Below are 103,765 nucleotides of genomic sequence, written 5' to 3'. Positions count from 1 at the left end.
CTAAGTACAAGGGTCCCCTCCAGCTCCCTGCTCACAAAGGCCAGCTCTCCAAATGTCTTCCCAGTTTAATTTCAGCCCTTGCAGTTGATGAGGAGCAGAAAACATTGCTCATGGGGGTACTGGGGGGAATGGCTTGAGTCCTCTCACTGCTCCTGCCTGGGCACCCTCTGACCAACGGTCTGCTGGAGGCTTGGAAGGGATTTTCCTTCATGGTGGTACCATCCAGGTCAGAAAAGGGTGCACCTCTTTGGGCTTAATCACAGAGCTAACTCTGAGTTCTGATAAAGCGAGGCCTAACAAAGCAAAGATGAAGTCTGGACTTAACTGAAGCCTAAGGAAATATGATTTCACTTTACATAAGTCTCTCTCACGTACACACAATCCCAACGTAAGTGATTTCATCTCTCATAGTTGAAGGTCAGCCATTTCAATGCTGTATTTTTTCCACAGCGAGTCACAGTTTCTGCTCTCCTGGCAGATCTGCACAATTGACATCCTAAATAAACCACAAAGGCAAGGCAATTTGAAGTTATTGGACGCTTTTATTTTAATGTAGCACCCAGCTCTCTATCACATACATTTTCCAAAATTAGATGGGCATAGTATAGAACACCATACATTTTACAGCTTACCACATGGACAGTCTGCAGCTGTGAAAACAAATTGCTTAAATCTGGCTATCAACATTATAAGTTAAAATTCAAATATATAATAGCCTCAGGGTATTTTTTTTTAGATTAACAATGATAATGCTTGCAATACGATTTCTTTATATCAAAAAATCAGTAACAGAGTAAAACATAATGCATATGTTCATAGCACATTATCATGAAGATAACTGAAAAAAGCTTCAAAATACATATCTCTTCTCAAAGGTAATACATCAGATTTTTTTTCCTGAAAAAATACTTTTACTCTTTAGTCAATAAAATATGTGGCTTTGTGACGCTGTGTATTTTCTTGTCAAGGACGGTGTGTGCTGAAGGCCAAAGGGCTGATGGTGCTGGAAAACAGACACCTCTCGTTCCCTGGCTAGCAACTTTTACAGGCTCTCTTTCTCCTGATCTGGAAGCTCAGCTGGGAGGAAAGAAGGTTATACACCACCAAAAGGCAAATTTCCTATCATGCCCATCCTAAATGCTTCCTGTGAAGGGTTCCAAGTCCCAACCATCCCATCAAAGGGAGTCGTTTGACCATGCAAGTTGTCACCACCCCATGCTGGTTAGCCCCGGCAGTGTGAAGTTGGGACTGTCTGGATGATAGCCGAACAAGTTCCTCTCCCTGACGTGCATACAGAATTCCCAGCACCAAAACTATTGCTGTGCACGTAAAAACAGCTTGGAGATAATCTTTTGAGTTAAAAAGGATATTCACCAACTTGCCAATAACAGGGCTGAATCCACTAAGCACTGACATTTTTGCTATGTCACCAAAACTCTCTGGAAGAGAGAGCTGAGAACTGTCTGGAAAGAGGTGGTAATGTTTCCTCTGCATCCTAGTATAAAATTAGTAACTAGGAGAAGCACATTGATCATTAAGGATTAACGTTTGTTCATAGGCAGTTTGTTTAAAGGAATGCCTCTGAAACGGAAGCTGTTTGCCTTGCTTAATTACCAGGTCATTATTTATATTTAAAGGCTCAAATAAAAATGGCCTGATCTACAAAGGCAACCAGTCACTACATTTAGCTAGGCATTTTTCTTTTTTCACCACTAGAATTACCGTGTATTGAAACAAGTATTTCACAGAAAGGTATCAGATGATATGAACATTAACAGATCCATAAAGAAATGCATGATCAAAAGGAAGACACCTGAGTGCACACTTACACACACCGAGGAAGATCCTTATCTGCTCTGCCTAGTCTTGTCCTGCAGACAAAAATATTTAACTGTTCAAATCAGAATAGCTGCAGGAAATTGAAGGCTTAGAAAGGGGCACCAGGCTCATGGTTAGCACATCTTCCCAGATGCAAAGAAGCCGTGCTGCAGCTCCTGTTGGCAGTTATCCTCTCTTGCTGGGCATGTTCTGCTCTGCATGCCTACAGAAACCATGAACTGAGGCGAGTGAGACCTCACGCGTGGGAAGCTGCTCTCAATCCTCGGTCAGGCTGTAAACTGGGACAGGCAGATCCTAGCTGCTGCTCTGGGTCAGGCACGTCAGGGGCTTAAAGCTGATCGCTCTCCTGTTGCTCAAGAAAGTGCCCTGAACATGGAGCAAACTGCCTGCGAGGTCTCCCTTTCTGACCAGATGGTCTGTCTTGGGTCTATGAGCATCTCCCACACAGAGTTTCAGAAAGTAAAGGTTTCTGCAAGTAATAATGATTTCGCTGTGGTCACATTTTTCCAAAGGAAAAAATACTTTTTGAGAAAGTCTGTGATACTGGATTTAGATGTGAATTTTGATCAGCCAGGGTCTGTTAATAGTAGCCATGAGCATGGCTGCATGGAGCAACTGCCAGAAGCAGTGTCTATAGCTTCATGATGCCTTCTCTCCCTCTCAAAATGCTAACAGCCTCCCAAAACCCAGACCTTTTTCATTTTGGATGGGCTATCATGAATGCTTAAGTACTGAGACATACAGAAGAGTAACTTCCTGCATCGTATATATAACACACCAACATTTCTCCTTGCATATTCTGCTTTACTTTCTGTGAAGTAGCGTATCATCATCATAGCCGACATTTCAAACGGAATACAAATCAGCTCACACTCTAGGCCTTGAAGTTGAGTGGGGCATTTGACTGCAACCCTAAAAATGCAGGGATGGTTAAACTTTTAATTTCTTAAGTCCTGTGGTAGAGTAAAAACTGAGTATTTTGTTGTTGGCTAACTAAGCATCCTAATTTCCAGTGAATGAAAAAACCCCTGTATGTTAGAAGGGAGACATTTGAATAAGACATATAAAGCAGACTTTTCCACTCTTCCTTTGAACAGCATCTATTCCATGAATAGCCCAAGTGAAATAAATGGGGGATTATTCTAGAGGAAGCTCCTATCAAACATTATAAAGTCTTCCACTGCCTTAAAAAGGCAATGTGCACACTTCTTTGTGATCATTGAAAAGCTTTCCTTAAAAAATCACCCATAAAATAAAAAACAAACATGCCATACGATCATTTCCTATCAAATAGTAGGTGCATATTAACTAAATGACAATGTAAGAACTAAAAAGCAAACAAAAAGCGAGCACTTCATTAAAATTTCAGGACTGGCTCAGTATTATGAACATATGAAATAAGTGAACATATGAAATAAATGATGGTAACTTCTGAACAGTACCACTCCTAGCAAGAGGGCAGTAGCCATTTTGCAGCTTCCCAGAAATTTGCAGGTCTCGCATTTTGTCACTGACCAGGAATGACCATCTGACCCCAGGTATGCACCAGTTGCACAAAAGAAGTCCCAAATCCAGAGAAATGGTTGTTTCTTGTTGACATAGCAATGTACAGTTGAATCAAAACCAATGTGGCACAAAACCAGATTTTCAGTAACAATTCCTCAAATGTTTATTTTCACCTTCAGACTTCTGGATCCATGTCCTACATTCATATCCCTTTCAGCAAAAGTAGGCTGCTTCCTCATCACTTCAAGCATTCCTGTTGATATCTGTCTTATCTCTCAGCAAAACTTTTGGCTACTGTGATGTCCTCCGATACCCCACTGCAGCCATTCCATGATACACCCTGAAGGGAGGATACCCAGCTGCTTCAAACCTGCTTCTCCTTCCTCTCAGCCCCAGGGCCATCCTATAGCTACAAGGAGAAAGCATCACACCAACAACAGTAAAAAACTGTTGCACCATTTCTGCAAGGCAAATGCATACACTTATTAAGTCAGTGAACAACAGGATATGAAACACGTGCAGCGTCATGTTTAAGACAGATAACAGGCAGGTGACATTCCCTTGCAGTGAAGCACACGTCGCATCCATGGAGGAAGCAGGGCTGACGTCGTTATGTCTGAAGTCACCCAATCTAAGAGTATTGGCCCAAGAAATAAAGCAACATTAGTCAGCCAGCTTCCATTATGAGAACTGAGACCAAAGCCAACGACCACTGCATCCATGGAAAAATCCCCACAGGATTCAGTTGGCCCCGGATCAGACCCAGGTTAAGAATTAATCTTTGCTTCTTCATTTAGAAAACAGACGAGCATTAGCAGCTTCATCCTATCAGTAGCATCTCCAGCGAGGTGCAAAGGAACCTTAATGAAAGCTTGTTGTAGAAGGCAATTACTTCCATCACACATTTTATAACCTCATATATAGCACTTCTGCTACCTTTCTTCTTTTGGAAATACAGTTCTTGTACACATCCTTAAAACAAATCAGCAGCTATTAAGACAACAAAGCGGAGTAATACCAATGTACAGAGAACAGCTTTTACAAAAATGCCCCGAATGCATTTTAGCCTCTTGTTAGGAATACACTGTTGGTTAAAAAAAAAAATCAAAGAAGGAAAAAAAAAAAGCTATAAACCAGTGATCTCAAACATGCTAAAACTATGCAGAGACACTGGCAGTTGCAAGCAAGTGATCAAACACTGGCGATAGGAAACGTTTATAGCTCAAAAATTTTTTTTAATTTCCAAAATAATTAAATTTTAGTATTTTTTACTGTTCTCTCATATGATTTGAACTTATAAAATACAAGTTCTCTAACATTAAAATACATCTGTGATTGCATAATAAACAGTACTAAGAAAATAATTATCTGACATGATTGTGGATAAAGACTCTGTACGTCTAGTGACTTTTATTCCTGTAGTACATTAAAACCCACAGGTACTCTACCATGATTCAATCCTACAGGAATCAGTAACATCCAGAAGACCACCTCAGAGGATGAGTTTTAAATTTACGCAAGAATTCAGGAATGCTGTACCTCTTAATGATCAGGGCAGGAGGTGCTGCCAGAACACATATAAATCAGGAATTCTTTACATAAATAAAACACTCTCAGGTTATTCATTTCAGTGATAAACTGCATTTACACATTAGGCTGGGAAGAGGGAGGAAAGAAGGCGAAGCATCCCCCCCCTGCTCAGAAATATCCGGCAGTCAGATATTAGTTTTCTATACCTTCTTCACTCGCAAAGGCAAGCGTGCACAGCGGGGTGAACGAGACCCGACAAGCCGGTCCTCCCCACCGCCACCACCTCGGCAGAAACCCTGCTCAGCCGCGCCACGCTCCTCTCCTTGCAAGGCTGTCGGGATGCGCGCTGTGCTCTTGCCGCTGCATGGCGGCGCGGGAAGTCACAAGACGGTGACGGGACGTAGCTGCTCCAGCTGCGTTTCCAAGGCAATTCGTTCCTTGTGAACCTCCTGCAGGTGGGAGAGACGCGCTGTAACTTTTGGGATGCTCGCATGCGCCACACTGCTCCGGTGAAGAGCAGCCAGGCAAACCACCACCATTCACTGGAGGGTCAGGGCTCTGCTGTTTAAGTAACCCTCCTTGCAGTCTCCCAGCACCGTACCAATGCCACACGACCACCCCACACAGCCGACTACTGCCTCCTCCTTACAGCAGGGCAATACGGACGCACAATCACTTGCTTGGGCGACCACGGAGAGGAGCAGTCATCCGCTGGCCAGCGGAATAGCTTGGGATGCCGTGAAGCTGGCTACAATTCGCCATTTTCAAAGAAAATCAGGTCATTTTGAAATCACATTTCCCTCAAAACTGCTTTTTGAGAATTTTTGGTTCACACAACTGACATCTTTCCTTTTCGAAACGAACGGAACTTAGCCTAAGATGACACAGGCTTTGCAATCTACCTCTTTGGCAGCTGTGGCAGGAAGATCAGCAGTCTTGATCAGAAACTAATGGTGAAGGCTTTGGGGATTGCAATTTTGGGAAAGCCTCTCCTGGTCTCGAGGCTGTCCCCGCATTGAGGGGCACCTGGCTCTCGCTGACCTCCCATCAAAGGGCTCCCAGGCCAGTGTGGGAGCCGGGCTGACCTCTGACTGCTCTGGGCTTTAGGTACCCCCCATTTGGGCAGGCTCAGAGCCCCAGCACCGGAGCGCACGCTCCCTGTGCCTCAGTGTAAGCTGTGCCTGAGGGGCACCCATCACGTCTTCTGGTCTCTGTAACAGCAGCAAAGCCCTGCTAAATCAGAAAGCTTCCAGGAAGCAATACGACTTGAAGGACAAGTTCGGTTTGCTGTTCTTTTGCGAACTTAGGCAAATCTCTCTGTCTTTCCGTGCTTCTTTCACCCTGCTGTAAAATACAGGTAACGGCATTGGCCTGCTTTATGAAGGTTGGGGAGTTTAAGCATGTTGAAGATAGCGCATGGAAGCAAATAAGATCTAAGCCAAGGAATGACAGCAATGTACTGTCATTAATAGCTTTCCTCTCCATGCTTATTTCGATTGATGTCCTATATTTTGCTACAATTTCAGTACAGAGCATCCACTCCGTATCTCTCTTGGGAGATCCTTGAAAAGCAGTTAAGAAATTATGTCAAGCAGAGTTGAACATGCCATCAAACTTTCATGTTGACTGAAGAAAAAGTGCAAATGGGGGTTCACCTCCCTTTCCAGACAAGTGTGTTCATAATATGCAAGGAAGAAAAAGCTGTAGCAGATGAAAAACTGAAGTCTGTACTACCTTTGGACTAAGACAACAGAAAAACGAGAACTGAGAAGAAACCAGCCTCTTGAGAACAAGCCAGCAGACACTAAAATAGATGTTCACGTAAAGCAAGCTTTAGGCATCCATGTATACCAAATGCCTGACTCCAGGAGACAGTTATGTAGCACAACTGATCAGAAGACAAGCAAGCTACACTTGAGCTGTTCTTCTGCACTAGGTGACACCACATTCTCAAACTTCTCAGAAAGACAAAAGTTCACCCTTTAGACTTACTCTAACTGCCAGTGGAGCTGTGGGCCCACAGGTCATAAGTTTTCCCAGAAAGCCTCATCCTACCCACACAGACAGTATAGTTATTCCTTTCCAGAAAGCAGGAAGTAATGCAGTAGGTCTCATCTGGGAGGATGAACAAGATTCTCTGCTGGTGGTGAACATAATTGATCGCAGGGAGCTTTGTCACCAATTTTCAATGCATTCCTTACCTTCAGCTGCTGCTGGAGCTCACTGTTCAATCTGGCGAGCACAGCATTGGCTTCTTTGTTTTTTCGTATAGCAGTCTGAATAGCCCGTTTCTGCTTGGAAGACTGTCTGCCAGACAGATAAATACAAAACATTTCAATTAAGAGCCTCAACAGTGGCCGATGCCAGAAGACCAGCCATCTATTTTGCGCATCTGTACTCTATACGCACTGGACTACACTTCAAAAACAAGGTACAAACTACAGATTTAAGAGAAGAAAAAGGTAACACTGAAATGAGATGGCTGAACCAGGTGGACTACTTGAAAGTAAAATGTTCACGCTTGTTAACCTGAATGACAGAAACATTTTAGGCTGTCTCAATTATTTCAAAACCACTGCATTCTGATTCATCTTGAGAATAATCCCTGCATAGTTGTGCTTATTGCAGCATCTATACATAAGCTGTTTTCAGACACTTGCAGAGTTTAAAGACTCAGGAGTGGTTAGCAGAAAATACAAAAATCATTCTATGCGGAAAGAAAGGACAACTGCATGAAAATACTGTCTCAGATGTTTTGGGGCACTGCTGATTCTGATGTTTCTTGACTTCAAAAATTCATCTTTCATTCAAAGCAGTCATTTCCACCAAAACCATCTGATGTCACAAACAGGAACAGGTAGATGGCTCATGAACTTTCCTTATCTCTTTTGCAGCTTAAATAAAAGATTTCTTTCCTATTATTATTATCACTCTATAGCCCATGGTAACTGATCCGGAGGAAATTACAGGTAGGCAGACCAGTACAAAAAGAGAGCTCTGTACATAAGGACCAACCTATTCCAAGAAACAGGTAACAACAGGAAAAAGGAAAGAAAATATAGAAAATACTGGCTGAATAACCAAGCCCTTTTCCAAATAGATTATTTTAAAGTTTTACATGAGGCATCAAGGGCTCTTTAATGACAAATTTGATCTAAAACAGATGCCCTATTTAAATAAGGCCCACACTGGTACACAGTCCCCATTAGCTCTTTTTCTCTTAACAGAGCTGATGGCACTGATCTTTGCAACAGAATCTGTTTCGCAGCACAGACAGGTCTTTATGCTGTTATCTTCCAGTGAACTGTCAGTTTCCTGCTTCACTCTTTTGCTTCAAACTACTCTCCACAGGCTATTAAGTAATAATGATAGGAAAAAATAAAAAACAGGGCGATATACCTCTGTGGTCATTTAAACATTTTAGGAGAGAGACAGACAAGACAGGATTAACTTGAGATGCTAACAAATGCTGCTGTCTTTCTTTGAACCGCTATGGAATATACACTCCCAAAGCACAAAATAGCACTTTAAGGGCATCCTGGGAGTCTTATTACTTATTGTAATCTCCAATTATGCAGCACAGATTCAGCCTACTGATAAACAGTTTGCCAAAAACCACTCAACTGATTTGAGCAGCTTGGTTTTGTTTCAGACTGAATCAGATGTCTTTGCAAGGCTTTGGGTGAAGGTAGGTTATAATGTTTGCACACTGTTTCAGTTGAGAGAGATCTATAGATCCAATAGGGCCTCAAGTGCCTTTGCTTACCATTTGTACAGCCCCTTCTCCACTTCTATTAAATAAATATATAGTGAAATCCCTACAAGTCTTTGTCGCTGACAGCTTCAACAGCCATATTTATGAGAGCAAACAAAACATGCTGGGTTTGGCAATTATCAGATTATCACAAGTGGTCTATGGCTCAGCTCATACCAGTGGCGAGCTCATTTCCAACCTGCCTTGCGATGAAGAAGTATCACAAAGATATGACCAAGGTCAAGCATTTCATGACTCAATTTCCTGGGCATTTATCTGGTCATATCTGTCCACATGAACGAGCAAAATTCCAGAAGCTATGGGAAAGGCAAAAACACACACCCACAGAGCTAAAAGGAAGTGTGTTAGAGATGCTGGCTGAACAGCTTGGCTTGCTCTTCAGACATGTCTACCAGATAGAGAAGTCAGACACCTTTGAAGAGGCTATCAATCAAATATTACCAACTTACACAGTCACTACAGACTTAGTTTGCATTTGAGAAGACTGATGTAGATTTCAGAGACCTGTATCTTGTGAAGCATTCTCAAACCCAGAACTATTAAGCACAACATTATGCAAAGAGCAAATCCCACCACATCAGATCTCATGGTACAGTTTGGCATGCTTGGTACAGGTTTTTACTTTTGGACTGGGAGGTGAGGCTTGACTGTTGGCAGGGAAGAAGTCACATTTATAGTGGGAGAAAGCTCGGGGGTCTCCAAGCCCTGCGCCTCCGTCCGGAGCTTCCTGCGGGTGGGTTTGGAGGGCGGCTGAGCAAGAACAACCTCCTGCAAGGGAGAACAGCAGCAATGTTAGGTCAGGCCATATGCATCCTGTCATTAGGCTGGGGAATACTTGTGACACAGAAATTGCTGACAGCTGGCCTAAGATTTCATAATTTAAAGTGGTACAGAGCTTAATTTAAATTTGGTAATAGCCTCTCAGGTTTCTGACTTTGAAAAAAGGAACAATAACTCCTGCAACCCCTTAATGAGTGAAGTGATTATACTGGTGTTTTGTCTTCATCTAGATGACAGGTTCTTCAGAACTGTATTGTATAGCTCTGTGTACACGTGGGGTGGGGTGGGGTGGGGTGCGGAGGGAGGGTTATAAATAGATATACTAGCCCCCAGTTGACCCAAAAGCATTAAAACCAAAACAAGACTTATTTTCAATTATGCTCAGTTGCTAAGAATCAATAATCAAGCACTTGCGTCCCAACTTACTACCTCACTCATCTGGCATAGAGTCTCTTCCTTCTCTCCCTCCTCTCTTAAATGACGCAACACTGAAAACAGCTTAGAAAGACAAATGTATAAAATAATCCATGCAAAATTAACATGTTGAAAGTGTAGGAGGCCAGTTATTTCTCTTGATAAGTTACATCACAGAAATAGTCTGGTTTGCAAGTAAAACAAAGTCTTGGATTTTTATGACTTTAGTGGTAAGAAGTGTTTTCATTATTTTGAATTAAGACATCCTTTCTTTTGAAATGAGAAGTAGTTTTAATGCCTTATAGCTATTTTAAATCTGAAATATAAATATATCCTTTTCAGTGTATTTTATTATTAGATCTCTTTTACAAGGTATAGAACTATTATGAGAAATGAATGAGAAAGCTAAGACTCAAAAAGATGAAGTGACTTGACAAAGGTTATACATTTAGTGTCACAGTCAAGACCAGAGACCAAATTTTATTATCACTTGCCCAGTGCACATTTTACTGGGCCAGACTATCTCCCTTGCTATGTTTTGGCTAAATGTTAATAAAATAAGGAAAAAATTAAATGAGGAAGCATTTCATGACCCAGCAATCATAAGAAAAAAACCCAACACTGCAGTAAGCAGCCTGACTCAGCAGAAGAGACTACAAGAGATACAGAATGAAACCCAACATAAAACCATCAATAATTAGTATTAGAGGGATTACAATTATTAGAGGAATTAGCATTATAAGGAAACAGTGGGTTTCAACATTAAAAAACAGTTCTGCCATTACTAAAATAAAAAATCTAAAAATATATTATGAAATCTTTTGATCACAAACGTCAGCACTGCACAGATCCCGGGTAATACTGTGCTCTGAAATCCTATGCATATGTGCAGCTCCCTGCAAACGCATGACATATGGCAAGAGAGGAACTTGTGTATGCCTTCTACAACTATAAACTGGTGGGTTGCCAAATGCGCAATCCCAGCCTACCTAAAACTGCCAAACCCCTACCAAATCCATAGGATAAAGCCCTCTTCCATTTCAAATGCAATACTGGAAGAAATGATCCAATACCTAAAAGCAGAGCCCTCCACAGGGGCTCTTTGGCTGACTGCTGTTGCACCAGGCTTTGGAAGGTGGGTCAGCACCGCGCCAACAACTACCTCCCACACCGCACAGCCTGGGCCTTCTCTGTATTTTAGGGACCTAGGTGGGATGAGGGCAAGCGTGAGATAGGTGGACCACAAGGATTTAACTTCTCCTGCAGGGCTGCAAAGCAGAGCAAGAAGTGGGGCCAGACTAGAAGTAGCATGTAGCGAGCACAAGCGGAGCAAGAACCTGCCTGGCAAGCCCTATCACATGTAGAAAATTACACCAGACATCTGTTTGTGCCCCTCAGTAGGGTAAGAAGCATGATGATGCTCCCTGGGCAAGGTACGTACTACATACAGCACCTGCCAACAGTTCTTGGTTGGGCTGAGCAAACATCTTACAGGTGCTCCCTGGCTGCAGGAGGGGCTGGAGGGGGGAGGATCTGCATTTGCCCCCTGTCAAAACATGTTCTGGCTGGGGCTGGGTGGAAGGAGGCGGTGGGAGCATGACCAGGAGTGGGGAAATGCTCACAGCCACTGCTAAGGCCACTCCATTCCTAAGTAAGGCCCTTTGAAGAGTGCCATTGCAATTTCAGTGCTTACTTTATCCAAATGATATGTCTGTACAAAAACATGTTAGAAGCTGCACATCTTGAGCAAATCTCTCCCAGTCTATGTACATTTACTGGCAGATCCTGACCTCTAGCAAACAGGTGTGTTTACATCAAAACCAAATCCTCAATAACTGGAAGTAAGAAGTACGTCACAATTTGGAAGAATTACAGCAAGACAGGGGTCGAGTAAAATCAAACTCTTTTTTGTCTTCCCTAAGGCTCCACAAGCTCCTATTGATTTGAAACAAATGGCAAGCTGCCTCTCTTAAAGCACGTGCATCAATGTGTATGTACTAAGAGCTTTCTTAATGATTTATCTGAGCTGATCCTGGTTCTCTCTAGCGTCTTGACCTCCACAGAAGGTAAACATGTAAAAACGTAACTCCAACCCTCCATTTAATTGCTTTAAAACTTAAAACAACCACACTTCTTGATGAAGGCAAATCACTCCGCAATGACACAATGTGCACAGGTCTCACCTTCTTTGCTGCACTGTTTTCTTCTGCCTGCGACGGGGGTCTATTCGTCTGAGGATGTAATTCAACCTCAGATGGTTGCTCTGTCTGCAACAACAAATCAGTCATTGCTACACCCAGAAAACTACTAGCGCTCATATACAATGAAGCCAATGAAAGGAAACGTTATACAGAAAAGAAAAGTTACTTTAACAATTCAACAGTAAGGGAAATGGACATCTAGGGTGACAGCTGAATGGATGACATACGCCTTTTGCAGATTTTTAATGGAAATAGTTTTCTTGCATTTTATTGTGCTAGGAAAACAAGAGAAAAGTTTTTGTATGAAGCAATAGGAACCATGTCTCAATGAAAATAACCTAGTACCCAGAATTTCTTCTAGAGTTACCCTTATGGCCTAAATACTCAGAGAAAGACTAAGGGGGGGGAATAAAAGCTAGAAGGATCTTGGATGCACCCTGTCATCTTATTATCTCCTGAAACCGATGAAAATTCATTGGCGTAAACCTCTGTCTTTGAAGTTTGCAAGGCTGGAGTGAGAATTCTGAATTATACCAAAAATTCCAGTAAAGTTACTGAAAACACAAGTCATAAAAGAAGCTAAATAAATCTTCCCTCCTCCCTTCTCACATTTCAAACAGAAACCAAGCTGAACACTCACCACACAGGTCTACACTTCAGCAAAGCAGAACACCCTCCCCCCAGCATATCTGACTGAGCAGCAAATTAAAACAGAGAGTTAATCCCTTGCTTTGCCTCTCCTGAAATCTTCCCACATCTTTCAGTTTGCTTCACCGGGACAGGGTACAGCACACTGACCAGGGAAGGGCATCAGAATTTGGAGCTACCTGTCCCCGGGCACACGGCAGCAAGCACGGAACCAACGCGGTGTCCAGAAGGTAAGGGCTGGCTCTCCAAGAGGGGGAAGGCAGGCAGGAGCAGTAGGCTGAGGCAGCCAGCATCTCCTCCTCCTTCCCAACTTCTGCCAAGTTGGAGCCACGCTGACAACGGCCCCCAGGCAGGAGAGGCGACCTGCCATCCTGCTCCCCCCTCAAAAAATGCTCATTTCTATGCAGGTGAAAGCTTGCATTTAAAACCAAGTTCAAGGCAAACCTCAGACTTTCAAGGGGCCAGGATTTTAGCCATAACAACGACAACAATAACCTGTCGCACACTGATGAACTTAATTCGCTGTTGCCAAGAGGTCTCTGCATAGGCCCATCAAGCTCTGTAGCAGTCACAAGCTTCCCAGTGCTTAACCATAAGTTAAAGAAAAATGACAGAAAGCATAGAATTTCATATATTTAAAAAGGAGGGACTTTTTCATACCACTTCCATAACAGACACAGTAAGAGCCGTACAGAAAGAGGCAGGGGGAACGTGGCTCTGTCAGGTTACTGCTGTTCTCCAACTGTACGGTGTCAAACATATGCACAAAGGAGGGAGATTTGGGATCTTTTCTTAAAATGCATGTGAAATTCCTTGGGGGAGGAAGAAAAGGTGGTTTGGCTGACAAGATTTCTCTGCCACCCTCTTCTAAGTGTGGTATATCTGTAGAGTTATCTGATGATTAAAAATAACCCCAACAACTCACCCTGTCATTTTCCAGTGTTTGAATATTAATATCTTAAATATTAGGATTTTAATAACTAATGGATACTAACATTTGAATTCTGGAAAGCTTTTCATGGGTTGAAGCGCTTCTTCTGTAACTATAGATTCCTGGTGCAAATAGGAGAGTGAAATGGAAAAAGCAATCTTTTTTTTTGTCTACAAAAAAATTCAAAGACCTCTAGAAGTCCATTTAACACAACAGCATGATAAAGAGCATTTCTTTATCAGCAAGCTGAATAACTCATAACCTCCCTGATTTCTACAACCACTTTTTATATATTTGAAAGAAATGAAGGCTCTAAGCACTGGTAACAGAAGCCTGGCAAAGTCCATGAGGCTTTCATGAATGATTTGGGGATAGCAAGGCTCAAAGACCCAACAGAGCCACAGTATAAATTTGGCCCGAAACCACATCACTTTGAGAAATCATTCCTTTAGGGACAGCAAGAGTAAACACAGTCTTTCAGAGAGCCATGTAATTCGCATACTATATACTCCTCACAGTGTAGCTTTGCTGCACAGCACAGAGCAATGACAGAGGTATACGAGAGCCAACTCCTAATGACCTTTCTTGGACAGGGAGCAGTAGGTATCTCCCTAACCTGGCCAGGCGGGCAGTCTCTGGTGCTCACACTCTTGTTGGAGTCTATACTAAACCTTGCATCAAAAGCAAGAATATATTAGCTTATTCCACAGAACGAAAAAGAAAGGAGACCAACCCCATGTTATTTATGCAGACATAAAATGTGGCTTTTTAAGAACTGAGGTGTTCAAACAGTATAGAAGTCACTAAATAGACTGGTACTCCACAATGTCAATTGCAAATAAACAGGAAAATTGAAATCACAGTAAGATAAAGGACCTGGAGGGGGAAAAAAAACCCACCCCAACCTTTTGCAGACTTCCCCCCCCCCCCCCCTTTTTTTAATAGTCTCATTGCAGGAGAATACTGTTTTAAACTGAAGGGAACCGAAAAGGGGGGGAAAAGGGTAAACTGTGTTCTGGTGGAAGCAAATATAAATTGGAGTGCTGAACCTAAAAAAGGTAAGATTTCAAAGTTCCCAACAGTTTGACATCACAGTTCCTACTGATGCAAGACGCGTTTTTTGCTAGCTGAGTACTGTGATGTGGCTGTCAGCCTAACAGCTGTGGTACCTGCTGACTGAGGCTGGGCCACTGCACTGGCCGCTCCTCCCTGCTGCCAGGAGGTGAGGATGGCAAAGCTCAGCAGCCAGCAGGGCAGGCAGGGGGTAAAAATAAATAGGTACACTTAAAAAAAACCAACAAAAAAACAACAAAAAAAACCCTAGTTCTGGGATGCAGCTCATGCATAATGAATAAAACCAAGTGACTGCCATGTCCATAAAGTGCCACCTAGTGGCATGTGGGACAGGCCATTTCTGAATGCTTTGCTTAAAGGAGAGTCCCAAAAAATAGCTGTCTGCATGATTCGGAGCCTGCAGACTGAGCCTGCCCCACAGGGTGGGCAGACAGCGGGGCTTGGACATGGTAAACTTCAGCTCTTTGGAGAGTCTCCTTTCCCTCTCATGCAGAAGCCAGGTCTACACATTAATGATCTGCCATACAAGCTACAAGTTCTCCCCTACAAAACATCTCCATTCCTCAAAGCGATGTGCCTCTGCACAAGTGCCCCAGCGTAAAATAAATCAGTATGCTGTTGCAGGGGATTTTGTTCAGGGACGGACAGCATTTAACACAGGCAAAAATCTTTTGTTAACTGCAACGCACATCAATGCAAAGATCCAGCTAACCCAACAAAGTGCTCCACGCGGGGCCTGAGAGGCTTTACAAATACATTTGCCAGCTGATGTCCCTCCACATGGGCCCCACACAGATTTTAAAGGAAAAATAACTCCTGCTTTTTCTTTTACCAGAGGGATTCTTCACAGATTTCCTTCCCTTCACTGATTTGGACATGGGGTGAAAGCCAGTCCCTGTAGCCTTCTGATCATGGGCACAGTGAGACTGGCTCCAGGATACTCCAGTGCAAGCTCCTATAGTGGAGCATAAGGAAAAGGTGATCCATCAGGAGCAGGTGACGTAGCTTCCCTTTAGTTCTTCATTGTTTTTATACCATGCTTAGTGTAGCCTTTGGGCAACTCATTTCTCATTCGGAAACACAGCAATAAACTGCCTCTCTCCATCACAGCAATAAATGTCTTAAAATTTTCCCAGATCTTAGAAACTTCTTACCATTATATTAGGGTTTAAAATTCTTCACCACTGGTTTATAAACCTGAAAGATTATACATTAGGCACTATGGTCTTCCAAAGGAAAATTCCATTATAGTAGTGTAAAAGTGTTTCAATGGAAGTGTCTCACACCCACAGAATAGAGTAAGCTGCTGACATAGGCAGTGTTGCTGTGCAGGCTGGTATGGCTGGGTCCACATCCAGGGTTACAGTAGATGGGCAAAGAATACCCTGCTCATGTGCACTACCAGCACTGCAAAAGAGTTTGCAAACCAGGCCTAAGAGTATGTTGATTTGGGGAAGAAAGACCACAGAAAAGAGCAAGACAGTGTCCTATTCCAAATCTCCTGAAGAGCTTCTCTTTGCAAAGACCAAAGTCCAGTTATTAACACACAGCATCTCCTTTTTGCCCAGCACAGTCTCATATTTTCTAGGAATAGCCATACCCTCCTCATTCTTCCTGGAAGAAGATAGAACTGGCTAACAGTTTCTGTACAACGGCCGCAGCCAGAGACCAACCTGTGGCCTAAGGCTGATACTGAGCATTAGGAAAGATAATTCCTCATCATTAAGGAGAGCATTAGGAATCGCAAATGCTCATTATTTCACTGCATGATCCTTGACCAGCCATTCATAATCTCCTCACTGCTCCATGTGACAATACTTAACAGTACCTTTCTAAAAGAATATGTAATGCTCACTTAAGCACTAAGTGCTTCGAAAGCCTCAGATGAAAGATTTTCATAACTGTAAGAGAACGCATTACCTTAACAACTGGTTCTTTGCTTACACTTCCAGTTCTTTTGCTTTGCAATGCTGTATTATATGTAGATTTCACACCCACTTTTCAAGACAATCCATAACTGATCTTCCAGAACAGAAGGTCTACGCGGAGCTTTCATATTTCCGTTACCTGAGAGCCTTTTTGCAAGAGGTGAAGTATATATTCAATCTTTCCCACAATTCAATCTCGCCCACACTTACGCTCCAGGCTAACTTTATACATGGAAATAGTCCCATTGCATTCAATGGCACTACTCACAGAAATGAAATTATCTTTATGCATTCACTGGAATAGCCCATAATCATTACCTATACAGTGCCACTGCTTAGCTTTGCAAAAAAGTATTGAGAACAGCTTATCTGAAAGAAAAAGTAGGATACTAAATATGCTTAACGCTCAGTATGTGCCCATTGCAATCTTCTATCATCTCTACGTTAAGTTCATTTTAAGAGGTATTTTGCTCCTTTCTAAACATGATATTTTTGCGCTTAATGCCAATTTCTAAGAAGTCAAGATGTCTCAATTCCAGTTTCTGTGAGTCTTGTGAATCCCACACTGAATCATCAATTCTTTTTATTGCTTGTTACTGAAACTGAAAATGGTAAAACAGAAAGAAAACCCATAGGGATGCAAATGCAACAAGCTGCCAGGGTCTTACTGTGCTGCCTGCTTTCTCAGCGCTGTGCAGCCCTGAAGTTTTGATAAGCTTTTTCTTTCCCCGAGCTATCTGAGGGCTGGTGATAAGGCTGAGGAAAAAGGCAGTAAATACAAACAAATTGCTGTAAGTTCAGCCCATTCCCAAGGAAAGAATAGGACACAGATGGAGGCATTAACAATCTGTTTTAGTACTCCACTTCCACAAAACCAGATTAACGTAAGCTAGAAAGGCGTATGTACATTCCACTAGAGATACAGGCATTGAATTCTTAGCTTTTTTTGTTGTTTTTACGAGAAATGTGAAGCCAAATTAAAAAATTATTACAACACGTTTTAATTAAGATACTCGCCCTTCTTCCACTCTCCCAGAAACCTCTTTAGAAAGGATTTTAAGGCATCCATCAACTACCCCCCAAATTCAACTTTAACTGTGCTACTTTTCACCACTTCTTAAACCGTAATTTATTTTGTCTGGCTGTTTTAGATTTAACATATAATTTTCCTGAGAGGAAGATAATCCACTTGTATTATATTAAAGTGGCAGATGGCAAAATCTTACATGTTACAGAAGACTTTCAGTTTTATTACAGTTGCAGGTTTCTTCAGTACCTATTGCTCTGATTATACCACATACGTTATTCTGCAGCCAAAACTGCGGAGATGATAAAAAAACCCCTAACTTCTTCTTGCACAGTGGTTGTAAATGCAAGCTTTAAAAGTATTCCTTTGGTTTAATACAAAATGGTTGTCTGGGAGAATACCACCATGTATACAAATACCAAGCTGCCAAAAGCAAAAGCTTCGCTTTTTTTTTTGGTAATTTTTATTTCTATAACAAAAAAGTTCCTTCCTGTAAAAAACTCCAGGTGTCCTGCCAGCACTTGACATTCCTCACGGCATTTTACAGAGTAAGGCAGCGCCTCAGTTGGCTGAATATTTTCTCCAACCAACCTCGTAACAGAGATAAGCAGACCCTACGCCACCTTCTGTATCTCGGCTTTGCCCAAAGACACTGGCAGTGGGGGGACGCCCAGACCAGCTCCTGGCACGGACCCTGCACGTGGCCATCCCGCTCAGGAGGCCAAGAGGTCTCAGCAGGACAGACGGGAGCCCTTCCCACCTCTTGGCCTCGGCACTACCGATCAGCGTGGGCACACGCCATCGAGCGTTACAGACCCAGCCCGAGTGTACCCCATGCTCATGGCTCTCCATGGATTCAGCAGAACTCGGAGGCACGCTAGTAGAGACAACTTCTTGAACTGGGTCCCAGCTTTCACTTGCAATTCTGGATGATGAATGGCCAGAAAGCTTCAAGGAATTACGAAGTATCAAGTAACATTTGGAGAGCAGAACATCTGATACGTTAAAAAGAATAATACCTTCGCTTTCCAACACCACCAGGTGCCTGTGACTGGGCAGAGCGACCCACCCACCATCCCTCGCAGCACTTCGTTTCCATGATTTTGCCCAATCTGTAACATCTAATGGTAACGATGGCCACTAAACTGAAAGCCTAATTCTGAACTCGCATAACACGGTGAGATTTTAATCTTCAGAGCTGCACTGTGCTTGGGATACTTCAATTTGATAATGTTAACAGCTGCCTACCTACTCCACTTCACTTGGACACTTTGCCTTCGCTCGTAATTTTATCAGTGCCTGTCAAAACTGCCAGCATGGAACCAGTGGGAAAATCAGGTCCCAAGGTCTCCAGAAATAAAAGTCCAGCACAAACCAGTGTGAATTTACAAAACCAACAGGCTTAAAATTTAGACTCTGGGAAAAGAGACTAGGAACATCAGTTTTTTCAGCCAAGATATACAGGGTTTTCTTCCAGTCCCACTGTTTTCAAATCCCCTTATACAGCACTGGCAGGATTGAAGATATGCCTTCATTACTGGACAGGAAGGTACTGAAATAGACTAATTTAAATAAAGGAACGTTGATCTAATTGGGCAACATTGCAGATAGTGAGCTGATGTTGGATAAAATCCCAAAGTTATATTTGCTCTTCAGTGTTCATCCATAATTCCTATTAATATAAATATGTTACTAAATCTCCCACAGTAAGCAGATGTGGTAAATGACTTCTGTAGGCTTAAAAGCCAACAGTAATAAAGTATTATTTTGTTTTCTATTAAAAAAAATAACAACAGAGACTTATATGAGATATGCATACACATGTTTGGTTCCAGTGGAGTGTTATTCATGAGCACCCGAAGTTATTTCCTATCTGAAATCTGTGCCACTGCAAATCAGCTACACAGCTATTTGCCTTCCTGTTGTGATTCTTACAGCCTCCAAGTTACATAAATTTTCTATGTACAGCCCGGGGTCTGCACAAAAATTTTGGGGCCACCTTTATGCCATTTCTCCTTGATGACTTAAGTTTACCGTTAAGTTAGGAACACAAGATCAGGAAAAATTACCCAAGCCACTGAATCCAGTCCTCTACAAGCCCAGATAAAAACACAGCAGGTATTTCAACAAGCTACAGCTTATCTGTTCTATATGCCATCACTCGGGGTGGGGCTGATGATGATGGGGATGACACCAAAAACCCTAAAAACTTAAACACACAAACAAATTTAAAAAAAAGTGGAAAAGCCTTAACTACAGCATGTCATGGGAAGTGAGCAGGAGAGGTAAGGAATTGCCAGTGTCTTAAGCCTGTATAAGAGCTTGCAGCATGTTAAATACTTATGGTCGAAAGAAATAGGGAAACTGATACAGAAAAAGTTATCCTTAAATCCAAGCAGCTACTGCAGACTTGCTAAGTGTGAGATGTGCTACTAGGGATTACAGAAGGTGTCAGTGAAGTTACACACAGATATACACAGTAGTAAAAGGAAAACACTTCAAAATAACCTATTATCCAAAACAAAACTCTAGTCTTTGTATAAGCCTGTTTCCATACATAATCTTTCCAAGTGCCCTTTATAGAATTTAGGCAAAACTTGAATTACTTTCTTTTTTTTAAATACAAAAGCAACCTGAATTGAGGGTTCTAATAAAGCATTTCATACTGCCTTACTGGAAACATCAATTCAAAATGGCTTGCAGTGCAGAGATACAGGCTGGAATTTGGGTTAAAAGATCACAAATTGGAGATAATGGTGTATCCACATTATGTAAACTTGCCTTTTGTCCATCTTTACTTATTAAATTCACTTACAGTCACCATAGGGACCTCAGATGGAAGCATCACTGCATCAAAGAAACGTCTGGTAAAAGCTCTGAGGAAAACTTGGGTACAGTTCATGGACTGATATGAAGTCAACACAATGCTGACTTTGGCGATGGAGGAAAAATCCTGAGGAAATGAAGCCACCATAGCCTTTTAAAGGCCATCAAGAAGAAAGAAACACAGAGTTAATCCATCAACTCTAAAACCCATTGTAGAGGAAAGAAGAGATGCAGCTGCATCTGTAAAGATGTCTACCCACCAGAGGTGTGGAATGGCATGGGCTGGCAGCAGCAATCCAGAGCAGAGAAGCCAGCCCCACTGCTATTTCCCCACAAACCAGCCAAGTCCTTGCAGGATCCCAAGACTCGAACCTCCCACAGTAAGCCTGTGCATCCACTGAGCTCTGGAGTCAAGGCCACAGTAGTATGAGCTCTAAGTTGGACCTTGCGCTATGCTTACCCACCCAGTGATACAGTCCTGCTCCCTCGTTATTCAGCTGACTGCACTATGGAGGCAGAGTTGGACACGGACATAATTTAATAAGTTTGTGGTATGACTAGAGATGTTTGGCACACTCTGAATAACCAGTGTTCCAGTAACTTACTGAGCTTGATTACCTTGGAGGTTCTGACAGGAAAAATAATGTTTTCCTAAAGGCTGAAGCAAATTCTACTAAAAACATCAGCAACCCAGGACCAAAGTCAAGATGCCATTTCTATATTGCTATTGATTAAGCTCACAGAAGGACTGCAGCTCCACTGAAATGTAATACCTACCCCTTGGTACCTCTCTTTTATGCACTTTGGCCTTTACATCCCATGAGCCCTTTAATCTCACTCTAAAGAGCCAACTGGTTCAGGCTGCTTCTCAGCCATCCATAGAAAACTGTAGTCCTCAGAAGAAATGATTTCCCTCTCCTCCTCCATCAACTGATTTCCAAAGCTGAGCCAGAATAATCACACCACGAGCATACTTATATGGTGCACAGCCACCTGGAATATGTGGGGTTTGCTTCATTTCCAAGCTACATTTGTCATTCACAGCGCTTAACTACAGGCATATAGCAAAATGTTTAGGCGATAAAAAAGGGTTTTCAATAACATTGTTGAAAAATAAGTTAAAACAGAAATTTAAGGAGAGTTTGGTAAATCTTGAAGCAGGAAAAAGCTGAATGTGTCATTTCAGCATCATGGCTTTTCTTCAGTTGTTGATCTTGCCTCAGATTTGAAAGCAGATCCCTCCCTCCAACTTCTTCGTGCTCTTTAAATCAAGGGCCCCACTGGACTAATGTAATCCATATGCTTACTATTGCTTACATGCTATTCGTAAGGGTCAGCTCCACTGAATTATGACTGCCTCACACATACTTCCCTACTGTCTGTTACCTTTATCACAGAAAGGCACGCTTAGAGATAAAATAAACAATGTGACAAGCGTGAAGTTTATTATGTTTTCAAGAACTGGTTTTATGTACATTTTTGCTAGATGACCTAACGAGAATATTTTGATGATATATTTGATTAATTATCTTTAAAAATCATCAAATAAATTAAGTAAATGTAAGTGATGCATGTAAGCAAAGCATCTGCTATATATTCATTAATGAGTAGACAAGGAAGCCACTTTTTTTTTTTTTCCTTTCAGAAACTAGACTTTTGTATAAGAGAGGATTGGATCAAGAATTTCACGAGAATCTTCTTATCATTTTAGAAAGGTCCTATATTCTGCATAGCCCAGTGTAGGATGAGCAGTTGGTTCAGTATTTGTGATGTGGTAAGGAAGCTGCTAGACATGCATAAATAAATTAACACCTCTCCTCACTGCCCTGCTATGGAAATGCAATCTATCGTAGGACATGAAAATGAACAATTAGCAGAACCTTGCTTGAAAACAATGCTTTTTTCCCCTAAGAACAGGATTTGTTGTATTTACTGCTTTTCTAGATGGCACCGAGAGGGCTTGCAAGCCTGAGCAGTGGCAGGAGGGCCAGCATGGGCTGCAGCAGCAGCTGCTCCAGGCACAGGGCAGGGAGGCAGGGAGCTGTGGGACAGAGGGAAGCCAGAGGGAAACACTGCTCTCTTCTCTTCAGGAGTGTTAGAGAAAGCAGGAATGCGATGGGTGCGCTAAGAAGCATGAGGTGTTAGCAGTATGGCTAGTGCCATACTGACTTGGGGGAAGCATGCGATCTCAAACCAGAATGCTCTACAGTCCTCAAGGTAGAAATTAGCTGCACTCAGATGCTAAAAAGGGCTGGGGAGAGGAAGAGAGCAACAAGCCTTTTATCATTTCTATCATAAGCACTGTGCAGCAGGAGGCATTCAACAGCAGACTCTTAAGAGTAGGTCCAAAACTCAAGTGAGGACTGTTTCTGGCCCAAGGAAGGTGTCTCACCAAGCTTTTTATATGCAGTGGGCTGTTAGATCCCCTGTGGACTTGTTTTCTATTACACACTTCACCTAAGAGAGTTAATATGAAGCTTACTGCTGCCTAAGACTTAACAGAGCCAACAACATAAAAAGAACAAGACACTGATCTTCCATCATCTCCTAAAACATGAAGTGCAGATACGTATGATTTAGTCAATTTGCATTGTGCTGTGGTCATGTGATGCTCTAAAAGCAAACAAACAAAAACTCATCCTAAAAGCAAAACAAAAGCACACCACTAATGGTTTGAAACTTAATAACCTAACTGACACGGCATTTGCTTCCTTTCAGCACTGTTTTTTAAACCTATGGGTGAAATACACTCTTACATGCTGCGGCTCCCTTAGCAGATGCCTTCTGAGAATTTGAAGCTTAAGAAGCAAATAGCAGGTATTCAAGCCCATGCCTTTCAGGTATGAAACTCTTCGTAGTAGACTCACCTCACCACCCTTTAATTTACAGTTTTGTCTAGTGGCTGCATGTCAGCTCCACTACAAAGAGATTTAGTTAGTCTGTAATTTGACACTGCATCACATGGGCTAGACAGACCAATGCAGAAGGACATGTATGGCACCGCAGAGCAAACTGCAGCTTTGCATTAACTTGGAAGCAAGAACAACTGCCATGTCTAAGCCAACTTGTCCTAACCACTGCAGCAGTAACATAAATAAGCGAATAATACACAGCAAAGGGCTAGACCTTTGTCCATACCTGAGATACAGAAGGTCGAGGGGGCAGTGCAGGCGGTGGTGGGGGCAGCCAGCCAGACCTCACAGCTGAACAGTGAGAAAAGAAGATAAAAAAACAAACCAAACAAACAAAACCACATTAATGTAATTCCAAATAAAACCAGAATTAATTTCCATGCTTATTTCTAGTGAAGAAGCAGTATTCAACATTTTAATGACAGAAACCAAACTTGATCTTTAATAAGCAAAACCTTGTTTGAAATAACTTCATGAGCAGTGATTGAGTTGTGATTTAATTGCCGTAAAAACCCACAACGTTATGATAAAAAAACAGAGATGGAAGCCAGTCGGCCACAAAAGCTGTAGCTAAAGCAATCCAATTCTAGTTAAAGAACCCCAGAAACAGGGTCTACTTGTCCTTGGGATTTTGCTCTTTGTCATTAACATTATTGCCTTTTAAAAAAAGTGATGCTTTAGCATCCAATGTAGACATTAGCATTCACTCCAGATAAAACACACTATTATGAGGGAGTGCAGCCTTAAAAAAGAAAACATCTGCCATGGAATTAATAGGACAAAAGCCTAAATGGACCAAAAAGAAATCCATTTCTTTGGCTTTATGTTTTGTATTTGCATGTTATTACTCATTGGCGGTATTTTGGAGGGAAAAGGAGAAGCAAAAGGAGGAAGACAAATCTTAATGGTTAGTTCAGGTCCCTTTAACATAATGCAATGTCAGCTTTTAGTTTGAGCCAGCACAAAGGGAGAGTAACAATCCGGTAGGTCCAGCTACTGTATTTCTCAGTTTCCTTAAAATACCTAAAACCCATCATAAGACAAATCTACAGGACAAATTATGGCTTCCAAAGGCTGCTGCAGAAAGGAGGACTAGACTAACACAGACAACAACCAGGACTGGTGGGAGTCCTTGGGTGGGATACCCTCCCCAAGATCCTGTTGCACTGAGTGCTCAGCACTTGCACTGGCAAAGATACCAGACAGTCCATCCTGCACTGGTGGTTATTTGTATAGCAAAAAAACCCCAACAATATTAAACTTAGAAATGTCTTTTACCACAATAATGCTAAGCAAGCAACTACATTTATACACTTTTTATTTCCATGCATACTTTAAAAAGCCACAAAGACCATTACGAGCCTTGTTATAGCTTAGCCATTTACATATTTTATACACCAAGTCTAAAAATGTCTACATGGTTGAAAATATGAAGACAAAGGATATTAACCATTAAGGACAACAGTGACATGAGAGTAAAAATGTGTGGGTGAAAACATCGAGAACAATCATGTTGGCTACATACAGCTCCAAAGAAGCTTATGATACATCAGGGTTTTTTACATCTTCTGTATCATCATCACCTCTCGAATCAAAATGAAGCCTAATATCACTGCACACAATGCCAGAGAGGCAGAACAATTAAAACCCAACTTAGGTTAAGCAAGGGAGCCACTAACACACCTACAGGTCTAAGAGAGATTTGAAAAAACATGGTCATAAGGATCCCTTCTCTTGCATTTCATTACTTCTGTTTATAAGACTGCTACAATACCTGCATGACGTTGTCACTACATTCTCCATCTCTTCTGTGCAACTGAGCTTTAGAAAGGAACAGTGGAGTAAGAAACCTTCCTTTCCTTTAGTCTGAACTTCAGGTTATTACTTCATTTATCTGAGCACTGAGGGTAGCTTTGGCAATTATGGCTAGTAACAATATTTGAAACACCATCTAACTCTAACACCAGGACTCTGTGGGTCCACCAGCTGCACGCTGTAATAGCAGACAAGTACGTATGCTCAACATGATACGTGTATCTTCAGGAAACCTGGTGGGAGCTGTGCTGCAACACTCCATGGAAAACACCTGCGTGCACCTAACCCTCCCACCACCACCAGCGGTTGTCACTGCAAGGGTATCATCTCTGCTCTCCAAACAGCTCTAATGTCACGGGGGAGCGTGAATCTCACACACTTCCTAACGAGCCCCCAGCAGCCCAAACACGAAGCTATGGAGAGCACTGCTGCCATGAGCACGGGAGTCCCTGGGAAGGGGCACATGGGGCCGGGGTCAGTGGTGCTGCGGGCAGGCACCAGCCCCAGCAGCTCCCGCGGCCCTTCCGAATATACATAGCCCCCTCCAAGGCCCATTGGTTTTGTATTTGCTGGTTTACACTCCGGCAGGCCCTCAAAAGCTTTGCTACAAGAGCTGCATCCATTGAGAACTCGCCTCAACTTCAGCTCTACATACAGCACTTACTGTCCTCACTCCCTGATTCTTCAAACCCCGCCATATACCTAGGAAAGCAGCAGTGTACTCTTTACGCAGAAAGGCACTGGGCTTGCTGGAAAAGCATCTCCTGAAGATGTTGCACGCACTGTGAAACTCCACAAGTCTCCTGGGATTTGGCTTACAAAATTCCAAAGGGAAAAATAATTTTTCTGTAAAATGGTCAAATTAAAAAAAAAACAAACAACAAAACCACCAAAAAATCCCACCCCCAAAAACCTGCTTCTTCAGCTTTCAAAATACAACATATATAAATTTAGCATTAAAGAAGTTAGATGCTTACACCATGTGCATTTGACCCAGTTTCCTCCTTTTAATCCTGCAAATTCTAACTTAAGCTACTCATGAAATATTCATAAAATTCCTGCTGTTGCAGAACATCTTTGGCCTGTTGTTAGAAGGAAATCCTGCTTATGTGAGCACAATTGCTAGACAAAAGTTAGTTGACTTTTGAGGACTCATAACAACTTACAAAAAACCCTCACTTTTTTTTCCCCACAGGACAATGAACAAAGATTTAATGTCAGATGCTGCATGCTTCAGCCTTCTCCAGTGTCACTACCCTAACAGAGGACAGTACTAACTGATACTTACAGGGTTTTATGTGTATCAGCATGTGACTTGTACTATTAGGCTATTCCAGAATACCTTCCTTCCTGGGAGATTGCCCTGCACAGATCAGCTCTTGCTATTAGAGGTGGCATCACTATGTTAGGTCTGGAAGCGAACACAAATACAGCGGGAGGTCTGTTTCCAAAATTAAAGCAAGTAACCTGGGACTGAGCAGCCAACAGACAAATGTTGTAGTTCTGGGTACACACCTCAGAGCTTGGATAAGCTGAACGCCATTGCTCTTTGAAAACAAATCTTCACATCCTGTGCAAAAGCAGATGGAGCTGGAGGGAACGGGATGGGCGTCCCACAGCTCACCTTGCTGCTGAGCCGCTTGCTGGTATGCAAACCAGAGTAAGCCATGTAAAGCAAATCTCATAGATAGCACTGTGGAAAGGCCATAGAGGTACCAGTAAAATAGATTTAAGTATATCCAATATCCATATCCCAGGTATTCCTGTAAATGGTTATCATTTTCATGCACTAGTTGTCACATCCCAACATTGGAGTGACTCAGGTTCGTGCATTTCCTTTGTCAGAATTAAGGTGAAACAACAGCAGGGGAGTTCAAACAACAACCAACGTTTATTCAACCTAGCTAACCTTGCCCAAGTACAAGTGAACTTATCCATATGAATTTTTTGCCAGACTATAATTTGTCAGACTGTCACACTAGTTACTCCAACAAAGATAGCAATTGGGCTTTCAGTTTTCAAAATCATAGCTCTTTATTTCACATGTTTACACTTCAAAGTGGATTATCTGCATGGAAAGCTTCCAGGATCATTTTTCTGCCCTATTTTGGCAAACACAAATGTTGGATAGCACTAACAGGACACTACACTAGATTAAAAAAACAGGTTTTCCAATCTGAAGCTAGATTAGTATTTTAAAACAAACACCAGGCTGTAACTGTACACTCTGAGAACAGGCCATCCCATCCTATCTGGCCATGCCACTCTGCCTCCAGCCTCCCTAGCAGACAACACAAACCCTCAGCACTTTCATTACCCACAGTAGTGAAAAATATCAATCATGGTGACCATCCAAATAGCTCCTTTACTTGACTTATTTGATCTAGGAAGAAGAGACCAAGGAAAAACATAAAATTATCATAGTCCAGTCAAACCTATGCAAAGTAGGTCTTTAGCTCACCAGGCACAGCAGCAGGGGAGGGTTCCAAAATTAGCGTGGAAAAAATTTGGGCCCTTGGGATCCTTTAGAGCAACCTGTAAGAGCAACATGCTGCACCTCTCTCACCCAATGATAGTCACTTGTCCTCTTGTTTCTTAGTATTGAAGAAAACTGCCATAAAACACTGAGCTTCTGGATGCATGCTATTTTTTAAAATTAATACTGGAACAGCAGCATATAAAACTACTCTTCCTGAAACATTTCCATGTCAGGTATTTATTTCACTTACATTCTTTGCAGCTGTCTTCCTTCTTGGTTTTATGTCTATCACCTTACCCTGGGTATCACCTCAGTTAATGATTTGGGTGGAAAAAAATGTACTCCTTTTCCTCATCTGAACTGAATCCGTACATAAGAAATGTCCTGAAAGAACAGTGGTTTTCATGGGTCAAGGGCCATTTTGTACCTTTCTAGCCAAAGTGAAACTAGATATACTGGCTACCAAAGGAGGCTGATGTCACCTCACGTCAAAACCCTACACACCTTTCACCCCAGGTACAACAGGGCACCCAGAGTTTGGTGGGTCCTCTTACTTCGGTCACCATTCCCAAAGGGAGAAAGAGGCCTGTGTTTCTAAACTCACACAAAGGGTGCAGCCCTAAGCAAACCCAGCCTAAATCCAGGCTGACCTGGATCCAGATGGCCTAAATCCAGGTTCTTGCTTCTGTTCTGCACCCCCCACCCCCCCCCCTCACCATGCCTTCCGCAATTGGGTAGGGAGCATCCAGGGACTTAAACTGGGAGAAAACTCTGATAGAGTTCCTCTGTAGAGTCTGGCTGATGTGTTTGGCATTTTTCAAGTGGATGCTACAGCACTGTTGGATCAAGGCAGAGCTGGTTGCATGGCAGTTTTACATCAGTTTATGCTGCTTCAGAGTGCTTAGCTCCCAGATTAGGTTTAACAAAAGACCAACCAATTCATTTTAACAGGAAGCAAAGAATCAGCAATACTGAAAACAGTTAAAGAAAGATAAACCAACAGAATGAATTATTCTTCAGTTCCCCAAACTACCCGAGGAACCAAAGCCTTAGGTAGTTTGGGAAGGAAGCCTTAGCCTTCGGTTCCTTAGGTAGTTTGGATAGCCTTAGGCTTCAGTTCCTTAGGTAGTTTGGCAAGCTGGCATTTTCACCCTTTCACTCTGGTGCTATTTTGGAGAGTTTGAGAGACTTTTCCTGCTTCTGTTGCCAAAGGCAAACCACAGAAAAGTTCTGTGTCTAAGCTGGTTTCTGTTTACCTCCATCTTACAAAACTTCCCCTCTTGTTTGCTGAAATTTGTACTTCAATATCCCATAGTACTGATAACATTCTCTGCACTGCTTCATTTATTTACTTTCCTGACAAAGGCATTAGTAAGGTGATTGTGAAATAACTGTTTCTCAAGAGATCTGATTTATTAATTCTCAATTCTATGTCTGCAAAAAGTTCCAACGGAAAAAAAATTTTAATGCTGTAGCCAGAAATGTAAATTTAATGAAGGATTCTAGTAAGGTGGTTGTGAAATATCTATTTATCCATGGATCTGTTTCAATAATTCTTACTAATGTCTCCTCAGAAGGTAATAGCAATGCAAAAAAAAGATGTTAGACTTCTGATACTAATTTTCTTATCGGGTTTGTAGAAAGATTGTAGAAAGCATCGCCAGCACCAGAATAACCTCTTCTCACAATTAGTTTTGGGAACCTACTCAGCAGGAGAGCTTCATGCATCACAGTGAGTGATGCACACACCTGATGTCACAGACACACTCTTGTCACAGGTGTGCTTCATGTGCTAATCATACAGAACATCACTTGTACCTCAATTGCATGGAAAATTATTCAAGTACTTTCTAAGTAATTAGGAAGATATATAGCCAGACCTTAAGCAATTAATGCTTCTGCACTATGAACTTGCAGGTGTGAACTTCATTTAGGACACTGGTGTGCTTACAGATTTGATGGGTCACTTTCAAATAAACAAGCAAGACAGCATAAGAGGCGGTTTTTATGATGTCTTTTTTAAATGCCCTATCCATGAAATTCAGCATGTTTTAAGTAAAATCTGTAGAACAGATTTTTTTTGTTTTAAACCACTTATTTTCTGTTTTCTGTCATATATCTACAACATCTGTATTTTTAACTTCCCGTCCCTCATCTTCCCTAAACCATTTCAACTTCTAGTTACTGTTTTCTCTACCCCTTCCCTTTCTGTGTGTTTCTATGTGGGGCCTGTTCCTCCCGCCTCCCTCCCCCCTTTAAGGAAACTATTCACGATTTTGTTCCCTCTCTTGTCACATTTAGCTTCATTCTCCACCCACGGGGAGGCACAGCCCCTCCACCTACCTCCCACAGATCCAGGTTGCCAGAGCTTCTCACACCTGGAGATCCCAATGGGAGTGCTGGAGGCTCCAGCACTTGCCGCCTGTGACCACTTCCAACACGGATCAACTCAGAGCAGGGGCATGGGAGCCAGGAAGAGCAGTGGGCTACCACCCACCACCCCTCCAGTCCCACCTGCGCTGCAGACACTTCTCCAGGACGTCTGCATCTTCAGGGTCTCCCCCACAAGGGGGACAACTTGCCCCCCCGGTTCCACGAGAACTAGGAGATTCTCTCTTGTTTAACCTGTAAAGCTGTTCTACTACGGGCAAACAGTTTTTTCATGGAACAGAGTAAGCCACATGGGATCAAGAAAATAGGTCAGCGGGGCTGGTAGGGCCAGCCAAGAACATTTCAACCCTAACAATATTAAGTAGAAAAGAGGTTTTGGATTAGAAATTTCATTTTTAACAACCTGCAAAAGAATGAAAACAGACCGTAAACCGTTCCTCAATCCCAGAAAGACAAGAGCCAAGATTAGAAAAATGGGAAAAAGCAATTTAAAAGAACTTCCATTTACACAAATTGTCACGAAACAGTTACACTTGCAAGGCTGGTAAGATTTACCCCAGTTTGCACACAAGTACTCTCTGGACTCGGACCCTAGAGAGATATAAAAATTTAAAAATCTAAAAATGCAGAAATAAGTTCCCCCATCAGATTCCTATCATGTAATAACCATTCATCCATTTATGCACTCACTATTTTCTTCAGCCTATTCAACCTTAATTATGCCCTTGTCCAGTTGGGCAAAGAAATAAGTTACATTGTTGTAAACACATAAATCCTTCATAAAAAATTCTAAAAGGCTGAGAGGCATAAAACTCTTCCATTCAAATCAGAGCGAAGACATTCATATTTTATTCAGAATAAGCTCAGTTCAGTGATCACATATATTCTGAAGGGGAACAGAACTAGAAGAAAACAGCAGCTCCAGTAACAGATCAGGAGCTGAGTCCCAAAAGAAAGAAAATAATGTAATCTATTCTCTGCTTCAAAAAAAAAAGTTTTTGCAACATTTCTGTTAAGAAAGCATTTCACAGTATTTTCATTGTAGTGATACAGTGCAGAAGAGTATGAACAGCAGCTCTCAATTTTGTGTTCTCTATGGTTTATGTGTAAAAGACATTTTTAATTTAAATTGCAATTGTTGTTACAACCCTGACAACCAAAGGTATTAACTTGACTCTGCACTCTTAAGTCGATGAAGCTGGCAACATTAGAGCTCTTGTATACTGTGCAAACAATATTCAGCAAAATGGCATATTTCGCTGATGGTATTCGCTATTATCACTATTCTAAAATAAAGGTCCTTCAGAATTGTCATCTTCCTAATTTAGTGTTTTGATCTGATTAATAAACACAACACAGTAACATGCAAGACAGCACAGTACTACACCATGAGTAAAATCCAGCCCTACTACCCAAGAAAGTAGCTAGTATTTACTAAATCAAGACCAATACAAAAGCAATGAGAGGAGCAGGTCCTGAAAATTAATTACCTAATTAAATTGACTGTGATCTAAATTCAGCATTAAAACAGACATTACTCTTCTAGGTTCCCCGTGTCACTTCAGCTTTGAAAAAAAGTTAGTTGAGAAATCTGTATTTATGGTAACACAAACAACAGAACCCCTTCCATAACTCCCTAAAAGCTTGCCTTTAGTAACTAAGACTTGCAGACAGCTAACCTCAATAGATACAGGTATTTCCTAGCAAATACAATTAGATTCATAGAATCGTTTAGTTTAGAAAAGACCTTTAAGATCATCAGTCCAACCGTTAACCTAGCACTGCCAAGTCCACCACTAAACCATGTCCCTCAGCACCACATCTACACGTCTTTTAAATACCTCCAGGGATGGTGACTCAACCGCTTCCCTGGGCAGCCTGTTCCAATGCTTGACAACCCTTTCGGTGAAGAAATTTTTCCTCATATCCAATCTAAACCTCCCCTGCCGCAACTTGAGGCCATTTCCTCTCTTCCTATTGCCTGTTACTTGGGAGAAGAGACCGACTCCCACCTCGCTACACCCTCCTTTCAGGTAGTTGTAGAGAGCGATCAGGTCTCCCTTCAGCATCCTTTTCTCCAGGCCAAACAGCCCCAGCTCCCTCAGCCGCTCCTCATAAGACTTGTGCTCCAGGCCCCTCACCAGCTTCGTTGCCCTTCTCTGGACACGCTCCAGCACCTCCATGTCTTTCTTGTAGTGAGGGGCCCAAAACTGAACACAGGACTCGAGGTGCGGCCTCACCAGTGCTGAATATGGGGGAACAATCTCTTCCCTACTTCTGCTGGCCACACTATTTCTGATACAGGCCAGGATGCCGTTGGCCTTCTTGGCCACCTGAGCACACTGCTGGCTCATACTCAGCCGGCTGTCGACCAACACCCCCAGGTCCTTTTCTGACGGGCAGCTTTCCAGCCACTCTTCCCCAAGCCTGTCACGTTGCATGCAGTTGTTCTGAGCCAATTAGGCATAAAGTTATTAATTAAGCATAAAAGAATACAGAAGATAACACAGTAATCATACTTATCTAGGTTAAGTTTGGCAGGTTTTTTAGTACCCAGTTCCGTGTGCCCAAAAGGGAAAGTCACCTGCATTTGGCTCACCAAGCTAAAAACACAATGTAGCTGAAAACACCTGCAAACAGTATTAAGGTAGCTATTTGGAACTGTTTGTATCAAAATGTGTATGACAACAGAGCAACAATCATTTTAATTCTCCAAATCCTCTTTCCCCCACAATTGCAGAACTGTTTTATTTGATACATAGACTGAGAACATTCAGAAATACATAAAATTTGTCTGTGGTTGGGAAAGTATGAAAAACTAAAGACATCTCAACACACACTTACTATTCAGAAATCTCTATAGTCGGCAAATAAAACCCACCAAGCCTGTACGTTCAAGGAAAGGTTGTGCTAATTGAATGAAGTAATGAAGGTTTGATGAAGTAAAGGAAGTAACAAAGAGTCTTCTTCAAAGGTATGAAAAAGAGGATAAAATGTGATGCTGAATGCCAGTCTTCCTCTAGCACTAACGAAAATGAAAGGGTGAAGAAAGAAGTTTGTATTGACTGAGCCTTATGACAAAAGTACTACTTTAAACTGCGCAGGAAACATGTATGTGAAGGAATACAGAAGTGATGCAAGGACACATTTATATCACTTACAGGAATACTGATGCATACCAATAAATCTGTGCCCTTGTTCCTTTTCCGTGAACATTACATTTAGAGCAGAGGGGACATTTTCTTATCCGGCAGCCATCACCAGCCCAGCAGAGCTAAGCAGAGGTTTCATATCTGACTGTAGTTAGGAAATCATCATCCATAACGGAAAACACTGCACTTACAATAAAATGCTAGTTGTGTTTCCGCCTTACCAAGTGCGGTACTTAACACCTCACATTTTAAAAGGGAAAAAACCCAAAAAGATACTAGCCCCACATTGCTGGCTGACACTGGCACCACCAAAGGGGCAAATCCAGGTTACAGTGAGTATTTGCTTACAAGCCGACATAAGAAATGGTGCCTGCATTCCACACGTTCTTCACTGCAGGGACAGCCGCAGCAGGAGGCGAGTTTCAAAAGCAAATGAGTGCTGAAAGCCTTCAGTGAAAAATTCATTTGTAAATAGTTATATGGCTGTTTTGATGAATTACACAGAGATATTCAATCTGCTTCCATATCAACATGAAACTACACTGTTTATGACAATTTTGTTGTTTCATCAAAGCAGATTCTTTTCCAAACAAGTATCCTTTGTTCAACAGAACTGTTAATTAAAAGAAGTTATGCAATTCAGAAATGAAACTAAATGGGAAATAAAATGTATTTCAGAGGCATCTGTATCAATCTAACAAGACCCAGACTGCTGTCACTGTCTATAATTGCCCAGAAGTAAATTCTTCAGTAGTTGTCATGGGCAGAAAACATAACCAAGCAAAAGGCCAGAAGACAATGGATCTATTTTGGGGTTTTAATACTTAAGCTGAGACTTGCCCCAGAGCCAGAGTTACCCCAAGGCAGACACTAGCTTACTGCTGCTGTCAAGGGTAAAAGGTGGCTGGAGGCGTCGCTGCAGGATCCTATCTGGCTGGCAGACTCCATGGGCATGCTGCACCAGGCTCCGAGCGGCGGCAATTATGGCCCCCTCACGATCTGCTCACTCATCTGGATCACAGGACAGACGGAAGGGAGCATGAGGAGCCCCAGAGAGCAACTAAATCTGCAGACGACCTTTGTGAACAGTACAGGAAAGCTTTGCGGACCACAGGCTCCCAGGTCTTACTCTGGGAGCTCTTGGCTAGTACCTGACTAGACAAGAGGGCTAGAGAAGAAATGAAGATGTAAACCAGGTCATGTACGTATTTAAAATGACATTTTTGTTTCTACTTAAAACATGTTGTTGTCTTTCCAGGAATGCATAAAACTCAGCCAAATATTTTCTTAATATGTACATAGGCCAAATGCCAGAGATTATATATTCAACAAAAAGAAATACATTGAGAATCCAGCAGTACTGAATTTTTCTCAGATGCTAACGTAAAGACTACATGATAAAAAAAAAGAAGAGATTTCTGTCTCTTAACATCTCTTAACAGAAATTCCCATATCGACACTTCAGAAGGTGGGGCCTTTCATTAAGTTGCCTTGGGTTTTTTATGTTTTTCCTGGGTAACACTAGTTAACAGCATCTCGGAAGAGTGCAGCTATGGAGTATGAATGAAGGTGCCTCCTTCAAGTGCAGTTATGTTCCAGTTCAACAATTTTAAAGCACAGTTTTTGTGGCTAGTACATTGCTGGACATCCCAGCCATCGCAGGTAAATGTTCTGTATATACTTGCCAGGAGAGGGGCATCATAAGATGGTGGCAAACATGATATAGCAGCAGTAAATGAAAAACAAACAAAAACACCCCTGCAAAAAAGTGCCTGCAACAAGGATCTGCCACAGTCTTTGGCTGAATTTACCTGAAGAAGAGAGATTTTTCTTTTCCTGTGCTTTAAAAATGAAATAAAAAATGCTCCAATTACAAAAATGCACTGGTGGCTTTACAATTAAAGAAGTGATACCTATAGATCAACATAACCAACAAGAAACTGAAAATAAAACTCACTACTACTGAGCACTTCTTTGCAGGTGTGGGAGCAGATTATCTAGCAAACTCCCCAAATCAGGATTATTTCTGAACAAGAATTAGTAGGACAAAAACTAATGTACTGAAATGGGATTATTCTAATCATGTTGGATATACCCTGAAAGCTATTAAAATGGTCAATTTTACAGTCTGGTTTTCTGTACTGACACTAAGCAATATGGTGGTGCTAGAAGAGATGGTCATTCTAGCTAATTTTTGTGGTTCAGCTGTGACAATGAGACTATTTTTGAAAACCTAGGAAGGAAGGAAAGCAGGGAAGAATGTAAAGCAAAAATTCAGTTGAGAGTACATTAGGACAGAAAGTAATCAACTGACCTGTGGGTAGAAACACATCAGGTTTGATATTTATGCCAGGCTGCATTATCCCAATAGCCAACAAACCTAGATAGTACATTGCCACCACATTATCTATATTGTAAATCTGTATCATCTGATAGCAGATGAAAACTATTCTAACTTAATTTTTCTTAATTTTTTATACTGTCAGCAGAAATAAGAATACAGCTTGTTATTATACAACTGTGTGCAATTTACTTCACACAAACATGCACACACATTCTTTTTGGTAAGGCTCTTTGGTTTAAGGTGACAGCGCTCAATCCCTCTGTCTTCCTACAAATCGTGTTTTTAGAAAGTGCAAAGTGCACCTCGGTAAAGAGTTTGACCGAAACAATGACCAATCCCTGAGGAAGAATTGACTCTAGATGAAAAACATTTCTGAAAATGAGACTGGAATTTCTACTGAGAAGCAAGATCAGTAGGGAAAAGGATGAAAAAAAGTGAGGTGATCAAAACAAGAGAAGTGGAAGAAAAGAACACAGCTGTATAAAATCAGATTATCAATAGGATGTTGCAGAATAACAACTATTTGGGGCTTAATGACAGGGAGGGTGTGCATGTGTTTCTTTATAGAACAAAGAACTGAAAATATGACTTCCAATGCAGACATTTTACTTCAAAGCAGAGCAAGGTAAATGCACCATGGTACTTGGGTGTGCTGGGATGGGTTGATTTAATCCCCTCCTTCTGATGATGCAGATTTATTTGAAATGGAACCCTTCTTTTGGGTGAGCTATAAATTGTTTAACAAGTCCTTCCTTGAATTCTTCAAGGCTACAAATTCCTCCTTATTCTTTCCCAATGAGTATTTACATTTTTGACACAAAATAAAGCAGCTGCATTAAAGGAAGATGACCGCCACAAATATTTAGCATTGCCATCAGGGAACATTCAAGAGACCAAAAAATGACAGTTCAACACCCTGCAGGTACAGGAGGAAGCTGAACCTCTGGGAGACCTTCCACATTTCTGCAATTTGGTAGCACACTATACTTCAGGTTTTGTCAACCTAGAGCCAATTTTTGTTCCAACTATAAATAGCCATGAATTTGAACCAAATATGATGAACGGTTTTAGGGTGACCAGAGCACTTGCTTTCTTTGCAAGCAATCAACTGCCTACCCTTACTTAATTGACCCACTGCCGGTGAGAAAACCCTCCAAGAAGTATTGATAGGACGAGTTATCCTTTCCTGCACTCACTGTAACAGTCAGTTTGTTAAGTTGCCCAGAAGAGATCATTATGTTACTTCAAAAGTAATGGTGACTTTCAAAACGATCCGTTTCAAAAGCAAGATGTTACTTTTCATTCACAGAATGACTTCTTTGAGAATTTACATTCTCCTTTCATTTATGTTCCAAGAGAAACTTAAATCCAAGTTTAGTTCCTTCCAGTTATACTTTTTATCTGGATTCTGAGAGGATTTGCTGCCTTAGAAAATGTGCACTTGGGTCTGTTTGTGGTTTTATTTTGATGTAAAATGAAATCAAAATTGGAGGCAACAGACCCCTGAACAAGAACCACAGCCAAAGATCAGGAATTGCTTCTCTGTTTAAGGCGGGGTGGGAGTGGGGGAGGGGAGCAGGACTCTTGAATTCTGTCTGGTGTTTGCACAAAAAAAAGTCCCACATAGCAAGAGATGAAACACTTTCTTTTCTACTCCAACAACCACATAAGAGAGCCCAGTTAAAACATTCCTTGACACAGTCAAACCTTGGCTTTCTTCTGAAGCATAAACATGACCATGTTTAACGTAGTCCTTGAATCAGATGATTGGTGTACACCGCATAAAGCTCTGGTCTGGTTCAAGGACACTGCTAAAGCACAGCGATGCTGCTCTGAACAAAAAGCTCCTCTTTCCACCACTCACTGTGCAAGGCAAAAGGACCGTTCAAACATTAATGCGCTGGAGAGCGGTTTTCTTTCAGTTCACTCCAGTTACTATTCTACATTTTCTTTCTCTCCCTTTAACATGTACCTGCGTCAAAAGAAATGACCCATTCTTTCGACTCAAAGAATGGTTTCCGATTGCCCCCATGCATATAGAAGACTTCAACATCACAAAAGTTTGCACGTGAGAAATTTCACTTTCTCCCAGTTTAAACATTAAGGGTTTTCTTCCTGCTTCTGAACTACAAAAAATAAATAGTAATAAAAATCAAATATATTGAAGTTACTGATGAGAATTGTCTAAACATCCAGACTAGTTATAAATAGTCAGTGATGACAGACTACCATATGTTAAGCTTCCCATTATCATGCCAGAAAACGTTATAATCACCTTAATTATAGCAACATTGATTTTTTTTCGCCTCAGTGGCAATGTAATGCAAGGAAGTGCAACTTCTTCTGTTCTGCACTGTATTACTGTCTATAGCAAAGGCAAGCATATGCACATATTGTCAAGCATCTATACAAACAGATCACGTTGCCAAGTATGTACCTAACCTAAATGGTCTCAAAGATGGAAAGAAACCAAACTTTACCTTGTGTGTTTTGTTGAAATATTTTGTTCAGATCCAAAGAGGAAGCTCTGGAATGTGATTTCTGTGGCCTTGGAGGTGGAGTAGGGGGTTCTTCTCCCTTTTTCATGGCATCTTCTATTGATGTGCTAGAATAAGACCTAAGGAAAAACAGGACAGGGGGAGGGAGCAGAAAATATTTTATTTCAGAAATTAATTTTAAACAACTACAGTGAATAGTACCTAAAAATACACTGATCAGGACTCAGGTTCGCAGTGGAAATTCCTTGCCCTAATGACTAAGTTCCCCCTTAGGACAAGATAGATTTATTTGGCAACAGAGGGACCTGTGTGCCTGGAGAAAGGAACGAGTCATGCTTACAGGGCTAGTATTTTTTAAGGCCTTTTATATCACAGCTTCAGGCCTTCTTACCTAACTTGAACTGTCAGCAGGATAATTGTAGCAATTATTTTGAATAAACCCGAGTAAAATTCCACACTTCCCATCCTGCCCCTTACAGTTTCTGTTTCCTTTCCCAACTACAAGGGTAGTGTTTGTACAGGTATAGCTTCAACCTACCTCTTGCAAGTACACATTTTGTAATTTATAATAGTCTAACCATTAAAATAAATTTTTCATAGCAAACAGTCACCAAATTCTACAAAATCCAGAAAAACTGCATGGCTCCAAAGTGACCAAAACTGGTCAAATACACAGCTTTCCAGACCCTTCCACATCACATTAATCCCAATGTGGTGCATTTTGCTAAGAATTTTGCTTTTGCTGAGTAGTGTCCAATATTTTTCAGCTGTTGTAGTTACCAGTTTTTCTGCAAGACCGAGAGCTTTGTTCAAAATGAGCATTGACAACGTGAGATGTTACACTTACTGTAACACATTATGCATGACAGGCAAGACCAAAAACACATTCAAGTAGAGCAGAAATAACTCCCGCTAATGGGAAACAGCTCATTTTTTGCCAAACAGGTTGTTGTTAGAAAACAGCTCTTTAGTGGGAAAGACATTTGGCAATGCTCATCCTATGCTTCTGACATCAACTTTAATAAATACAGGACTGAAAGCCATAATTGCTTCAAAATTTACATGTGACACAAAAACCTCTGCTGATGCTGTATTTTCTGTCTTGGTAGAGTACTGAATTCCATAGGCTTATCATATCAGACCTAACCCAACCCCCTTGAAATAAATAGTAAAGTTCTGAATCAGGATCTTAAAGTTTTATACTTTTACTTTCCATATTATGCAGTGTATATTTTACTTGCATTAAAGTTGTACAACCTAACATTTTGAGACTTTTAATTATTTTTTTTAAAGATTGAGTAAGATAGCAGCTACCAGGCAAAAATATGCATGCCCCAGCCGTGCCAACACAGAGCCCCATGACAGTGAATCGTCACTTCCAGCAGGTGGACCTGGCACCTAAATGACAGTTAAGAGTCAGCAGCTAAGAATTTGCACAGCTTAGGCTAGAAAGCCAGGGTCCAGAGCTGTAACAGACTCAAATCATAGCCTCTGGTGGTCAGGCACACCTGAAGACAGAGACCCTCGAGGTTACAGAGCCCTCCAGGCTACACAGAACAAGCGCAGCAGAAGGTCCAAGTTGAAGGATGCGCTCAGGAATCTTTAGTCTCAACTTCTGCATTGAAGCAGTGACATAAAGTCAGATGTGAGACAGTCATATGTGACACAGCGGTCACATTCAAGTGACTTTTTTCAAACTTAAGTATTTGCTATTTTATGCATTTTTGCATAAAATACTTTTTACACATTTTTTGCATATTTGTAATTCAGTAACACAGCAAGAAAATTTAAAACAGTGTGAAAAGTGAAAAGCTTTGGCTAGCAGCTTAAAAATAGCATACAAGGCAGTTCAGCCTTCCTGGATATAGGTCTTAAGAACAGAGGATTTCAATCTTCATTCATCATGCTTATAGCAGATTCTCTTTTATTAGCAGGCTTTGACAAGCCTGTAAGAAGGGAGTTCCTGATTGTGCTCTCATTACTTAAGAAAAAAACCAGAAGCCCTCTAGCTAGCACCAAAAAAAACCAGTTTGAAGGGCAATGCACGATATGGCTATACACCAGAATGGTGAACAGCCAAACCCAACACGTAATCCGCTTATACATATTTTCTGGCACAGGCTTCCCTCTTCTTTCAAACATCCAAATTCAGCCAGTGTCATTTCTAGTGCACAACAGTGTAAGTCCTTCAGTCTTTCCATCACGCACCACCCAGCCGTAGTCAAATACACGCATGCCAACGAAAGGATTCACTCACCCACATCTGAAAGCTGAGCTACTACTGCTGTTTCTGCGGGAGCATGGAGTCTCTCCCTCCATATGCAACCACTGTGCAGGTTTCAACAGCACGAAATTGCTGAGAACGTTCCCCACAATGGGGTGGTCCCTCCTGTCCCACCACGACACCCCTGGGGCTGGGCTGGAGGCAGTCACCTCCCTGACAAGGCAGCGGGGCTGGGCAGACAGGCAGAAGTCCCAGTGCCTTATGACCAGAGATCACAGGGCCCTAAGGCAGTACTTATGTAGGGTCTATAGCTTACAGATCCCTCCTGGTAAATCTGTCTGATCCGAGTTGTACTTCCAGCACAACACCAATTAAAAAGAAAATAAAAATGCAACACTAGTTCTTATGCCTTATGCCTAACACCAGAGGAACACAGGTCTTCTGAAACAGAAGTGAAAGCAGTACCTGGATCGTGGTCTGGCTTTAAGTGCATTAGATTCCTGAGCAGCTGGAACAGAAAAGAAAAAAGAACAGCTAAAACATCATATTTTAAGTAAATGCCTTTAGGTGCAGAATCAGTGTTCGTTAAAAATGTGAGTGTTGCAAGTGTGGATGTGAGCGTGTGCTCATCTCACATGAGAAACGGGGATTGATTTTCACTTCTCTTTCCCCTTTGTTTTTGTAGTGTGAATGTCCTAAGAATTCAAAAGCCCACTTGTAGTCAGAGCTTCACCTTTTAGTTTGGTTACCAGAACGCAGGAAAAGCAATAGGTCTGACAGCTCTGACCTGTACTCCTGGATGTAGTTGCGACAAAGCAACATAAGGAATAGCATAAACTTTGCACAGAAAACATCTTACTCCTAGTCCAGATATCTATTGGTTGTCCTGCTTCCCAAAGCACAAAGGTTTATGTCCTTCCTAAATACTTTAACTAATTAGTACAAATGTCCATCATCTTACCACGCATAAAAAAATTAACACATCAGGTTGAGACTACTTTGACATTGGGAAGGAAAGATAATTGAAGGTAGAAAGCTTTACAGGCTAAGTGTTGATCAAACACATTTCTATCAGTGTAAAAATCGGTTTCTTTTATTTGGGTAAATGCCAAACATCCTGCCACATGCAGGTTTTATGTCTTAGGAAAACAACAGTGCTGACTTACCTTCTCTGGGTAATTCCTCGAGGCTGTTCCTTGGTTTACATAGTCTTTTTGTGACTTTTCTGTTACTCTCCTTACTAAGATCTGATAATTTTGAGAAAACATATCTGTGTGATTGCTTTCAAATTCAGCCCACTGAGATATCCTCAAGGTATTACAGCAGCATCAATGATCCCAATGCACACACAAAGTGAATCCTTGTACTTTTCCCATTATTCTGCTAATCAAGGTACAACACTTAGGAGAAGCAAGTAAGTTGGGGGTGGGGGGGAATTCTCAGAGTTTCTAGCTTCCTTCAGATATATGCCTACTTCCAAGTCAGACATTTATCACCAGTTACTATACTGCACTACTGACAGATCCTCCAAAACACAGAGCAGGAGCTACCTGTGGTAGCAGCTGGAAAATTCTGACTTTTTAATGGCTTGCATTGTTCTACCGCATAGACCCTCCATAGGAGGCTTTAGGCTTATAGAAGACAAGTAGCAGCATATGGCACATGTATAGCCACACACTATTTCTTCGTAAAAGAAAGTGCTTTTAGGGTCACACAGTGCTAGTTGATGCTTTGGATGGAATAAACCCAAATACAGCTGGCAGTGACACAAATGACTACTTATAAACCAAGTTCTAGTAGATTATTGTCACCACCAAACTGGCTCACAGTCATTCCAGATGTCTGTGCAACAAATTCCTCCTAGCAACTAAAGGAGAGAGAGGGAATTATTATTAAAATATGCAGTGGCAATAATCCTCCTCTCTTTCTGTGTCAAACTCCCAGAGAACACAACTTCAGGCACTGCTTCCCTACAGCCATATGACCTAATTTTTCCAATGCTGAAATTGCTGATTATTAAATTACATGCACAATTATTAAATATATGCCACTTAGAAATAGGAAGTATAAATCCTTTCCAAGCTAAGCCACGTTTAAGAACCTTCAAATTTTCCTTCTTTTATGGAGACCGTAATTCTGTTCATACTTCTTTTCGAAAGCCTTTCATCTAAAAACCTGCAGGTAAAACTGACATTTAAACTCTCTGAGGACATCTTGTTGAGGTAAACAGGAAAGCACACAAGTAAGAGAGAATCCCAAAATGACTACTAATAAAAATTATAGGAATAGAATACTACTGCCAAGGATTTTCTTTTAAGCTTGTGAAAAATCAGGAAATTCAAGGCTATGATTACAAAATACCCAGACTTAGCTTTACCTTTCAAAAGAACTAGTATAATATAAAAAAATATTATAAAGCAGGTAGTTCATTATTAGGACATGGAAATAATTCTGGCAGCATTTCCATAAGACGTGCAGTTATTTTGGTACGCTCAGTCTCTGCGTACTTTGTGGTTGAGGTGCAGGTTTATACACATACACAACATAATCATTCAAGATAATACAAAACTATTTATCCAGTTCATGAGTTTTCCATATTTCTATTACTATGGATACATAAGCCTAACTTAACATGAAACTGATAAAAAGTTAAAGCTGTTGAGTAATTAATTACATTTATTATTTAAAAGTTTGTACAATTCTTGGAGTAGTAGAGCCTGATGAACTGAACAGCTTGGTTTGCACTAAAGTCATATATGATTGTGGACTCTTATTTATTCATTCACAGGAGAACGTGAAGGTTCCCAGTTTGGTGTTCAACTGCTCCCATGCCCTCTTCCAATAAAACTTCATTTTAACATTCCAAAGGATGTTGATTCAGTAACTTTTGGCTGTAGCCTAATACCCTATACTCGCTTTACAGGCTGAAGATTGGGTGGAAAATTGTACCATAAAGGGTGCAAGTATGCCACACAACTAAAGAAAAAAACCCAAGGAATTCCCCACTAGTCTAAATCACCCCCACTGACTCATCTCTTAATGGTGGCCCGCAATCCTTTAAAAGTCTAAGGCCAACAATGATCTTGCACTTAAGAGCCTCAATAAACTGGCCAGATATTCAGAGATGCCAAGCATATAAAGTTTTTACCTATGTCAAGTTCCTAGTCCTTCTGACGGCAAAGAAAACTTTCCCATAATGAAGCACAGCAGCAGCATCTTTCCTGAATTTACACAAACAGCCCAAATGAATAACCAGAAAAGGATGCAGAATTTCTCCTACTTCATCCCAACTGAGTTCTCATCCTGAAGGTTAATGATTACAATGACCTTTCAGAACAGTGACTGATTCTGAAATAACCGCTCAATTACTGTGCTGTATCTAGTCCACTGGATTGATAAACATCTTTACTTCTGACATCAATCATAACATGCAACCTCAGAGTGTGCTCGCTCAAACCCTCAATGTGCAGGACAGCAAGGGTGAAACCCCAGCAGCGACAGGAGTCATGACAAACGTCTCCCTTGGTACAGAAACACAGCAGGGCTGCTGGAGGAGCACAGCTGCATTGGGAAGCCCTCCCTGAATAGGAGATGAAGGACATGGGGAAAAGAGGTCACTGACAAAGGAGATATGCTTAGGAAAAAGCCTACCCTCATCTGCACACCGAAGATGGAATTGCTGAACTGAAAATAAAACTCCCTGGGGCGCTCCTGGGCAAAACCGGAGGGGAGGAGAACAGAACTGAAAGTCTTGCAAGCACCCTCCTCTCCCCTTGAGAGGGAAGTGTAAGAGAGCATGTGTGTGTGTGATGGAGAAGCAGCAATCATCTGAGAATAGGAGCTGAAGATAGGAAATCTGGCAGCTGCCAAGTGTTTGGGAAGAAGCCAGGAAAAAAAGAGTTGAGAAATGAGGCATGCAGCTGTTGAGCAGCCATGAAAAAATTGAGCTATAAGACAAAACTGCTGTGACAGACATGTGGGGTCAGTTTTCTTAATCAAGAATATCTTCACAAGTAAAAACATTTATGCAAAACAAAAAGAAAGCAAGTCCAGATTTTAGCTTGACTGGAACCAGGGAGGTTCTTAACTCTTAACCGCTCTAGGAAAGAGATTAACAAAGAGGAAGGCAAGGGAGGTCTGATTAACTCAATGGAATGCATGGGAAGTTTCTGAAACAACTATGCAGTTTTGACACATGCCGTTCCAGAAGTAACATTTTCCAGTATGATAGGAACAAGGAATGTATATTGGAGTGAGAGAGGGAAAAATCAGGGGTGGTTTCAACAAAGAAATGCCCCCCCAAATCAAAAGCTTACATCAGTGCTGCAAGTGCCACAAGGTCTGTTTCCAAAAGGCTACCTACCCTTAAACTCCTTGACAAAAAATATGAAAGCTCAGTTTTTTCAAAGAAACAGGCCATTTCAAAATAGTTACTGAATACTTATTCCACACTTGAGAAGAGCTTTATCAAGAGGTACAATATCATGTATATGCTCTGGCATCTTGCTTGTAGTACAGAAAAACAAAATTGAGACGCCTTACAAAATGCTACATTAAAAACATTTCCCACACATGAATAATGCATATACACTAACAACAAGGGAAAGAAAGCAAGAAAACCTTCTGAGAACCTTAAGTACTAATTAAGATTAATTTTGCAAGTAGTAGTCATTATGAGGTAAAAGCTAATTTCAGTAGTAAAATAGTATGAGCAAAAGGATCTTAAAAAAATTAATCAAATTACATTAATTTAGGCTTACTGTGATATAAAAATATTTGATCAAAATTCTAATGGAAGTAACATGTCAATTTTTTTTCTTCTTACCTGTTTTCACAGTCAAGTGCTGAAATTCCTTTGGTATCATTTTGAGAGCAGTGCTTACTTTAAGAGCTTAATAAAAAAAAAAACAAAACAATGAGAATTACTTTAGGTATGTGCAGGTAGAATCTACAGGTTATCAGCTCTGAGAAAGGAACACCCAAGCACTCAAAAAAGTAATACATTTTAAGAACACAAGAGTCAAGAATACAAAGGCCTATGCCCAAATTGTCAAATAATCCCAAACTTTGAGAATTTGGGGGTTTTGGTGTCTAAATCCACAGTCTTCTGTTTCAGAGATGTAGCGCTCTCACAGAGACTGCAGCTGGTGACACTTGGCAGAGCTGGGACTCAACTCTCCCACGTTACAAACCTGGAAAGCCAGGGTGCACGAGAGACTGGCTGCTTCTGAAGTCTGAAACCTCACCAGCCCACCCCAAAGAATGTCATAAGGCACCGACAGAGCCAGGGTTAAAATTTAGGAAATCCCAGTCTTTGTGCTTACTCCCCTTCCACTGACGCCTACACAGCCTTTCTAATGACTTTCTTAAGGCGTTCTTAATGCATTGTAGCATATTTTAATGTACTGTAATATACAGTATTATAAATAACCACTTGGAACGAAGTCACTCATCTCCATCTGCCTTTATCAAATAAAACACGTGGGAAAAGTCTGATTCTTGTGATCCAGTTCTATTTACACTATCTTCCACATTTAACTATATCATAACCTGACAGAGTGGAGCTAATTTACTTGTATAGTTCTGAAAATGGAGGAAACTTTGCTTCTGCAGTCCTGAACTACAGTTTCTTGACTTCTGGGGAGATCTCCTCAGTCAGAAGAGCGATCTGCTCTTCCATTTGTTAGGACAGCAATAAATGGTGGAACAAGAACATTTTTTTCTTTGGCTGAAAAGGTAGAAATCTGTGTCATAGGTAGAGCACATCTTCAGCCCAAAGGACTGCATGTACCAAAGCAGCTTCCCATTTGACTTAACATGTCAGCTACTAAGAGGAAAGCACAAGTTCTTCACCTACACAAGGAAGGAAAAAAAAATTCCCCAAGTAAAAAGTAAATCTGCCCTAGACATATGAAAGCAATAATCTTCAAGTTTGAAGTCTGCTCTTTTCCATTATGAATTTTACAACAAAAAAAACCCTTGTCAATAAAACATGAATTTCTTAGATTATGCTGACTTGTCAAAATGTTTTACAAACTGCCATCAACTCTGACAACCTTTCTTTGAATGAGGGACACTGGGAATCTGCCAAACTCAGTCACACCTGAGTGTGGAAGGTGATTCAGGAATGTGGACTACCTGATCTCACAGCTCTGATGCAACCACAGCATGTGGACAAGCTGGGAGGTCAAAATGTGTAATTTTTTTTAATTAAAGTATAATCCACAGCTCTGAGAATAAGGCAACAAAATACCCACAACTGGTTTGTTTCTACAGCTGAGGGACAGGGACAGCAAGCGAGAACCTGAAAGGTCATGGAAAGCACATCTAAAAGGGAATGACTGTGATGATCCAGCACTGACTCTGGAAGCCCTAGTAGCTGCTGAATGGAAAAAGAAAAAGATCACTTCAATTTAACATGGCTTGCTGCTGACAGATTTCAAGTGAAATAAATGAATCAAGTATTTTCAATCTAGTTTGTCCAAAACTTTTGTTTTGCAAGAAAATACAGGGACTTTATAGGTACTTTTTTTTTTTAAAATAAGAATAAAAGCTAATTTTGAAGTATTGCTATTTCCTGCAAAAAAGGGAAATCCAAAATTTGGCACAGTGTAGTCTTTACTCTTAAAAAATTCCTCATAAGAACAATTATAACATTATTAAAATAAGAAGTGCAACATTAATTGCCTTAGGACTACACTTATTTTGGAAGGTGCATTTCATACCATTCACATAAGATAGAACTAATTTTGAAGCAAACATATCCATTTATTTGTCTTCAACTCAGCTGCTGTCAATGATTTAAAAGAAATGTCTTGCTTTTAAATCTATAGCAACACATAGGCAGCTTAGAAATTAAAAATAACATTGCTTCTGTCAGCAAATATATGGAATTACTAATAACACACAGAACTTAACCCATAACGGAGGGGCTGGGGGGAAGTGATTTATTTGAATACCTTGTTTGTCATCTTTCTTTGCATCTTGTAACAGGGCAGAATTATCAGGTATCTCTTCAGCTGACGCCTTCTTAAAGAAAGAAGATGTATTTATTATACTGATTGGCATAGCACCCACATTTCTACAGTCAAATATTTAAGAATGCAGATCAACACAAATAAAGGTGATATTCTCTCTTGCACCATGATTTGCTCTGTAAAATAAAGGAGCATAGAGGACCTTCAAAAAGACAACTGTAACTCTGCTTTTCAGGGTACAGCAGTTCCACACCTGAAATTAATTTGCGAAGCACTTCAACAGCAACTGACAAGGAACTAAGGACTATATGCAAGGGGAGACTTCTCCCAACATGGCAGTGGTATTCTGTGTTTTCTTCTCTCTGTGGGTGTAACACCTGTGTTAGGGTTGAGGAAACCTTCTCCAGTGCCTTCACCAGAGTTAGTCTCCATCAGAACAGACTCTCTAGCCAAAACTCAAGCCATACTCCAGAGCCCAGTAGTTCTGCATCTAAAGTCTTCTGGCTGAGGTGGCTGATCCTTGGACTACTCTTTTCTTTGAACATGCAGTCATTGAGATGGGAAAACAAACTTCATCAGCATGCCTGTTGGAGGCCCATTCAGGTTTCTGATGGGAAAACAGGGAACTTCTCCCCAGTCTTATTCCTTAACTTTTCTTTATTTCAGCAGCAATTTACAATACAGGCATTTGTGGTAACTTCTGCTGTGTAGCTCACAAGAAGAAACGAGGAACAAATTCTACTACCAGAATCTGTACGAACAAGGATATAACTCTGAAGCCAAAACAATAAAGCAAACATCAGAATCCCTAAGCTTCCCTAAATATTAAGTGATGCTGGTTTTTCCCAGGGAGCATGGAAGAGGTTAGACCTAAAAATGGCCTGAAATCCATTGGGCCTAAAAAAATTACTTCAGAAACACAGATTTTACAGATATTTAAAAAAAAAAAACCAAAAAAACAACAACAAAATCTCAAGACAGTAATTCAAGAAGGCCAAGTCTGGAGTAAAGGGCTATCAGATCTGTTTTATGAAATTGCATGTGGGATTCCCTAATGCTTCTGAGGAAGCAACATAGCAAAAACATGGCTTGAGGATTCTGAAAACATTTGTACAAAAACTTCACATCCCTAGCTAGCCCTGACTCTCTAAAGTAAAGAGCATCAGACTAAAGACCTAATTCAGTGCATGCTTGAATTGATGGAATGACTCTCACAAATCTCAATGAACTGTGAGCACATTTCTGAGGGCGTTTAGAGCAACCCCAGCCAGTCATTTTATGCATATAGTGTGAAATCTTGTGTTTTATCATTAAGCTTTTGGCAGTGAGAAAGCTTGTGGGAAAGAGCCAAAGGAATGAAAAAAAAAAAGAAAAAAAAAGACCAGAATCAGAGTGGGAGACAAAAACCTGAAAAGAAAAATAGGAAGCCAAAACCTCCTTGGTTAAAAAAAAAAAGCAGTCACCCTTGTCATTCTTGAGCATAACATTAGCAGTCTTTCTGTGTTTCATAAGTTTAACAAAGCCTAGCATTCAGGTGACCTGTCACCTGCCATTATTTTCTACATGGATGTATTCAGGAACTGTTTCCATTGTACTGCAGTACTGTAGTTCAGCAGTCACAGTAAAAATAGTCTTCTGAAATTAATAAATTAAATAGCCTGAATGGATGATAGCTGGGAAGAGACAAAGACATGGAGGTAATGCATAACTGATTGCATTGATAATATAATAATTTTAATTTAGTGATCAAGTATCTAAACTATATTTCCTCAAGCAGCCAAGCTACGAATTAAATTGCAACAGTGAATTACTGCATTTCCCACAGAGGGAGATGAATGGGAGATGAATCACTGACCTTCCAAATGATACTCATTCAGTGTATTAATTCTGAACATAAAAACATCAATTGAACAAAAAAAAAAAATCAAGTAAAAAATCATTCTCAAACCAGTTTTGAGACGAGATTTTATAGTTCATTAATTTTGGATAACAAAGGACCAAAATAACAAGGCCCTGAAACAAACTAATTGAGAGCTTTGCCCTGCATGTCTAGGACCCAGACAGTGAAGAAATGGAGCAAAATCAGTCAACAATTGTGATCTAGTCAGGAAACACTATCTGTGCTTAGCCAGCAGGCAATCATGCTACAGATTCTTCTTAATTTCCATCCTCAGCATAAATAATCCTCTGATTTTGCAGAACATCCTGCCACCTTGCAGAACCTAGGAATGGAGCAGAAGACCCAGCTGTTCCCCAAGAACATTATCTGACTACAAAGGCAGCACAGTAATCTGCAAGTTAGTGGCAGTTATAGTGAGAATGTCTCAGGAGGAGAGCACAGAGATAAGGCAGAAGAGGTCTGAAAGCTTAACTGCTGAAAATTGAAGTAAATATTAAACATAAAATGGGGGATTTCTTGTTTGTTTGGGTTTTTTTTACATTGTGCTGTATACCCTCTACAGTTATTTAATTATTACTATAATATTCCTACTATTATCATCTCCACTGCAGCAGAAAAATCTAAAAAGCAAAAAACCATACAATTTAATTGCTTAGGAAATCACCTCCTTCTAGATTTATCCTTACTCTGCACATACATTCAAGGACCACAAACAAGAAGAGCCTAAAAAACAGACACTTAATAAGATTATAAATTTGTATTGGTTAGGTTACTGAAATGACATTTTATTTCCAAGAAAGACAAGATGACTCTGAAAGCAAGATTTCTGAGCTTTCTGAAAGATATAAAAGAACTTTCTAATCTCACAGTCCCAAAGGCTGCACTACTAAAGAGCAAGCTTCCTCACAACTCTGCAATAACCAAAGACCACTTTGCTTATCTGGGTAATCACTGTGAAGCCGTATGCTAACAAAACGAAGGACTCCCTAGGCCACAGAGAATACTGAAGTAGATCCTGAAGTCAAGAAGTTACATAAACTGAAGCTTTTTAATTATGTGTATAAAACATACATCATTGTATGTTTACTTATATTTTAATATAATTTAATTATGTACTATACCTGTATCTTTTTTTACATAAGCTTGTGTATTTGTATACGCACATGAAAATGCAAGTGAAAAAGAGAAGCTGACAGGAGTCTTGCCTACTGACAAAAAATCCCATCCGAACAGGGATGTGACAGTTTCTAAGCAGAAGACAAATAATTCACTCTAAAACCCGAGTATCTTTAGCTGATGCAGTGAGTTAACTCAAATGCTCAGTTGACTCTTACTGCAGTCTGGAAATGGAGTTATGTATATACATACAGACACATGCTGACATCAGCAAATGAGTTTTCAATGCAAATCGCTTTGAATTTTGCCTCTTACACTTCTTTAAATTGCAAACCAATATGCATCTATGCTAACGAGGCACACTCTCAAGGGACTGTTGAGCTTTGCCACACCAACAGCACAGTGAAGAAGTGCTAGTGCAGCATGGCCTGTGGCACAATCTTGCAGCCCCCTGCGAACCACCCTCCCAAAATAAGGTCACATGCAAGGGACAAGGCTGTTCTGCTGCAGTAAAGGACCTGCCCACACTGCCAGCGTACCAGCAGCCTGCACTACCAGAACAGTGGCGCTGCTTTCAAAACCCAGTACGGCTGTATTCTGCCGAAGCTGCTGTACGAAGAGCAATACCACCTAGGGAGACCACATATATTTTAACAGTTCCAGAAGATAAACTGGATGCTCAAAGCGCTGGCTGCAGCATTGCCCAAAGTGAACACTGCACTCCATAGCAGCTCAGGAGAGCCTGTTTGGTGATACCACTACCAAGCTGGATTTGATGAGGGAACAGCTGGGTTCTGACCCAGGAACTCGCCAGAGCAAGGCACAGGGAGGAAACAACTGGAGAAGTGCCTTGCTGAGCTGCCATGACATACCATTACTTTTTAACTTGGAAGCAGCGTCAGAAGGGCCCATGCCTGCAATCAGTCTGCCATATGATTAACTACCTTAAATATTAAACCCTTAAATCCCACAGCATATATATTCAGAGTTGCAATATCCAGGCACAACTCGGTGGCCATGGTTAGTTCAGCTTTACAGGATCTTTAAAGTTTCATTTTTTAACATCAATGATACACTCTTCTCCTTAATTGAGTTTTGCTTGCGACAGTCTTCCATTACAAGGCTGGTATCTGTTGTGATATGCTACAATGGATCTCCATTCTTCCCTCAAAACACTCTTCCCAGCTCCTTACAGTTACTACCTAAACCCTTAGATGGTAGTTGCTTAGACTATGAAAAGGCTGGATATTAAAATGGAGACTGAATCACTTAGAACAGAACTATGCATGTCCATACTGTACAAAATCTTGGATAGTTTGAGCGTCCAAAGAAGCAAAGTACAAGGAATCAAGACAAGCCAAGACACTTTAATTCTCGTCATCAAAACTGGGGGAGCAAGTGTGGAAATGGAGTGCTGTAAATGGAAGAAACACTCAAGAGCTACACAGTCAGGAGTGCCTGACGATAACAAGGTCTGCGCCTGAAGTCTCATGTTTTTGACCAATTCATATTCAGGAGATACTTCACCTGAGCACGGTCCTTGTGCCACCACCCCTCCTGCAGCATGGGCTCTGCCCCTCATCGCCGGCTCCCAACGCCCAAGGGACAAATGCAGCCCCGTGGGACTCAAACAGGTAAGGGGTATTTCTCTGCAGACTCCAGCTTCACACGAGGCTGGAGTCCCTCAATGACTACTGTGAACTCTGTTATGCAGGAATACCTTTTGAAAAGCCTGTCAGCCCTTTCCACACACCGAAGAAATTGAGGGGTTTGAGATGGCTTAATGGCAAGCTTAGAGACTTCTAAAGTCCTCTCAGTCTCGCGGTTCTGCTGCTATGCATACCACAGCCATTGTGAAGCTGGCCTATTCCTCTGCACTCTGCGAGGTAACTACCCTGCTTACGCCTTCTCACCTCCGTCCGACTGAAGTCCCGAGTCTGCTGACCACCTGGCAATGACTCAGAATAAGAATCAAACAGTGCGCAGTCACGCATGGGCTTCAAAGAAGCTGCAGAGGAAAGAAAAAGAAAGAAAAAAAACCCCAAGCAAGACATGCCAAATCTTCAGTTAATACACACTTCTTAAAAACCTGTTCCAGCACCATTTTAACCTTCATTTCTACATATCAGAAGCCATGGATGACAAACATTAGGAAGAAAATCTGCCTATGTTGTATTTTGAGTAAGTCAATGTCATGCAAGGGATAGCATGTATAATTTCTGTTGTACAAATAATTGTTAAATCTGGGAGAAGTGATCCTTAGCAAACATTAACTGCCAAACAACAACCAGTTGTTTCCGTTTTTCCTCCTCACAGTCCAGTATCAACTTAGTTGGCATTATAGTTTATATCTTGCCATCTTAGGAATGTTAAAGGTACTTACCAAACCTTCAACTCCAATTTTTGACATTTTGAATACTGAAAAGCATAGTAGAACCTACGTTATACCCTAAAATTGAAGGGCAGCAAAAAGCAAGGACACTAAACTAAACACAGTAGATGCTGCAGTATATACCATCTTTAACTAAACAGCATTGAGAGCAGGGAAGGAAAAAAAAAAAATCAACTCTAACTTCTCACAGGAATATTCACAAGAACCTCATTTCTATTCCACAAGCTCAGGTCCTTCTGCTGATATCACTCTGGGATTAGTTCCTCTGAGATAAATCTTTCTTAACAGCTGGAAAACAGCTTTTCTTCAAGACCAATATACTGAAAGGCAGAATAACCAGTTCTCACATCAAATTTCTAGTTTCTGGCTAGCAACTAGTTTTTCTGAACAAATTAAGCTCTTGCAAATCTGTTTTAATGTACAGTACAGTGGGTTACGTACAGGGCAAATAGTTTTATAGATTCTGTAAATTAGTTTTAATAAAAACTTCCAGAAAAGAAGGTGGTGGGTCAAATTGTCAATGGAGCTGTGCCAAGATAGCATTTGGACCTGTGCTTGTAGTTTACAGAACAAGCCATAAAGCTAGCAGGATCAATTAATTCTTAAATGTTCTGTCTTACACTCCAAGTCACTTTATTTGAAGCTTTAACACTCTTATCAGATGCAAGTATTTCACTTGAACCAAATTCTGCCTCATTCTGGAATAAATACAAAAAACCTAATGAAAAACAGTTTCCAGTAATCTTCATCGGGTTCCTAACAAGCTCCACCCCCCCCCCCCAAAAAAAAAAAAAATCTAAGTTTCTCAGCAATCAAATTATGAAAACATTAAAACAGAAAGTTTCTTCTGGAAATTTCTTTTGACATTTTACATAAGTGTATGAGGCACTTGCGTACTTATCAGTGCTTTCATTTCAGAAGTTGATACAACCAGGGCTCTATGCTTTCTTGTGATTCACGGTGTTACAGTGTGTTGAGATGTTCTGCTTTTTATTAATGGAAGTCTTTCAAAAGACAGATTTCTGAATCCTGACTAAGCAGCAGAATGAGTGCAAGACAGTTTCAGACCCTCAAGCTAACCAGAATTAGCATAGTAGCTGAGGTATTTAGAGTGTCCACAACAAACAATTAGCCCTTTCACCTCTTCCACGTAGATCAGCTTTGAATGCTCGGTTGCATGCAACGCCACGAAACAATAATCATCTAAGAAAATGGTAAAGACCACAGTGCTGAAAGGGACAAATTAGGGAAAAAGAGGACTCTCAGGGAACAACCACAGCTTACCATGCTCTTCTTCCCATTGGCATAATGATTCCCTACTACTAGAGTTTTAACCAAAAAGGCTTAATGTGAAGACACACCAACAAGAACCTGCATGGGGGAACTGACAAGCTAATTTTCATGAGAACAGGCATGAGAGTAGTGAATTAAGTGGTGGTCCTTGAGGGAAAAGGGGAGCTGTAATTATGACAAGGGAATGTAATTAGAGAGACTAAAAGTGATAAAGACTTGGAAGTGCAGGTTTTACAGGAGCTTCTTGCTTTGGATATGAAGATAGTGGATTATAAGGAACATGACTTCACAAATCTGATACAGGGTGAACATTTAATTTTCTTAACTCCAGCTTGATTTGCTCTTTTCTTGTCTTTTAATATATTCAGTGTCATCAAATTTAATGGAGATTTTATTAGGTCTTAAATATTATCCCTTAGCACTGTAATTATCATCTGTGATTAATCCTCCTTGCCCTAGAAAGTCATGCACATTTTTTAGATGGAACAGTATATATTTCAATGTTAATTTATAATTAAAAGAGACATAAGTGAAGAGAACAAATGAAAGGGCAGGTCTCTCACTGCACATTGTTACTGAAATATGTTATATTTTGGATTAATTCATCCTCGTGCTACACAAACTGTTGTAATCCCCCGTCATTACTGCAAATTACTTACGGAAGAATCTGTGGATTACATAAAATGAATTACAAAAAAAATTCAAGCTTTGATACAACTCGTGACTGCATCTAACAAAATATATTAGCATAGTAAGTTCTAAAGCAGTCCAGTATTGTTTTCAACACACCTTCAAGAGAGAGACACTTAGGGGAAAAATCATTAAAAGAGTTAAAAGCCATATAAGTCTTGTTGAATTATCTTTGCTACAGGTAATCATCTGCCACTTTAGCTATAATGACACCTGAAGCACACTGGAGCCAAGAGGCAGACATTAAGAGGCAAGCAACTGCTACACTTTGCGTCACTATTTTGTGCTTTTATACATTCCTTCTTCAGCAATCGCCTTGTAAGCACAATTAAAACCACACACATTAAAAAGCAACTGGAAAGCCACTACGCAGCATAGAACCCTGCCCTACCTGTAGGATGGAAAATGAAACAACCTGTCTTACACACACGTTGGGTACCTGAGGCAGGTGGCTACAGGAACACGACCTGCCGCAGGGACATTACCTGCTTGAAGGTACTCGGGCAGCAGTGTCTCCGGCAGCGTCTCCGGCAGCTGATAACCGTTCTTCCTCGCAACCACGAGGTGGAAAGCGGCACAAAACTCCGGGAGTGTCAGCGCACCGTCGCAATCCACGTCACTCAGCTCCCTGCAGGTATGACAGGCACACTTTTTCCAAGCTATTACCTCAGGGAAACATATGGGTGCAATCACAGGGGAGACAGAAATGCAACTTTGAGAAGGGTTATTTTAATACAAGACAAGCGTCTCTGTCATTTGCACTTGATCCTAACTTGCACATTTGTCTCGGGGAAGGTGAAGCAAGCTAATTTTCTAATACTGACTTGTCACTTTTTTCTTTTTTAATAAAGTACATTTTTTTTGTTATACATCATACCATACAATACGATGATACATATATATTATAACATGAAATACATATCCTGTACTTCCAAGGCTGAAATTAACCTTCCCATGGTTGGAAGCACTTTTGGCCAATCCATGCAGGATCTTAAACTAGTTCAAGCAGAAAAAGTTAAAAATGGACTTCAGCATTGGTTACTTAGCAGCATTGACTAGCCTCAAGAAAAGAGCTAAATTAATGCTCTTGACAAGTTTAAACGATATTGTTAACTTCCCACTAAAGCGGATCTCTATTTAATTCTAGGATTCTTAAACACTAAAACTGAACTTCAGAAATTCAAGAATTCAATTTTATATATTAACTCTTTGCAAGAACTGAGCACATGGACTAAAACAAAGATGTAACTTCCTCCTCATTGAAAGTAATGAGCATTTTTCAAGCTGTTAAGGTTATAGTGACAAAGAATGAAACATCCCATGTGTTTAACACAGCAACACAACCTGATAAATCACATCGTCACAAAATTATAATTATCTACTAGAAAGGAATACTCTTTAAATTTTGCACAGAGAACAACTTGTGCCAATAGAAATAAAATGCGTTTTGTTAACATATTGGATTAATCCATTCTTCTTAAGCAATCTTAAATTTCGATTCCAATATTCACTTCCCCCAACACTGTGTTTCTTCAATTGTTTTTTTCTTTTCACAACTGACAATCCGCTTTGAAAAGATTCCAGACATATTCTTTGACCCCGACAGATGTTCAGGCTCTTGCAAGCTTTTCGTCTCATCTCCCTTCATAAAAGCATATATAAAAGTAAAATCTCTATCAGCATTTCTGATCAACATTTAAAACTGTTTGTTCTTCCCGTCTGAGATGCAAGGATGACACTGAATTACAAAGCACCATGTTGTTTATGAAAATATAATACAATCCTTGTCAAATTTTATCATGTACAGTTCCATCCGCAATCGTTTCTAAATAAGCTCATTAAGTGTACTGGTTCATTAGAAAAGCACTGATTAATTATGTAGTTGTACTTACTAAAAAATAGGCATTAATTAGGCCTCCTTTGACAAAACACAGCCAGAAACCTAAAACGAACAACACATCTAAAACATTCCAGAGGTGCTTCTCCTCTGTATCATTTCATGAAAAATGTCAGTTTGAGCTACGGATGCTGCTTACAATATACTTAAGAACTGCTCTCAGTTATATCACTGTTCAAACCTTCCCAGTCCTGCTGAGTAGGTGAACATCTCTCCAGAAAACAAATGTGCCAGGAAGATCAACGAGTACCCTGCTGCTGGGGCCTGAAAGTGATTCTGGAGATAAGAGTAATAATTGTAATTGAAGACACTTTCCAAAATTTAACAAGAACTCTTGAATTAAGCATCTTTTCAAAAAAACAGGGTACACATCCCCAACACTATTACAGTACTTACCAGATGTGAGAAAGCTCTGGGATGGGCAGCTTTGATTTTGTGAAGAAATTCTTTGCCACGGAACCTGTTGGGAAACCATGCCTTATCAACCACTGGAAATTAATTCTCCAATTATTTACCTTTGGCCAGGGCTGCCATGCCAGAAGCAGCTGGTTACTTTACATCCAAGAGATGCTCAGATTAACTGGATGCATATATAGCTGTTGGACCATTTGTGTCTTGCTGAATAAGTGACAGAGAAAGCCAGACAGAGCTGTTGACCTCATTTCCCCATTCCCTCCATATGGGAAAAATAAATAAAGGAAAACACACTTTAGTACTACTGATTCTAACCAGCATAATGAGTATGTCAGCAATGATGAAATAATGGACACAACGGCTCTGCTTCACCCAGGCGCCGTGTGTGTGGCAGTACAGTGCCGTAGTGTCTGCACTGCTCTCCCAAGACGCTGCTTCAACCATGACTTTTCCCTCCAGTGGCTCAATTTTTACAAAAAAAAACCATAACAAAAAACCCCAACCCCTTCCCCCCCAAAACCTCAAAACAAAAAACCAAACCCAAAAACTAGGAGATTCAGATAGCCCATAGCTACTGTCTTGTTGCAGGCATCCTCAGTCACCCTGCCACAACAGCCCTTCTCATTCTTCTCCTAGATAACAAATCCACTTCTTCACCATCCCATATCATGGGCTATGAGCAGCACCCTGTAAGCCCTTCCTGGATACAGGCTTACAAAATGTAAGGCAACATAAAGCACAGATTTCTAGGTCTATACCCCTCTTCCCCTTGGGCATTCAGGTCCTATCACCTACTGCAGTACATAAGAAAAGCTGGCACTGGGGTAGGTCCAAGACTCACCTAGCACAGCACATCCTCCCCAACACTGGATGCCAAGAGAGGAATATGTGACCATGACAAAGCCACACAGTAATAATAATGCAGCTCCAGAATACCCCTAACCTCTGAGCACCTGCAATTCAGGAACTTTCTCAACCAGAGGTAACATTTAAATATTCAGTAACTTCTGACAGATTTTTCAGTCACAGATTTCTCAAATAACGTCTTAAATCTGGACAAACCTCTAGCATCTGTATCACCCTGCAGCAAGGATTTCTACAGCTTATTTCAGGATGTTGTAGAAGCTCAGATTTATAATTTATAAACAGTAATTCTGGATGTGCAGGGACTGCCTGAGAATCTTGCTTAACATAAAGGAAAACACACAGCTACCCGAGAGGCTCTATATGCATATACACACGCATACACAGTTACGGACATGTGTAAGTCTGTGAGGAAATAAAAAGTTGTTGAACAACTATTTTCTCTTTCAAGCAAATTCTAAAAAGGAGACCTAACTGAGGCAAAGAACTGGTGAAGCACTAATTTCTGTCAGCAGCGCGTAATTTATTTATTTTGGCTGGATCTGAGCCTCCTGAACCCCAGTAATACAGCAGGGCTCAGTAAAACTGCCTCAGTTCAAAACCTGTGACATCCTCCTTGCCAGACCAATTGTCTGTACCCTCAGTGATTCCTCTCACCAGCAGCCTGATCCTCCTATTTGGGATGGAAATGCAATCTCAATACGCTGTTAACAATACTTTTACTGTGTGTGTGCTCTCCAGGATTTGCTTTTAATCACCTAAAGGTCAAAATCTCAGTCCCTCAGAGCCATAAACACTGAGGCTTGACCACACAGGCCAGTTAACTGCATGCATCACTTTCATCACGTGGACGCTGGCACATTTCTGCTGGGAAAGCAAGCACAACCCTAAGGGATTTTTCAGCTCAATATACACTGCAAGTGTGAGCCACAAATATAGTCAATCAAACACAGAGAGCTCATTCTATTTTTTACTGAATCACCAACATTTCTCCCTTAGATGTAATTATTTTTCTAAAATCAGGCTATTTAGGAAAAAACATAATGGCCACAGAATTGGTTTGCTTTTTCGAGTTGTCTGCCTTTAAAAAGAAAAGGCAATCAACTCTCTCATAAACTCACTCCAGGGAGAAAAAAAGAATTAATTTAACTACTTAGCACTTCTCACTGCTCAGCCTGGTCCCTCTACTCAACACTCATGGTGTCTGGTAAAAATTACCTGAAATAAAGGAATTCAGGTCGGGCTGCAGGGACCTAAACTGGTTGATGTAGTAGTCTCGCTGCTCCTCCGTTATCCTCCAAGGGTCATCCGAGTAGTTGGTGCTGCTGTCCTGTTGCTCCCGCTCCACTGAAAGAGACTGAAAGGAGGGACACTGGTACCAGATGCAGGCAGGGGGCCAGAAGGTCACTGGGAACCTCAAGAAACCAGATTCACCCTCTTCTCTTAGCAGACACATATTTTAAAAGAAATGAGAAGCAGAAACAGCCACGCTGATTACCATCCCACTACTTAGCTGTTAAAGCTAAGGCTAGTATTAGGTATCTTTACCCAGGCAATTAAAAGAAGTTTTACATGACCAAAGCTAAAAGAAAAAGGAAAGCCCAATTCATACTTCATTACCTCTGTATTCATTTTGGGGGTTCATTTTGGCTGCCATTACAACCCTGAACTGCATACCGTACACCTGGAACGGATGGAAGCAGTAAAGGAGCTAAAGCTGTATTTAAGCAGCACAGTGCATGAAAATTTAGCTTTGCTAAGAAACTATGTATTTAGTCTAGGAGTGGTGCTGTAACTACGGAGCTATACTGCTTCTGGACCCTCCACTCACCCCAGTAGCTCGGCACACATTACACCGAGCCAGGGAGACATGCAAACCCTTCGAGGCCTCCTCAACCTTCTGTCACTTCCCATGGTTTAGGTAAAAATCCTACTTTGGGAAAAAGAATATTCTGGAGGAGAAGGACATTTTATCCATTTATGTCTTTGCTTTCTGATTGACTTGTTTAAGGGAAGTCTGTATGTTCGGTAGGTTGGGTAGTGGTGTCTAGAAGAGGGCTGCTGGTACAATTACTGCCTTTGTTAAACTGGAATGACTTAGTATTCAAGATTTAGGCCTGGATGACGACACTCTTAAAGAGGGAGGGCAAGAGTGAACAATAACCAGGCTCCAGCGAGCTCCACAACCCTTTCTCTGACATATCTGTCCATTTCCTAAGAATCAAATGCAAAACGCCAGTTCTGAAATACATCAAAAGATCCCCAAAACAGGCAACATCATAAAGCTGTAAATTAATTTTCATTTCAAAGTGCTACACAAATGCACCCAGTTTCACTTCAAGTTAGCACAAATTATGTGACACTACCTGCAGATCTTTTCCTGAGGCTCAGGTGACATTTTATTATGGGTGTGGGGTGCTAAGCACTAGGGAAAAGGTACAGAGTCTTTGAGTCTTACTTATTTAGGAAAAGCTCTCCCTTAGGACAGCTTTGTCCTTCCATAGGGCAAACTACCTATTTGCATAGTCAGTGCACAGCAGGGCATACTGGAACATCGAAAAGATCTGCTTTTGCAACCAGCAGAAAAACATAGGACCCATCTCATAAAAGCAAACAAATATCCAGAAATTCATTTATTCTGTTTGAAATGTGATTTAACCAACTGGGGTGAAAAAAACAGAATACACAGAATATTAGGCTATAAATTCTGTGCATGTGTTACAGATGGCATTCTAAATCAAGCAGGAATCTCTGTGCAACCTCATATATTTTAAATGAAAATGTTTTACTTTTGCTATGATAACCTCAATTTTTTTTTTTTTTTACTTTTGAACTGAAGATTCTCAATCTAGTTTTCCTATCTGTGCTATTTGGTGCATTCTACTTAGATTCAGCAATTTAATTAGTTGGCTTATTTATTTTAATTTCCCCTTCCCATCAGCTTTGGTTTTTTCTTTTTCATATACTAGAAAAGCATGCTTCAGCCTTTAGTCTAAAAACGTGATGGAGAACACTTTTTACTTTTGAAATATGAATTCTTCTGCCTTTTTTGGTTTTTGTTTGGTTGGTTTTTTGTTTTTTTTTTTAATTTCTATTTCATGTTTTATTAGTAGTACTACTGAAGAAAAACATCAATTCATTACCCGATTAAGAGTTGAACAGGTGAGTGCAGGTTTGGTTCCATAATTCCCTGATGATGGTCCATCTTGCTGGTGAGCAGAGTGTCTGACTTCATAAGGTGCTACAGACATTTAAAGTAAAGTATATAAATGAAAGGATAATCAAAAAGATTTTACTAGGCTAAAAGAAATAATTAAATACCGCAAGGTCAAGAATCTAGCTTGTGAACCTGGTATCATAGTATCAATATCTATTTTGTCTTCTGCAACAAAATTCCAGCCACATACTTGTCTTTCACATTACATCATTCTTCTTCAGACATTTCTGATAAGAAACTGTGTCATATATTACTAGATAACATAAATCATTGTTCATCGTGTTGAAATGTATATGTAGCCTGTTTATATATTTATACATTTTATATATTTATAGCCATATATAACACAAGAACACATTACAAATAAGAAATAATTCAACTGAGCTGCAAAAAAAATAAGCTTTGACAATGCCATCAAACAGTAAATCACTAATTTTCCATATACTCTTCTTCCCCCTTCCCTAATTTCTGTTGAAAATCAAAATACATGACTCACCACTTCGCAATATTTGGAGTAAAGTTAGTAAAGAAAAGTAACAATTACTTCTTTTGCTAAAATAAGTCACTTGTGTTCCACTGCAGCAAATATAGTAAGCGGTGACATAACAGTACGTTTAAGAACAATGTTTTAAAAATAGGTCAAGTACACAAACAAAGGCAACTCACTTGCAAACTCTTACAGAGTTGAAAACTTCTGCTGCCAACCTATTTAAAATGTACCACTACAAAGACAGTCTGCATTAGATAGAACTTAAAAGATTCTTGATGAAAAGTGAGACCAAGAAATCTTAAAAATTCTGAGCTCAGGAAGACCTTAGCCATCATACCCCTAACTCCCTTGCTTTCCTGAGTGATCTTATCCTGTATTGGTATCTATTTTTCTGCCTGTACAAATAACTTTTAATTTCAGAAAAAAAACCACAGGAAGTTGGGAAACATACAGACACGCTTGGAGAAGAGATTTAAGCACAAGGCCACTCTGCTATGTGTTTGCTACCAAGAAAAACTTCCAAAACTATCAAGAAAAAAACCAGTATATAGTCACGGTTGCAGTGCAAATGGCTGCCCTTGAAGACCCACTGTCCAGTTCCAGGGTCAGCCTTGCAGTACACAGAAGAGCCCACAAGCTCGGTGCTGCGGTGCTAGCACCTCCTGCCCACACACTAACACGGCGGCTTTCAGACCCACCCTTTCAAGTGCTCTTCAGAAAACTGGAAGGGTCCTAATCTTAAAGGCCAGGAAGAACCAGTAGGTCACCTAGCCTGGCACTTGGTACAGCATGGGCCGTAAAATGTTACCTGCTTGCTGCCACTGAGAACACATTTGGCTGAAGTATCCCCAGTGGGATTAAAATAGGAGAGATTCCCATTCTGGAAAACAGGAGAAATTCCCCTTCTGGAAAACAACCATAGTGTTCTACACCTCTAGGATTTTATCACCTTAAAAATTCAAGCAGTTGAATAATTAATTTTAGAAGACGTTGACAGCTGGATTGGATGCTGCGGCCTCTACTCACTTTGCACAGCCGCTGACTTCATGAGAAATTTCACTTAAGTTACGGTTGCAACCAAACTCGAAGAAAAAAAAAAACCAACACCCAAAATCCACCCCCACAGCACTGGCAGATCTGGGACAGAGTCCCAGAAAACAGCAGAAACATGTAACATGCTCAGCTGCTCCCGACAGCTCTTCAGGGTGAGGGCTATCTGCCACGTCTTCCTCGCTGGAGTGGAACATGTGTCATAGCAAACCACGACCTTGCTAGTGTTGCTTATTTCAGAAGTAAACCACCACTGTTTTGATCAGTTGTACCAAGGGTGCGGTGGGGAAAAATCCCATCTCTTAACAAACAGCAGTTTACCTAACTGGCAAACAAATGCCTGTGACTCAGTACTGGTACAATTTTCACGTGAAGGCCACTTGATTGTGTTGAACACATTCTTATTATAGCTGTAGTGAGTTTCAAAACATTGCAATAGCTGTTTTTTCACTCATTTGTAAACAAGGACAAAAACTGAAGGTCTAGCATGCTCTACCCTTCGCTCACTGCAAACACACTAACTGAAGGCCGGAGAATGATGGAAGGATGGTATAACACCAATGCCTACTACTGCCACCCTCCTCGTCACCAGATGTTGCAATTAGGAGAGCACAGGCACCTCACTATTATCAGGAGCTTGTAAAGCCTTAGTAAAACTGGCTTCTGCCCCACTACCCTCTCATTAAAATCAGAATGTTTTGCCACCTACTCTAATGGCGGCGCGATCAAAGACAGAGCATCTATGTAGTGCCTTATCCTTGTCTATTTTGCCTAAATCACTGTGTGGCACTGTTTTTATATTCATGCCCTATTGTTATTTCTGTTACAAAACCAGAGATTACTATCCCTTCCTGCAAAGGAAGGTTCACTGCCAATCTGAAAACTAATATAGCCACTACTGAAATCAGAAGCGGGCTTTTCTTCCCCTCTAATGAAATCAAAAGCATCATGCACTCTGAAAATACTCACAAACACTCCGCCACTGGGATATATTGCACATAGTCCTGTCAGAGATTAGGTATTAGCATTTATCTGTGAGCAGTGACACATAAGTCTAATTTACCAGAAAGAGAACAGGATTGAACCATCAAAACAAAATGAGATGATTGAATCGCTTACCAACATACAGGTCTAAGTAAATGTTAAAATCATTAGGCTGACTGTCAGTTGCATTTGAAATTTGGATGCTTCTGAGAAAAAAATAAAAAACAAAACAAAAAGAATTTAATACAGTGTGCACATCCCAGTTTTTATCCTACCTCCATGCTGCTGCTCCAGCCCACTTCTTGATTTACCATATCCGTAACTTAAGGGTACTCTCTGGTAAGTAGATGGAGAAGCAGGTGGTGAGCAGATTGGAGACATCGGTGGAGACTTGGGTTCCTATTTCAAAAACACACCAATACAAAATGGAATTCTGAGACAACAGCAAAAAATGCAAGTAATCCTGCACGGCGATCTGAATGCGTACAGCATGATGGACAAAGAAAAGGCAAACACTGTAGTTCCTGGACACCCTTTATTTCCACGAAAATGCTCGTTAAAAAACACAAAAGTTGGTAAAGACATAATTTGGTATTGAGCCTTCTAGGGGTAAAGCATGGCAATGGCATAGCAAAGCTTTACAATGAACAGCTTAAGGTATTTTACTTCCAAAAGATGCCTGAAGAAGTATATGTAGAATGCTTAATCTGAGTGGGTATCTTTGAATTTGCGTAACACTTTTAGTTAGAGCGAGTGCATTCTTCGTGGGAGAGCATTTTTCTTATAAAACATGTACAAAAAATTAAACTAAATCTCCAAATTAGTATTTTAAGCACTCCATGGATTTGTAGATGTTACTGGGTATCTATCCTACAGCATTCTCTTTACCTTGACTTACAGATTGTTTAAGAAGAGGATGTGATCCTAAAACAGTTTACTGTGTAAAAAGGAAAACATAACACCACTGATAACCTAGATGGAGCCAGGGGTTTGAGGGCAGCATTCTGCTTCAGCGTCAGTACACACAGGCACATAGGCATACGTGCTCTTCCTCCTCATCCTGCTATTCCAGCCATGTACCTTGTCATCAGCAGCTCATTCCTGTTGGGTTGACCTCAGGCTGGGAACGCCTCACACCAACACACCATTTGATAAATGTGTGCGCACGTTATGGGAAGATAAAGCACCTGCCACCAAGCATTTACAACATGACCTGATACGATACCCAGAAGAGAAGGTGTCAGGCCTGGGGAAAATTATGGAAATCAAGGTCACACTGTGAAGTAAATTGTATCTGAATAAGTGCTCTCAACTCTCCTAAATACAGGTAAATAGAAATCTCCCTTAGACAGCTTTATTAAATTGGCAACTCAGAACAACAGACACTGGGATGATGTTTCGCTGAGGACAAAAGAAAAGCAGCTTTCTTCTGGACTACTCCTAGGGGAAATGAGAATGGAAGAAAACCTGGTGACCTTATCCCACACAGAAATAGTGGCTTGTGATTCAACACCTCTTCTCCAATTGAATATTTCTGTAGTGACTAAGGATCATACTGGCCATGAGAAATCGCTCACTTTCCTGTTCTGTTGCACAGACAGATTTCTGTTTGCTGCTCCTCCCCTAGTCCTCGCCAAGAAAAAGCATTGGACTAAGTAGGAGGATAACAGTGAAAGAACTTACACAAAATATTACAGGGCTGACAGCTTTATACAAGGTTATATAGAGAAATTCCCTTCAGGGATGCAACTGGGATGCATCAAAATCCAAGCATGGCCCTGATGGGGATTATTTGCATGCCAGGAGTCCATCTCCTGTCTCATACTGCAAAACTGAGTAAGCCCACGTGAGTGTAATCATTTACAGGACTGGACCCAAAAGGAGCATGCATAATGACATATTGGCCTGAAGGAGACGGGCCTGTTACCTGTTTGTCCCCTTCATCTGTTCTTTTGTAGGAATTTTTTTCCAAAGTTGCATGTGGAACCTGAAATTTAACTCCATGGAGTTCTGCTGTAGTCCCATAACGTACTTCACCGTCATTTTTCAGCGCCATAAACCGCGGCAGAGGCAATTCTTCATTAAAAGAGAGAAAAACTCAACTGAGACTACAGAACATTAAGAGTACTTTAAGCAGTATCATCTTGTAAAACCAATGAAAAGTTCACCTATAAGATTACTATTTATATTTTGTAACATTTATAAGTGTGGAGCTCCTGTGATTATTTTATGTCTTAATAAAAATGTGAAATGTTACACAAAACTACATTGACTAGCTTAATATATCATCTCTCCATGCAAAGAGAAAGAAATAAGCTTTGTGCACATTATTAAAGCAAGTGGCAAACTCATTTCCTGCCTTCAAAACATTGCCTATAATGAAAATAATAGTTTCCCAGAGAAACTCTACGACTGATGAATTAATCAGTCAAGATCACAGTATGCTCAACACTGCCATCATAAAAGGAACAAATTAAAAATGGTAGGGTTCAGAGATCACACCAAGGCCTGGTGAGACAACCATGTCAAAAGGTCCCATGTTGCATCTGCTCTGCAGGGCAAAAGAGTGACACTTTTTCACTCTAAGACAATTCATTATTATTTTGAAGAAACACAGTCGCAGTTTTGTGCACAGTCACCCTGAAAGATCAATAGAACTAAAATTAACAGAATGCTCAAAACTGAGCAAAACCATACATCACCTCTGTAATCTTTTACACCTACAGCTACTACCAGGAATAAAAAGAAATCAGTTGGAGTTTGGTGCATGTTACTCACCTCACTCTAGAGGCACTCATAAATTTCAAGAGAAAATGTAATTAACACTGGAAGTATTTCAGTAACAGTAAGTAAGCAGGATATCAATACAAGGACTGAAAGTACCCTTCTTCGCTCAAATTTGTGGATTATTTGCAGATGCTAGACTTGTAAAACATCCACAGTAAATCTCACTTATTTCAGGTTTCTAATTTAGTTTGCTGGTTTTTGTTGGGTTTTGGTGTTTGGGGGTTTTGGGGTTATTTTTTTTTTCAAATTAACATCCTTAAAAAGGACAGCAATGCAAGAGAGAGCACACAAGCTCTCTGTAAGGAAAACCGTCAGACAAATCCAGGCTGCCCTGCTTCATCCCTGGTTTAAACCCCCCTGCCAGCAAGGCACCGAACCGAACCGTGCCAGCTGCATCCCATCCCCTCCACTCGGTCATGAGCTCTGCACCGCCGAGCTCAGCTCACACAGGTCTGCCGATGCTCTCCAGCCCGGCTTCCTCGCCCCGAGATGGGGCAGACCTGGGAACCCCCCTGTGCCTTGTAACATAGGTGACTTCTATATTTGGCTGCCCTTAGAAGGGACACCAGAGTGGAAACTGCGCTGGGAGCAGTGACCTGATTGCGAGGCTATGGGTAGATCCGGCCTTTCCTACCTCCTCTCTGATCTCATGGCTGGTTGCATCGCTGCCTTCAGCAGGACGGTGGCAAGCACCCTTGCCCAGCGCACAGCCTCACGGCACAGTTCGAACGCCCGCCTGGGATGTGGGAGCTAAGGGCTCAAACCTGTTCAGGCTCAAGCCCAAGTGAAAGGCTGTGTGTTTCGAAGCCTGAGCCCTGCTGAGGCAGAGCACGTGTCAGCGAGGCAAAAACATCAAGTTCCTTCCATTTAGTTGTTATCCGGGTTTCGCAGCTAAAAGGGACCTGCTTTCTCTTTGTTGCTTGAGTTTGATAAGCCTCTTAAGAAGCATTTTTCTCCACCAAAAATGGTACATTTAATATTACTGTCAATTCATTGGGAAGAACAAAGCTGTTTTAAGCTACATCTACTACACATTTTCATACCTACTGATAGGAAGCATTATGATTTAGTCACCATTACCCACTTATTTCAGGATTATTTGCTAAAACAGATGAGTGTTGCAAGCTACCCTGCACAGGGGGACCCCTGACCTGCCCGTGCCCCCTGCAACATCCCTCCACCCGAAGCAGCTCCCACTCTGCACAGCCGTCAAGATTAGAGGCTGAAGGTGAGATAGAAATGCATCTCTAACACTGATCAGCTGTCACTCATGCCATTCCTTTGGTAATGCCTTTTCCAGAGGGGGATGTCATCTCAGCTTTGCCACACGTGTAATTCAGCACAATTTTCTACCAGTCACTTAGCCAATGGAATGTTACCTTCTACTCTTTCTTTGCTCCTCAAAATACAACTGTTTCATAGACAGGTTAGAATAAAAGTTTACCACCACAGAGAGCTGACAAGCATTAAAGAAAGTGAGAAACAAGTGCATAGCACTGCAAGCAAAATTTGCCACTTACCATTCTTAATGCTCTCAATCCGTACTGGGAACCCTGACTGCGCTGCCGCAATTAACTTCAAAGCAATATAAAATTGAGCAGGACCAAAATAACCCACGCGCTTGGCTCCACAAACTTCTGTAATCTAAGAGAGAAGAGACACATTGTTGGTTAAACGCATTTCACTCTCACAGGGAATTTAAACACCTCTACATAAACAAAGAAAAAATTCTTTAAAAATGCAAAATGCTTGTTGTATTTGAAGTTTTCGATTAAGCATATTTGTTTCAACTCAGGACATGGCTGCGTGATCACATTCCCCCTAGCGTATCAGAGATAAGTAGGTAGTTGTTAAGCTTTTCAGAAGCATTGCTGTATCCTAAAACAACTTAGGGGTTTTCATACTGCAAAAGATTTTAATAGCAGGTACAATGATAACTTGTTAAGTACACTGTCCAGTAAAACATTTCCATTGCAGAAGCTATGGTATTCACAGAAAATTGTACTTAATATTAGCCCTTACAACAACAGTTCAGACAGTTACTGTAACATAAATGCAAGAAATACCCCTTCACACCGTTTGAGTGGAACACTTTTCTTTGTGAAAAACTAACACGATCTCAGCACTGAAGTTTAATTTCTATCTATACTTCACTGTCTGCTGTTCGCTTCACTCAGCCACCTCTATGAAACAAGCAGCTCCACGTTCACACACTCAGACAACAGCTAAACAAGCAACAGCTATCAGCAGGTTTTAAGCACAGGCGCCAATTCTCCCATGCCTGGAGCTCCCAGATGTTCACAAACAAACTTCAGCCAGGCATTGATGTTAGAACGAAACCCCATTCACCCCAGACACAAAGGGAAGCCCCGAACTGTTTTCCTGAAAATACATCTAAATTAGCAATGCCTCCTGGCTGGCAAGGTGTGTCACCTGCGTGCAGGAGGACAGCAGAGCTGTGCCAGTTCTTCACAGGTAAGGGCTGCTCTCCAGGAAACCCTGTCCATGGATCACTCCCAAGCTACAACAGTATGACAGAAACTATTACCATGTCATGCATATGAATAAATAGCACAAATGAATAGTCTTATTTTTTCTGATTTATTTTTATACGTGTATATATACACACATACACACACAGAGTGTCAAAATGTGATGTGAAACAATTACTGAAAAAACAAATGTTTTGGAATGGTAATTCTTACTACAAAGAAAATTATCTTCAGGCAAAGTCTTTCTTCTCTGGATGTGGCTTCTGCTTTGACTGAATGAGCTCTGGCTTCCCTCTCTTGCTGCGAGTTTTGGAGATACATCTTGTGATCAAGGAATTAAGCCATGCATCAAGCAGTTTTCTCTTACTGCTTGATGAAAAGGGAGACTGATTCTCTGTACAAGGACAGCTTCAATTAACCAGTGCCATTTGCCATTCGCTTTCCTCTACATATCTTTTTTCTGAAATCACTCTGGCCTTTTTAAATTTTTTTTTTTATCCCCCACCCTGCTGCAGGCCTTACTTTTATTTTCTGGTGGGAACGCAGGGCGCTTGGCACATGCCCGAGATGGAGAGTGCTGAAGCACGATTAAAAAAAAATCGGAGCGTGCTGGGGAGGAAGGAACAGGTGGAGGGAACTCTTTGGAGGAGGGCACGGGAAGGAGCCAAGCGCATCGCACTCACCTCCGTGGATGGCACTATGCAGACCCCAGCGGTGCAGAGGGCTCCCCCAGTGCCACAGGGAGCAACACCACCCACTGCAGGGTCCTGCTGCACCAGTGGGTCCCCTGACAGCGTCTCCCAGGGTCCCATGGCCAGAGCTGACACCAGAGGTGCATGCCCGCGGTGCTGCGGGAGCACCGCCGGCCTGCCTGCGGCGTGGGTGTGCTGCCAAGACAGCCGATCACAGGACCGGCACTGGTTGGAGAAGGCTGGGCAGATCATCGGTGCCATCTCTGACCTCCAAAGCAGGCTCCTTCCTTGCCCCTGGATGCTCCTCGTTCGCTCAGTCCTGCCGCCCACACCTCCCACTCCTGCACCGTCCTTCCCCACCAGTGGCCCCGGCTCTGTCTGACGCAGAGGCACGGAGCACAGCCGACGTGGTTCAACCCGGGACACGGAGCCTGCACCACAGCTGCGGCCCAGCCGGCCCCCCACGGGCGCAGCCGCCCAGCCACGCCAGAGCCCGACAGCTCTGGGGTCGACACCACTGCGGCAGGCGCGTGGGAAGGCGCCGGCCGGGGGCTTGCTGTGCCTCACAGGCTGACAAATTCAACAGCCTGGGGAGAAACAGACAGAGAAGGGGCACAACCAAGCTGAAATTCAGTCTGGGTACACGGCCCCGGTTCGTTACGGGAGACGTTTCTTAGACGAAGGCCTGCACTGCTTCCAAAAGCTGGGCCCCCCCCCGCCTGCACCTGGGCCCTCCCATGGCAGGGCACGGGTCCTCACCTCCGCCGTGACCCACAGACGGCGCCTGGGATGTCAGCCGCCATGGCACAAAAAGGGCACACAAAATCCCTGGGGGTACCCCAGAGGGGTTTTCCTCTTGGGCTGCTTTCCTGTCATGGCACCCTACGCTCCACAGCGTTACCGACATCCGCCTTTCCTCTCGCGGGTCGCTGGAAGAGGAAGCACTGGGCAACTGGGACTTTCACAGAGGGATTTGTGATGCTATCATCTTCCTGAAAAGACACTGAGAGTTAATTTTCCATATCTTTTTCTACACTTTGAAATATTAAGGTCGCTGAATGCTGTAAATGCTCTGCTTCCTCCTCATATGGAAACATGAACGTTTTATTCTGATCGAGCAGACTAAAAATTTCTATCAAGGACACACTGTCTCTCAGAACTACGGTGTTCCTTCTCAAGCACACTTACAGCCAGCCAACCTGAAACTGCCTCTCTAATTTTGCTCTTTGGTGGTAACAACAGAAATAGATTTTGTAGGCGCAAGCTCCTCTGTGTTGTTTGTGCAATTAAATCCTGATCTCTTTGTTAACGGCCCACAGCAAAAGATGCAAGCTGACAGACTAGCCAAATTTATTGCACAATTAATTGTAGGTAATCATATAGATTAATTGCAGGTACAGGCATTCACTCTTATGAGGTTCCTTGTGCAGTTAAGGGAGCGGGCCTTGGTCTCCTTCCAGACAGCATTTCATACACCAGCATCAGGACCCGGCTTAGAGCCACTAATGGGAGCGGACCCGCTCTCCAGCAACCGCAGAGGTAGGCGGCAGATTAGCCTTTTATTCAAATTAATTTATCCAAAATTAATTACTCGGAATATGCTGCTTGCTCAAATTTCCACAGCAGCTTAAACTGAATACTACGTTATTTTTTTGTTTTCCTGTTTTACCTTTCGCAGGGTCAGTGCACATAGCCTCTTGATGGCCAGATTACATTTAGTGATATACAATACTGAAATTAAGCTAGTTTGTGTGATATACTACTAAGAGTTTCCAAGATCCATGAATTAAAGGCATTGTATATGAATGTCACACACTGTTTTTTCAAGCTGAAACTTGACTGTTTCTGAAATTATCCCCTGAAATAGATGGGAAACATCAGTTCTACTTTCATTCAACTGATGTTTAAAAACGAATTCTTTCTATCCTGTCCTGTTGTCAGTATTGGGTTGCATACTATTCAGCAAGGAAAGAACTGGTATTTTCTATTAGTGCACTGCTAAATGGTCACACATGTAAATCAAAACAACCTGCATACCTTGATACTTCAAGGGATTCTAATACAGAACTATTGACAGCCAATTTTCACTGCAATTTTTTTAATTCTTCAGCAGAAAACTGTAATCCTCCAGTGACAGCTGAATATTGAAGAAAAGTTTAAGGAAGAACATGTTGAAAATAATTTTTCATGGTGGCAGGTTACAGATGTTGCCTGCCAAATCTAAACTCAGGATGATAAACAGGATTAGTCAAAAATTGATCTATTCAATGGTTCACGAGGCAAGAACACAATGCTGAGTGAACTAAAACTGAGTTTAAATTTACTGCAAGGCGTAACTGCTTATATGAAACAATTTCAAAAGTAATTTGCCAATTAAGGAAAAAAGTTCATTTCACAAAACATGTGAAAACAACATTTCTTGGAGAAGGATGGAAAGCTGTAGTGTCTAATCTCGTGTTTGTTCTCAGTCAGTCCTGGAACAGCACCTCTCAGTTCAATCGGATTTCAGCAGGTAGCTTTAAAACACACGTTCTGTACACGAATCGCACCACCTTCCCTATCAAGCAGCCATAAGAAAGGGAGAGCAAGATCTAGATGCCTGCACACTCTTCTGACAGGCCAGAAGTTTTTCTATGGTTATAAAAATATATACTTTTTTTTTTAAAAGAAACAGATCTCCAACTCATCAACATTAAAATTTAAAATGTAACTACAAGCTGTTTTAAATGTAGCTGGAAGAGCGGCTGTTTTAAATTACCGTTCTCCATGCAAACTTCTAATAGAAAAGCTTTACATCTCGAGATGCTGGAACACAAAGCAGATTTTTATATTTATTATCCACTCACTGCTCTGCTCGATCGGCTGACAGCGAGTGTTATTTTTGTAATTGCTCCTTGAAGACATCCCACATGAAGCAGCTTTTCCCAGCACAATCTGACATTGTTCCAGCTCTCTCCAGTTCTCTCTGAACAAGTTTCCACTGCAGTCTCCAAGAGCACTGACCTCTCAAACACCCTGGGCAGGTCTAATTTAGATTGCAAGAGCTAAACTTCAGGAACTGAACATAAGCCGAGAGCTGAAGTTTGTTTTCCATAAGTAGAAAAAGAGGTAAAATCAGAAACAACTATTCCATAATCCTATGGACAGGCTGAGATGACCATCCTGCAGCCTCAAGGGAAAGGTTTTCAGCTGTAAGGCAACAGTAGAGTTGCTTTTTCATTTAGCCATTAATGCTGCTATGGCATCCTCTGTATCTAGCTAGCACATAGTTTTTGTCTATTCTGCCCCCCTGTTGCTGCCTGCCACAGATTGTCACTGCTTGTCATTTGTGGGCAAACCCAGCCCAAAGGCACTCAAACCTCTCTGAAGGTTGTGAGACCCTGCAAGGAACACGTGTAAGCTGAATGCATGTTCAACTCATTCGGAAAGAAAAAGAAAATGAGCACCCCTACCTCCTACGTTAAAGGAAATTTTCTCACTGCACCTTCCATCTCAGCCCAACCCCAGAAAGCACAATTTTTTTACTTGTCCTTGCTCAAGCCATAATGAGGTAGAAAGATTTTCCAGTTCATCAACTGCCTCTGCATTTTAAGGAACGTGTTGAAAAGCTGCTGCCGTTACCTGATGCACCCCTCAGCCAGCGCTCTCCGGAGAACGGCCAGCTGGGACACCACAGCTCAGACCTCAACCACGGAGCAACCCCAGGCTCCCTTCTGGATCAACCACCCTCATACAACTGTTTCAAAGACAAATATTTGCAGCAGTTGCTTATCAACAGCTTATCTCAAAATTGTGTCATGCATCTGACCCACTTCACCCTTTTTTTATAAATATGTGTTTACAGAGTCTTTGATCTGCTTGTTACAGACAAGTTTTGCTACATTCTTAAACAGGTATTTCTTTCTGAACAGATCATTGTTCAGCTATCTGTAACGCTACTTGGAGCCCAGCCCTACATATCTCTCTCTCTCTATTATTTAAAGTAAGAAACACCACATCCTGGATCCAGTAGGATTACTGCCTGGGAAGGCCATAGGAAGAGGAACATGCTGGAGCAGTTACGTGCCCAGCTGTACAGAGGAAGAGGCTCTGCTATGGATTAGGTTCTTTAGCTCTGCTCCTCCATATCAGTGGTATTTCTGTAACTATTTATTTTATTCTGTGATCTTGTCTTTTAAAAACAGATGTTTTATCTATTTTTTACTTTTTTAAACATCATTTGAAATGCTTACTAAAAATCTAGCTGTTTTGAGCAAGCAGGGTTCCAACATCTAAAACAAAAGGAACTTAAAACAGCTTAGTTTATGGCACACAAGACAACACTACATAGTACATTTTTAAAGACCTAACTACAAAACATTCTCACTGTTTAAGCTCTGCATGATCACCGCTTTACATTAAAGAACAACATAATTTTAAGTTGCAAGGCAAGCTACTGATAAACTGCCAAAGCTTAGCACCTTCAGTTAACTCGGTGATAAAAGCAGCAGAGAGCAACCACATCCGTTAGCCAAAAACCTGCCGGTAGCACCGCCAGGGTTTCCCCAAACTCCTACTCCTGGCACAACCCAGAACTGTTCACATCTGCGTGCACTGGTGCAACATGGGCTATCGCACCTTTGCACATCTAGGGGGAAAGCAGTGCACTTCAGGAACAGGGAAACACTTTTCCAACAGCTCCAAGCAGAACTTTTTATGCCAACACCGAGAACTACAAGGATTATGATTCAGTGTACACTTTTGTGCACACACACGCATGCAGCCATGGATAGAACACATGAAACAAACACTAAAATCATTTTCAAACAACTCTAAGTCTCACAGTGAAGCCTAACAAAAGTATTTGGTATACTAGAAAAAGTCAATTCCTGAGCAGAGGTTAAAAAAACAAAACTAACCCAAACACAACTGTTTTCAACCAGTGAAGAGTCTTGTGACCAGGCAGGGCAGGAGCAGGGCAGTCATACTTGGTCAGTGCAAGGGCCAGTCAAGTCCTCTCTTGTACCTGACAACAGGCAGCTGCAGACGTCTACAGAAACTCAAGCATGCAAATTGTGCAGTACTTCTCTTCAAACAGGAATACTGGCAATGCTAGCATACCGCAAGTTACAAGAAGTATTGATCTGAATTGTGCAGCTACCAGGACACGCGAATCAGCATAGTTAATCTAAAGATTTCAATTATTAAGGAGTGTTGGCTAGAGAAACTCTGCCAAGGAATAAAGGCTGCTGATGCATGCTAGTATAAGCGCTGAAGTATAGCTGAAAGAAATCCCATCTCCTGTGCTCAACCTTTTGTCTTTAAAATACAAACGCGAATGAATCTTTTTACCTGCATGTGACATGGAAAAGGTGGACACTCATCTAATGTCAGTCTTATTGGGACGCTTAAGAACACCATTCCTGAGAAATGTCTGACAGTCTCCACACCAAGTAAATTATTTTCACAATAGCAGTGCCTACAAAATTAGGTCAGAGGTTGTTATATACATTTGCTGATCTGTCATTCTGTCTTTGCTTTGAAAGAAAAACCTAGCATCACCTTCACTAAACACATGCCTTTAGGAGTGTGTAAAAAAGCATGCAGAGGTGAAAGAGATGAAGTAAATTATCTTCAAAACCTCCTTGGCTTTTTCTTCTATTTGGAAAATGAATGCTCCAAGAACAGCATTCATCCACCTAAAATTGTTCTAGCTGTGTTTCATATTCACTAGTTTGCATCAAATTGATATGAAAAACTATCCAGGTCAATAAATACAGCTTGTGCCAATAAATCTGTATAGGATTCTGAGTAAAATTTTAATAAAGCTTGTAACACATGGAACACAAAAATAAAAAGCCTGAAGACAGGTTACTCCATATTTAAGAACTCGGCATAAGGATACCAACAAGCAGTATGGATTTTTATAGAAGTATTAGTCCACTTATTCACTGAACTGCTTCACATTCTTTGAAGGTAATCAGTTCCTCAGCATCTGGATATGGAAATGCAGACACTGAGCAGGTCATTCTCTGAAATGCTGCACAAACTGCCTTGCCAAAATCACTATTAAGACCTAAAATCCCATGGAAATCTGCAGACTACACAGAATTGGGTTATGGATGTTTTATCTGCTTTTCAAATCTTACTGTAGAAGCAAGGGAGTAAGCATAATGTCCCAAGTAAAATAGCAAGTACAGAGCTGTCACACTGCCCCATCCAAACAAGTAGATTGCAAGAAGCTTCCACAGGGCTTATCCAAATTTCTTCTGATGCAAGTCCCAGCCAAGAGCATTTCAGTCTCTTGGACACGAGACTTAAGTTTCATAAAGCCTATCCTACACATGGTTAATACTAAACATTTTATACATTGCAAATATGCTTCTTTAAAGGCACTAGTCATTCCAAAGATTTCTGTTCATTTTCCTGCTCACCTCTTCTCATCCAAGGACGTATCTAGGGACATAACACAAAGAAGGTCCAGGCTGTGAGAGAAGAGAACCCAGACCCTCCAACTCTTGCCTGCTCAGTGGAGACATTATCCTGAACACCTTTACAATGCCAGTTGCTTGTAGGTAAGCGGAGCTTGATGGAGTCAGGATCTAACTATCCACACTGGAATTTGGCCAGCACTGGCACTGGGCCAACTGAAATGCGCATCTGTTCCTAAAACTTTCATTTTCTGGAAGCTGAACTGAAAATAGTATCTAAACTTTACTAGTAGTGAAAGTGAATGGAGAGTTCCTCTTTAGCTAAAGTGGAAATGCCGTGTTTTGCACAGGAGCTGCACCCGCGCACTGCAGGAATGAAAATACAGGATGATCACAGGAACATTAGAGGACAATGCTATTTTTATCAAGGACAGATTTTAGGGAAAGGTAGTACATCCTTGTGGTTTTAGCATTTTAGACCACTTCAGCAACCAAGCCGTTAATTTATTTCAAGGAACACTTTACACAAGCAGCACTTTCATTAGCATATTTTCATCTTGAGAGTACATCTTCACTGACTTAAAATATGGCACTTGTTTATAAGCTTGAGTTCATTATTTAGAATGACATTTATTATGATCTCCAATGTATTTCAATATGCTGGTTTTTTAAAATCCATTCAAAACACTGTGTGTATATATATTACGAAACTGAAATTAAATATAACTTGAAGCTCAGCCTTAACAATCAAACCTTTGTAGGAAAGATTTCTGCAATCTGTCCAAGCCTTTTTTATAAAAGGAAGAATGGTCTCTCCATTGCTGCAGTTCAGATATGGATTAAAACACATATCCTGAGTTTAAAAAAAAAATAAATTGAAAACACTGAAATTTTGTAACAGAGCATGAAGCCATTTATAATGCAGGACTCCTCAAGCCAGCTTAAAAACATTTGAATGAATCTTGCAGTTTGTTATTCATACAGAGAATCCTTATCCTACCTTTTGTCAAATTTCAGTCTCTTAACAGTGTGCCACAGACTGAAAAATCAATTTTTCAGGGGGAGGGGGGGCGGGAATATCCCCACTGGTTTGGATTGCAGTAATTTTGTTTGTTGAAGTCAAAATTCAGTTTGAGTATTACTCATACAAAACAAATGTGTATTACAGAAAAATCCACTTCATTTTTATACATCATGAAGTGTTGTTAGAGAGCATTTACCTTACCCTCTGAAGAAGCTAACATCAATTCTTTGTTGTGACTTATTCTTCAATAAATGAGATAACTTACAAAGCTCAGCAATACAATTCTGTTTTGTTCTCACGTTAAAATATCATCATAAAAAGCTTTGGTATAAGTAACAGGGTTTGTGAGAACACCTCCCCATCACACCAAGCTTGCCAATCTCACCTAAGGCACAAAAAGTAACTTGAAATGTCTGGAAAAGTGACAAGCTTTGAGCTTAGGAGTAAGGAGATAACATCTCCTGTGGACATACCATAACATTTTATGAACAGACAAATCAAAATATCTTCTCAAATTCGGAGACTCTTTTAGCACCTAAGAAAAAAACAACGGACACAACTGCTAGATAAAAGCTAAAGTCAAAGTACAATGAGGAAAACAGGCATAAAGGCAAGTAATCTCCTTTGCAAATGTATAAAAATTAAGTGCTATCAGCAGTCTCTTGATACTTCCACTGTTAAACTCAAGCCAAGGCTACCCAAAGTATGGACCTTTTCAGTCCAATCTTTCTTTTCTCATTCAATGGCAATGTTTAAAGACTTCATTCTGTCCAAGTACACTGCATTGCTAGGGGTGAATCCCAGAAAACAAAGCTATTTTAACTTGCCGTTACAGGATTACAGAGGTCTACAGGACTGCCTACAGACAGTACTGTAGTATGCTTCTGCTGCCTCTACAACGGCTGCCTTATTATTTCCCCATTTCTTTGCAACTACAACAAGGAAATACTTCAGGAGTTCCACTCTCAGATGCTATGCCAGGATAACTTTACGATCTGTTCCATTTGTAGGCGTTTTCACAGCTGAAAGCATACCAAGAGCAACCGACAGCAAACCTCATGACAACTACTGTTATCTTTACATATCCAGGCAAAAACATTTCTCTATTTATTTTGGAAAGCAAACAGCCTTTTCTTCTCAGCAAGTGCCCTTCTACTTGTTGATGGATGCAACCCCTCCCACCACCACTGCAGTCCTGATGCACCCAGTCGTATGTCTCAGACAAATTAGATATAAATACATTAATCTCCGATCATAATTAAACAAGGCAGTTCGCTCGCTTCCCCTCTGAACAGGGACAAGACACTTGGACGCTGAGCCCCATGGGCCATGGTTTAACTCACAATAACATCTATGGGATCAAATCGTTGTAGATGTGGGTTGTAGATGACAAGAGGCTGAACACAGAGGATACCTAAAGTTGACTAGAAAGATTATAGAAAAACATCTAACGTTTACATTTTTACATTTCAGTGATGGCTCACATCATTACGGTACAAGGCCCATGAGGAAATGACAAATCTTTTGGCTTTGCAGTTTCCACGTAAACATGAATTTCTTCTGTTGGAGATCTAGTACACAGGATTTTACCCCAAACAATGAGATAGTCTGGGAAACTAAAAAGCCATAGGCAGAGATGGCTGAGATGCAGTCACTCCGGCTGCTGGGAGACGCAGTAATCAAAACTCTCCTCTCGGCCATCGTCAACGTTTTACCTCATTTCGGCCAAGCTCTTACAGCCACAAGCAGCAGCAGCACTGCTGACTGCAAGCGTGTTGAGCCGTCCTTCAGGTTTCCTCCCACAAACTCTTAAAAAATCCTTGTCCAAAGTTCAAGAGACACCCGCTTCTCCTTCCCACTCTGCCAGTGCTGAAGCCCTTCCACAACGGCCTGGGCAGCGCAGGGGACAAGCGGCAGGGCAGAACCTGAAAGCACTGGCCCAGCTGCAGACCTTCCTCCTCCACGGGCTCACGTCCCCCAGTGAGGGTTTTCAGAGCAGACTGGAAAGCCCCCCACTTGCAGACAAAGGGTCAGACAAAGGGTTAAAGCAAACGTTGCTCAGCTTTGCTCCAAAAAAGTATGCGATTAATTGATTCAGATTTGCCGTGACTTCAGGGAGAAACCCTTTAAAATGCAGGAGAGGTAACCGCCTTCAACAATTAGTGAAAGAAGTAAGAGCAGTCTTTACAAATAAGCAGAGGTGGTGACCCTAAATGGAGCTGAAATCTGAGTTTTCTGCAGCTGCGCTGAGCTGTGGATAGGCTGCGAGACCGCCATTAGCTCTGGCCACCCACGGGATCGGCAGGCCACCCTGCCGAAAACCCACTCGGCATTGCCACGGCTGGTTCCCAGGGAAGGCAGGCGGCCCGGGGCCAGGGCAGGGGGACAGGCAGGCTCCTGGGGCATCTGGCAGCGCTTCCATACGCAGGCCATTCCCAGGGCATGCACCTGGGAAACATTCCCGGACCCAGTGGAAATACAGTGACCCAAACCCGACCGGTGACTGATGCGTAGCAGAGCTGGCCAAAAAACTATAGCGGCAAAGTTATTAGCTGCAGGTTTCTGGATTTCACTGCAGAAACCCTGGCACATGGATCAAAGCAGGATGGCCTCTCCCGTACAAGACTTGGTTCGCAGCAGGATTTTTCTACAAGACAAAACTCAAGTTAATCCCTCTGGGATCTATTTGTTTTCAGTGGACTTTGGTTCCAGTAAAGAAAAATAAGAATAAAGCTTTTCTTATACATTGATGTCTAACATACAATTTATGTCATTCACCTTTTATCACGAGCGTTTTTAACTCTGGCCAGTGCAACACAGATGAGTGCTTAAACATTCAGTTCAGCAACACCTTTATGCTTGTTTCCATTAGCCTCTCCTCCCTAATCTTTAATTGCTTAAAACAACTATAAGACCCAAATATCATGATATGCAAAAGTAAATAATACACCACTTAAGAATCACAGCCCTCTTGCAAATGTCTTTCACAGCACTACACAGAGGTTATTATACAGCATTAACTTTTAGCAACGTGGGTTTAAAGATTCAGCAAACTATTTTGCAAAACTACTCTCACTTTTTTTAAATCCAAAACCACTTATAAAAATCAAATTCTGTACATTAAAAAAAAAAAAAGGAGACTGAAAGTCTTACACAGTGCTTTAAATTATGTCTTTTCCAAAGTCCCAGAGGGAGCAATTGGTGAAATTTGTTTTCCAAGTCTTGGTAGCAGAGTGAAGATTTGTGCAATTTAAAATTAATTGACATGTTATTAGGAGCATTTCACTCAATTGAAATGGGCATAATTCACTGACAGACAGGTAAGTCTGGAGTGAAATTCTGTAAAAGAATTTTCTAACCACCAGGTCGGTGGCAATTTGTGTGGAACAGCTGAGGTTGGTTCACTCTGGAAAGACAAAAGTCACTAATGGCACACCCTGTTTCTCATCTATCACAGATGCATCACACATCACTGCTGCAGCAATTTCTGCTCAACCCTTCTCTCTCGTCCTCCGATAAAGATAACGATAGCATAATTTGTGCTTGCGAGAGACTGTCAAAAATTGCTTTGGACTTCGAAGACTTCCATCAAATACTGAAAGTATCTTTGTAACAGCCCTTTTTCCACCCAGGCTATCTGCTGCAGCGCACCAGAGAACTGCACAGGCTTGCACTGCTGAGGGGAGCAACCCAATGGCTGAGATTTGCAATAGGTATGCAAATCCCCGTTTAATTTCTAAGTTCTTGGCACAACTTTCAACAAACAATTGTGGCTCCAAATAGCAAATTAATAAGGAAGAACTTAACACGCTGGGCAGAGAAAAGACTGCTGATTTATTTGGCTCTGAAGAGATGGGTAAAATAGAGAGCGACCCGACGCTGGTATTGCATGCTGATTTAGGATCTCCAAAGCCACCAACGATCACTGCAGGACACATATACTACTATCTGCAAAGCAAGAAGGAAATGTCCAATAAAATCTTAGCGATTTTCTTCTAGTAGCAGAAACCCCACCACCACCAATTTTAAGAAAGATCTTCACTCTTTCCTACATAAAACACTACAACTGTTTCAAAAATAATTCCTCTGTCTGTGCTTCCTCCTCCTACACATTTACAAGTAACACTTTGCCATTTTTGCACTAAGCAAATGAAAGCTATCCCTGCTTTTCATTTCCACGGGCCAATTTTATAAGGATATGAGCATAGCTATTTGTGATCTAGGTCTCATTTCACACAAGGTACATGAGCTAGCACTTATCTCTAAGCCTGCAAGCAATCCTCCTACAATCAAACAGGACAATTCACAAACTGAGCATCACCCATGTTTGGATAATATTCAACACAGGGCGATAAATCTGCATTTGCCTTAGGAAGACAGCTCTGTGCTTTTCTTCACAAAACCTGTTGTGCCGCATGCTCAGTATTTACGATCTGCTCTAGTAATGGCTACAAGTAATTATTTTGCATTGGTCCATTGTTCAAAGAAGAGGAGCTTAGCAAAGATGCAGTGGGAAAGAGTGGGATGCACTGGGAAAGAGTGGCTGCATACCATTTCCACCCGCGGCTGCCGCTAAAGCACCTTCTCCACAGCGGCATGTGCAAGAGGAGCTCACAACATATCTGAAATGCTAAATTATTCAGAGTTTCTCAATTCTTTGGTCTTAATGCAACAACCAACAACATGCGTATTTTAATATACTTCCATTATTAGGACATAACACAGCAGGCAAGGTATTTAAAAATATTAGCTGTGAGGCTTTTATGACTCTTTCACAGGACTTTCTGGAGTTAATCTAGAAAAACAAAAAGACATCTGTACACATTACTACATATTAGAATAAAAAGGATTTGTAAAAGCTTGTCACATGCAGCTTTCTTAAGTATCTGGTCATTTTTAGCATTATGTTGCTTCAGTATTCAAAATTAAGCCTATGCACCAGGACAGTGAATGAACTATTTAGCAATGATTTTTCCTTTCAACTGCTTTATTTTCTTTCTTGTTCTTTAACAGTGGTAAGTTTTATATTTAGGCAGAAGTCTTTAGGCAAATTATTGCTTAAAGTAAATGAAAGCTGAATACCAAAACCCAAGCTTGTGTTGTGTGCCAATTCATGTCTTAGAGGCAGCAGCCTCTCTTCCTTCTCCTAACCCTCTGCCTTATATTTTGCACAATTTCTGCACTAAATGAAACAGGAGTCCTGCAGAGCAAAGAGTTTATCATGCAATTAAACCCTATAACATGTTCACAAAAGGAGGCCAAAGTGCAGCAGCTTTAAAAAGAGCAAAACCACAGACAACTTTTAATACATTTATATTTTAGTAAGCACGTACTCTTTGTGACTGAGCTAGAAATTCTTTTCTTCTATAAGAGCTGTACAATTCAAAAGATTTCTCCGAGATTCACACTGAACAGCCCCATGTGAATTCACTAGGAAAGCTCATGAGCTGAAACCCCCCAAGTTTAACTGCTTTGGTAGTTTGGACCCTAACTGAGAACAAGCAAAAGCATTAGTACTTAACAAATATATACTCTTTCCCCTATTTTCCTTGCCTAAACCATTTAAACTCCTGCGAGTGCAGGAACCGCTTAAGCTTTTAATTCCCTCAGTGCTTTTGCACAGGAATCTGTTGGCTTAGTAGACTTACAACAACCACTTTGTTCAGCACGAGAAGCAAGATAACAAGGAAAGTCCTGTTCTCAACATCCCCCTTCACCCCAGTCCCACCTAACAAATTTTGCTCTACACACCTGGCTGCTGCCTGGCAAGAGGGCTGCTACAGAAAGTGCCATCAACTTGGGATGTCTCAAGGTTTATTTTACAGTGGGAAGTTAAATTTCAGATGTTCTTATTATTGACAGCTTACAGATAGCAAGTTTAAATGTAATAGAAAATATTTAAATAAAACAGAAAACACATTATTGCTACATTTCTTCACTTGAAATCTTTCAACTGTGGCTTAGTTTGATTTTGCTGTTGAAACTAGGTCTTCAGTCAAAGAGCAGGAGTGTTTTTTCCACACGTGTGAATACTTAACTTTAGATTGCATTTCATCACTGGGTTTGGGGGTAGGCTGAGGGGAAGAAAAAGGGGAAGAGGAGTTGAGGTAGGATACCTTTTGGGTTTTTTCCTCCTTACAAGTTGCTGGGGCTTATATAGGGGTAGGGGAGAAATCCCAGTTTTACATCTCTCCTTCCTGTACAACCGAGTAACCCGAAAAAGTACCTCCATCCATGTCCTGCTTCTCACCACTGCTGCGGGCTCACTGCTGATGAGCACAAATGGGAGTTTTGTCTGTCTTTAACTTCTTAGCCACACTAACTTTCTAAGAAAACTGTTCTCTAACACACGTACAAAGCATTTTCAGCCTCTAGAAACAATTTTTTCAAGCAGAAAAAAGCTGAACACTATTACCCACAAGCACTTTTTCTTCGGAAAACAAACCAGTGTATACATATTTCATAACATTATCTGAAAGAATCAGGTTTTACAGAAAATGCTGCATCAAGGTAAAATAATTTTTAAAATAATCTGTGCTATGATGTTAAGTTCTGAATTAAAACAACTTGCCTGCTCTAACTAGTAACAAGAAAATTAAACACAGCACTGTCCATTATGCAATTAAAAAAAAATCTTAAGTTCCTAATTCTCTGAAAAGTTTCTAGTGACTACAAATTCTTAAAATATTTGGGGGGAAGGAAGAAAAAAAAAAAGCCTTTTCTCAACATGTATGGGAGATACACTGCATAAACTCACTACAATTTCAAAACCATGTTTCAAATAATTCTGAATCTCTGCACTGTACGTACCTTACTAGCACAAAGGAGGTATTTACCACTCACAGATTAAATACAGCTTTGAAGAACCATATGCCTGTAAATTCAGGTGATCTTGAGGTACATACAAAACCAGGATGATTTTAATGCTGATAAATGAAGACAAACTGTGCTACCTTTTTCTCCCAAATAAACAGTGAGAAGTATATAAATCTACTGTTTATTTGTATCTTCCTATGCAAACTATCACAGAAAAATTGTGACAATTGCAAATGTTTCATTAAACAGCAAAAGCATGCAAAATACCACAAAAATAATACAAACAGTTTGGGAATAACAACTTAAAAAAATTATTTTTTCAGAAAAATAACTGATTTCTTAAAATAACCGTGCTCTTTTAGAAACCTGTTTGTTTACCTGTATGTTTCATTCTTCCAGATTCAGTTATATGGAAAACCTTCTGTTCACAATGAACAAGTCATGTAAAAATGATCCAATTAAACTACAGTTTATAATGGAATATATTTGTATTCTGTACCTTTCTTTTTAATGTCACAATATTTAGGCACCATTCCCTAGGCTCTCATTGTTTTTAAATCCCTCAGAACTGCTTTCATAATAATAGTTCTCACAACGCTGAAAATCTTTGGCGCCATACTTCAATGTCAAAGGGAATTAATTCAAACTGAAAGAATACAAAACCTTTTGCCCTTTTAAATAAGAAATTTTAATGAGGTATACAAAAGTACTTATTGCACATCAAGGGTACAAATTTAATTCTGATTGTGTAACAATACCATATTTATTTTTTTTCCAGCTTGCTAAAAAAGCTAGAGGCATTTCCACGGATTATTAACCTTAAAAATCTTGACACTCCCCACAGGAAATTGATTTTCTACAAAAACTTTGGAAAGGATTCGACTTGGATTCCTGCACAAGATATTTACAGTTCTTTTAGGTCCAAACCTACAACACAGCCCACATATGAGAGCACAGCATACAAGAAACCAACACATTGAACAAGTTGGCATCAAATGAAACTGTGAATAGAAGTCCCAGACGACCAGAATGGAAGGTAACAAAACAAACAATTCAAGAGTTTAACATTTTTTCTAAGTCTCCTTATTAAGCATTCTGTAATGAAATTGTTTTCCTGGTAATTGCTGATCGTCTGTAAGTCTTGACAGACATGTAAGATGGCAACCATCCAACTTGTCTTGCCCCCATGAGCTTAATATATGGCTCATTTTTCCAAGGAATGAATAAGAAACAAGACGTTTACTGTGAATTAATTCCCTTAGAGAGGGGTGGGGGGGGGTGTTTTGGGTTTGTTTCCCCCCAGAGTGGTGCCAGTATTTCCAACTAGAGCCCTTTAAAAACTGGTCTCTCATAGCAGGCCTTCTTTTCTGGTCCACAGCCAAGGTTGGCTTCACGGGCAAAGAGCATACGTGACCACGAGAGGAAGCCACTAGCAGTAGGAACCATGTTTTTAAAACTGGAAAGTAAAGGAAAGGAAAAAAACACCACTGGCAAACACACCACGCGATACAATCCACCATTTCAACACACCTGTAGGAACTCGTAACTTCGAGCCTGCCTTGGTAGAAACTAAGATCTTTTTACAAACCTCAAAATCCTCATGAATTCTCTACGTGTTAGCCTGCTGGGGCGAGGAAATGGTCTTGGGACAGGCACCCCCCCCAGACACAATTCGCTGATGGACAACAAAGATCCTGCAGTCGGTCGGTGAGTTTTGGCTGCCTTTGGGGCCACGGTCAGCAGCACCGTCCGGGCACACAGCCGACCTGGGACGGGTGGCACAGCCCTGTCCGTAGGGAGGACCTCTCCCAGCACGGCAGTTCCCCGGAGCCTTTGAAAACATTCCGGCCTGCCTCAGGTGCAAGGGAGTCCCCACTCAGAGCCCCAGGGAAATCCACAGTGAAATTCCCCCTTCTCTGAAGAATCACGCCCATACGGCTTTTATTCTTACACCTGACGCGACCGCTTGTACTGTTACCCATCTTACTAGCAAATGCTACCTCAAGATTCTTGAAGAAAAATTTTCTCTACTTTCATTTTCCCAAGGTTCACCGCAGAAATGTCCAAATGTGTAAATGACAGTTTGCAACATTAAACGAAATGGAGGCACAATAACGGTGGCTTGAAGGGGGAGATGAATAATCTATTATTCATATCCTCTGCAGACAGGCCATAAACAAAGTAAAGCTTAAAAACAGCCTTCTTAAAACTAAAGGTAAGGCAGCAGTAGAGTACATTGCCTATAAAAGTTACAGAGTTATCACCAGGGATTAACAAATTGCTCAAGAATAACACATAAACAGGATTTTGCTGTGGGCCAGAAAGGGTGTCTAGGGATGGTCCAAGGTCCTTTCCACACCTGTAGATAATCCAGCCTCCTATAAAGATGAAGCTGAGGGGATTACACAGCACCAAACCCTCTCCCCAGTACTTTTCATAGTCCATTAGCTTTGATATCCATTTGGTTTGAAAGAAGGGCAGAGGTGTCAGAGAAAAGCACTTCCCTGCCTCTGATTTTCACGGGTCTGACCAGTATTGCTGACGCAGCTCAGCCCCTTCTCCATGCTGACACAGCCGTCAGGTAGCTAGTCAGGGCACGGGTTGTTTCTGAACCAGTTAATGTTTATGCCTCCACTGGCCCATGAGAAGTGCTACGCAGTGCTCACGCTGCCACTTGCCTTTTTCCTATGAAAAAGGCAGTGTGCAAGGCCAGGAGCGAGGGAGGGATGGCACCTCAGGGGCAACTCTTAGGACAAGGGTCCTAAGTAGCACAAGGCAAGACCGTGTCCACTGGTCCCTACCTCAGCTGCCATTTCATTAAAGAACTACAGAAACACCACTAATTTTGAGTGGCACATAACATCTACAAACACCTCGGAGATGCTGTTGCTGATAATCACTTATTTTATTCCTCGTTACACCTTGTAAAGTAAAAATGACAATCAAAGTCCTGTCTCACTGCGCAGCCTCTCTTACCAATGATCAAACCCTCTTCCTTTTGTACTTTAAAGGGATCCATGATCACTCCAGACTGGTGTTCCTCCCCACCAGTTTCTCGCTCTGGAAGTAGCAGAGTCAGTAACAAAGCAAAGAGCAGAGAAATGGTCAGACCTAGCTGACCAGGGCTACAAGGATGAAGGTGTGTATGGCCCCTGGCTCCCGTCCTGTTTCTCAGCAGCAGCTCAGCCCTGCTGTTTTCAGAACATGCATGAAGCTAGCTCTAGACAGGGCAAGCTGGTTAAACTCAAGCATACAAGATTTCACATCCTGCGAAATTATTTTGCATTCCCAATAGTCTTTGAAACAAACCACGTCACAAACATTTTGTGTAGCTTAAGACCTCAAACACATTTACAAGTCGGAAGGTACATGGCCAAGCAAAGTTTGGCTCATAATTAGATATTGTTAAATATTTTTTTCCAAGATTTAGCATCAGCAGAAACGCTTCTGCAATAAGATGAATGGTGGTGTTTGTTATTTTTAAATTCCACTGGAAATGGTTGTGCAGTTTTTGTGCAAGTATTTCTCTGCAAACATTTCTGTAATGGAAGTTTGAAAACAGGCAAATTTTCCTTCCAAGTTGAGAAAAAACAGAGAGCAGAGACACAGCAAAAAATTAAGGAAAGTCTACTACTCATTTTTACTTAGAATAAAAACCAATAAATTTTATAAACATAAATATGCATAATTAAAAACCTGTAAACACTTTCAAAAGGTGACACAATCCTCTTTAATTAGGAATGGAATAGATATGGAGATAATTAATGAAACATATCCACAGCAAGAGAAATATTTTGTGTTAAGACATAACCTTGCTGTAAAGGAGACTCAGGCAGGCAGCCTCTCCTGCACACCAGCACAACGCAGGCAGTTCCTGCGCCACAAGCAGTGAAATTTCCTGAACGGAAACTGCTGCTAAATGATCTAGACTTGTCAAACACGGCTGAAGAAACTAATTCCTCCTTTAACAAACAAATGAGGAAGGAGCAAATGGCAATGAAGTCGGGTATTTGATTTAGAAGTAGCTATTAATTACGACATGCTGAGCTGGCACATTATACGTGAGGGGCTCACCTGCTTGTTGTGCCAAATATAATCCATGTGTTCATCTGAATCACCGATGTAAGATGAGACATCACTTGGGGTGACAGGGAACCTGAGCCTAAGTACAATTAAAAAAAAAAGAAAGAAAGAAAGAAAGAAACAGGCACATTCTCTCTGGCTCCCAGGCAGATGGCAGCCATAAAGGCTGGAAACACTAGGAGAAAGTACTGGCACAAAAGGAGCAAAAATAGCGCCGGCACATCACCTTCAGCTTCCTGGGGAGTTAGAGGAAATTTAGAAGACAGAGGGATAAACAGCTCCCACAGCGATCAAATTTGGGCTGCAGCTACCTGGAGGTATGGGACACCTTACAAAGCACTGCATCAGCAAGGGGTGCACGCAAACAAAACACAACGCCTTGCAAGCCCTTAGGGGACTACATTAAACCTCTCAATGGCAATGGCGTATTTAATAGCTATATAAATGAGAATCCATCTCCAACACATCAATGTTGAAGAACTTGCATTTTTCCTAATGCCAGAAAACTAAGGGAACCAAGGAGGCAATAGGATTCAGCTCTAGTTTCAAGGAAATTTTCTCACAGTAGTACATTTTTGCAAGATGTACAACTGAAAAAAAAGCCCTAAGTAAAGCTGACAAAAAGAGCAAGAGCACATCCCTTCCGTTTCTCTTCCCACTATTTATTTATTTCCTGGCAGATGCAGAGAAGTGCTGAACCAGCAACTCTTGGCTGGTGGAATTCGCCAGCTGGAACCAAGGGGAACAAAGAGCAGCACAGGTGGAGCTGCATGGGAAGAGATGGGGGGACAAAGAGGGCCACAAAAATAGCGACACAGAGCAGATACAGACAGACTCGCCTTCCCCTTTTGCTCCCCTCCACTCACTGTCACAGTAACTTAAAATGCTATTCCACATCCATCTTTTATCTCACGCTCACACCACTGTTTAATAACTACATCAGTTCTAGTAAGAAGCTGCTTTTGAGCAGCAGAACTGACAAATCCCAACCTTCTCTGGACCCTTGTCTTGAGGTGACATTCCTCTATGGAATCTTTAATGTTTAACATGGGCTGAGTTCACTCTGGGACTTTTCCCTCAGCAGGAAAATTAATACGGTTTTCTTCTACTGTATAACTTAGTTTTTTCACATAACTCTTACTAACTCTTCAAAGTCTCTCTATTTTGTTGAAACAGTTACAAATTCAGAAGTTATTACTGGGCTGAATGAACAGCATCATTGCACAAGCCTCATTTCTTTCGAAAATGAGGCCAGAAAAACCCCAACCCGTGACATGGGAAATTGGCAAATTTTAGATTACATTAAGAAAGATGAAGTGGAATAAGGAGTAATAAAGGAGACCACCTCATTTTTGTGCTCATTTTTGAGCTGAAACCTCAGCGCTATGTAGGAAATGGCAAGACCTTTTAGGAATAGAAGTTCATGGTTAGCCATATAATGATAGCAAGAAGACCATTAGTTGGTAGGTCCTTCCCAGCAGGAGATGAAACCCTGCACTGCATAAAGAGCAGGGTGACACGTTAAGCAAGGCCCTAATGGAGAACCCGAGGAACAATGCCCTCCCTGGCGTGTGCATTACACAATCAGAAACTCAAACATGTCTTCAGCCATTCGACCATTTAATAGTTAATGAGACTGATGGGTGTTCACACAAGGGTGTAACAAGCTTTCATATTCTGCTTGCAACCTTGGTAATAAATGAGCTAGGGCTGCCACAGAGGGGTAAACTGAGCCTTCCTATTGCAAATGAGTACTTCTAGCATTACGCTTGTAGCAGTTCTCCCAGACAGACCACAAGAAATGGCTAACCCAACAAAGAATGAAGCATACCCTAACAAGGTATGAACAGCACAGACAGGCAAACTTCTAACAGAACACAAACATCAGCACCAAAGCAAAAGAAACATTTTATATTTCAAGGGACTGAAAAGTCATTTTAGGTTAAAACTCTTCAGCATCAAGTTTGGGAAGTGGTTCACTATGGCAACATGTATCGGCTTATGATTCCAACCCACCTTTCCTTGGAATTACACAGCTCCAGTACACTCTTTTGTTATAAAACTATAGCCCTGGCCATTTTACAGCAATGGTGAACTGGCTTTGAAATGCCTTAATGCTCTCCTACAAATGAAAACTGCTGTACAATGCTGCTTGCAAGATGTGCTGCCTTGCAATAGCCATCAGGAAGCAAAGCACAGTGTCAAGTATTTAGAGTTGGCCCAAATAATTTCACTGCTCCAAACCAAGTGCTTCTCTGTGCTCTGTAGAATCGCATACAAATCATGCCACTCAACTAGACAATGCTATGGAAACTGTAGAAATGTTGTTTTGGGCAACTACCAATTTGACCGTAGGACGGTCTTGCAACTATCTAAGGCACTATATAGTCTCAGAATTCTCCATATAGAAGGGAATCACGAACGTGGAAGACTAGGTAGCACTGCTAACCAATTTCTTTAAATGTATTTCACATCTACAGGGGTGACATATTGCTCCCCTTTCTCTTCATTAAAACACATCAAACTTCAATATTTTGAAACTTACCTTACACTTGAGTCATCTAGTTACTAGAAGGACCCAAATATTACTATGCCCGTCTCAGTATTCATTTGGTTGTTACTAGTATTTGCACTTAGATATTGCCAATTAATTTAAACTGTATAGTACATTAAAAACGGATTAACAAACTTATCCTCTACTTTTGCCCTTTTGGATGTTTCCCCTACTCAGAGGTATTTAAGACCCGTCCTTCAGTATCTGAAGCAAAGACCTTCAGCCCAATTCCAGAGTGCCCTATTTTCTTGTAGTCCTTAAATTCAGTAGTTATAGTGAAATAAAGTGCCTTGCTAGACTCAACTTAAAGTCTTACCTCTTGCACACTTCCCCTGCAATCAAATATATGCATGGTAAATAATGCAATCTTTTAAAACAGCTAATGAGTATTTCCTAAGAAGAAATAGTCCTTCAGAGAATATCCTCCTCAAGGACAGTCCTGATTTAGATTAGAACAAGTAAAATATGTAATTACTATGATACGCCTTGGGGTGGGGGGAGGGAGAAAGAGAGAGGAAAATAGGTGACTGATAACTCGATTTGAGTAACGTTAAGAATTATCTTCCTGCTGACATCAGCACTGCTCAGTGCTGCTCACTCTTGTCCTGAAACAATATTTGCTCTGGCCAGTGAACCCAGGACCTGTCACGCTGTGAGGTACCAGGTGCTGTAACATCATCACCCCCAGGCTCCCACCCTGGTTCCTTCCTCTCACAACACTCAAAACACGTTTTGACAGGCGTGACTTCATGGCTATATTATTTTATAAGTATACCATATCTCCAGAATAATAATTTAGTGCTGTTTTTAAAAAAGCCCACAGTTAAGCATGTGTAGTGGCAGGTTACAATACAAGTGCAAAAATCCCCAAGCATACTATTTGTTACAGTGGTACACCTCCATCACATACCAGCTGTAGAAAACAGAAAGCTGAGGCTCTCTATTTCTAACTTTGGTAGCATCTCATGAGAAAATCAACCTAAAAAACAGGTAAGATTTTGGCTCTGTTTTGTTTTGGGGAGGTTTGGTTTATTTGTTGGGGGTGGGGGTGCTATTGACAAGTTTTGCATGAGAATATTCAAGGACTCTCTAGGAAGCTTCAGACATCAGTGTAATTTTAAACCTCACATTATCCCTTTTTCATGGTTACTAGGTGCTAGCCTGTTTCACCTTCTCTGCAGCATTTATGTTTATAACCTGCTCATCACCTCAGTATCTAAAGCATCTAACAAAAACCAGAAACAAGCAGCTTCCTGGTTCCTGCCTTTTATTACTCAACAACAGAGAACAGCAGTTAACAACATCATTGGGATTTATTTATTTTTGCCTTCTGATCCCAAACCAGATATCCCCCAATACACACACTGGTCACCTGGCTGACTCTTTCACTCTTCTTCTCCAACCTCTTTCACAACCACTGCTTGTAATGAGATTCACTGCTGTCCTGCTTCTACTACCTCTCAGCTCCCTCACCCTCAGGTAAGGTCTCCACTTATGTTCTTACAATGGGAAACTAGTTTTAGCCTATCTGTTCTTGATGCTTCCTACCAGAACTGTAAGGCATCCCATGTAAGTACCAGAAGCTCAAAAAGCTGCTGGGAGGCACAAACGTCGCAGTTACTAAATCGCACAAAGTAACCAGGCCCGTAACCTAGAATTCAGCCCACAATGACCTACAGAAACATCCTCTCACTTTGGAATAGCCTTGTATTCTATTGCTTCCTCTTACTCTGTGTAAGAAGGGAATTACTGTATTTTTGGTCCAAAGGAAAATTTTCAGGACCCCCTTTTTACCATTAATACTGAAATCAGAGCTTACAGAAGAGAAAAATATATGGCCAGGACATATGGGACATTTCTACACAGCTAAATAGGAGAACATTTCTAGCAACTACAATTATCTAGGTCTTCCACAAATTCCAACAATGATAGAAAAACTCATTCTTCAGAGATTTAAACTATTTGCTTCTCACTTCTCAGAATGAGAATAAATTACGGACAAGTCTGCATGGCAGATCTGACACTTGGTGCCTCCCAGTACTCCATCTTTTATACTTAAAATAGTATCAGCAGAACAAAAAAAAAAAAGATAGATAGGACATTCTAAAAGCAGTAACAGAAAGTGCTTCAAGTTGCTAAAAATCACAAGAGTTAGTATCGAAGAAGTGATGAAGAACACATGCAGAAACCCTGACAAGTCCTCCCCAGCTAGATGGCAGCCACCAGATCTAGTCATCTTGAACTAGACGGATTGAAAATACTGCAAAATATTGAGTTTCTTCCTGAAAAAAACCCCAAAACACTCGGATTCCAATGACACTTTCAAATTTCTGCCCGGAAATGAAAGATTTTGTTCCAGGTTGCCTTAATATAAAGGCACCATAGAGTCTCGTGGAAGCTGTAGTTTTGATGTTTCACACCCGTGTGATTCCTCAGCAGATGACATTTATGAGGCACCACGGTCTGCCTCCTGAACAAGCTGCACGGCCACCATCACTGCTACACATAACGGCAGAATTAGTCTAATCAACAGAAAAGAACAAGGGATGACATATGTGAACAACCTGCCTCCCAAAATTTATGTATTTAAGATGTCACAGTGCTTTAACTCTTTAACAGTTCAAAACAAAATGTTTCGATTTAGTTCAATAAATTACATGTTTTTAAACATTTCCAAATCAACTTCTCTTGTGAACATTTCTCATAATTAACTTTGCCCTAGAAGACTGGAAGAAATTCTGGCATTTCCCCTAAAATGGAATTCTGGATTTTGTTCTGCTTTGCAGACAAAGTGAGACCCTAATACAGAGGAAAATAGAGACTCTGTGACATAAGATGCATTTTTGTCATGAACAGAAGTTTCCTACAGACTTATCTCCCTTTTCATCAAAATATTTTTCTTCTACAACGAGCTTCTCTTCAGTAGTTACTGTGCTGTGACTTTTCTAGACTGGCTACCCCCCAAAAAAGCTTGACGCTCCCTGTACCCATCCTATTCTATCACATTTGGCACATTTCCCGGGTTCATTTCCCTAGCACTTACAACTACAGCAGGTACTTTTAAGGGCAATGCAGCAAACACCCCAAACATTATCTTCTACAGTTGTGCAGTTATCTTAATCAATATCATAAATTGAAATCCTTTTCTAGTTGAGAGTTATAGATTATTTTTGTAAGACTGAAGAGTTGTCACAAGACTTCTTAACTGAAGGTGTACTGTTGTAGCTAACTCCGTTGCATATGGTGTGTGTAGAAGACACTTCCTGCCCTTCCTTGATCTTATACCCCATTTACCTCTAGTTTGAATCAACACATCACTTGGAAAAGCAACTTGAATTTTTCCTCTTCCACATCACTAAACAAACCCCTAAAATTATCACCATTTCACCCAACATGCTTGCACCTTATGTGTTGAAATGCGTCATTCAGTCAGTGAGAACCTACTTGTTTGCATCTAAATCCTCAATTCAACCAAAGAGCACAGGACTTTAAAGCAGCAACATCAGACAGAGTCAAAGACAACATCGTCTCCAGTGCCCACGCACAGTACGCTAGCATTTTATAGCACATTTTATATCACCACTTCTATTTGCATTTCCATCTGTACATAGTTAAAGGCAAAGCAGAGGGAAAGCAAAAAAAAATTAAATAAATACATAAATCACACTACTGAGCTCGTTTTGCCTCCCTCCCCATTTATTTTTATTTTTGGCATTTGAAACGTCCAGATACTTCACCTTTCACTGCTCCACTGCTGTTACTGTTGGTAACAAAATAATTCTGACTGTTATTTGTTAGCCCTAGCAGTCATCCTGTTTTGCAAATGATTAGACACATTGTTTTATTCTGAAAGACCATCATCTTGGCTTCCATAGAACATCATTGTCTAAATTATGCGAGAAGTAAATAATGCATGAAACATGAAATGTTACCTATGCCAAAGCTGATCTAATGTTTCTTGGTGTGGGAAGAGACTTTAAGAAGAAGAAAGGATTAAAAGAAGCAAATTAATTTGAAAGGATCATGCCAAAACCCACTTGAAATTTATAACAACAATAATAATAATAATAAAGTAATGCTACAGACATTTGCTATTGAAAGTGGAATTCAGCTTCGCGACTCACACCGAGTGAGCGAGCAGACACCATGGGCCATGTTCAGACAGCTTAAATTCAAGCTCAGCCAAGTGTTTCCCATTAGCCGACTCTAAATTTTCAGGGCCACGAAGCCAGTGGGAATTATGAGGTCCGAATCCAGCGCTTCAAGTGTGGCCCTGCTTAAAGGAGTAGCTCCCCACCACCTCCTGTCAGAGAAGGGGACCAACTGAGGTGCGTGTTCAGATTGCAGGACCATGCAGGTGCAAGGGGGAGATACTGGAAGAACCATTTGCAGCTTTTTTGGATGGGGGAAGACTGCTTAGGGCAGAAAAGAACCCACGGAGATCAAAACACTGAACATGTGCTTTGGTAGTCAGGCTACCTAAAGTTTCTCGAAGACCTTTTTTTTTTTTTTTTTTTTTTTGAGGACATTTGCTAACGCTGCTGCTGTAAGTGGGGCACTCCTGCAGCTCTGCTCAGTAATTTATGTTCATTAGGAAGGCCAATGAATGACTCATCCAGGTACAACATCAATTTAACAGGCAGCATGTAACCTTGGGGTGGTTTTAAGCAGGCTTATCCCAAGTGGAGAGAGCCCACAGAACACCACAGGCATGTTCTGCACGGCGTGACAGCCTGCTGGGGGGACACTTGTCAGAGACAGCTTCTTCAGCACTCCTCTCCAAACATACCACCCGGTCTAAAAAACCCAGCAGCACAAAGCATCTTAACCTTATTTTCTGCAAGGCAGATTCATGGGAGAAGTTATTTAAAACATTATGTAAGTCCAAAGACATAAGACCCTAATTTCATTTTTGGTTTGTATTGGAACTATTTAGTTGTTCTTCTAGATAAAGATGTCTCATCACTTGGTCATCACTAAGTCACGATTATTTTTTTTTTTTAAATATGGTAACATTTCAGTTTTTACTAACATGTAGCATTTTAAAACATATTTAAGCAACCACCTAGCTTAATATACATCTTAGTTTTTATTTCATAAGGAATTTGCTCCATTATCATCTTTAATAAGAGATGCATCTACTTGTGTAGGTACATGTGATATAAGCAAAGTGAAATTTAGATGAAAACTGGAATTCATTTAAAAATACACAGATCATCTTCATCTGCTAGAAAATGAAAACCACACATTTCTTATGTATACACACATTTAGAAGTTTATAAAAACATGGTTTGTCTTTTAAACAGTTTGGTAAATAAACTAAGTATAATTTGCAGTTAGTGATTTAGCTGATTACTTCTGGTCACTGTGCCCTATCAGATGACAGAGCAAATGGATCTCATCCCCCCACATCCTTCCACCTCGTCATCATATCTAAACTTGGGGGGGGGGGGGGGGGGGGGGGTGTGGGGTGTGGAACAAAACCAAACCACCAAAAAAACCACTCCCCCCCCCCCCCCCCAAAAAAAAAATCTTTCCCAGAGTTCTCAGTTTTATGCAGCGGTCACCAAATAATGCTCCTGAACACACTGGAAAAAGAATATATTCTCTCTGTTCAGGAGAGGGGATTACTATTTGCCCACAGTTGCTTTCTACTCCAGCAACCTCTTCTACTTAATTATCCACTAACTCAGCTGTTCAACTGTTTGACTGTCTTCAAAAGTTGAACTAGCACATATTGCTCATTAATGTTTTATTTCACCATACTGTTGGTATGTTTAGATGTTAATACATCAAAGGATCTTGCTTTACAAATATTATATCAAACATGTTTCTCAATTCATAATATTTTAAATTTAATTCAGTTATTTATCCTGATTCCTTGTCACAGAAATGCTTGTTCCATCTTTCATGAATCTTTCTTGGCTAAGTTTTTCACCTCAGCTAAATCCATGTTTTCAGTATTTATACCAACCCTTTATTGCAGGAGGTATCTGGATTCAATTCTGCCACTAAAGTAGGTGAATTCTGTGTATTATCTGTCCTTTGTAAAACAAACTGTGGACAGTATCAATGAAACTATATATAAACATCACAATACTGACAGCATATTGCTGTAGATACACGCACGAGTAAAAGAGGTTATACTCAACTGCTTGGTGAACCCACTGCACTTAGATAAGTATCATGACAAAATCACTTATTCAAAAAAAACCAAAAAAAAACCAACCCAAAAACCACAAAACACCATTCTCATCAACACTGCTTCATACTGCAGCAATCTCATGAAAAAGTTACTCATTGTCATCCTAATGGATCTTTTTCGTCCATCCCTCTTGTAGAATTATTTTAGATCACTGGCACAGCAAAGCATTACTTTATTGCAAAATAAACTAATTAATTCATACCTGGTTGTAAAGAGGGTTAATTACTGAAGGCTTCAGGCCTTGACCAGGCTAATTCTGACCATCCCACTGAATGTCTGTGACAAGCCTGTCGAGTCTCTGGTTTTACAGAACGATTTGAAAATGCACTTGGGAGGGAACAGCATCTACAAATCTTCTACTGTGTACCTCAACGTTGAGGCACTCAAAACTACTAACCTTGTAAGTAGTGACTACTGAATGATAAACAACACTTTAAAGGTGTACTAGGGCCTCAATTTTTATTTTTTTTTAATGGAATATATCATCAAGATTGCTTCAGGTGACGTTTTACCCTTTACTCTGATAATTTAGGTTTTTTTAAAATAAATAATAATACTATGGTTTTTACATCTGCGTTATGCATGTTCCTACTTCAAAAACCACAACCTTGCTTATGACTCTAGAAAGGCAATAACAGTTTGGGGAATTGTAGCCAAAAGTATTTATACTGGAGCATCAGTTTTCCTTTCCTCTTCTTGCTGTACAGCTTACATGGAGATGTACCCTCCCTTTTGTTTCTTCCTGACTCAAAGACGTCAGTAGGAAGCAATTTCTCCATGTGTACTCTAGCCTAACATCACTTTTTGATGGACCTACTGTCTTGTCAGTCAGCTAAATCACATTTCTAGCACTAGCATAACACCAAATTCTGTCAAGGGGCACAGCAGAGCGAATTTTATCTTTTGTGAAGTAACGGTAAGTCCAGAGTTTCCTCACACAAAAACTTCCTATTTTAACTGCCACAGTTCTTATTCTTTCCTGCCTCTTTGAGGCAGACAGTTAATCCCACCCCAGCTATCGTGCAGGTACTAATTTATACTCATGGAATAAAAAAAAATTACTGGCCTTTTCCCAAAGAAATAGCAACTTAGCAATTTTTTTTTTTTAATCTATTCACACTTCTGCTTTTTGAACACAAAAATACGGTTAAACTGTAGAGTTGTAACTATAGAGACAAGTCACGACAAACACAAATTAACTCACGAAGCCTGTGGAAGAAAAGCAAGATTGCTGGTCTGTGTTCCCTATTCATACAGAGCTAGAAGGAGAGTGCCAGCTAAAAAATGCAGTGTCTGTGTAGCTCCAGCATCATACAATCAGTACTTGTCATCCTCGGAGCTCAAATAATCCAGTGTGTTCATTGGTAGAGGAAAGAATTTGTTTTCTTAAGAAAATTGGACCTCTGTGCTGATAGCACAAGTCCACAAATAAGATTAAGGTTTGTGAAACTGACACCATCAGGCAACCAAGTGAGAATTAATCAAGTAAGCCAGAACCTAATAAAAAGAGATAAGCATTTCGGTATAAATCTTGAGCCCAATCCTGCTCCCTAATTTCCCAAGACAAAATCTTCAGAGACCACAGTAATACCAACAAACAGTAAAACTAGCACAAGGCACCTCTCCCTTGCTCATCAGTGCGTGATGTTGCTATAAAACACTATTTTACCTGAAATCCACACAGACGTTGGCCCATTGGTACTCGGCACCCGTAACACACACACTTTGGGGTCCCGGACTCAAGGAGCAGAGGCTGTACTCGCTGGCGGCCAGCTTCAAACTGGGGTCACAAACTGATTGCCCCAGACGAGACACGGCAAACCAGCCATCGTTAACACCGGTGGCACAGCGGTTAGCGTAGAGTATTGACATCCCAACACACTCGGGGAGCATAATGAAACCAAATCCTCCAAGGAAGAGGCCAGAAACCCCAGAGAGAGTTTGCCTTTGTGGACGTGTGAACCTGCTGTCATCCACCGACGGCCACGAGCAGTGCCTCCTGCCCCGCAGTCCAGTCACTTCTCTCTCCTTCCCAACTGCCAGCGCACCTCTGCCTGCCTTCTCCCCTCGTGAGAAGCGTTATCGATAACTATCTAGGTAACAAAGTACGCTGTGGGATTGCCTTTGCTTCAGCAATATTTTTGTGGCCCCAGTGAATTCAAATTTTTTTTTTTCCCCAGGATTTTTTTTTTCTTTGGGCAAATTCAGTTCTTTTTCTCTTTACTAGGAGCCGAAGCATGGGGAACCCCATTTTCAACTGGGCCAACATGGGTAAGTATAAATACGGCTGATGCTGTTGAGTTTCTTCTATTTCTGACACTCTGTGTAACTGCATGGCATGTGACTAGTCTGCTCCTTCCTCCTTTGACATAAATATTGTTTAAAAAAAAACCAACCCAAAAAAACCCCCCACCAATCCTAGCACAGATCTTTCGGGCAAGGGATTGTAGACATTTTACAGAGTTACTTTAAAAGCCCCTGGTGAAAGCTCTGCCACAGGCTTTGTGCAAGTCTAAATAAAATCTTAATGGTTCTGCCTTTAACCACACCGCATGGCCAGTCGAAGACTTTCAGTACACAGGGGAGGCATAATTATACAGTCCGCAAAACCCACGCTGTCCTGCCCCTGCCATGCCCTTCTCTGTCCTGTGAAGTGTCTGACACATTTAATTTTAGTGCTAATTTCAACCATTTTTCCAGAACTGAAAGAACTCTCGCGAAGTTCATTCTTTGATCCCTTCTTTGAGGAAAGTTGAACAGGTACAACTCTGCTGTACCCTATTGCCCAGCAGAATAGCTGGCTTTAATGAGCCTGGGTGTAATGAATCTGCGTTCAACCACTTCATTCTTAGCAAGACCCAGGACTCTCGGGTGCACACCATCTGCTCCTGCTGACCCGGTTCCTCTTGGATTTTTTCCATTTATTCCAGCATTTCCTCTTCTGGCATATGCTCTCACATTCCCTACCTGCTCTCTGTTACCTAGCCTCTTTCATCTAAATAACCTCTTGGATCAAGCCAACTAACCTTTAAACCAAACAAAACCCTTGCCCGTTTGCTGTTTGGGAGCACACGTCGCTGCTTTTCCCACAGGAACTGACATATTCAACAGCAGTACTCCAGCCGGGATGCACCCATTTTTTTGTGATTTTTGTCTAGACCACAAACCCTGCCATCAGAGTTAAGGAAGGTGGAAGGAGATGCTTGCGAGCACCTTCCTGACCAACATGAAATCTCAATCAAAGACTGTATAAGGAAAGGCTCCTTCTTTCTCAAAGATTTATCCCACTTACTATACAAGTACAAATACTTGAAGACAACAGCAGAGGTTCAAGACTTTGCGTGGCACTAAATGCCCATTCTGGAAGCATACTGACCTGTAAAATCACTCTTCAATGAATACCTTGAGGATAAAAAGCTGTAAATTGCACATTGCTTACAAAACAGTCCATAGCTGCCTCTCATTATAGCCCACGCAAGGGCCGGGAACGGTGTAAAGTACCTTCTGGTCTGAGCAGGCTCTGCTTAGTAGAAATCCAGAACTGGTTTCCAATCCAGATCTCCCCCATTTCTGACACAGCAAAAACTCAGCATGACCACAGCGGTGGGTTTTGAGGACAGGCGCTCTAGCCATAGAGTGGAGTGCCACTGGGATTAATGCCATATAAACCAGAGGGGGAGGGCAGGAAGGAGGAAGAGAAACAGCCCCAGATCCTATAGGCCTTATTGTCTGAATATTCCTGAAGCCAATTACAGGCTTGTTTCCCAGTAACATTCTCCTCACAGCATAAATATACCTGAAAAATAATCTAAAAGGGTAAAAAAACAACAAGAACATTAAAAAAAAGCCAACATCTCCAGGCTTAAGTCACACATTCCTATCAAAATGACCCCCAAAACAGACTATGAGAATAATACGGTAATACATTGTACTTAAATTACAGGGCAAGGAACGACATCGCAAAAATACAGGGGGTTTTTCCACACTTCTTTGGAAAATGAAGTGACTAACACCACAGTCGCACAAATTTACTAACAGGGCTTTAACAAGTTTCCCAAATATGCTTTCTTATTTGAAATTAACTGCCACCTCCTTCTCCTTTGCAAAAGACCTACTCTTGGTGCTAGATCTATGCAAAATCTCTACTTTCACCGCTCGGTGCAGCTGCAAGACCAAGGCCACAGTGTGGCTCAAAATGAAGTAGTGCGGCAGTGGTCGGTAGCATTTTTATTTCACAGATGGGGTAAACAGCACAAGTAAGAGAGGAAAAATATCCTTGAAGTACCATCTTTTTCATTCGAATCGCTTGTGTCATATAAACTTACACAAGTCATTACGAGATGACCTGACAGCTATCAGGAAAGCAGTAAAGGAGTTTCGTACCCTCAGGCGGTGCCCAGGTGTAACTATACTTGAGCTCAACTTCAACACAACTTTTTTTCTGCTTGATAAATAAAGACTACTGAAGAACAGAATTCCTGCGGGTAAAAATAAATTTAAAAACCACCGGGAACGCCCCACCTCTGCTCAGTTTGGCGTCAGAAGCATCACGCATTACAGGGCATTAGTCAAATTTCTAACCCACAGGTGGGGAAGACCGCAAGTCCGGTCCTCCCCGGCACCAGCCTTCGCAGCGCCTGACCGAGCTCCTCCTCGCCGCCGGGGAGGGCTCTGCCTCGGAGCCTCTCCCGAGCTCCGCTGCTCCCAGGGCGCCAGAGCCTCCCACCTCCCTCCTAAACGTGTTTGTTCTCAAAACCGGACCTAACAAACACCAGCCACGGCATCCTTTTACCTACAGCTTTTGGGGTTGGTTTTCCCCCCCCCCCCCCACTGAAACAACACTTGAAAAAACCAACAAACCCGCAAACCAGCCTTAAGCCAGGAATTAAACACGCCGCGTGCCCTTCCCGGCTCTGCCAACCCGAGCGTCTCCACGCTGCTCGGGGCCCCTTCCGAGGAACCGAACGACACGACCAACCCACCGGGCGGGCGGACCGCACAAGCCGCCGAGGGGCTGCGCGGACCCTCCCGCCCGGCCCAGCGGCTCCGTGCCAGGGCACCAAGGCGCGGGACGGCGCCCGCCCCCGCGACACGACGGCCCGGAGGCAGAAGGAGCGCGGCTCCCGCGGCACCGGCGGCGCCAGGAGCGCGTCCGAGAAAGGGACGCGGACGCAAAGCGGCCCCGGGCACCGCCGCCCGCGCCGGCAAGCCGTGCCCCGCTCCGGCCGCGCTCTGGGGCCGGCGGCGGCGCGCTGCTCCGCCGCCGCTCGCTCCGACCCCGCGGCCGGGGCAGGGCAGGGCAGCGGCCCGCCGCGCTGCCCCGAACTCTGCGGCGGAGGCAGCGCCGGCCCCTCTCCCGCGGGGCTGAGGGAGCGGGTCCCGCCGCGGCGCCGTGCCCGCACCCGCCCCCCGCAGCTTAGACGAGGCGAGACGGCCGCCCCCCGCCCCCCGACCCACCTGGTGCAGCGTGTCCGGGGGCAGCTGGGAGGCCCGGAACAGCTCGCCCACGCTGCTGCCCCCGGCGGCCGCCTCGGGGGGCGGGCAGCACCGCGAGAAGAGCTCGGAGTAGCGCTGCTGCTCGCTCTCGCTCAGCGGCAGGAGCAGACCCCCGCCGCCGCCGCCGCCGCCGCCGGCGGAGCCCCCCGCCGGCCCCTGCTCCATGGCGCGGCGGGGCAGCGGCTGCCGCGCCGCCGGGGCGGGCGGGCGGGCGGGAGGCGGCGCCGCGCTGCGGCGGGGAAGGTGCGGCCAGGCCCCGCCCCTCGCCCGGTGCGGCCGCCGCGCCCGCTCCGCAGTGACCCGCCCCCCCGCCCCGCCGCCGCGTCCCGGCCCCGCCTCGTCCCGCCGCCCCGCCCCGCCCCGCCCCTCCCGCGGACCCCGCCGGCCGCCGCCCCTCACGCCCGGCCCGGCCCTCGCCTGGCCCGCTTTGCTTTGGGTTTTCTTTCTTTTATTTTTTTTTTCTTTTTTTTCTCAGTCGGTTTGGTTTTCGTCCGAAGTCACCGGCCGCCCGGCGCTCGTCACCAGCCCGAGCACCGCCGTGCCGCAGCGCAGACCCACGGGCACCGAGGCGGCCCCGCGCCGCTGCCGGGGGGGGGGGGGGGCGGAGGCGTCGTTTGAGCCGTCTCGCCCCGGCCCACGCCGCGGCCACCCCGCCAGCCCTCCGGGGACTCCCGCTCCTGCCCCGCTTTGTGCTCACGGCGCTCAGCGGGGCTCCGTTTTTCTCCCCGGACAGGATGGGCCCTCCGCAGCAGCGGTTCCCGAAGTACCACCTGCTGCTGCTGCAAAGGCAGCGCCGGGCGCTGCGGTGAGGAGCTGCAATAACGTAGCGGGTCCCGATGGATCAGCCCTGGCAGTTGAACCGCGGCGCGTCTGTCGGGGTTGAACCCCAGCCAGCGACTCAGCACCACGCAGCCGCTCGCTCGCTCGCCTGCTCCCCCGCACCCAGTGGGATGGGGGAGAGAATCGGGAAAAGAAGTAAAACTCGAGGGTTGAGGTAAGAACGGTTTCATAGAACAGAAAAGAAGAAACTAATAGTGATAATGGTAACACTAATAAAATGACAACAGCAATAATAAAAGGACTGGAATGTACAAATGATGCGCAGGGCAATTGCTCACCACCCGCCGACCGACACCCCGCCAGTCCCCGAGCGGCCATCCCCCATCCCCACTCCCCGCCGTTTATACACTAGACGTGGCGTCCCACGGCATGGAATACCCTCTTGGCCAGTTGGGGTCAGCTGCCCTGGCTGTGTCCTGTGCCAACTTCTTGTGCCCCTTCAGCTTTCTCGCTGGCTGGGGATGAGAAGCTGAAAAATCCTTGACTTTAGACTAAACACTACCGAGCAACAACTGAAAACATCAGTGTTACCAACATTCTTCCTACACTGAGCTCAAAACATAGCACTGTACCAGCTACTAGGGAGACAGTTAACTCTATCCCAGCTGAAACCAGGACACATCTCACAATGTTCTCTATAGTTTTTGCTTTAACCTGAAGGGCAAAGAGACAAGATTCCCCCTTGTGACTCCTCTGGGAGCAGCGACACTGTAACTGTTCCCCTTACTGGTTGAGCACCACCGTAAAAGTCAGGCAGGTTGGCACCCAAGGCAGGAAGGCTGGGGACA

The 103,765-nt window shown here is 41.8% G+C and overlaps 1 protein-coding gene and 1 long non-coding RNA gene across 4 annotated transcripts; one reads left to right on the top strand and one right to left on the bottom strand.

Moving 5' to 3' along the window:
* Positions 1–522: 522 nt before the first annotated feature.
* Positions 523–102,339, bottom strand: REPS2 (RALBP1 associated Eps domain containing 2). Of its 3 annotated transcripts, none has more exons than XM_049834147.1 (18): positions 102,099–102,339; positions 67,886–68,009; positions 65,506–65,654; positions 63,854–63,977; positions 60,981–61,078; positions 59,056–59,194; positions 56,956–57,019; positions 55,148–55,290; positions 52,201–52,295; positions 47,254–47,323; positions 45,120–45,185; positions 40,760–40,802; positions 38,053–38,189; positions 23,618–23,682; positions 12,028–12,111; positions 9,273–9,418; positions 7,077–7,182; positions 523–5,324 (listed from the first exon to the last, which is right to left on the bottom strand). In XM_049834147.1, the coding sequence occupies exons 1-18, from the start codon at positions 102,300–102,302 to the stop codon at positions 5,256–5,258; spliced, it is 1,926 nt and encodes a 641-aa protein (XP_049690104.1). In that variant the 5' UTR covers positions 102,303–102,339; the 3' UTR covers positions 523–5,255. The 3 variants fall into 3 exon arrangements, with proteins under 3 accessions (XP_049690104.1, XP_049690105.1, XP_049690106.1); XM_049834148.1 differs by having other exon boundaries at positions 47,254–47,320; XM_049834149.1 differs by lacking the exon at positions 12,028–12,111.
* On the top strand, positions 98,662–100,192 carry LOC126052905 (uncharacterized). Its single transcript, XR_007510185.1, has 3 exons — positions 98,662–98,746; positions 98,869–98,912; positions 99,734–100,192. It is a non-coding gene; the product is annotated as an uncharacterized LOC126052905 (long non-coding RNA).
* Positions 102,340–103,765: the final 1,426 nt, after the last annotated feature.

This window comes from Accipiter gentilis, chromosome 31 (genome assembly GCF_929443795.1).
Source record: "Accipiter gentilis chromosome 31, bAccGen1.1, whole genome shotgun sequence".
In the NCBI taxonomy this organism is placed as follows: Eukaryota; Metazoa; Chordata; class Aves; order Accipitriformes; family Accipitridae; genus Astur; species Astur gentilis.
Note: the sequence above shows the minus strand (reverse complement) of the source record. Positions and strands in the feature narration are given on the sequence as shown.

What these genes read in the sequence shown, in the direction of transcription:
- REPS2 (XM_049834147.1), bottom strand. Translation starts at nt 102,302, where the DNA reads ATGGAGCAGGGGCCGGCGGGGGGCTCCGCCGGCGGCGGCGGCGGCGGC. An exon ending in GATTGAGAGCATTAAGAATG is followed by an intron (nt 65,655 to 67,885) that starts GTAAGTGGCAAA and finishes CTTTTAATGAAG; the next exon opens with AATTGCCTCTGCCGCGGTTT. An exon ending in ATTTCAACAAAACACACAAG is followed by an intron (nt 23,683 to 38,052) that starts GTAAAGTTTGGT and finishes CTCACTGTTCAG; the next exon opens with CTGTGAGGTCTGGCTGGCTG.